The following is a 144179-nucleotide window of genomic DNA, read 5'->3' on the forward strand; positions in this document are numbered from 1 at the left end:
CATTTCACACTGCAGCAGCATGACAAGCAGTACAAGCTTATGCTCCATTGGTGAAATCCTCAAGCAACATGTGTCACCTGTTGCTTCGGTGTGAATTCTCCCTAACAGTTTGAGCTTACATTTGATCGTTTCCATGGAAAAAAAGATCCTCTACTATAAGTGATGCATTTACTGCATAAAACATTGAAATGAAGTTGTTAGATATTTAGGGCAAAATGAAGCCATATCAGAATTCATCTGTGCCAGTAGTACAGCACTTTTCTTAGAATTGAGCAGTAGTTGTCACTGATTGAAAGATTGACACTTGAGGGAAAAGAAGTATCATCAATAAGTTTAGAAATGAAAAACCATTTTCTTATAAAATTACTCTTGAATGCTCTTAAATCATTCTCAAAATATTTTCATCTTTGCACTTAATTGACTTGCACTTGTTCCAAATTTCATGCACAATATATTGTTTAACTGAATGCATTTGGCAAGATGCTTCATGACTTATAGGAGGTGCATTTCAAAAGAAAGGTCAGATTATTTATAAAAAGTGACCAGCAACAGTGATCGGATCGTGCCTCAGCAGTAACATCAACTGGTCCATTGGCCACCCAGCAATCATATTTTCGTTATTCAGCTGTTGGTTATCGTGCAAGTTAGAGATGTTAAAATCGCTCTGCGAATACACTATCCCACCAGTTCAGACGTACGGCCTGTGATTGGATTGCTTAATGCCAAAGGTTAAAATGCTGCCGAAATTCACCGAAAATTGTTTGAAGTATATGGTCCAAGTGTAATTAGTGAAGGAAAAGTATGGCAATGGTGTTGTAATTCACACCCATAAAAGGCGAAAAACTTTAAACAAACCCCATCTGCACGAAAAGTCATGGCAGCTGTGTTTTGGTACCAAAAAGATGTGGTTTTGGTGGATTTCACGGAGCCGGGAAAACAATCACATCATAAATGTACTGTGAAATGATACCAACACTCAGACGTGCCATACAAAACAGACGACTTGGAATGCTGCACTCAGCAACTGTTCTTATCCATAACAAAGCTGAACTTTTTGATCACTCCCCATATAGTCCAGATCTTGCACCTAGTGACTATCACGTCTTTCTGCACCTCTAAAAATGGCTTGCATCTTAACAATTTGAAGAAACTGAGGTGTTGAAAATGGCAGTGTTGTATTGGCTGAACTCCCAGGTTGCGAACTTCTATGCAGAGATTATAAAAAAGCTTGTTCATTGGTACCAAAATTGCTTGGAAAATTATGGTGACTGTGTTGAGAAATGAAGTGGATATGTATGTGTTTCAAACCACAAATACAGTGTTGCTACACTTATTTTCTTCTTTGACATAAATCAGTCAGCCCTTATTTTTAAAATTTGCGTCAAAATTTAAAACTTTACTTGTATAATCTTCTTTCGAAAAATTAACTGCATAGACTTGCGCATTCTTCATAATTTCAATTGCCTCATTTCGGTATCATCCCCCATGTCAGTCTTTTGTCAATCAATTCTGTTTTGCCTGATTTATTTGCAAATTTCATTTTGTTGATTCCATGAAGAGGAAACACATGAATACATTACACATGTTCTGACACAAACGATTTACAGCCAAAAACTGAAGAGTAAATGTTCCTCTTTTGCACATTCCTAATGCTTTGTACGACTTCAACAACACAGTATAGTGTCATACAAGCAGTAGTTCCCAAACATCTCACCAGATCTCAAACATCTCATCAGATAATTTGAATCGCGAATAATCCATACACAAATACTAGATTTCACCCCAATTTTGAAGTATAGAAGAGGTTACTTAGTGCTATCTGCCTCAACAAAATGCAAGATGCACATGCAACAATTCTCATATGCCTACCACCATATTATATTGTATTGACATTTATGTAGCAAAACACAAAAACCAACCAAGTAATTTGTGTATAAGTGTTTACTTTTATTTCATGATTTGCAACCATACACAAAAGGCACTGGTATCATAATATAAATTTACACACACGTGACAATACATACATACGTACATATAAATGTTCCATGGTACACCCAACAGCGAAAGAAACAGTAGGCGAATTGTCCATCACAATTTTAATTCGGCCTGAATTACACAATGTGATGACAATGAATTGAAATAAAGACGTCAATAAGCAGAGAACAATGCCTGCTTTGAACCAACATAGTTTCATTCCTTAAAACAGCACAGGATGTATAAGGTATGCCCAAATGAAAATGAGACCTTTGCTGTAGCGGCGTTGTATCTAATCGAAGAAGGTAAATATGTTTGCCGATAGATGGCGTGGTGTTTGTCCCAGTTTGCAGGTGTAGCGAATGGCTTCGCCTGCTATTTCCTCAGTTGGCGAGAGTTGTTTTGCGTTGATGGGTGCATTATGGATTCCTCCAGATCAGCGCAGAGAGCTGTAATCCAATTTCTTCGCGCAGAAGGCGAGCATGCTTCACAAATTTATCGCAGGATGAAGGACCTCTACTCATCGACTGGCTGGAACGGGGTGAAACAGTGAACTCTGAACGGTACTGCAACACGTTGTTGATGCTTAAACAGCCCACCAAAAACAAGTGCAGAGGTAAGCTCTCGGAGGGGATAGTGCTGCTCCAGGACAACGCTAGGCCACATGTGGCCAAGAAGATCCTCGACCTGCTGAGAACATTTCAATGAGAAGTCTTCACACATCCTCCGTGCAGCCCCGATATTTCCCCATGTGATTCCCTAATCTTCTGCCCCTTAAAACAATTACTGCAAGGTCAACGGTTCACTTGTGACAAGGAAGTGCACAACACTGTGAAAAACTGGATCCGTAAGCAACCCAGGAGTTTCTACACTGAACCATACACTCCCTTCCTATCTGCTGGGATCAGTGCATCAATATCAATGGCAATTATGTGTAGGTATCATGTTACACATTAACTGTAATTCACATATTATGTAATGCAAATTTCTGTAATATAATATTCTTTAGATATAACCATAGTCTCCTTTTCATTTGGGCATACCCTATAGAATAAAAAAGTAATGAAAATAGCAGTGGACAATTTGCCTACCATTATCTTTGCCGTTGATTGTACATATCACAAATTTGTTCGTTGAAATAAGAATAAAATGAGCAATTACTATGCACATGACATGAGATTTGGTTGCATAGGTAGAACTAAAAGTTCAAAACGTCTTATTACCTTTCATATTTCAATTTAAACAGCCAACAGGCTTCTTGCAAATGAATCAATGTCCAATGGGTACTAATTGCAGTTTACAAATTAGATATTATGTGATGCTTATCTGTAGTCATAGACACAGTGTAAAGCTTCCATGTGCAAGATAAAATGTTTCTTACAACACTCACAAATATTAATAATAAGATTTAATGAACACACAACCACCCACCATTTTGCCAAAGTGCAGCAGAATTGTATGAGCTATGCACATGTGACTTTTTACATTAAAATATAGTGTGTTCGTGTTATCAATCAAGAGGTATTTCTGTACTGTAGAACATTGTTTACTTTCACAAAACATAGATTGTTAATAACTATTCAAATTTTCTCTCTATTATTTTGATACTTAAAAACGTAGATATCAAGTGCTTTACTTTCGAATCAAATTTGAAGTAAAATTTGAGCCATCACACACCAGATTCTCATGATAGTATATAACTAATAAATTGCACTTAATATTTTTTTAATCAGAGACTAGAAATCACAATATATGCATGTTTTTTTTATAATGATATCAAAATTATAATAATTTGCCACATACTACAAACACATATTTCTTGCTATTGTAATTATTACGCTACTTTTTCCTCCTAATCACAATTTTCTACCCCTCCTTTCTGAACATCAACATTGAAAATCATAATGCCCACATATGCTTTAACCTATTGATGATATTTACAATCGCTAACTGTTCAAACACAGATGTGCGCTTTATCTAACAGATGGTGCAAGATTTTTATATCTTGTAGCACATAGATATGCACACGTGCCCAAATATGTAACATTCAAATTCAAGTTTTGGTCATAATAGAAAAATGATACTTATATATTTAGGTCTAGTAAACATGATATTTCTTACAGGCAAATTGGGGTTGTGAAGTTGTATTGTCCCCACAATGTCTGGAATAGCTACATTTATCATGTTTCTAACCAGTTCAGAACCAACTAAAATTCAATGCTGTCGATTTTGTATATTTAACATTGCATTTCTGCCATTTTAGGCTAAACACAACAAATGGCCACATGCAGAAAGCAGGAACTATTGGACAACTTCTGAACACTCCAAAATGAATGACAATCTGAAGTTTAACAAAATTATAATTGCATTCACAGAGTAAATTCTACAAGCTCTCAGTTAAGTGTAGTACTACAGAGGTAATTAAACCCATCGAATAAATGGGTTTTCTCCACACATTAACTTATTGGAAATTATAAACTGTATAAAATAAATAAGTGAATTTAACAAACATGCATAAAATGAAGAATGGTAAGAGGTATGATTAATACTGTTATTGAATTCTTGAATAGAATGTGAGGAAGTTGCCATAAAATATTAAATTATCTACTGTCATATTCCTTTATTTTGTTTTGGGTAATGTGGGTTTCAGTCAAGCACCCCCAGGATATAAAAGGGAAGCGAAGAAAACTAGTGATGCTAATCTGTGTTGTACGTTGGAGTACTGCATGGAACCACTTTCGCTTGCTCGTATTTGTTTGAGACTCCCACGCTCAAGCGTTTACAATGGAATATCATTTTAATGTGGCAATATATGGCTGTTTCAGCTCACAATCATCTGTTTCATTTTCACATATCACTGCATTGGTAAGAGACTAAACTACATTTTAACATGGAGATAATGGCTGTTTATTAAAGTTTCGGTAATTATGCGATATCGCCCGAACACCTCTCACTAGTTTATTTCGTTAATTTTAGCATTGATACTTACCTATTCTGCATTGCGGAAGATTCTTTACCATGAAGTTATGCCTTTTTCCACAAAATAATGTCAACTTTTCATATTAAGAAGTCATTATTTGTCTTCCTTGTTCCGCTTGGGTAACAGACAATATGGCATGCACTCCTCATGGATCATCATGTGTCGTGCTTGTGTTTTGTCGATTTGGAGTGGGTATGCAGGGTTTCAACCTTCTTAACCGAAAAATACCTACTTTCGTGTTCATTATGTCATCACAAACCATTGACGGATAGCCCCCAAAAAACATTCACGATAGCCCCACAAACCATTGATGGATAGCCCCAAAAATTATTCACGATAGCCCCACGAACCATTGACGGATAGCCCCAAAAACCATTGACAGATATCCCCAAAAACCATTCACGATAGCCCAAAAAACCATTCACGATAGCCCCACGGACCATTTACGACAAGGTTAGGTAAGCATAGTTAAAAGAAAAAAAAATTCATAGAAAAAAGGCATGTTTGGAAACACTGGCGAGAGCGCGTGACTTTCGATGCTCTCGCCATCTGCAGGTACATAATGGAAACAACGGCATAATGTTGTAGCTTTACAGAAAATGCAAGTTCCTTACATAAAAAGCGATTATTTCTTGATCTGCAGCATTCTATGGTGAAGTTTTCAGTTTCCGTGAAAGAAAATACCTTGAAGAACTTCGACAGAAACTGATTTCAGTAAGTAGTCTCTCCTGTAAATTTGAAGAAATCCATTCAGGCGATATCGCATATTTACCAAAGTTTCAATTCACGATCCATATATGAGGGCCCACTACCACAGACAAATTACAGTTATGCATGTACTCGTTGCTCGTTTTGCCTGTTCGACCATTATCTGCTTGAGCAAAGAAGCTGCCAATTCCATATGCTATCTAGTGTTGTCCGTACGAACTATTTGGTGCTCGAGTGAAATGCACTCCTTGCAGCACTCTACTGTACAGAAATGTGGACTGTATCTTTGTTTTATGAATAATCTTTAATGGTCCAGATTACTGTTTGGAAATAAGTTACTCTGCGAAATCTTTAATACAAAATTAGAATCTTTGGTCCCTCAGAGATCACACTGACCAACTACTGACTCAAACTAACATTTACTAACAGGTTCAGGTATAAAGATGATGCCTTCATCTCTGCTTAGGACCTTCTGTCTTCCACGATTCTGTTGTATCCCATTCAATTCCATCATGAGGTAAAGGAGATTTAATAAAAGGGCACAACCATGTCAGGTACCACCTATCACCAAATACTTCCTTAATATTTTGAGTTACACCTAAATCATAGTCCCTAATGCGGTGATTTCTCTCATATGTGACATAACCGTACTTTAATAAATAGGCATGGTACTGTAGCAAAGTCCCTGTAAAAAATACTCCTGCAAAATTTATCACAGTCATTAAAGTATGAAATTGGCATGCTGACACATCAAATCCAAAAACAAACATCGCCATAGGAAAGAGAATCTTCACCAAAGAGTAAATACTATGGTATTTAAATGTATGCCACAGAAAAAACACATTGAAATATGTTGCATATACAGTTGCAACGAACATATACAGAAGGAATACATAAAAGTATCTGTAATTGTAATGTCCAACGCAACATCCTGCAAATATGCAATGGTGTTCCCTCTTCAGTATACAGGTATCGCACACATTACAATGCCATGTTCTTGGAGGGACAACACTTTCACATACAGCACAAAAGTGCCATTTCGGTTTTAATGTTGATGGCAACATTCGACCGCATATGCTTGTATCAACAACCATCAGAGCAACAAAATTGCTCGTGATATTCACCATCAAAAACGTTCCACATATGAAATGCACTGCATACCAAACAGACCACACAGAGTACATGGATGGAATTACAACGAACAATTCGAACCAGTAAGTCAATGGGATCATGGCACAGATAAATGCACAAGCTCCTTTATCGCCTGTAGTTTTTGGTATAATTCCCCTCCTCAGATTCATTGTGGGTAATAGTTTCCTGCAACATTTGAAACAGCTCTTACACAAATTGCATTTACATACATTTCTTAATAATACTAAGCATTAAAAAATATATAAATGAGCACGCACACACAGAGGAAGACCACCACATAAAATTACTGTTATGTCGAGGCTTCTCTTGAAAGCCCAATAACACATCTGATGTGCTGATCAAATACCATCTATATCAACAGGCTTTGCCCTTCAGAGGGATCTGAAGTCGCCACCCCCCCTCCCCCCAAACTTTCACCCTGCTCTTTGCAAAGGATTTTCTGTCAGGGGTTAAAATAGAATAAAACCAGTTCAAATTGTTCAAAAGTGATTTTTTTATTGTAAAGGACATGGACAGATTACGGCTGTACTTTGTAAGCATTACTTTTGGACAAATCAACCAGGTTTAAATTTCATTAATCTTCACAAAACCTATATGAAGGGCAGGAAACTTCTAAATTAAATGCTTTTCAACTGTGTTACCACAGCAATAATATTGTGAATTGAAATTTACAACTCAAATAATGATTCTTTCCTAGGACATATTTTCTTATGTATTGCATGTTAAAAATAGCTTTGATTTGTTTTTATTTTACTTCTCTATTCTGCTACTTTTTGCTACAACGCAAGCCTCACAGAGGATTATACTGGCTTTGAGTCGATACCAGAGCCTCGTTAGTATGCAAAATGCTGTCCAGTTTGTAGTACATGTTAAAAATAGCAAATAGCAAAAGGATTAATTAACACAGAGGAAATAAAATGAAACAATGAACTGTTATTTTACAATAAGTTACATTATCTCCAAGATAATTGTCAATTAAGCTTTTAAAAAGAGCCTTATCATGGAGGAAGCATTTTTTTATATGTTTAATTATTATTCACAACATCTAAGGTATTCTTGAGCCCTCCCCCCCTAAAAAAGAACAATGGCAAGTTCATTTTCCTTGGTGATATCTGGAATTGTGCAAACATAAAATAAATCAACAATAAATACCGCATTTACTCATGTATAATGCGTATATTTTTTTTCAAAATTCTTGCGCCCAAAAAACTGTAGTGCTTATTATGCACGGAAAAATTTGGACAGCCAACATGACACCTCACATGTTTTCACTGTGTATAACACGTGTAAAAAACATATAAAAGTTTAAAAGCAGTTTCCCACGATTTTTCACTTTGTAACGGAAAATTCTGTGACACGGAATTCAAGCATGCACCTCCCATCACATGGGATGTGTATCAATGGTATTTGTTGGGCAAGAAATAATAGAAAAGAACTTCCAGAGTGCTGCAAATCCAGAAGGTAATTCTGATCTAATTTTCTTCTACTACAGGATAAACAAGGTAGTTACAGAAGTGAAAGCTTTGGGATGCAAAGTGAAAAGGGGGGTACTCTTTGTATACACAAGACTATATTCTATTCTTGGTCCACATAGGAACAGGTGACTCATTAAATAAGTATGATGTCATTTGCTCTTGATCGGCATAGCAGCAGCTTTACAATCTACAACTAAGAAATGGCTTTCTTGAACATGAATTGCACTGCACATTATATAGGCTACAATATATATTTTTTTGTTGCTATTCCACATCAAAAACAGGGTGCGCATTATACACACATTATACATGCGTAAATACAGTATTATATTTGGATATTTGGCACATATTTGTTTTTGAAATAGAATATTGCCACTGTTTCAAACCTTTTTCCTCAAGGGAGATAGATAATAAGGGTCATCATGTATCTGATGTTAGGATGATAACAGGTTGGTTTTGATTATTTTCATTTTTATGGCAATCATAACCATCCTAACACCAGATTCATCATCCTCGTTATTTCATCTGATTAGTTTATTATTCTTAGTAATGTTGCACAAGGCATAAGCTATGCTTTAATATATACATTTTTGTGGAGTGAAAATTTCGTTTTTTGAAACTGATTGTTGGGCACCCCCTTATTAATATTTTTCTCTTAATAGGCTAGTGCATGAATATTATATGACTTTGCAGCACAGTTAAAGATAATGTGACATCTACGTAACTAAAGAATACAACCTGCAATGGTCTACCGCTGGTGACCCTGGATGGGTAAATGCAGTTTGGGCAAATGGCACATTAGTACCATTATGGAAGAGATCAAGAATGGGTGAAGCAGTATGTGCCTTTATGGTATGATGCAATATACAGGGGACAATTCACATCAACTCATATTTATGATTTGTTTCAATGGTAGAGGCTGTTCTTAACACATTGTAACAACTTTCCATGGTGAACATATTTTCAATATATTGATTTGTTTGAGTGCTTTTAAATCCACTTTATGTACAGAAAGGCTAATCGGGACTGGATCTATCTGCCTCCATTCGGTATCGAACCTGAGACTTATTGAGTTGCTTTATTTTACTTCGCTTTTGTGCCAATTTTGACTAATTTACGAAGATCAGGATGAGTGATGATATGAAGAAATTGATGAATGGACACTCACTAACATCCATGCTCAGGCTGGGATTCGAACCTGGGACCCACCACTCCACCATTGGGGGGTCGGCAAAACAACCTGGAGCTCTTTGATTACAAAGTGACAACATTCCCACAATGCATCAGGGAGGCACTCAATATAGAAGCAATGTGAACCTCTCACGTGCATAATATTGCAAGTTTGTCCAAGGCCTACATGCAACATTACCTGTTCTTTATTTAGTAACGAAGTCCACAAAAAAAGGACCATTACATTATATATATTTTTCAACACACAATATATCAGTCAACTTTAAGAAAGCTTTCAGACAGGAGTGACATGTGACATAAACCAGTCCAAGTGACATGGAAGATACAAGTGACCTGTGCAGCTAGCTTGTCATGTCCCTCTAGTATGAAAGGTTGTGTCAGTGCCATGTGTCACTTGTTGCTGGTCATGTGTCCCCTGTCACATCAGTCTGAAAGCTTCCTAATGAGTTATTTAACTACTAAATTAATTTTGCATGTTAAGCAAAGCATTTTTAATATAAGAACTTCCATTGCAGATCACGTGGCTACATGAATACATATGTAAAACATGGAAGATATTGAGAAAGACTTCAATCATGCGAAAAGATAAAAGAAAACACAATATGGTTACCACATGTAAAAGTGAATAATATTTTATTTCTTGCTGTTGAATCTTACATGATTAATTAACATTATTAGATAGTTCTAGGAAAATTTGATTTGGTTCTCTGAAAAACAGAGTATAGAATGAAGCAAAGAATCACGTTATTTGTCTTACAAAATACTTTCTGATTTAAATATTTATAGCAGTAAAAACATTACACAAGAATAAATTTGGAACTAAATTCTTCCTTTTGCATGTTCATAAATACACATATCAGTGACATTCTTGCTTAATCAAATGAACATTTTACTCCAAATATGCATTTTCCTCTGATATACATGGATAAAACAAATGTGGCTGTCCCACCATTTTAGTTTTTACTGGGAAAATTATTGATATATTTAGTGTACGTTGTAATTAACCAAAATATTTCACACATTTTAGGGTGAATGTATAAAAATTACTATCCTAAGGTTCACATTCTTACTACTTTTTGTATTCCCACTACAAATACTGACATGAATTGCATTTTAGCAATTTAAAATTAAATCAACATCTACAGAAACAAAATACTTCTGATATGTTTTAAAAATTTGTGTCGATACAGTATATATATTATACAAAAATATACTAGTGCTCTAATTACCACATACGATTAATTTGCTCCAAATCTACTATGCAAATTTTATCATACCTCATTAGTTCACAACCATAAGTTTTCTTACATTTTAAATACTTTACAATCTATTCATTAGTCTAACTAGAAGGGGCCCTGAAACTAGTGAATGAAAACAATTACACAAATGCACACAAAAAGCCATACCATTTATTTTATGTATGACACATATTATTGATAGGACTGATAAAGAATTTGTATAGAATTAAGCACCACACCTTGAAAAATTTCTGTCAAGGCGTAATATGTGCAACATATTGTTGATATACCGGCCCTTTGAATAAGGTATGTTTTCAGCATTTTAGGTGCATGAACACTAGCAGTGTGAGATATCTTATTCCTCAGTATAGAACATTTGCTTCAAATTGTTTTGTTGGTTTATCAGGGGCCATCGCTTAAAAAAAACCAAGCATGGGAAATTCTCCGGGTTTCTGCTGCAACCTTGTTTCTGCAAAAATCCTTCATGTGAACACTAAATTGTCCACTCTGTCTTCAGCTCTGTCCAAATCTTACTTGTAATGTCATTTAAGGTAATTTCCATGAAGTACATGTACTTACTCAATTGCAATGCTGGAGGTCAAGTAATATTTAGTTTTCGTGAGATGTTTCAATGGTATGACATTTTGTGCATCACCCTGTACTTAATACATAAAAAGGTGAACCAAATGAAACATGCATCAATGTGTTCCCAAAACATGAATAGCTCGATCCTTAAAACATGAGGACAATAAAATTACACAATTCATGCATGCACGCACAGAAACATTATAAAATGAAAATTTGAGTCAAAATTCTTCACTACCTAGAACCTAGCTAGCTAGCATCCCTCCTAGTACAATTACCCAGAATACATGCATGTAATACAAAGACACCCCACATAAAAAAAATATGTTAAAAGTATCAAAATGCAACGCAAAATGTAAAGATATTCAAAACTCTATTGAGTAATACTATTTTTACACAAACCGAATTTGACATTATATGTAAAGAAAGTGACTTAGCTGCAACTGAAATTTTGATTGTTATATAGACTAATTATATGAAGTATGCATTATTTGGAGGTATGTCTATAACATTAGCCACAATACTCTTTTGGTTTGATCAACCTCTTCTAATCACAGCTTTTTTTTCAGTTCTTTACATAAAAGCACAAAAACTAAAATATTAAATATCTGCAGCAAAGCTTTCTTTTATTGCAAAACAAAAATTAATCATCAAAGGTACACCCAGCATCATTCACTCACTCAAACATAATAAAACAAAGATGACACAAATAACAGCAATGATGATTCATTATCTTGGCTTAAGAGAGATCATGTTCGATATCATGAGTTGTAAAATGCAACTCTAATTGTTTACTAAATTACTTTTGGCCAGGTTATCTTCATACTCAGGGTGATATTTGCCAGGGCGATTGGGGAATTCCTTCCCTCTCCTGGTAATTTGTGACACCTTGGCGTGATGTTATACATGTGAAATATCTAACTTACTGGAGCTTTCTCCAACTAGAAAATTTCTAATATCATATTGCTTATACATAGAGTTGGAAGTGGTCGAAAAAAACTGGCTTTTTTTTTGGAAAACAGGAGAATTTTTTCCACAGCTTTTTTGGTTGGGCTTTTTTCGGCTCACTTCACAAAAGTGCCTCAAATCAATGAAAATACAGGAGTTGGTAGTATTTTTCCTCTTCTATGGTTTTCGTTTATCCCCCTACTGTAAAAGACACTCATTTCTAAATATAAACTACAATTTACAATATGAAATTCGTAGCTAGACATAAACAGTGTTTTCAAGAAAACTGGCTATTATGAATGGGGAGTTCTTTCCAAGTGTTATCTTCATATTTCGGTAGGCTTATTAAATATATCTATATAGTACGAACATATTCACATAACTAGAGTAGTTTTGTATGTGTTTTTAATAGAACCTAATAGTATGATATGATTTGCAATGTTTGATTTGTTATACGAACATGTACATGAAGCAAAAAAGAAAATACTGATTACCTTTTGATAATCTAGTATCAGATCTCTTTACATTAAATTTTATGTTCAGTAAAATATATATTTGTATTCTGGCTTTGCAGTACATCATGTATAATCTGATTAAATGGCCACTAAACCTGGTCATGGAGCAACTAGTGATATATTTTGGCTTCTTGGTGCAGTGGTTCTCAACCTTTGTGAGACCACAGCCCAGTAATTTACTTCTTACAAGTCAATGCCCTGATCCCAACTATTCACTCATAAATACATTTCTGATCTTTAAACTTTATATGGAAATTAATATTAATATATCAAGTATAGCATAATCATAGTTCAATTATGTATAGACTTGCTGTCAAATATAAAATTACATTTAGAAAATTAGTTGTCAACCCCTGGGTGCAACAGACTTTTTGCACCCTGGCAGTTGAAAAACACTGGCACTAAAACTGAAGTATAGAAACAAATAAGACTGGACCTACAGTTCGAAATGAGATCCGAAGCACTTTGCCTCCTCTAAGCATTGGACCTCTCCTTATTAAAAGGCAACACTCCAGAGGGGCATTCATGATTATAAAAGGAACCTTCTATCAAAAAGCCGGCCTTTTTACAACAACAGTACTTGCAATTTATCTCTGTGATTTACAGGCTAAATGAAATCTTTAATCTCTGATGAAGTAGCTAACAAGCTTGTCAAGTATAGAGAACATTGAGACTGAAGAAACACATGACAGGAGGGGGGGGGGGGGTCACATTGAAGTGGCAAGTGACATGGACCCCTTCAGTCTGTAAGCAAGCATCCACCAAGCATGCACAAACAAGACCGAGGCTACACGATCCGTGCCAATGAGGAGCTCTCAGACTGAAGTCACAGATGGCAAGCGACGCAGTCTCCTCAGTATAAAGCAAAACGTTCACCATGCATGCAAGAACAACAGACCAAAGCGGCACGATGCACACTATTGAGAAAACAGTGTGACATGTTTAGCTTGTTGTCGCATTTCGGTTCAAAAGGTTGAATGAATTATTGAGGGTCTGCTTCCAAGTGACACATGTCACTTGTTGCTTCAGTCTGAAAGTTCCCTGAGAAAATGGTAGAGGCCAAGTGACAAGCGACACTTGCAGCTTATGTTGCTTCAGTTTCAAAGGTTGCATTTACTTAGGTTCCAAGAGGCACATGTCGCTTCCATCTCAAAGCTCTGTTAAACAGGATATATACACAAATTCACAAAATTCCTATACTTCTGCATATGTGTTACAAACAGTAAAGAATTTTAATTGTCCCGAAGCATCGAATATTTTGATATTAACACTTGTTTCATATTTTATGACATCAACATTTAAATTGAGACACAAACATGTAAAAGCTTGTTTTAAGTCCATTTGATGGTCAGATGTGCTCATCAGGACTACATGTTTAGTTTTAACCCTAGTTTACCCATGCCATACTAGAAACTTACATACCAGAAGGCAGCTCACAAGCCCACACTTTTCTTTGTGACTAAAATTCAGGAAAACATTTTATTATTGAATCACTGCTTCATTTGCTGATTATACAGGGTATACACAAATGAATGGTGCGGTTTAAAATGTCAATAACAAAAATATATTTTTAAACTTACATGGTTGCAGCAAACACTGTTACAGGCAGAAACTGCCCCAGTTTTTGATATGTGAGTTAAAAATTATACAATCCTTCAATGTGGGCTCCCCTGGTCGCATGACAGACATCAACGCAGTAATCAAACTCGTTCCAGACATGGTGTAACATGTCCACTGTAATGTCCTGCCCTGCATGCATTATCCGATCGCAAAGTTGCTGGATGGAAGTTGGCATTGGTTGTGCAATAAACCCTGTCTTTAATAAATCTCCATAGAAAGAAATTGCACAGCGTAAGATCTGGGGAACGAGGGGAGAATGTGATTTTTTTGTGGAAAATCCTTACGTGATGAGGCCATATTTGGAATCAGTGTATCAAAAAGATTGTAATTTTAACTCTCATATCAAAAACTGGACACTTTCCACCTCTAACAGTGTTTGCTGCAACCACATAAGTTGAAAAAAAAAAAAAATTATTGACATTTATAACCGCACCATTCATATGTTCAGTTATAAATGTCAATAAAAATTTTTATCATTAATAAAATATAATAACCATTTTATTGCATGAGTGTCTCTCATATAGTTTATCATTTACTAAAACTCACAAAATTCATATATTTTTATTAATGCTTTATAATTTGTAGAAGTGCGGTTCTTTTCTAAATATAATAATTACAATCATTACCAACCAATTGTACACTGTCAATGGCAAGAGTGTCTCGAACGAGACACATTCAAACATGGCACCTGATATGACCACCAATTGCATTTTGCCTCCTAATTACATTAAATTTGTTTTTATGAACAAAAGTAACAAAAATAATAATTAAATATTGGGAGCATCCTAGGAAACAATGTAATTTATTTCCAAGCAGTTGAAAAATCTATAAAATTGAGGTGGTGGGCCTGCAAGCCCCCCCCCCTTCCCCTATAGGTAAGCTAGGGTTAAAATTGTATCTGAATGGTTATGCAATATGTGTCCACTGGGATTGGCCAATATCTGTCTCTTAGCTGCTACATCATGTAAATTTCTATTACCTAGTTGTAAAATATGTCACTACAAACGTGTAAACTCATAACAGTAAGTTCAAGTGAAATAGGTTAGCTGTAATTGGTAAAAAGCCAAAATTTCCTGTTTTTTCCAAAAAAGCCAGCTTTTTTGTAACTCTACTTATACATATGATGGATATTTTAAAACTACGGAAATTATTTGTTATCCTATAATTACTGAATGGGCAGATTAGTTTGTGATTCACAAGTCAAAGAATTTGTCTTTGTATACATATATGAGTGTTAACAAAAAAGTTTCACCTTCCATACTAATTTTAATTGTTTTTGTTGTATTTTATGCTCAGAGAGGCTATTAAGAACTGGGTCTACAGTTAAGTTGGGATCTGAACCACTATGCAATGTGCCTCCAGAGATCAAACCTGAGTCCCTTTGATTACAAGGCAACAGTATTAGAGTGCAATTATTTTCATAATATCTCTTGCTGTTCTGTATTTGTGGGCTGTGAGCAAGTTGCAACTCCCCGAGCCTCCAATTAACTAGCACTGATCCTAGTGCATCAATGAAGATATTTTCCCAGCAGTTATCGCTATCCCTCCTCTATCACTCACACTTTGCTAGCTTGATTCACACAGTCAGCTGGAGACATTACGAAAATAATCTTAGGCCCACTTTAGATGGAAGCATTTCCTTTAACATTTATGCTAGAATAAATACTACGTGAATGCTTATAAAAAACTTATATAGCATTCTTCACAGCAGACAATAATTTACACAGAAAACCTTAGATAATATTGTAGATGGCTAGGGATGGGTGAATACAGCATGAAAGGAATACAGAGTTGGTTGGTTTTTATTCAATAACTAAAAAAATTAAGGACAAAGAGATGTAATTTAAAGAAGTAAATGGGCATTTTAATTAATAAAATATTGTGTGAACAAACAAACTCCACACATTTTTTTGTAACATTAAGTAACCATCAAGCTCACCTATATAATGAGCCAGTGCCCGGTGTTTATAATTGACACATCATGTGTGTACTATGTATGCTATAAAGTATGTATTGAAGCAGCATCATTGATTTGTACCTAAAACTGTTTCATAGGAAATGTATTTCCTCTACTTTAATAGTTATTGACTTTTAAAATGTGATGTGATACATTGTTTACATTGCAATCAGCTATACTGCATTTGTGGCATAGAGCTCCCTTCTGATTGGATGGTATGCGAGATGCTAAGAAAATGAGGACAAATTCTATCTGTGAAATATGCGATGAAATATTGTATGGCATCAAAATGCTACATAACTTCTTCACTTTACATGTTAGAATTCGATCATAGTAGAAGAAATGTTAAGAAAAATACCAAGGAAAATGCTTTTGTCTAAAAAGGGCCATTCTATACCCCTATGTCATTCTTCTAAAATACGTGCAATTGTATAATTTTATTACTTTTTGTGTGACATTGACTGATATGAAGTTTGTACCAATACAGCTAAAATACGGACATAAAATTTATCAATACCCATAATCAATATTCTACTGATCCAATATAAAATTCTATATAAAGAACCTCACATCCTTAATTAATGTATGTAACCAGATGACTGCAATGGGTTTTGATTTACAAAAAGAAACTGCATGTTTAGATATTTATTTTACGAGACAAAGGCATATAAATTATACATTTATATTAATAACAAAAGAGTGGAGTTTTGCGTTAAGCTACAGACTATTTACAGGAATATCAGATTTGTAAAATTATCAGCAATTTTACTATAATTTGAAATACTGTTAGTGTTGATTATTCTGGCACATCTTTACTTTTTTATTTGCCTGGATTTAGCACTCAAAGCAGAGTTTCAAACCCTGATGATTAGCAGTGAGGTGATTTTCCATTACTGGCATTTATGTATGCTTCTCAAATCAATAAATCTAGATTTATCACCTGCCCAAGTGAATTGAGTGCTTGACTAGCAAGCCTAGTCAGTACCAGCCAGAGCATAGGCATTTCAATGTGTTTGTTTGGTTTCATCACCATTCATGCTCATCATAATTGACTTAAGGATATAGAAAAGTGACATTAAATGAAATCTGACAAGTGAGTTTGAATTGTCTTCAAAGCTATCTGTACTTAGGTTCCTCTTCATTAAAACTACCTGTTTTATGCCAATAAATTCCATCATGGGGTAAAGTGGATTTAATAAATGGAAATACCAAAGTAAAATACCATTTCTCACCAAATACCTCCTTCACATTTTGCTTTACACCCTGATCATAATCTTTAATATGGTGCCTTTGTTCATATGTGACAGCACCAGATTTTATCAAACCTGTGTGATAGAAAAGCAGTACAGCAGTGAGACCTGCTGCTGCAAAAATTACTAAGCTAGCCACAAGGTAACAGGGAACAGCGTCAAAACCTAAGAATAACATGGACAGTGGCAATACAAACTTCCACAAAGAGACAGAACCATAATTTTCAAAAATGTATTGCAGAAAAAATATATTGAAATATGTAGCATAAGTGGTTGCGATGCAACAATGCAAAACAAAAAGGTAGAAATATCTGTGATTATGTTGACCTATGCAGCATCCTGTAAAAATACAGTGATGTTCTCTTTTTAAAATGCATACATTGCACTTATTACAGTGCCATGATCTTGGAGGACACATTGTTACACATGTATGGCAATGGGACCAATTTGATTTTGAGGATGAGACTGAAAACCTGCCACGTATGCTCGTATCAATAAGCATTATAGCAAAGTAATTGTATGTAATATTTATTACAAGAAACGTTCCACAGGTAAAATGCACACTATACCAAAATGACCACATGGGATACATTGATGGCACTACAATACCCAATTCGAACCAGTATATTAGTTGAATCATTGCAATAACAAGCAACAATGCTCCCTTTTCTGCCGAAGTTTTTTCTAAAATTACCTTGCTAATAGCCATTATAGATATTTTGCTACCTCCCAACACAACAAACTATGCTACGTCTACACATATCTCATGCAATGAAAAAATAACATTTTCCCATGGTTAAAAAGAAGTACCTGTTTCTCAATCAGATGATGGTGCCTTTATATGGTGATACTTCAGCATTCAGTATTTCCTTTATGTGAAACAGCTTTTACCAGCGTCATTTTTTTGCCAGATGCATTGCAAAGCTTCCAAATTAGTTATCATGGTGAAACTGCTGAACTCACTTTAATCAATCAGCCTCGATAACCTCTCTGATGTAACAATCAATGCCAAAGTTTCTGCTTTTCCTGCAAAAATACATTGTTTCAGATTAATTTCCTTGTGATTTTATACAGAAATATAATCAGAGGCTAACCAATTCAACTAATTGTTACAACAACATTCATTTAATTGCAGACTATCTAAGGATAATTACAGGAAATCTTTTTTTGGTGAGGCTGTGGATCTTTTGAGATTACCAGATGCAGGTATTTATACTCCTTGTGATGATTTTTGGAAATTGCTAAAAATATAATTCTCTTACAATTTGTTTACTGTTATGAATGTTACAATACACTAATACAATAATTACAAAGGTCATTCAAGATTGACTGACAAGAATAGGGCATGGCTTGGGAAATATAGTTTGGGACAAGATTTTGTGTAGTGGTTGGGTACCCTGTAGGTGTTTATATGCCAAGGTACTACTAGCCAGCCATTTCCAAGAAAAAGTGCTTCAAAGTTTCCCATGTGCACTTCAGTAGGTAAAGATATTGTCAGACTACCACGTGGTTGCATATCAGTTTGACATGCTGAAGGTTCCGAGTTTGATTCTTGTTGATTGCACCTACTCTCTTTTTTTATTTCTTGTGAAGGTGAACCTTTAACCTTTTGGAGCCCAAGGCCATTTTCACATGTAACCCCCTTGAGCCCCGAGCCGATTTTGAGTAAAATGCAGTTTCAATTAAATGAGCGTAGATCGGAGGCTAATTGCCCTAGAGAGATGAGTGATATACCGTTGTACATGGAATGAACCAGAGATTCAGACTATATAAAATTTATGCAAATTCGGCATATATGTAGTGGGGGGAGGGAGAGAACACTCAAAATTACAAAATTTCGGAAAAAGTCGAGATTTCCCCCCTCTCCCCCCAATAAAAAGTACATGACAGTGTTGACATGTACATGATTGCCCTAGAGAGATGAATGATATACCGTTGTACGCGGAATGAATCACAGATTCAGACGATATAAAATGTATGCACATTCAGCATATATATGGAGGGGGAAGGGGAAATCCCCAAAATATTTTCTTTTTTTAAAAAATAGGGTTTCTCCCTGTCACCCACCCCTGAAAAAAAAGGACATGAAAAGGTCAACATGCACATATAAATTATCGCTGGAATGTAAGAAACAGAAAAATATTTCCATCATTATCATATGACCAATGTAACGCGAGTTGTACCCCTGAAACGAAAGGCCTGGGTGCCACTGTCTCAAGTTTTGGTTTTCAGCATTAATGCTTTTACAATATCTACATCCATTTTAGAGTTCATTTTTCATATCTATGAATGTTACATAGCAATATTGTCACAATTATTATTATTAAATAAGGAATCATTGACCACAGTTTCCACCGCAGATGGGCCCTTGTGAATTTTTTGGAATCCTAGTGGATATGGCAAGTCCAGTTGAACTTCAGAGTCGCATAGAAGCCAAGTGAAAAATTAAACTTTCAGCATACAAAATTCACAGTAAAATTAGAATGCGAAATTGGCAAGTTGGTTATGCCTTGATGCTTCAGTTACATTTTTTCCCTCCATTCACCGGACAATTAAGAAATTGTGTCATCATGTGTCGCTTCACAAAAACAGGGAAGATGCTTTGCGAAAATTTTGCTGGGAGAGATAACATCTCCCGGCACCCCTTCTTAAGTTCGAGCTCTGTGTACATTACTTAAGAGTTGAAGTACCAGAAATCTATACACACCAGAGGCTCCAAGGAATCAAATTAGCTCTCTTTTTCAGATTTCTTCCGGTTGAAAAAAAAATCTCTGATATAATGCAATTAACAATATATATCCTAAACACACAAATGCACATACCCCTCCCCCTCACACCAGTTATGAGAGGTGTTCCATATTGATTTATACTTTATTTTCTTGCACTCACACAGATTAGTTAAACCTCAGTAGATATGTTCACCTTCTCAATGTGGTCTCCCTTCAGCTCTATACACTTGCTCCAGCAGTGAGGCAACTTCCCCAAGCCCTCATGGAACCACTTCGTTGGAGTGTGTAGCACCCACATCCGGACAGCTGTTTGCAGGTCCTCGATGTCTGTGAAATGATGTCCATGCAGAAGTTTCTTGGGTTTTTGGTCTCCAGTTCAAGGTAATGGAGCCAAGTCTCGTCGCAGGTCACAAGTTTAGACACGAAGCCTTCTGGATCCTGGTTGTGGTGTTGGAGGAGATCATGACTCATGTCTTTACGCTGCTGTGTCTATGCTGCATTCAGAGCGTTGGGAACCCAGACACCTTCCACAGTTTAAGGTGTTTGTGCACGATGCAATACAGGGTGACTCTGGCATGTCCCGTGCCTGCCTGCGCTTCCGAGAATGTTATACACCTGTTCTCCTGAACAAGCCGCTCTACTCGTGAGATTGTGACTAGCCTAGTCACTGTCCTTCCGGAACTGGTTCCCTTCTCCGTTGTTGTGTGTCCCTCCAGCCATCCACCTAGTTGTATATGGTGTTTTCTGATGGTGCATGCTCTCCACACACTGCTACCAATCGCCTGTGAATCTCTGCTGTTCTTTCACTCTCCTTCCTGACACAAAAAAATAAAGTTGGTAAGGACATGTCGTGTTGACGATGATGATGGGAAAAACTGAGGAGGATATGAGAAGAGTGAAAGAAGGGGTGGATTCCAATTGACCAACAGCTCAGGCCCAACTTCATCCTGAGGCTAATCGAGTCCCGCAGAGTGATCACGTTTGTCATCAAATAATAAAAGACACAATAAAGTTAAAAAAAAGAAAACAAATCCTAAATATCAGATACACTGTTCACCCACGACAACATTGATGAACAACAGCTTGGGATCAACTCATCCTGAGGCTAATTGAGACCCACAGAGTGATCACATTGCGGGGAACGATATGAACTCGACTAGATATGACAAGCAACTGATAAGATTGCAATGCACGCACCATATTTATAGAAAATGTTTGCTACCTGACCTACGTTATCCGAACAGTTCCCAATACACAAAAAGCTAAAACAAATATGAGCACAATTAAAATAATTCAAAATACACCAGAGGCGGAACAAGCTGAATGAGACGTCTTATTCCACAAAAACCACGTCGTCCAGCACTGTCCTTGCTGATTACTCTTCAACAAGTTGTCTGCAGACATACTGGCAGCAGTTGGGAAAATGCACTGTGGTTTACATGTATTACACCTCTCTGTTCTGTGCTGACACATGTGGCGGCAGACATATGTACTACCTATTAGCAACCGTTATGACAAGCCAAATGGTGGACTGTGGATAGTGGGAATTTCGAAAATGTAAATCAATATGGAATGCCCCTTGTACATTGGGTTGACAAGATTGATGATATCATGTCTCAGACTTTAGTTTGGAGGATATTAAAATGAAAAATAACTGATGTATAAAACTAAGTACATGAACATTTATCTTGCATTTCCACAAAGTTAGTGCATTCCTACATTGATTTAGTGTAAATATCTTTTCAAAATAGCTAGTTCTAATTTTCTGATTGAAGAATCTTTAGGGTTATTTCTCAACATAAACACTGAAGGCTGCATAGTAGGATCTTTGACCAACTGTAATCCCTTGAGAATTATGTTGAATTTTCCTGACAGATTTAATTGTTTTATACAACACAAAATTTTGTTTTATTATGCAGGAACCACAAATAACAAAGCTATTTGATCCAATGCACAGCCCATGTAAGAGAAATAATTCATATCTTGGACTACTTTCCTCGTTTTGCAATTAGCAATCAAGCCTGTGCTTTGGAGAGACATAAGTGCTGCCCAATTCGTGGAGGAGCTCTGTGCTATTTATAAAGTTAAAAAAAAACACCTTCCTTACTACGCGAGTACTGATTATTATGGTAAACAATATCACATTGGGTAACGGTTCTGATTGTATTATGATTTTTTCAAATTCTCCTAGCGGGAAAACTAATTATCGTTGAATTTTGGCAATCATTGTCACAAGAAATTTGAACCTTGCTTAAAGTAATGAGCACTGTTTGGATTTTCGAACAAGTCATTTATGTTATATATATATAATGGATAAAAGCAAGGAGGGCCAAAAGGGCTAAGTAAAAATAAAAAAAGGTAAAAGGAAACACTCAACGGACAGTAGAAAAATTCAAAATTTTCCCTAACTTCGTAGCATCATTGGTGTGAGGAGAAAGGTCCGTCAAATACCTTACGCAAGCATGTGTGCTTCCCATGGAAAATGTATTTTCAGTTGACAAGCGACTGTAAGTATCGTAGACTAGTGGGAATTAATGTAGAAGTAAGTCGGAATCTTAGTAGAATGCATTTAGTGACATTACTTTAATGCTAAGAGAACCAAACCTGGCCTGCCTAACCTAACTACGAAATCATACATTTAACAAAATGTTAGGTAATCGCTGAAACTCTGCAGTATGTGTTAACAGAAGTAAATCGAAATCGAACCATGATAAAATTGCATTCGTAGCATGATGAAATCGCAATAAAACCAAAGGAACTTGGACCCAATATTTTAATGGTAGTTCCTACATTAAAAATATATATATATTGAGGGCCCAATTTGGGAGGAGGGTGCTTGCCCTTGCACACATTTATGGCTGCTATATTCACTTGTGTAAAGCTTTTGGTCTAAGGCAGTGGTCAGTGGTTCTCAAACTGTTGTATGCGTACCCCCAGGGGTACATGAACGACTTGAAAGGGGTATGTGATCAGCTCAAAAAAAAAAGAAATATAGAGAATACCCAGACAACAACGTTTTTGCTGCAGGTGTGTAGAGCAGACTTCATAGATTTAACACTCAGCAGGAAAATAAGGCTGATTTTGTCACCGACACTTATCTTTGCTTCATGTTACTCTGAAACAAAATACTCGTTCGAAATCTATACTAGACTAAATTTGGAGCCAAATCTCCACTTCAAAACTTCAAGTGCACAACCAGATATCAAGAAACTGTGTCAGGCTATCCAGGCACATCCTTCCCCACTAGAAACTCTGAGAATTTACAATAAAAACTCCAAAATCGTGTTTGACAGTTTGTTTACAAACTTATTTTTGTTCTTTAACGCTGGAAAAAATATATGGAAATTAAAGTTTGTTATATACTTCTTACCATACACGTGTTTCACAGTTTTATTTTTGGGTAACAGTTCGGTATATCGGAGACACATTTCTTCATTTTTACAGAAGAAACTACTTATGGAAATGAGTTTCTCTAAGGTATCCAACGTTCGTCGAGGTATTTTCTTTCATCGTGGAATCTATTTGACTGGGAAATCATGTATTTTTCAAGAGAAATATCTCACTAACGCACAAGTGCCATTGCTTTCGCTACTTGAACTGGATGCTGCATACGTTTGATGACGTAACCCCCTCTTAGTGTTTCCAACCCCTATTTTTAGTAAAACTTTAACACGGTCACAACGGATTTCTTCATTTTTACACAAGAAACTACTTACGGAAATGAGATTCTGTAGCATTTAGAAGTTCGTGGAGGTATTTTCATTCATCGTGGAATGTATTTCACTGGGAAATCGTATTTTTGAACAGAAATATCTCTCCGACGCACAATTTTCGTTCCATTCATTTCCTTGCACTATGTGAACCAAATGTTGCGAATGTTTGATGACGTAACTCCCTGTGAGTGTTTCCAACCATGCTGTTTTTTTTTGTTTTGCAATATGACAATTTTAACTATGTTTGCCTAACGTAACTGAACCTAACCTAACCTTGCTGTGCATGGTTTGTGGGGCTATTCATGAATTGGGGCTAACTGTGAATGGTTTGTGGGGCTAAGCGTGCATGGTTCGTGGGGATTTTTTGGTTTCTGGGGCTATTCATGAATCAGGGCTATCCGTGAATGGTTCGTGGGGATTTTTCGGTTCATAAAGGTTGGAAACACTGCATACCCAATGATGATGTACCACGCTAGTCAAGCTGTCTCGCCATATTGTGTCTTATGGAAGCGAAATAAGGCACAACAATAATTACTCTTCATGTCAGAAATTGAAATTATTTTTGTGAAAAAAGCAAAATACCACCTTAAAGAATCTTTCGTAATGCAGAATAGGTAAGAACGAATGTTAAAAATGACGAAAGAAACGAGTGAGAGGTGTTGGGACCATACCGAATTTTACCCCTTTTTTAACTCTTGCTTGCCTAACCTAACCTAATTGGAAATGGTTTGTGGGGCTATCCCTCAGCTACCCATGCATAATGTACAATTTGCACACCACGTGACGAACACAATAGTAGGTATTTTTAGGTGAAGAAGGTTGGAAACACTGCATACCTACAGCGGTAGTTAACCTGTGCCCGCCATATTGTGTGTTATGGAAGCGAAAAAAGGAATAACAAAAACTACTCTCTATTGAAGAATTATGTTTGTTTTTGTGTAAAAAGCATAATGGCACCTTGAACTATGTGTTATGTGAACTATGTATTAAGTACGAGCCATGCGAAACACAAAATATCCGATTTTAATGTATCTCCGATATAACGAACTGTTACCTAAGATTGTAAACGTAGGAACACCAATAAAATAAGAAACGTAGGATTCTAACGTTTGTTTACCATCTTTCCACATACACCACAAATACCCTTTTTGCTCTATTACAGAAAAGATGCCTCCAACATATCAAAAACGCCCCACCAATTCCTCAAAAGCCACTATTCGGAGAAAACCTATGGTGGGGGTACATTAGACGTTTAGTTACTACTAGAGGATACAATGAGGAAAAAGTTTGAGAACGACTGGTCCTAGGATATTACTTCACCACAAAACACGTCTCCGCGAGTTAACAGAAAACGTTCATAAATAACAATCCTCGTAACTCATGCAAAATTTCTGGTAACACTTTACTATAGGGGTGACGGATTTCTTACTTTTTACAGGAGAAAGTATATACGCAAATCATTTTCTGTAACGTTGTTGAAGTTCGTGAATGTAGTTTTGATCCATTTTAATGCAAATGAATGTTTTTTCTGCAAAAATATCTGTCCAACACGCTGTTTCTGTGGTAAGACTGCAAAATATGGGCTGCTTAGGAGGAACGCGGTTCATAATTTTTTGGTAACGTTTTGTAGTTAGTAATCGGGAAAAGTAAGTTTTAAGGTGCGGAAATTTTTTTTTCTTTAAAAAAAACAGAAAAACGTGTCCAGGTTGGGCGGTATTGAAATTGTAGCAACGAAGGAAAAGGCATATTCCTGCACAAATCTAGTGAAAGCCAAAAAATGCCTACGTTGTTAGGTAGCTAGGTTTAGTTCACTTAGTCTAAATAATAGTCATTGTATTTATGCTAATGAAACCTAACCTAACAGGCCTAACCTAACCTTGTAGGCATTCCTCGAAGAAATAATGAAAGAAACTGTGCATAAACAATATGGACATGAACGAATGGAGAAATGCATTGCTTTTAGTAGCAGGAAAAACATTTTCATTGTATTTATGCTATTGGAACCCAACCTAACAAGCCTAACCTAACCTTGTAAGCATTCCTCGTCTGAAATAATGAAAGAAACTGTGCGTCTGTGGGTGGAATCCGGAGCGACAAATCAACTCGAATGCCGCGAAACGAAGGGTCTCACTAATCGCACAACACTTGAGCGCGTAAAAAATATGAACACGAACAAAGGAGAAATGCATTGCTTTTAGCAGCAGGAAAAACATTTTTTACGTGCAATAATATAATAGTAATCGTAAAAGGAACACCGGAAAATGGAAGTAGAAGGTATGTACTTTCAGGGGATATAAATTTTGTTAGTCTATTTAGAGGAAAAAAGCAGCCCATGTTCTGCAGTGAGACCCCTGATACTACAACAACACCAAATTTTAACTATGTTTGCAAAAACCTAACCACGCGCCAATGGTTCAGTAAGTATTAGCAGTACTATAAAAATCGGAGAGCAGTCCGGTCGCGAAAATTGATTAGCTTATTTTGCAAATTCTAGACGTTTCCGACAAATTTTAACTTCAGATTCGTGATTAGAAGGCCTCAATTAGTGAGTATGTAAAATATGAAGAAAATCGGAGAGGGGTCCGGTCATCTCAAGTCATACCGCAGAATAGTACGTTAGCAATGTAAAAAAGTGCGAAATAAATGATTTATAGGTGTCACCCCTATAGTAAAGTAGTACCAAATTTCTCTCTCCAGTGAGGGTAAAAGGTACCACAATTGTTGGATCATGCAGAAAACTACAACACACATACCAAATTCCTTATCTCAAAGAATATACACTAGTAATTCCCTACTGTTTACGAACTCATGTTTGATGTAGGTACGGCATTTCGACAGAACATTAGGTAACCATATTACCAAACATATTACCTTTCCTTATAGTGAGGTGTATGAAAAACAACAATATCAATTAACATTCTTTTGTTGCATCGCTGTAGAAATTACAATTTGCAAACACTGTTTTGCTCAAAAAAATTAAATACTTCAGTTTGTTGAATGGATACACATACTATCAGCTGTGGACATAATACACAGAGTACTCACTTCCATCGCCCACTCCACTTCATCTGTAATCTTCATCATTTGGATTTTGGAATACCTTCCGAACAGAGAGATTTAAATTTCCACTGTAGTTCCCTGTCTTGAACTAACCTGTGTCGCCATCTGGAGTTCGAGAAAATTGTGATCCCTACATTTTGGTGAACGTAACGTAGTGGTAAGTTTGGGTTTGTAGGTAAGAGAATTTTTATGTAGAACAGATATAATTTGAAGAAACTATTTCTGAGTATTCGTGACATCTGAACAGTGCTTATTTTCTTACTTTTATTAACCGTGTTGGGCATGTTAAGAATGACAATATGAGTGAATCGCATGGAAAACCGCCAAGAACATGTGCTTCGTAGGCATGTTCACGGTTGGTTCGAGTTAAATGATCCACAAATAAACAATTGATAATATTGAATTTTGCAAACCTTACGTGCAGATAAAGAAGCGGTACGGAATTATCATAGTAACATTTGGTACGAAATGAAATAAATTAGGAAATATTTCTTTTACTTCCAGTTCGTATGTTATACAGTCTATTGCACAATATTTGGAAAGATATTTATCCAGCCTTTAAAGAGAAACAATATACGAACCCATGGACGTAACTTGGAACCTAAATTTGTAGGGTAGGAAGGGCAGAATCAAAATGTTTTATATCCCATAGAAATAGCGTCCAGGACTATTTTGCTAAACGCTCTTACATTTGCAAAATCGTAAAAATGACTCCATTACTTAGATCCTGAAGTTTCAGGAGGATAACAAAAATGCTATTAAGGGGAAAATTGTAAGGAACGAGTTTGCAGTACCGGACCACGCTACCATACGAACAGCAGCTCCACAGAACATGCCATTTGTATTTATGCTAATGGAACCTAACAGGCCTAACCTAAGCTCGTAGGCATTCCTCGTCTGACGTCAATATTCAAGTTAGCCAGATTGTTGTGCGTAAAGGAAGAACATTAATGAATTGAGAAAGAAAGATGGTTCTGAATTGCTGTGTATGGACAATCACCGTGGTAAATCGCAAGGTAATTTACATGTTCTTCACATAAATGTACAATTTTAACAAGTGACCGCCAAATATGAACTACAGATCAGTACACAGTACACATCAGTACACAAAAATGGGGCTAGAATGTACAATATAGAGAAAGTCTCCAATTTCGTTAATTTTCGGTATACTAACTAATTTTGGCCTCCTAATCACTAATCTGTTGTAAAAAACCGGGGGTCACGTCTGGAAATTGTACATTTCTCTATATTGTAAATTCGCTCCAAAAATGGTACTACTTTACTATACCGGAGACACCTATCAATGATTTATTTCGCAATTTTTTACATTTCTAACGTACTATTCTGCATTGCGGAACATTTCTTTAGGTGAAATAATGAATTTCTAACGAAAATAATGTGTATTTCTTACATTAACGAGTACTTACTGTTGTTCCTTATTTCCCACAAACCACCCACGGGTAGCCCAAAAATTCACGATAGCCCCACGAACCATCACGGGGACGAGGTATGCCTACTAGGTTAGGTTAGGCTAGGCCTGTTAGGTTAGGTTCCATTAGCACTCCTTTCGTTCAATTTAGCATATACGGACAATACAAGAGTGTATTGTGCGCTCGTGCAGAAAGCAAATAGCGGCAGCAGCAATAGCGCGTTGGAAAGAGATTTTCGTAGGAAACCACATGCATTCGCATTAAAATGGATCAAAACTACATTCCCGAACATCAACAACGCTACAGAAAATGATTTGCGTAAGTACTTTCTCCTGTAAATTTGAAGAAATCAGTCTCTGGTATAGTAAAGTGTTACCCACAAAAATTAGTAAGTAGGCGAAATTTTATAGAAATTTGAGAGTGATCCGGTATTGTAAACTCATGCCAAATTGTAACAAACCTAAAACTTTTGGAGGGGCAAGTTCCACCCCCTTACCCTATGTGGGGTTACACCTGTGTGCAGGTTTGTCAAAATTTTGTTTTTTATAAAAGAAACATTAAATGTTATCTATCGGCTGAACACCTCTCACTCGTTTATTTCATCACTTTTTTACATTCGTACTTGCCTATTGTGCATTGCAAAACATTCTTTAAGGTGAAATATTGCTTTTGTGACGAAAATAATGTCATTGATAGCCTCATGAACCATACACGGATTGCCCCACAAACCATTCACGGCAAGGTTAGGTTAGGCAAACATGCTGGTGGTAGTAATATCGTGAAAAACACATGATTTACCGCTCCAGCAGATTCTACGATGGCAGAAAATATCTCGGTACTAGTTTACTATCCTTCGGACACATTTATTTATTTTTACAGAAGAAACTACTTACCGCAATAAGTTCCTGTAGCATTGTCGAACATCGGGAAAGTGTTTTGTATGATGTGGGAATGTTTCATAGCTGAAATTTATGTTGTTCGTTGAAAATTAATTCTCCGACGGAGAATAGCTAGCGCCACGAACCATTGGCACGTGGATAGGTTAGTTCTGTTAGGTTAGGAGACTTAGTTAAAATTTGGTGTCGTGTTAGTATCAGGATCTAGAAATTGGAAATAATTGCGAACCATTGGCGCTAGCACCACGAACCATTGGTGCGTGGTTAGGTTAGTTCTGTTAGGTTAGGAAACATAGTTCAAATTTCATCAAAACAACGTTGATACACCTTCAGAAATGTTCCGCGAAGCAGATACATAAGTACGAATGCCAAAAATTGACAAAACGAAAAAATTAGAGGTGTCCGAAGGATAGTAAATTTTTACCGTGACATTAACAACTATGTGCAGTATGTCAAGTGAGGAACAAAACTGTTTCATCCACGTAGTGTTCAATTTTGAAAATGTTCTAAGCACTTGCAAAAAAAAAACAAAAACAAAAAAACCAACCGGTTGTTTCAAACGTGGCCCACGGGTATTCATCACAATATGTTTCTTTGTTAATTGAAATACATTTTCAGTCACTAACAAAATGACACTATTGAATGAAAAGAAAAGTTACGAAACATGCAAATAACCACTGAAAAAACAGTTTTAAAACACTTCTGTTTGAAGCATTCCAACCCGTCCTGTGTGGTACCTCTACCCTCCCCCCCTTCTCTCTCTAAAGTTTGTAAGTGATTGAACCCGTAAGAAAATTAAGTTGTTGGATCATTTGATTTTGAGGTTCTAGGTAATGAAATGTATTTCAGGATGCAGAAACCACAAACAACCAAGATATTTGGTTTCTGGCCTGCTGATTGCACACATACAATGGAGAGAAATGCAAACAGCATTCAACATGACACACACAACTTAACAAGAACTGGAAGGGGGGGGGAGGTAAAGTTCTCCCCTGTGCTTAGCACCATGCCATGGGGGGAATGGGGGTAACGCTCCACACTTTCTTGATCCGGTCGTGAGTGGGGGTGATGTGATCAGCATCACGCCCCTGACCGCCTTTACCCTCAAGGTACAGATGTTATTCGACGCTGGGTGGGTGCCGAGAGAGGGTTCTCATATAATATTAAGGTTGAATGAATGAAAGAAACCATGATAGATTGGCACTTATTCGTCAGGGTGAGGAGGATACTCTTGAAAATGTTACTGCTTGACGTTTTTAGCATTAGAGTGATCGTAACACTTACTGGTGTGTAATGATTTTGTTAGGTTTATAGCAAAATTGGGAAGAATTGAAAAATACTGAACATAATTGTGAAAGTAAATTGTAACCTTCGGGAAAGAAATTAGAGTAGTTTAGAGTTTAGAAAAGTACTAATTAGTCAGTAAAAATATGTAAGAAAATACCATGTGATCACCTGACCCACCTAAAGCCGACTGCATAAGTCTGCATTTTTAAGTGACATGCAACACATGTTGCATCAGTGTAAAAATGAACCTCATGTCCATACCCAATGAGACTGTTATTTGTGTGGAATCACTTCTGCATAATTATTTAACAAGTTTCAGATTGGGTTGTAAACACACTTGATATGCATGCATTACATACACCTCACTTGATATGCATTACATACTCCTCAAGGCTTTGTGGCTGTGATTGAAGGTCAATTCCATGATTAAAATAGTTATTTTGTATTCTTCCCTAATAATGACGAGAATGTAAGGAAGTGTAGAGGTTTGGCATAGAATTGTCCCTGAAAATAATTGTCAAAAAAAATATAAAATGAACATTATGGGATGAGAACTGGCTTCTTTTTAGTGTAACGGTACATTTCAGGATTGTATTAACTTAGGGGTAGTTGATTATATCAACAACTTATTTTATTCAAGTTATTTAGTTTTATAAAACTATAAATTATGGTTAAGAGAAATTTTGAGTCATGGTGTTTATATATTTTTATTTTTACCTGTACATAGGTTGAAGATGTCGTCTGAGCTTTTGTGGATGATTGTTCGCAACAACCATTCTTATATGGTAAAGAGTCGAACTGTAAAGAAACCCTTCAGTAAGGTGAGTAATTTGTTTCTATCTTCATTAGAAGTATTATTGCTCCTTACTCTTCCTATGCTGATATGTACACTTTTCAACTCCTTATTTGTGTGCCCTGAAAACTTTCGAAGTCCTGAATTTGTATATTTGATAATATTGCCCTTCAACTTTGAGAAGTCCTCTTAGGGAGAATGGTAAAAATTTACTACCCTTCGGACACCCCTATTTTTTCAGTTTCGTCAATTTTTTACATTCTTACTTACGTATGTGCTTCGCGGAACATTCCTGAAGGTGTATTAACGTTGTTTTCATGAAATTAATTCCAATTTTTCACATTACCACTACTTCTTGCCTCAGACACAATATGCCGAGTGCACCTTCCTACATAATCACGCGTCGTGCTTGTCTTTTGTCAAATTTTTGACATTCGTACTTACGTATCTGTCTCGCGGAACATTCCTGAAGGTTTATTGACGTTGCTTTGATCAAACTAATAGCAATTTTTCACACTACGAGTACTTTTTTCTCCTACCTTTCCGCTTGCCTCACACACAATATGGCGCGGATACCGTCGTAAATAATGACGCGTCGGGATGACGCATCGGCCTTCTCTCTTCTCGATTTTCAATTGTTATGCAGTGTTTCAACCTTCGGAACCCAAGAAATGCCCGACAACAAATTTTAAGGAGCGATTTTACAATACCGGGAATTTCTTCATTTTGTTTGAAATTCGGTATACTCACCAATTTTGGCCCCGTAATCACGTATCTGCAGTTAAAATTTGGCGCTCACACGTGGAAATAGCAAAATAATCTCAATTAAGTTCTTATTTCCACACCCTCGATTTCTGAATTTCCCGCTGGTTCCGGGCTCCGCCCCTGGGGTAATCGACTTACCGCTATCGTGGCCCCGCCTGTTTCTATAGACTCCCTGTTAAGGGCATGTTAGAAATTGGCCGGATTCACCTGCCCCCAAATAAACGCCACATTTAAGTTCTTATTTCCACACCCTCGATTTTCGAATTTCCCGCCGGTTCCGGGCTCCGCCCCTGGGGTGATTGACCTACCGCCCCCAACCGCTATCGTGGCCCCGCCTGTTTCTATAGACTCCCTGTTAAGGGCATGTTAGAAATTGGCTGGATTCACCTGCCCCCAAATAAATGCCAAATTTATACGTGAGCGCCAAATTTTAAGTGCAGATTCGTGATTACGAGGCCCAAAATCAGAAACTTCACGGAATCCTCCACACCCGGTACAAACTTAATCACACATCCAGCAAATGTCATTCTTCTACCTCCCGTTTCACGTTCTAACGCTAGTCGCAAACGCAGACAGTTCGAAACACTGCATACCAACAAAACACAATCACGACCCGTCATGATAGTCACGACGGTGTACGAAGGTGATGGTGTACAAACGTGATGGTGTCTGAAGATGTACGCGCCAAACGCTATCTCCGTTGGAGAATTAATTTTCAACGAACAACATAAATTTCAGCTCTGAAACATTCCCAAATCACACAAAACACCTTCCCGATGTTCGACAATGCTACAGGAACTTATTACGGTAAGTAGTTTCTTCTGTCAAAATAAATAAATGTGTCCGAAGGATAGTAAACTAGTACCGGGAGAATTCATACTGAAGTGATTAACACTATGGTTCTTCATGTCAGATTGTCTCATGTGGCTTATTCTCTGTACCCAATATTGTGTAGATCATAAATTATATTTATAATTACTGAAATAAATGTACATTAAATTATTTCAGGTCAGATATTTTAAATGTATTGTTTTGTCTATGACTGGAGTGCTAAGTGCATTCATGAAGATTATAAAGATCTGAACCTCACTACATGTGTACCAAGCATAGTCAAATTCTCTGTTCTTTGTCCACTAGTGACATCCAACTTTTGCAACAAGGGTTACTTGTATACCACTGTTTCTCTTTTTCAGTGCTAGATGGCTGTCTGTTAAAAAACAAGAAACGGGATTTGTTTAGGGAGTCTGAATAATTTATACATATATATGGATCTGTTGCAAATCGAAATAATTTTTGCTGCTTAGTCTGTTTACAATCTTTCACATGGCAACGAGTTATTTTTATTTCCACAAATCGTTCAGTTGACAAACATGAAACAAATAATTAGGACACGGACAAAGACAAGCGAATACAATCATGTTAGACCAAAGACTACAACAAATAGGCTGCAATATGAAAATATTTTCAGCACATGAATCTGGATTTGCATTTCGCTCCAAGCATGATGTTCGAGTGTCACCAGCCACACTGCAAAAGACTGCAGCTTTAACAAAGGGTCTCTCTTATCACACAACGTGCTGCCTATCTTTCGTTCTGACGACCCCACAGAAAGCTTTCATTGTTACGCTAAATGATTAATTTGTTAGGTTTAGTTCTCTTAGTATAAATAATACATTTACAGAGTATTTATGCTTAGAGCAGTGTTCCGCAACCTTTTTTTACTCACGGCACACCCCAGATGGGCCTAGACTCAACACGGCACCCCAAAATGTCTGTCCCCTCAAAATCATATGAATCTTAATATAATTACGAAATATTACGTCCTTATGTAATCAATTATTATTATTATCATTGTTGTTATTATTATTATTATTATTATTATTATAAAACATGAATCGACTTATGCATTTATTAAAAATTTATCAACTTTAATTCACTGTATAAAATACACATTTCTAATACGAATTTTAAAGTAAATAACTCTACTCATACTTTCAATGTGATACTTGAGCCTGCTTAGCTGCACACAGACGGCTGATTCGTGGCGGAATCGTTGACGAAGCAAGCCTCATTTTTCATCGTCCATCAACACCTTGTTATCGTCAGCAAGGTGCCATACAGTTTGGAACATCTCACACGATCCATTTTCAATTGTCAATATAAATCCTTGAATCTTATCCATACTAGTCAGAATATTTTCGTTTCTACCTTGCATTTTTCTGTTTAGTTCATTCAAGTGTACGAAAATATCGGAAAGATATGCCAACTTAGATACCCATTCATCATCTGCAAATAAATCTGCATACTCATGCCCCTCAATAGCCAAAAATGAAAGTACCTCCTCTTTAAGTTCAAAGATTCTCGTTAACACTTTACTTCGAGATAACCATCGTACTTCTTTATGTAGCAGAAGGGTAGTGTGCTCTGATCCCATTTCTTGACACAAAACGTTAAACGATTTGATGAAGTTCACGACTTTTACTACTTTGTCCATCACAATTTTCAGAGGAGATGGCAAAGACTTAGCTTCGCGGTGAATGAGACAATGGTCGGTTCGTAAGTTAGGATTTACTTCGTGTACTTTACCCACGAATCCTTTCACTCGGCCTGTCATAGAAGCGGCTCCGTCTGTACAAACACTAACGCAGTCCTCCCATGTTAATTCATTACAGACCACATAGTCATTAGTCGTACGAAATATTTCTTCACCGGTTGCTCGCTCGGGTAGTTCTTTGCAAAAAAATAAATTATTTGCAATTCCATCCCCATCAACATACCTTATGTAGGAAAGAAGTTGTGCGAGACCGCCAATATCGGTGGACTCGTCGATCTGAAGTGAGAACTTTCGACTGCTCTTTATTTTCTCCTTCATAATGTCTTCGATGTCACTGGACGTGTCACTAACTCGGCGGCTGATTGTGTCAGCAGAGAGAGGAATTTTTGAAATTTCAGGTGCAGCTTCTGAACCCAGGACTATTTTTACCATTTCTTTACACGCGGGCTTTAACAACGTTTCTGCTATTGTGTGTGGTTTTTTGGCTTTTACGATAACGATAAGTTTGGCTACCTTATAGCTAGCTTCCTGTACTTTTTGCAAAACACGTACCGACGTAGTCATGAGTGTCACTTGTTTTTTATTTTGTTCCAACAACCGACGAAAATAATTCAGATATTTACTTAACAGAGAGGAATGTTTTGTTGACAAATGTCGTTTTAATTTACTGGGAACCATAGCAGCATTACTGAGTTTTTCACCACACACAACACACTCAGGGATTGGGCATGTTTTGTCACCACACCAAAAAACCCGTAAGATAAATAGTTATCACTATATTGCCGGTGAACTACTTTCTGTTTCTTTTTTTCTGGCTCGATGGTTTCACTACTTGCACTCGAGGACGGACCACTCCGTACAAGCAACTTATCCATATCGAAAAAAGAAAATAGTAAGACTGATGTAGCAATCCAATATTCGCACTACTGCAGAGCACAGCTGTGATAGAACTGAACTGAAATACTGTAATTGTTGTCTGACAATGTGTGGGTCCTTCGGCGAAGGAAAAGAGCAATAAAGTTTAAGAAACGCCGACAAACAGGCACAAAACAGCCAGCCGTACACAAAAGATGCAGTGTTACAAACAAAGAACTCGCTTGAATATCTCTATTGTATGATTGGTGCGGGTGCTAAAAGTCTTACGTGGCTTTCTTTGCGGTGAACACATAGCTTTCCGCCTGTAACCCATCAAACCGGCCCAATATTACAGGCGAGAATACATATAAGATGAGCAAACTATAACAATATTGAGTAAATAAATTACATTTAATTTCTATGAAAATATAACAGTATCAGCAAGAATAAACAAGCACCTTCTTACTTAAAATCGACAATTGATTTCTTACCATATTACAATAGTACCTAATAGGTAAAAGTTCGCGTCACACTAGTGTGCCGCGGCACACCGGTTGCGGAACACTGGCTTAGAGAACCAAACCTTAAAGACCTCACCTAACAACGTAGTCATGCTGCCTCTGACATCAGAACACGAAGTTGGTAGTGCATTATACGATAAAAGAGGCCCTAGAACTAAAGGCAAACAGGCCTCCATTGCTTTCTAGCATGCCAGTAGAGAAGCATCCTGAGCAAATGACACTTGTGCAAACGGTTAATGTCCCTAAGGTCGCAAAGCCACAAATAACAGCATATGAGTTTCACCCCTTTAGTACCAAGTCAGCAGAATATATGTAATAGTAGTTGACACTGAATAATACAAACTTTTTGTCGTTACTAGACCTCAGATTTTAGGTTTTTACCTTATTTCTTCCTTTGCAGGTAAATAAGAAATAAGTTACATCAGAGTTTCATTAAAAAACTCAACAACTGATGAAGTTTTATAGTGCCTAAAATGACCTATTTTGTTTGTTAGAACATATTTTAGCTTTGTGCCTAAGTCAAGCCATTTTTTTTGGTCTTTATATATATTTTTCAGGATTTTTATTTCACACAGATGTGTTTGCTCTGTTTGGTACCAAAAAATTCAATGACTAATGTGTTTGAAACATACTTTCTGTCGATTTGCCTCCCTCCAAGTCCATGATGTTTTTTCAAAGCTCCAAACAAAGCAAAATTTCTAGCGCCACTGTTACCTGCACAGTCCAAAGTACAGGTCCGTGTGGTCTTGCTCACTTTCACATCATTTCATTGCTCACTTTCACATCATTTCATTGCTTTGTGGCATTAACGCCTTGTAAAGTAACGTTTGAACATTCAAATTTACACCACTGACAAAGTTTTTATTGAAAGTACATTTCGGCATATAAGATGTTCTTCACAGACCAAAAAAGAGGAGTTTGACTGGATAACATGAAAATATTGTTGTGTATTCAGGTTGGCCACTCTAGGGCTGTGGTAAAATTCTACTATAATTACTGGTTTTCAAGGCAAACTTTATTAAGGATTAGTAAAAGTTGCAATTTTTCACGATTACGGAGATAAATTCATGCAGAATTCCCAGTGATTAGCCACCCTGGTATTGTGCAGCAAATTATACATACGTAATTCATTCTTCATATCAACAAGTACTTTTGCTAACCGCACAAGTATATTATTACAATAATTTTTGGACAATTTTGAAAATGATGTGTACAAATGAAAATTTTGTTAAAAAAATAATTTTTGGTTGTTATATATACCTGTTAAATTTTCTCTCGTACCTAATGGGTATTTTTCGATGCTAATTTAAGATTTTTGGAACCTATTTTATGATTTTTAGAGCTTATTTTAGGAACCTAAAGTGTAAATCACCAACCCTGAGACCTTCTGTAAACAAACCGTCTCACCGATTCGATGTATCATTGAACACGGAAACCTTCCCGCACGCATAGAACTCGCCATGTTGAAAGTGGCATTACTTCCTTGCTGTTCACATGAGTATTCTTAGAAAATAACCAATGTTATACAATATCATTATGTACACAAATCTCTAAGCTCATTGACAGTTACAATGCATAATCCTACAAAATGTTCACACTTATCTTGCCTTGCCATGTCACCAAGTTATTTTACGAAGTGCACTATATTTGGCGGAACAAAAATTGTTATTAGGATGCTTGTCAAAGTTTCCAACCCCAATAAATTTACGAACTTTCTTTGTCTTGTTTTGATCATCATCATCAATATATTTATTGGACTTACAGCATTGCATATGGCTGTTTATGCTCATTATATATTTTATTTACATAAGATACAATTTACAAAAAGTCTACAAACAAATTTCCAATACACTCCTATCTATATCAAACCTTAGAAATATACATTACCATGTTATATCATTTTGTCTAAAAAATGCAAGTAAAATATATTCAATTCACATGCAAGGAAGAGGCGAAATTTATGGGAAATGATTACTGGTGGAGAGAGTTAACCATAAAGGTGAAGCAATAAGTACAAAAGAAAGAGCATTGGGTTTAAAGTGAGACATCATTTCCGGCAGCGTATCCCATTCTACAAATTGGCCGTTGTTTTACCTTACGTAATGAATCCTGTAACAACGCTGGATTTTCGTGTGGATTATTTTACTTCTATGAGTTTGCAATGCTTTCTGCATGCACGTGGTTTTGTTTACAGAAGGTCTCAGGGTTGGAGATTTGAACTTTAAAAGCACACTTTTTGGAACCTAAAAATCTGAGGTCGAATCATTACTCATTGTAATATTAAAAATGTTGATATTCCAGGAACCAAATAACCTGACAAATCTCCACTCCCCCCGTTTCAATGGATTCATCCACAAGAAGCTTATTGGCATTGAAGCACCACCTGATAAGAAGGGATTTGTTGTGGTACACAAAGTGGCCAAGAATCAGGTGAGTACTTATCTGGTTGTTTTAATGCTTTATATATATATATATATATATATATATATATATATATATATATACACACACACATATTCTTTATGCTTCATTTGCATGTTCAGCCTTCAAGTCAAGATTCTTCCACTGAAGTAAGAGATAAATATAAATCAATACTTTGAAACCCATATGTACCATGTTTGATGGTTTGGATCCCACTGTAGAACCAGTTCCAATTAGGCTGACTTAAAACAAACATCGGCCATTACGGATGGGCAGCACTTTTGTAGACTGGATATTATGTGTGTAATAACTTTTTTTAAATGGAGTGTGTTTACAAGAATGATATTGATTTGCTTTAACATTTATTTGTTTGTGTATATTTGATGTTTAATTAGACGTAACTTTAAAAACTGGCTTGATAATTTTTGTTTCATAATTGTCTTTTGACACAGTTTATGTAGTATTTATTATATAAAATTGTAAAATTTTGTTTCCATAAGGAGTAGGTGGAAAGAGTTACATTCATCGAATAAACATTTCAGATTGTTGGTAGAAATTCTTCTTAAATTGAAAATAATTCTATCGTAAGCAAATTTGCAGTAATTTGGTGGTCTCGGCTACTTCTAGTGCTTGAACTTTGAGAGCCATCTTTTGAGTGAAGTTAGAGCTAGGCTTATGGGAATTGAATTGTACATGTCCATAATTGCCAGCGCTCCCTGCTTGAAGTGTGGATGCTACCAGGTTTGTGTCATTGGCACTGTTGGGGAAAACACACATTAGTTTGTGGCTGAATTGAGATATTTTGTTTTTGAGTCTGTTAGTAAGGTGTACAGGTTGAAGCCAGATGCTATGAGTTGCATGGCAATGTGTGGTTTGTGTGTTTGGGGGATGCAATCAGCAATGGCAGCTAAGGGATGGGAATTCAGAAGGAATTTGTAGTGATTCATTAAGATTTAATATAGCAGCCTATCGAGCCCAAAGCTACCTACACAAGGATTTTGTAGATATCAGAATGACTTTTGGTGAATGTACATTAATCTTGTAATCATTTAATGGTGTTTATTAGGCTCTAAGAAAGGAAACAAAATATATGTACTGATGAGGTGAAGCTGATGCGAAAGGAAATGTAATGTGTAAACTGTAAACATATTTAAATTTATGTTGATTTAAGATATAATAATTTTAATAAGCAAAAATAGCAAACATTTTGTGTAGAAAAATATACAAAATAATAATCATTTTAAACTATAGGCAGTTTCATCATTAAACTGTAAATAAACATGGTAGCTGATATTTTGCAAACTATCATTTAAAAAATTACCAAAAATCAGCAACAAAAACTATAAAAAAAATTTAAGTTACAATTATAGAGTACATACAGAATGTTTTTTTCAGTGGAAGAAGGAAAAGTTATTGAAATTATTATAGTTTCATAAATATATATTTGCATGTTGTTTTTTTTATTTGCTTTAATCAAACTGTTCAAGTATTTTACAGCCGGCCCCTGTGGCGGAGTGGGTAGCACATTGCGCTGCGGCTCTAGGGTTCCCGGGTTCGAATCTTAGCCTGGGCATGGATATTTCTGAGTGTCCATTCATCATGTCATCACTCATTCCCATCTTCGCAAATTAGCCAAAAGTGGCACAAAAAGCGAAGTAAAATAAAACAAATCAAATCAAGTATTTTACAGGGCTAAGAAGACTTTCTATAAAATATCTATATGTATGGTGCCAAAAATATAACAAGCAATTTGAAGCATGTTTTTTTTTTAAAAAAAAGAAATCAGATTTATTTAAGAGAAATCCGGGAACTTTTCTAACGTTCGAAGCGGCACCGGCAGCATCGAATGACATGGGTACCTGGGGGGTAAAAGCAGTCAGGGGTGTGATGCTGATCACATCACCCCCACTCATGACCGGATCAAGAAAGTGTGGGGCGTTCCCCCACACCCCCTATATGCCTTCATGGCATGGTGCTAAGCACAGGGGAACATTTTATTTTTTTCTTTATAAAAGAAATCATTTTCGATGATTTTTTTAAATAAAAATCATGATTTTTATCCACCCTGTTTGTTTTGGTTTACCTCGTGTGAAAGACCTTTCCAACAGCATCTCAAATCACTTCTGTAGGTGCCCTGGTTGCCAAAATATTGCAAATCAAAATTAAAGTTATGGAAAAAAAATCACAATTGCACATTTTGCACCCCAGTAATTTCGGAGATACAAAAGATCTAGGTTGTATATGTGACACTTTCAGTGCAAACTTTCAAATGAATCAAAATATGTGTGGTATGAAGGTACCTCTTCATTGGTTGATTTTACATGAAATGGCCTACATGTATGAATGTTTATCACTATTTTTTTCCCCTTTGTAGCACAAGCCAAGTAAAGCTTTTGTCCGCGTAACCATGAAGGCTGGTCCGCGACGATCCCTGTACAAGCTGAAGAAGTACATGAAGGGCAACAAATACAGGAGGGATCTGAAGATGGTAAGAACTCAAGATTTCAGATATCGCAATCTGTTTTTCATTCATTTTTCTCCCTACCTCTATTTTTATATCATCACTGATCTTTGGAGATTTGTGCACTTTTTCTTTTTTATAGCAGATTGTCATTCATAATGTGTAATTGAGCAAAGAGTTCTGTTCAGTTGAACGTTTTGAGTTCATTTTCATTATTTCAAAATATTAGTGTTTTGTATGTTTAAATGACCTTACCTTGTGCAGTTTGCGTAACAAGGAGTTGTAATTAAGCAACAAAACTAATTGAACAATTTGAAAACCAACAATTGCCCGACACCTGTGACAAATTTTCCCAAGATGAGAAGTTAATTTTTACTGCAACTAGTTGTAGGAATTAACATTTGAAACAAATCATTAAAGATTAAAGAACATTTTATTTAGGGGACCACTATGTTGCAATATGTATCTGGTGGTTTTAAAAACAGGATGGGTAGGTGACGCAGTCAGGTGGCAAACTGATGAAGAAACAGGAGCCATTGCAGTTGTGTACCAAGTGTGAAGTCATACTGGAGAAGTTTGTTGGCAGACTAATTGCAGCTTCATTGAGTTTGGATATATAAATTTTTGACCAACCCTGACATAGTCTTGAACCATTTCTTGTTACAGTTAACACTACCTTCCCCTCTCCTTACTGATTTTAACCTGAATTTTATCATGTTTTAACTTGTTCTGCACAAGCAAGACCCATGGTGTGTAGGTTTGAAATGTTTGTTTTGAGTTGTTTAACTACTGCAGATACATTTTTTTTCTTAACATGAAGGTAGTGTTTGCATAGACAATTGCAAAGATCTTTAGAGTCCACTATAATCTTGAATTATCATGCAATCAATCATGTTGTTGAACATAAACCAGAAGGTTCTCGTACTGATAGATCTAAGAATTGAACTTACAATTGAGAGTTTATCTTAACCACTGAAATACATCCTTACTCGGATCCCATTTGCCAATCATCAAAATTAATTGCAGATGTTCTCTAAAATTGGCTAACCTGCTAATTAGAACTGTGAAATGAAACTAGTTTCAGCTCTGTTTTCTCTCTTATCTTCTTGATTTACATTCCCAAAATTATAGTGGTTGATTAGGTAGGGCAGGCATGTCCAATGCGTCGATCGTGATATGTTTTTTGGTCGATCGCAGTTATCTATTGTAATTATACAAATATACGTTATTTGAATTCAACTTCTATAATGTATAAAAGCTGAGTAGGTACAAATTTTTGCAAAGATTAACGATTAATAGTAGTTCACTGTCTGTTGTGACAACAAAAAGTAGATCGCTACTTGATTGAAGTTGGACATGCGTGGTGTAGGGAATGATTGTGTCTTTCCAACCTTTGCCTCAAGAGGTCCTACTTTCCAGTATCTGAAGTCTTACTTTAAGCTGTAGGTTCAGCCCTGATTAGCCTATCTTTGCAAAAGTAGAAAGGGATTCCCACAATCAATTTCGGACTTCATTTTTAAAACTTGCAAACATAATCAGGGTGTCTACCAGTCCAGAAAGTCATGAAAGTCAATAAAAAGTGAAGGAATTTAATAAGTAGGTGAAGGAAAGGTACAGAAATTATACTTGTTGTCAAGAATTTTTGCTATCACAATGATTAATTTTGTTTATCTTAATTTTGCTGCCACATTTGGGTAATTGTAAAGGTTAGCAAGTCTAATTCTCTTGTCAAAGTACAGCTTCAGTTTTCATCTTAACTGGACTTTTGATAGATTTTTCATTAAATAAAAAAATATTGTATTTTCTTAATTGCTTAATTCAAACTTTACCAAAATGGGGGTTGATTAAATAAAGGTTAAGGAAAATGGAAAAAGATAAAAAAAAAGTCAAGAGTTTTGAATTTGTTATTTAGGTAGACACCCTGATAATTTTATGGGGAAAATATGTCGCACAAAATTTGTGATATTTTAAATTCAACAAAGAAAGAAACCCTTTAAATTCTTAAGTGTAATATGAAGGGCTCTGGTGTAAAACATGGTAAGTGACAGTTTGGTCATTTCCGAGTTCATAAAGAAAAAAAGGTTATTAGAAGCTCTACTGTAGATAGAAAAAAAGGTTATTAGAAGCTCTACTGTAGATAGAAAAAAAAGTGTGCCTGCGGTGGCTCAGTCGGTAACGTGTCTGACTACCATGCTAAAGGTCCCGGGTTCGATCCCCGGCCGGTTCAAATCCGGGAACTTTTCTAACGTTGGAAGCGGCCCCGGCGCCCAGTGTCGAATAACATGGCTACCTGGGGGAAACCCTGGGGGGTAAAGGCGGTTAGGGGCGTGATGCTGATCACATCACCCCCATTCACGACCGGATCAAGAAAGTGTGGGGCATTACCCCCACACCCCCCTATATGCCTTCATTGCGTGGTGCTATGCCCAGGGGAGCACTTTACCTTTACTGTAGATAAATTGTTTTCATGTCGTCTTTACCAATTTCAGAATTCACAATGGCGTCCCCGATGACATAGTGGTAACGTAGTCACCTTGTGGTTCTGGGTTTGATACCTGGTGGAGGCACATGGCACAGTGGTTCGGATCCCACTTTAAACTGTAGGTCCAGTCCCGATTAGCCTTCCTGTGCATAAAGTGGACTTAAAACAACAAATCAATCAATCAAACAAATTTCAGAATGCTTCACCGAGTCCAATGCAAATTGTATGACATGGCAATTTCACTTGAAAATTTTACTTTGTAACTAAAAAATGACCAAAATGTCACTTATTCTGTTTTACACCCGAGCCCTTCATATCATTAACATGATTCTAAGTTTCTGGTTATGTTGCCATCAGATAGTGAGCAGGGATCAAGAGAGAGTTGATTTGACCCTTTGCATATGAACATGGAACTGATCGAAATACTGAAGGTAGAGTTGTTTGACATGGTTTAATGAAAATATTTTATTTTTATGTATTCTTCAGCCTGCTCTGAGGCGTGCCAGTGCTGTGTTGAGGTCTCAAAGGCGCACGCAGGCGAAGAAAGGACAAGGACGTTCCAAGAAAGCTGATTAGATGTGGGGGAAAATGATGTAAACTAAGAAAGAAATAAATCAAAGTGGACTTTCTCTGAGAGTTTAATTTAGTGCCATGGTATTCAATCGAAGTAAAAGTAACTGCATGCAACTACATAGATTAATTAGTTGAAAACCTGAAATTCGTGACCAGATTGAAGAAAAACACATGCACTCCCATATATACATGCATTGTGTATTTTGAAAACAAAATGAGAATTTATAATGTATAAGACATGCATCGAAGCCAAAAATCCCATTGATTTTACTTCATATGAATTATGACCAGGTCTTGTGTGGAAGATCATTTCTGGAGATTTTTTCCCCCTTTCCATTTGCCTATTTTCCTGAGTAAAATGTTTTTGCAATTAAGGTTGCAAAGTAGGAAAGTGCAATATTTACTCTACTGACCTACATTAGCATCATCTGATTATAATTTTTATAATAAATGTTGTATTATAATTTTCATAATAAATATTGTTGTAACCCTCTTACCTACTGTGCGTTGCATATAGATTTGTCATTGTTCCAGCTGTCTCTCGTCTGTCCTTACCCCTAAGGTTGCACACTGAACACAAGTTCTACTGCTTGAAGGTAAGAGCTACACAAATTTGCAATACAGCTGAGTAGGATAATCTGTCAGGGTTGTAGGTATGATTTGAAAAAAACCTGGCTGAGTGAGTTGAATGTTGAAGTTCTTACCACTGAAGCTTTCAGATTTACGATATGACTAACAATACCAAGTCATCACAGTGATAAAACTATTCTGTTACTAAGATGTGAACTTAACTTGGCTTACTATGTTCTTAATTTCAATGTGTGTTTTATAAGTTATATGAGGGGTTCAGAGAAGTAGTGTAACTTCACTTTTCGTGAACATTAAGTTACACATGTAACTTAAAACTATGAATTATCAACATTTCAGTGCTAGAAGTAAGTATCTCCTATCCGGAACCTCTATAAGAAGGAAACCTGTAAATACGGAAAAAAAGTTCCCAGAACGGACAGATTTTATACCTGAAAATGACCTCCTTAACGCAGAAACGGAACACCATTTAAAGACCAACGGAATGTTTTTATTCTCAGTAAGACTGAAATTTCTTTCTTTATTTTTTTGGTCACAAGAAAACAATGCAATAGTGTAAGTGGAATATGCCTCTGTTGCCACTCGCTTATCGGCACGGTTTGTTGTTTCGGTATTGTTGCACGAACTTGAACGCCTGATTCTTGTACGTATTTTTTTTATCTCACGTCAGTTGTGCTTGAACTGTGATAGTGTTTGGTTTTGTTTGAATCTGATTCTTCGCAGACATGTCGTCAAAACGTACATGCAGTACTCTGACGATGAAGGTGATGTAACACATAATCTCTCACATGCTATGCTTATTGCGACTGTGTCACATTTTTGTTTGTATACATACATGCATTAGTACTCTACATTATAAGTAAGGCGAAATCTGTTTTTACTTACTACTTCAGATAAGAAAGGTGCTCCCTTTCTTTTTTGCTAGAGTTAAAAAACAGATATAGAAAACTCTTTTCTTTAGTCTTTGGTTGAAAAAGAAATATGGACTTATAAAAGGTATTGAAGTTTAGCCATGAATTTACAATACCGGAAGTATCTCCAATTGCTTTCAAATTCAGCATTACTTGCTAATTTTGGCCTCATAATCATGAATCTGCAGTTAAAATTTGGCGGTCACATCTAGAAATTGCAAAATAACCTTGTCAATTACCGGTATGATTCTCCATACACTAACATGGAAACCATGTTTTCTGATATGAAGATGTCTTCCTTTCTGCACAACGGTCTTGCTATCTTGTGTTGTCATAACACAACATTGCTCAAAGTGTTGTGCAATAAGTGAGACCCATTGCATGGAGCGTTGATTTGCATGTGAGAAAATTGCATCTTGCGTAAAGGCGGAAAACATGTTTGCCCCACGAACCATTCACGTAAGATTAGGTTAGGCAAGCATAGTTAAAATTAAGGGTCATCATAAACATAGTTTTGAAATGCTAATCATTGCAAAAAATAATTTTCTTCATTACTCAAGGGTGTTTACTCCGTTCACAGATCCACTTTTTTTAGACTTGTTTTGCAATTTCTAGACGTGTTTCAAAAATTGTTTTTCACTTTTCAGTTTACATTAAAATTGATGATTTTTCATGCACAGATGGTGTGTAGTAAATGTTCACAGTATTCACTCACCACATTTCCTATAAGAAAATCACTTTTAAATAGAAAGGTAGCATTTTTTTCCATTTACTCCAATCGAATGATTGTTTAACAAAAGCTTCCACAGTTCGAAGTGTGGTGTACACCTTGTCGTCTTTCTTTCTTTTAAGCTTCTTGGAGCCTTTGATGACAAAGTTGCCGGTTTGTTTCATTCACTTTACTTTTCTTCCTACCTGAGAGCATAGTGGTAACGTGGCCACCTTGTAATAACCACAAACTGTAGGTCCAATCCCAGTTAGCCTTTATGTGCATAAAGTGGACATAAAACAACAATTCAAACAAACTTTTATTCTCCATGTGGCTCTCACTTCCATTGCACTTAATCAAGAAATCCTTCTCCTGTGTTGCATGTAATTTTGTAATTGAATGATTATAAAATAATGTAGTTCTATCTGAAGCAGGTCTTTCAGAAGCAAACTAATGTATTTACTGCTGACTTTGTCATACTGCGAAGTACCTCACAAGAGGAAAAGGAAGTGCAAGATGATGCACAAACCAAGCAGCTTCAGGGATTCTGACTGACTGAAATTTCCCTAACATTGCAAAAAAATCCCTCTTACACTTCAAAATACCCTATATACACCTACACCCCTAACCACCCACCTCCCTGAAAATGTTCGCGTTCCTACGAAACTTCCCTTCTGAGAATATCCCCGTGGCGAATTCTGTTTCAGGACAAGGTCAAAGCATTGTCAGTCATTTCTGCAATAAATGAAGCATGACAATATCTCGAATCGAACATTCACCAGCCAGACTACAAATGACAGATCTCATACAGCTTCAGGGAGTTCTTTTTGAACAAAGTAAGTGTTATTCGCAGTTTATATTGCATATTTTGTGGTGTTTTTGACGTTAAAGTGCAAATTCGGTGTTATTCTGGAAAATGCATAATTCGCGTTATTTCACTATTCTGAAACCCCAAAAACTTGCCGCCTCAACCTACCCAAATACATTTTGATCACTTTATTTTGTTTTCCTCAACTATTCGGTGTTATTCAACTCTGTTGAATAAAAATCTGTATAAAATCTGTTTTGCAATGTGAATTGACTATACAATAGGTTTTAGAAACAGCTGCAAAGAGCTTCAAAACAAGATCAAGATAATTTTTGTAGGACTATCCAATAGGCTACTAAGATAAAGTTGTTTCACAAAATTCACAAGAACGTTTTTTTTCGCAGATTTAAAAAAACTGAAAATTATGGATTGTATTTCAAACGATTGGACCTCAAGTTTTTATTTATAGAATTTCGTTTTATAATTAAATAAAAAACTGCACTTTTTGTTGTTCTCATGACGATAAAAAAAATCGAAGGCATACTAGAAACAAATTGGTGACCATAGCTTAAAGCAGAATTCAATAAGTTGTTTTAATGTAGATCTAATGGTTTATTTTTAATTGAAGTCCGAACTCTAGTATCTATACCTGCAAACTCATAGAAGGCGAATATTATTTCCTTTTATAGTTACGAAAGAAAATTGAGATAAATGTAATGGCATAAATATTCAAATTATTGTACAATGTAAAAACAAATGAAACTTTATTATATATACACATGAGAATGGCATCTGCCTTCATGGGGACAAGTTATGTTTAGTGATTGATATGTGATCTTGTTTCTCTAGGTTCGGGTTTTGTCCTGAGCATAAGTGTTCCTTTCTCAATGTCCCTTAATCAGTTTTAATCAATCATTCAGGTTGTCTCGATGTACCGAACATGGTGGAAAAGATATATAAATTAAGCAGAAACACATATTCAAGAATGACATTGATCTTTCTACAACCTCTGACAATAAAGTTCGGTGAATGATCCTGAATATCGAAAGTAGACGAATTCTTAATGAAACCTACCTTACTGTCCTTCGAAGTAGTCCCCTCCCATGGCTATGCACCGTTGAGAACGGCTGTACATGTCCTGGAAACTTTTAGAGATGGTGTTGAAGACCCTCGTCACGTTCCGTTGGATGTCCGGAATATCCTCAAATCTCTGACCTTTCAAAGCGATTTTGAGGCGTGGAAAGAGAGAAATCTGGAGGATTCAGATCCAAATTTCTTGCAATGCATTGCTACAGAGGATGAGAGCTGGTGTGTGAGGTACAACCCTGAAATGAAATGCCAAAGCATGGAATGGCGTTCTCCTGCATCATCCCATCGGAAGGAGGTCAAGGTGGAAAAATCACGCATCAAGACGATGCTTTTCACTTTCTTTGACAGTGATCGCATGATCCACAAGGACTTCCTGCCGGAGGGAACAACAATTTTTCCGCCTTGACCTTCTTCTTCTTGCTTTACTCACCAATAGAAATTTTATGTGCCACAAAGATAATGGTTAGTATATTGCCTGTTCTACACTTTGATCTACATATACATTAGAGCTGAGCAGACACCACTTTGAACCGATACCAATACTTGTAAAGTTCAATTTTAAAATAATAAAGGCTAGTTACCAAATCATACTAACTCATCACATCACATTCCTTCAGTGACATTAAATACGTAAATTATTCATATGTGGCATGATGATGATAATTTAAAATGTAGTGACATTTGGTATTTTTTTTATTCAAAGAGAAGTTTCTGAAATGTTGCACGACTGCTTAACGTGTTGCAATTACAACAAAAAAAATCTGTGGATTGTGTGTGTGTCTTCAGTTTCATATGAACATTGTGTGACTGACCCAAGATTTACATTTATTTCATTTATTATGTTTTGTTTAATTTTGTGCTTAATACGCACTATGATATATCTATGTTATCAATTCCTGTTTTGTTATATTTTGGAAAACGTTGTTGCATTAATATGATGTATAATTAATTATTATCACATTATTGATAATGTAAAATTACGATGTATACATTTCTATATACATTTTTGACCATAGCAACGATAGAGAAACAAAACACAGTAGATCAATAAGTGATAAAATATATATAGAAATGTTAAATAATGACGTCCGAGTTTCATTGAAGTTATCAAAATCCTAATTGCAATTTCGAAAAGTGAATACTAGGATGCTTCGTTGAAGTTCAAGTAATAGTCTTGCTTCAATAATTTGGCGCCTACAGCCAGGATTCAAGAAGAAAAGGACAATCTTCTGAAGCATGGTTTGAGGTTTGCGCAATGGTTGTTACAGACTTTTAAAATTTTATTTTGTCTTCGAGTTGCAATTTGTTGAACATGTTGCGAAGGCAAAATTGGCGACCCTAAATATTTTATTTATGTTTATTATTCTGTGCAGTCATGGCAAATAAAACTAAAGGAACTAAGTCTAGACATTCACGTAGGCTAAAGTCTAATGTTGCATATAAAGGAACCTACTTAAATAGTAGTAATTCTCACGATGGTGACATTTGTGATGTACAGTCAGGTAAGATTGAAGGAGTGGCATGTTGTGATAAACTTGATAATGACCTGAGGTATGTGCAATGTTTTGATTGTCATTCGTGGTATCATGTTTGAAGCTTTCCGTCACACATTGGACAATTTATTCTACCACTAAGGAAAAATATTGTTGTAACAAATGTGATTCCAGTTACGATCCTTACCAATTGCCAGTGTATTTGGAAAGTATAAATCCTAATTTAAATGACATACTAAACAGCATTAGAAGCATACAATTAGCTGTTGTAAGTTCTCATCAGGAACTTAAGACTCAGTTTGAACAGTCTAATCAGGAACTTAAGACTCAGTTTGAACAGTCTAACCAAGAACTTAAGCAGTCTAATCAAGAACTTAGGACTCAGTTTGAGCAGTCTAATCAAGAACTTAGGACTCAGTTTGAACAGTCTAACCAAGAACTTAGATCAGAATTAAATCTGTCTAATGAAAATATTCAGGTTAAACTCGACGTTATATCTTTAAAACAAGCTGAATTATCTAGTGCACATACACAGTTATCTTCACAGCTTGATGTTAAATTTGAAGCTGTTAATCATGATATTAGTCATGTTAACAATCGGCTCAATATTTTAATGTCTGAATTTAAGGACAAAATAGATGCGGTTAGTATGGTGTGTTTACAATCAACTACACGTCTTGAATCTGTATTAGATAATAAATGTAGTAATGTTGATGTCAAACTATCTGAATTTGAAAATGTGCAATTATCATTGAAAGAACACGTTCTTGATTATGATCAACGTTTAGATAATCTCAATTCAAATTGTAATGACTGCTCTGCTAATATAGTTGATCTTATATCTAGTCACTATTTTAGAAAGTAAAAGCAATGTTAATGCTGATGTACATAAGCATATTTCTGATTGTACAGAAAAGTTCCACCAGTTTAATTCTCGAATTGAAGGTATGGAACAAGGTAACAAAAACCTTCAATCTGATGGCAAATAATTAACAGCCGAAGTTAATTCTAATGCTCATAATTCTGTTGTTACAAATAGTAAAAGTAGAACAAAATCAATTGTTCTGGATAATACAGAATCTAATACATGTCACAATGGAAGATCCAAGCGTGATGTTGGACTCAGTACTTCGTCTAGTGACACATCAGATGATTCTTCTAGGACAATTTCTGGTAAGAAGAATATTATAAACACTAGTGCACGTAAACATGTCCATTGCAAGCACAAGTACAATAAATCTGTAAGATCTAGCTCTGAAGAAACTTTCGTAAAGAAATTTAGATGTGATGACACTGAAGGTTCATTCCAAAAACAAGAGTTAGATGCTGAGAAATATAACTACACTGATGCTTGCTATCAACTGTTTGGTACAAATGCACATCCTACTTCTAGTTCTGTGTTTACATCTAATAATGACAATGTTAGTAATGTACATAATAATCCAAATTGTCATCTGGATCAAAGTGTTAATTCTCCTTGTATGTGGTGTGATTTTAACCCACAAAATGGTTGTTAGTAATATCTATTGTGATGCAAGTGTGCCATGTTCAGTTTCGAACAATCACGATGATCCTCATTCTTCTGTAAATGGTTCGAGATTGCATAACTGTAGTAACACAGGGTTAAACGGAGCAACTCATATTTGCTATAATCGACCATATAGTTCAAGAGGAAGAAGTGATCATCCTATAACTAGAAATACATGCAATGGAGAAGGAAATGCAAGAAGTGGACGTTTAAAATTAAGTGAATTATCTCAATTGCCTAAATTCTCGGGAAAGATAGAGCAACAATCAGCGAGAGAATATATTGAACAGCTGGATAACATTAAATGTTCTAGGAGTGCCAACAGAAATGAAACTGCAAAGTATTCAACAATGCTTCATTGGAAGAGCTGGTTATTGGTTTCAGACTCTCAAATATTATTTTAATTCTTATGATCTGTTTGTACAAGAATTCATTAATCAGTTTGCTTCTTCGGAAGTTATCCAATCACAACTCTCCGTATTGAGGAATCGCAAATACGATCCCAGTGTACATGGCAATTTAGAGACTTTTGCTTTAAAAACTCACTCCAGTTATTGTAATTTGGTTGAAAATCCTCAAGATATACAGGGTGATTCTAAAGGTATAGTACAAACGAAAACCACAGATACCTCCCATGAAATAGAGACGAAAGTTCCCCTTCCACTTTGCCGAGAGATGCCTCCGTGAGGAGCTAGACAACGCCGAAAACGTGTGAAAATGAACTTCACACCTCTGTACAGCCAGTACCAGTGAAGATAGAAAGGCGGAACAAACGAAGTCAAAAGTAACACCAAAGTCGCCCATCTGAAAAACACTAGGCAGCAGCTGCGCAACGCATGCGCATGGGGTTCCACAAAGGAAATAGGAGTGTCCCGCAAGACAAGTGAAGGGAAAGGGTAGCGATCGACAACGGTAGGGACAAAAGAAGCAATGAAGCATGAAGTAACAATTGCACAGCGGGAAACAAACACATGCAGCACGTGGGGAGTCCCCAAACACAGTGGGGAGACACCGCAGCAAGAACAAAGCATGGTTCAACAAAAGAGAAAGAGGACCGGACGGGGAATGGTACCTGTCAAGGAGACAACAAATGCGGGACGAGGGATTCCCCGTAGCAGCACCGAGGGGATGTCACACAGAGGTCGTGCGCCAGCAGGACAAACACAGCAACTACGGGCACAGGAAATTTATTGCCACGCAAAGGTGCACTTACAGATAGGAATAGTACGTAGTCGTACCCCGGACTGACGTTACAAAAGTTGCTCAAATTGACGACCACCACATTCAATGCAAGCATTGCAGGGTCGCAGGAAATTCTGGCGAACCCTATCAAAAATCCCTGGCATGGTACACACCTCGGCCGATGCTGCAAGTATCCGCGCTACCAATGGTTCCTTGTCAGGCACCGGGGTCTCGTAGACGAGTGTTTTCACATGGCCCCACAAGAAGAAATCCATTGGTGTGAGGTCAGGCGAACGGGCGGGCCAGGGGACGGGGCCCTCTCTGCCGATCCAGCGCTGTGGGTAAGTATGGTGCAAAAGGGTTCGCACTGTGCCATCAAAATGTTCAGGCGCTCCATCCAATTGAAACCACATACGATGTCTCACGTTGAGGGGTACATCTTCTAGCAGCTCTGGAAGGACTGATGCAAGAAAGGTGCGATAGAGGCGGCCATTTAAACGTGGTGGCAGCAGGTATGGACTGATAATCTGTTCATCGATGATACCTGCCCAGATATTCACTGCAAACTGGGTCTGATGGTACACCTCGACTCCTGCATGTCGATTTTCATAATCCCACACATGGCTGTTTCGGCAATTGAAGATGCCCTCACGGGTGAATGTTGCCTCGTCCGTGAAAAGCACATGGCGCAAAAAACGGGGATCGTCGGTACAAAACTGCAACAGTCGTTGACAGAATTCCACACGTCGTGGGTAATCCCCAGCCTGCAACGCGTGGACTCGCTGTGGATGATAGGGATACAGCAGATCATCATGATGAACACGCCACACTGTCGACTGTGATACTCCCACTGCACGTGCAATGCTACGGGTGCTAGTGGACGGTGTGTCGTCCACGCGAGCAAGTACGTCCTCCTCGACCGCCACGGTGCGCACATGTCTTGGGTGATCGACATGATGGCCTGCACGTAACACACCAGATTCACCAAGGGTACGGTGCATGTTCGAAAACAACCTGCTGTCGGGTTGTCGCCTCTCCGGATACCGTCCGCGATAAAGGCATGCAGCTGCTCGGCCATTGCCATCTGCAAGGCCGTAGACAAAATACATGTCCCTCAGTTCTACAAATGTGTAGCGTTCCATGGTACGGTGAGGATAGTGCCAATTATGGAATACTGTACTGCAGTGCACAGGTGGCACACACACATACACTGGTCACAACGGCTTCGAAACAACGTACTCAATTGTCGTACGTCAAGCACACCACCACCGAACCGGCTCTTTCACTGACACGCTCCCTGACGCTGCACTTCCAATCAGCCCACACGTCCGCACGGCGCTGTAGTACAATCGGCTGATGTTCCTGAGCCACCCGTGCCTGTGCTCTTCACTACCTGACCACTGCCGTCAGGTGGGGCCTTGTCATCGTGGAACACATGTAGCGTCCTTCATTCTTGCCCCATTCACCCACAACACATACTTCGTCCATCTTGCTCGAGCCGACGGGGAGCACTACGTACGATCGTGTGGTGTTTGTGTACACCAATGTGGGGTAACCCAGCAGTTGAACAGACGTGCATACCCCCATGTAGCTTCATTACACGATTGTCCCACGCAGTTTATCTGTCCAGCCTTGCTCGGCCCGGTCTCACACCCACGCGGCAGTGTGCGGCTGCGGTGGTGTGAGGCCACGCTTGGTTTCGGAGCGGAAGGCTGCGGCCGAGGAGGGACTCGAGTTGTTTGGCTGGGGTTGCGCTCGGAAGCAAGCAGCTGCGTCAGGTCTGGGAATGGTGGACCTGGTGATCGGGATGGAAACATTCCGACCTCGTCCATTAGTGTCGTCCACCGTACGGAGTGGTGGGGTCCGTACGACACTCCAGCAGCCTTTCGCCCGCTCCCACCCAGCGATGTGCCTCCGGCTTCATTTCTAAGAGGCTGATTGGTCTCCATCACGACGTTTGTTACAACGTCAGTACGGGGTACGTGGTCCTATCTGTACGTGCACCTTTCATTAGCAATAACCTCCTGTGCCCGTAGTTGCTGTGTTTGTCCTGCTGGCGCACGACCTCTGTGTGACATCCCCTCGGTGCTGCTACGGGGAATCCCTCGTCCCGCATTTGTTGTCTCCCCGTCCGGTCCTCTTTCTCTTTTGTTGAACCGTGCTTTGTTCATGCTGCGGTGTCTCCCCACTGTGTTTTGGGGACTCCCCTTGCGCTGCACCGCCAGCGCCGCCATTTCTGCCCCGAACCATGTGCGCGTCTGTTGCCTGTCGAGTGTCACGGACCACTTTGCTTGCATTCTCGGTGTGTTTTTACATCCTACATCGTCCTCCCATGATTCTGCAACCCTGCACTACTTTTCTCGACTGCACTGCTTCAGTCATGGTGTTTGTTTCCCGCTGTGCAATTGTTACTTCATGCTTCATAGCTTCTTTTCTCCCTACCGTTGTCGATCGCTACCCTTTCCCTTCACTTGTCTTGCAGGACACTCCTATTTCCTTTGTGGAACCCCATGCGCATGCGTTGCGCAGCTGCCGCCTAGTGTTTTTCGGATGGGCGACTTTGGTGTTCCTTTTGACTTCGTTTGTTCCGCCTTTCTATCTTCACTGGTACTGGCTGTACAGAGGTGTGAAGTTCATTTTCACACGTTTTCGGCGTTGTCTAGCTCCTCACGGAGGCATCTCTCGGCAAAGTGGAAGGGGAACTTTCGTCTCTATTTCATGGGAGGTATCTGTGGTTTTTGTTTGTACTATACCTTTAGAATCACCCTGTAGATGTTGTGGAGTTAATACTTAGCCAATTACCTGATAATATTGCCAATTACATTACTTGTCACGAAATTCGTTCAGTAGATCAACTAACTAGCATGTTAAGAAGAATAGATGTAATAAAATTTAGAAGAAAGGGGCTTGTTGTTCTTCCTAATGAAGACAACGAACGTGAAAATATTCCAAAGGTTTTTAAGAACTCTGAACAAAATAGGGGCAAGTTAAATGTGCGGCAAGTTAATGTTCGACGTTCGAAGACCACTAGTGTTTGTACTCAGACTCCAACTAGTAGTGAGTTAGAAGCCAATGCTGTTATCAATCAAGGTTACGAAAATCGGCAGGGAAACAATCTTCGAGGTCGATATTTCAACAATTTTAGGCGAACCTCTAATAATTATGGACATCATGGAAATTTTACTGCACGAAACAATTATAATGGCTTGAGATCTAGAAACGGAGGTCAATTCCGAAATAATTATCGTTCACCTACAGGACAATTTAATGATGAAAATTTGCTCAATCAATCGCGATTCTATTACAGGAATGAAAATCGCAGTGTTAATAATAATACAGTGCCATATCAGTGTTTTCCTGCAAATTCAAATTCATTAAATTCTCAACCTGAAGGAGCAGGTTTGGTATCACAAATTAATTCTGATTCTACAAGAATTGCACGTGAACAAAATACTTCGCACATAAATCAAGTACAAGGTTCTTTACCTTTAACACAAGTTCCCGTGAGATGTTAAATTAAAAGGTTGAGATGATTTACTTCAAGCAAATTTTTTTTGTACAAAGTCAAAGGTTTGCTTAAAACGACATCAAGAAATGTATTTATTAATTATTTGCACTTTAATTCAAAGAAAGGTGGAATATTTTAATCTATGCATATTCAATGTACCTGATGAAGGAACTTATTCCTATTGCTACTGATGTGCTATAAAATGCGAGAATTGTTGCTGTATGCAAGTAAGAATGTGAATGTACATTCTGTTTCTGCGCGATATTGTTTAAGAATTTGTTCAGAGAATAATATACTCTGCATAATTGATTTATGCCAATGTATTGTATCTAGTAGGAATGAGAAATGTAATTATCCACTAGATTACATATGGTTATTATTTTATTTGAGAATTCATGTGTCTACAAAGTACATTAATAAATGTGGACAATACTTTTATGAAAGGTCATGGATGCCCTGACGATGTGATGATTATCTTCGTCAAACAAGTTTATGTCTGTGCAAATAAGTATGATATTTGAAGAAACAGTCGCAGCATTATATTATTACTTGCTACTCAATTGACAACTTGATGTATTCGTTCAAGGAAATAAGTAATCATGTATGAATAATTACGGAGTTTCCAACTATAATAGTGAATTGGAAGATTTGAAGAACACAAGATCTAAGTGCATATGTAGTATTTCTTGACTGTCGTGTATTAGCTACATCTATAAATTACTATTGCTGAAGAAATTATCCAAGATTTAGTGAAGAAGTGAAATAAGAAGGTTTGAAGATTTTGAGAGTTACATCGGACAATGAGAAGCTATAAATACAATTTCAGATGTAATAATTTATGTTAATGATTGTTCCCATCAAGAATATTGTCTTTAGTTTAATGTACTGAATGCATGCAACTAAAACAAAATGAAGAATATGTCAATCAAGTTTGATTCATGGAATTCATAATGAACTGAAATAATATTGTTTAATAAAATGAAGAGTTGATTACAAGTTGTAACTTAAAAATGCAATGTTCATAAGTTTGTAATTAAATCTGGTAAAATTTTCGATATTTGCATATTTGAAATAAGTCGAAAATTTTCACCCGGAAGGGGTGCGTATTGTGACTGACCCAAGATTTACATTTATTTCATTTATTTTGTTTTGTTTAATTTTGTGCTTAATACGCACTATGATATATCTATGTTATCAATTCCTGTTTTGTTATATTTTGGAAAACGTTGTTGCATTAATATGATGTATAATTAATTATTATCACATTATTGATAATGTAAAATTACGATGTATACATTTCTATATACATTTTTGACCATAGCAACGATAGAGAAACAAAACACAGTAGATCAATAAGTGATAAAATATATAGAAATGTTAAATAATGACGTCCGAGTTTCATTGAAGTTATCAAAATCCTAATTGCAATTTCGAAAAGTGAATACTAGGATGCTTCGTTGAAGTTCAAGTAAAAGGCTTGCTTCAACTGTTCATTTTTGTCATTTTGGTTTGCCTGGAAAAAGAGAGAAGTGACTTGAAAATACATATCAATACAGTTATTAAAATAATGCTTATTTATTCTATGCTGTCCATCATTCTGTCATTTGCAATAAAAACAAGTGGCTGTGGTATTGGTAGATACCAACAGTCTCATAAAAGACTTGCACAGAAGGGAAGCATATAAGAAGAAATTGTTGAATCCACAATCCTCCGTCCCCGCTTGAGTATAGATAAAACAAAACCAATTCCACACCTTCACCCATCTCTCCCAAGAACTCCGCAATCATCTGACCCAGAAAAAGCCCTGCATGGTAGTAATGCTGATTTTAAAAACATCCATCTTTCTTACCCTATGAGTGTGGGAGCAGGAATTGGAAATGAATTATTTATTTCCACGCACTGTTGACCAGGTATTTACATGCAGTGACAGTTCCAGCCTAAAATAAGAGGGGGGGGGGTCAAATTCTCGCGGGGGCTAACTAATATCGGCTAATAGGTAGTTAAGTAAAACTTAACTACGGTATAATTTTACCAGTGACATACTTCACAGTCAGATCCAAAGATAAATCACTAAGATGGTATGTTGCATTTTGTTCCAGGCACGAATCTTTTATGTCAAATAAAATGGAATAATTGTATTGTTTTATTTTTCTAATCCATTATCGAGAGGAATAGTATCATACTTACTATTCATATGAACAGTAAACAAAATACACTCATTATCAACTCTCTGGATATATGTATAACTACTACATGTAACCCTCTTTATAAGTAAAGAATATGAGCACTTTTTGTTTCAAATTAGAAAATAACTACAAGAAACTATGATAAGGTACATCTGTTTTTATGAGCAGCTACAACCTTGTATAAATCCAAAGATTTTGCAACTTCTTTCTCAAAGGACAGAATAGATATAGCAATCAACCTCTCATTACCATTTCGATTAAAAAGGCAAAACCTGATTTACCATAAGCTAAGCAGCCGTTGATGGGTGTGTGCACATTTCAATAACACAAGGCTTATAAAGTTCGTAAAAGGCAATTTTAAATATTTCAACCATTGCAAGCAGCTGCTGAAGGGTCTTTATTTTGAGTTCCTTTCTGCCTCAGTGTGACATAACTGTAAACTGTTCAAATTACAACAGTAGGGAGCGGCGAAGGATTGTAGCTTTTCTTGCATCAGAAAAGCGGCACTAACTTAATAAAGTAGGCATCAAATAAGCAAACCACCCTTGAACAGAAAGTATGTTAATGATGCCATTTTTTTTGCCATGATGAAATATCTTACTTTTCTTGTTCAACAACTGAAATTCAGAACTTAGGGCTAAAAATGGGGAGGATGCTGAAATGCCATCCACTTGTGCCACTTGCAAGGAACAAGAATATTTTTACAACAAATCCACTTCCACTAGGAGACAAATACATTGACATAAAATCAATGAATAGAGTTGCAACTCTTGCACTGGGCATTTTTATTATTGAAAATAACTGCTGAAGATTTTAATTTTATTTCAGAATATATTGTGCATAAATACTGCACAGAATTGGATCAATAGTTTTAGATGCGCTTCAAAGATTGATTCTTCTGCACAGAATCAAGTTTATCCATTAGTGTTATGGCAGAAATTATTTCCTTACCTCAAATTATAATTAACATGTAGGACTAGGACTGCGAGCAACAGTAGCGAAGCGTAGTCCTACGAAGGAGGCAAGCAATGTTTCAGTACAACAAAACATGTAGTGCAATGGCACGCCAAGAGGGGGATTAAAGGTTTATAGCCTCATTGGCCCGGTCGCTGGATTAGTCAAAATATCATAATAAAGTGACGGTTCTAAAAATAAACCATATGATCCTCAAACGTCACATTTACTTTCGAAATTCCAGGTAGTAAACGTCTTGCATATGCGAACTTTCCACATACGACTAAAGGGGTACGTAATTTCTTATTTATTTATTAGTACTTTTATTTGTTCATTATTTTTTAATGTGGGCAAACGGTGACCAAACGGATTTAGGTAAAATAACTCATTTATTTAATTTACACTGCGTGATTGTAATTTAGGATTTGTGGGCACCCTAAAAATCGCATTCGGAGTCAAACATTAAAATAAAAAGTTAAACACAAACTTTAAAAATTGCATTTCAAACCAAAGAAACACATGCATAGACGATGTACTCACCACAATAAATTCCAAACTCCTTTGCATATATAGGAAATTTCCCGCTATCGAACAATTCAACAAATCTTAGGGCCTCAAGGTTCTCAAAATGTGAAGACACTCCCATGCTCTTTCCACAACTGGATAGCATCCACGCAAGATCACTTTGGAAATCTCTGAAACGACCGAAAGTGATACCTCCCATTTCCTTAATTTTATCCCTCATGGGAAGGAAAGATATATCAGTATGGAGATAGAAATTAAGCGGTGGAATCAGAATCATTACAGCAGAAAGAGTATATACATAATATTTAAGTAATAAAGTGTCACACAGAGGCGGGGCCGGGGCCGGGGGAGGGTTGGCCCCCCTTTGGCCCAGTATTCCTAAGAAAAGGAAAGTCAAAGGCAGGAAAAGATGACAAAATGAGGAGACTACTACAAAAAATCCTGGGAGCACCACTTGTGTCATAATAATAAAACTTAAAACATGTTCCTGTGTTCATAATGTGTACAATGTATACGATTTAATTGTGCTGTGTAAATATCAGTAGAGAGTTCTTTTTAGATAGCTTTATTTTCACCCCAAGTTTTATTCAAAAGCAGTCAATTTATTGAATGTGGTTGTAAAATTTGTGAAACAGCTCACTTGAATTAGGTGTAAATAACTTGGCAGATGCAAACACTGGTGCGGTCAACACTTTTGATGTAATTTGAGCTGGACCGAGCTGGACACAGGGTGCAGACCAAGCTCCGTCGAATCTTCCCTCCCTCCCTGGGGAAACTCTTCACGGGGGTGCAGACGTTTCACTTCCTGAAACACAAACCCCCGCCCTTTACCATCTCGCCCGAACTCCCAATATCCATTTTTTTACGCGTTTTACAATTCGCGAAATCTAAAATAAATTGTAATATAAAATTATATATATATATATATATATATATATATATATATATATATATATATATATATATATATATATATATATATATATATGGAATTTAGAACAATGATAATAACTTATTTTAGTTATTTTATGACTAAGAATTATTTTTATATTCGCGATCTTATTTACGTGTTCATGAAGACACAAATTCTTTACTCGTAGTTTTTGGTGGTAATATATCCTTCTGCTTTCGGTTGAGCTCGGCTATTTTCGGGAATCACGCAAGCTCAGCAAGCAGAGCTTTTGGTAAGCGTTGTGGACGGGTTCCACTCGAATTTCACGCTTCGCCATGTGACTCCTTCGGGTGCGTTATTTTCCCGCAGGGCAGCCGCAAGCATTGAGGCTGGTGCTTGCTACAGAGCTGCTGAGGGAGTTTGCGGCCGTAATTTTTCGCGAAATCGAGTGCGATGGAAACGAAATAAGGCTAAAATATTAAGTACATTAAATGATATTCGAATAATGCAAGCAGTGCTTGCATTGCTTGTACTATATCTTCGCCTCTGGCGAGCAAGAAGATTGCCCATTTCAATGATTACTTAATTGAATTTGTATTAAGGTCTGTTATATGCACAGAGGCTAATCAGGACGAGAACTACAGCTTCTAGTTGAATTGAATTGTTTTTTGAACTTTATGACTTAATCGGGACTGGATCTCCAGTTTAAAGTGGGATCCGAACCACCGGGTATCGAATGTGCCTCGACCGGGTATCGAACTCTGGACCCCTTGATTACAAGTCGACGACGTTACCATTACGCCATAGGGGAAGCCCTTCTAGTGGAATCTGAATGACTTAATGAAATGTTACCTCCACTGGGATTGAACGTGGGACCCCTTGATATCAAGGCAGCAATTGTATCGCTAGACTGTGGGGGCTGGGAAGCCAATTTTAATATTTCCAATGTTTTAACATTTAGAAATTAGGTAGTTTTGTGTACTCTTTCATTCTTAACTTCGTATTTCTTCCTCTCGAATATTTGCAGTGATACGGATAGGAAGGCTTGTGTTGCTGCAGCCATAAACCTTCGGGTTTCCTAACAAACAGAAAGGAAACATACTGCTTCTTTAGATTTTGAACGTCGTCCTACTTATAAAAATTCATTTGTCACACCTGTTAGACCTATTCCGAAATATAGTGATACGATTTACAGAGGCTCCCAACAATCACAAAACAATCTCTCAGCCACTGAAAACATCCAATTTCCAGGCAGGCAGATGATTTCGTAGCAAGTTTGGCAAATTACTTAGTACCGAATGACCCGTGAGTGGCCCACTGATTTTAAAACACATCGTAATAAAGAAATTGCAATTTAACCGATCTAGAAAATGTACTTCAACATTGTACTTGCCCAGTGGCATCGCGTGCGGTTCACAATAATGTTCTTGTACTGAATGCAGATTTACTCCTCTTCCTTGTAACTTCATCTTCAATTGAAAAAGTGAGAATAACAGTTCAATTTATTTTCAACAATTCCCCCCCCCCAAATCACGCTATATTTGAAGTAATGCAAGAAGGACCTAGGGGAAATTGTCCCTCTCCCCCTTAAAATCTGGCAGGTTTAGCGAATTCTCGCTAAAGTTTGCAACTATGTAGCACAGACATTTTTGAATCCCCCTAGACATGCCTTGTATGTGCTGCACTCTGGTGCCGAATGTAAGAAGTATTTCGGCTTGCATCAGTGTTCGCACAGCGAAGTGAACATCTTCGAGGTACAGTGGCCAATAGCCCCTTAGCTGTTAGCTCTATGCAACACGAACAGCAATTGTGTTCAACGCCCTCCGTGGAACACCGTTGGAGTCAGGGTTACCAACTATCTAGAGAAGTTATCAGACGTGAAAGAAGTCGTGTCAGAGTAAATTGTGTGTATATACTCGTACATCAAACATAGTATTCTTTCGAATAAATATACGTATGTGTGTGTATGCATTTAATATGTACGTAATTTAAGACATATACACGAGTGTTCATGTGCTCATGCGAACATTATCATGCGACGTGCCTGTACTTGCCCCAATGGAAGTTTCATAATGGAAAATTTAAATTTAATTTTACTTTTTAAGTTTTCGGACTAAATGTGTCTACCATACTTCAAAAATCTAGGGGGGGGCTGATGCCTTGATTTGGGGGGCAAAGCCCCCCTGGTTACATGCCTTTAAGACATTTTGTGCAGCTTTCCCTTTATCCATGTCGATCATCTGCTTTTCAGGAGGGTGGGGGTTTGTTCAGTAATTTTTCGAAAAACTAACCAATCTGCAACAAGGAAGGGTGAACGAACTTTTGAAAAGAACAAATGTTGCTCTTAGCCTTGATTCTAGACACTAAAAAACAATTGTATCAGAAGGTATCAGTGGGAAAAATTCAACCAATACATATACAAAGAGCAACTTTCCATAGTAATAACTTTTTCCTAGTTGAGACCTTGTTTTGGCACTACAAGCACTCTAAAGATATATTTAGATTCAAGAACTTAAAATTTTCCTTACAACATGAAAGCCCTCTTCAAGACGATACACACTGTTACCATTGAATTATTGGAGGATATCGAAGGAATGACAAATGGGGTTAGCAGTGTACCCTTTGAAATAGCTTCAAGAAGTTATTCATTCAGGCACAAATGAAGGGGAAGCAAAAGGAAAAAAAAATGATTCGCAAGTTTGCGAGGGTTCTTCTCACCTTGGTTGAGCTGTACTCTGGTCAACTAGCATAATCTGAAAATTTAACCTGGTTAAAAGATGCAATAGAAATAAAACACCAATGCAAACATGTAAGTAAAGCAAAAAGATAAGTCCGTCAATTTCTGTATATTTGAGAGAAGTTTGTTTACCAGGTAGCATGAGAGAATACACCACTGATCTTTGCCTTTTTGTTACAATTTATTATCATTATTTTATGTATAACCAACAATACATACTACATACAAGCTTTTACTGTGCTAATTTTCGAGGAATAAAAGTAGTGTTCAAAGAAAAGACAACACGCTAACATTTACAAATAACAAAATGCAACGAGTTTTTGGCATGAGGTTCGTGTGTAAAGTGAATTTTTTTCACCATTGACTTAAACACTTTATAGACAGTTCATTTTTGTGTGTTTTTATATTTGACATCCATGCACATAGCCAATGTTCCTAAATAACCCTGCAGCTGTGAAGAAACATTGGCCAGTTCTTGTTACATCATTGCTAGGAATCATGTAGGAAGTGCAACAGGAGGTGCTGGTTGCAGAATCTGAGCCATTGGTCACATGAGACAACAATTCCTTGTCCAGTGATGTTTGTTGCCTTAATTGCTCAAGCCTTAGTTGATTTTGTCGCTTCCACTTTGTTCTGAAATTAAACAGACATTAAATTTGAGGATTCTGATGCTGGGATACATCGTGTTATGTGCAGACAATAATGTTATGCTTGCTTTCTTTTTCAAATATGGAATATATAATGATTAAATTACAAATATGTGCCCAGGCTCTCTCTCACTCTCGTTTTAGTAGTTTTATTTAAATATACTACTCTTGGCCTCTAACAGTCATAAACACGGATGTATTTATTTGGGCAAGATTGACTTGGTGTTTTAAGTCCATTTTATGCACAGTAAGGCTAATCGGGACTGGACCTACAGTTTAAAGTGTGCCTCCACCGGGTATCGAACTCGGGACCCCTTGATTACAAGGCAACGACGCTACCAATGTGCCATCGGGGAGGCTCTATATTTGGGCAAGAGAACGCGCGTTCATATTGTTGTTGGTTTGGTTTATTTTACTTCGCTTTTCTGCCACATTTGGTTATCGCGAAAATGAGGATGTGTGGAATGAAATGTATCTCAGAACTCAAAGAGTTAAATGAATATCATTGAAGAAACTACAAAAAAGTGTGTTGTGTTTTGTTACCTGTTTTGTTTCTGTTCACAAAGTGTACTTAAAACACCAAATCAACCAACCGTGGGGGAGTATTTATCACAGCGCGCTACGACACCAGGAGTTCCGGGTTCGAACCCTGACCTGGGCATGGGTGTTCTTTGTGTTTGTCCCTGCATTAATTTTATCGCATCATCTTCGCAATTAACCAAATGTGACAAAAAGCGACGCCAAGTAACAAAAATGAAATCAAATCATTAATTGATTGCTCGATTTGGTTTATTTTACTTCGCTTTTCCGCCACTTTTGGTACTATAAAATTGATGAAGGGACACACACAAAGAATACCCATCGCCAAGCCGAGATTCGAACCCAGGATCTCTGACTTAGAGTCAAATCAAATCGTTTTTATTTTCGAATGTGGGTGGGGGTTACATGTACTGTTTTTAGTACTCATTCATAATTTAGCAATCTTTTCCTGTTATTGACATTCTTCTTTTTTAGGAATACTGGGCCCTAAAGGGGGGAGGGGTGTGACCCACACCAACCCTCCCCCCTTGAGCACGCCACTGACTGCTACCCCAAGTGTCGACGTCACCGCACGTCACTGCTGTGTTCACAAGTGAGGATAAGTTCGTATTGACATTTTTATTATCCAGCACGCCCCACTGTTTTAGTTCACGCCACGTTTCCTTCTTTTTTAATTGAATAGCGCCAATTTTAAAATAAAGATGACTTCTTTTCTTGTCGGATAACGGTAGTCGTAAAATTTCGGAGTTCTTTGTAGTGGGTCCAATCGGCAACGTTGTTCGTGCGTTTAAATTTCCTCAGAGTGTTGTCCCGGATGCGCATTAATAACTTGACATTAGGAGTTATCCACGGAACGCGCTTCCTTTTAACTCGGGCGGTTTTCAATGGTGCATGGCAATGAAATGAACGTACGATATTGGAGCTAAAAAAGTCTACTTTTTCATCAACGGTATCGAGTGATTGCAGTGTTTCCCACTGAACGTTTGTTATGTCTTCGGCAAAGTTGTCTATATCGAAGGAGGAGAAGCTTCTGTAATTCAAATATTTTCTCTCATTAGCGGGTTTCTCATAAACTAAGTCGACGTACGTGACACAATGATCCGATTTACCGATAGGCACTGTGCGTCGGTTGCATGCATTCTGGTAACGTCATGTTTTACTATAATATCTAACAGCGTTTCGCTAGTTTCAGTTATGCTTCTTGGTTTTGTTACAACTTGTGTTAGCCCGAAGGAAGATAGTATCGATTTTAGAAACCGCGTTTCTGGTTTATTTGGTTGTAAAACATCGCAATATAAATCACCGAGCAACAAGAATCTATCGACGGTTGGGTATATTTCAGGTATCACCTCCTCGAGTACCGACAGTTTAGAGCAGGGGTTTCCAACTGGTGGCCCGCGTGCCGCATGCGGCCCGCGATGTCTTTTTTCTTGCTGCTCGCGAAGCCAATTTGCAAAATACATTAATTTCATGTATTTTAATTAAAATACGTTCTATTTTTACTGAAGGAACGGAAGCTCTGTGAAGAAAGACAATATAACAGGTAGAATTGATTTTGCAGTCAATAATGATCATCAGAAGAATCTAAATTGACGTAACGTTCTCTTCACACCATGCATTCCAGATTCCACCCCTTCGCTATGCGGAATGATTTCGCCCGTCAGATTTAATGGAAAACATAAATGGGTTTCGTAATAAACAGAAATAATAATTATTTTGCGACTCCTGATTTTAATTTTTAATCCGAAAAAGTGAACGGGGAAGAGCCCCCCTCCCCTTTTCAGCACATCTTTTTCCCCAATACGAACACTACAGGATAGTGAGATGGCCCATTTTCAAGCTGTCGGCGCCTAGCAGAAGATGAAGAAACACGACTTTTCTGAATTCAGTGCAAATATTAAGGATATAATGGATGTGTTTGACTCCAGATTTAAAGATTTTGAAGAACTTAAAAGCAGCATACAGCTATTTAGCAATCCTCTTGGTGTTAACATCGAAGAACAAGAAGCTTCTCTCCAATTTGAATTGTGTGATTTGCAAGGCGATGTGTTCCTTCGAACTAGCCAAGAAAAGGGGCCAGAGTTTTTCAAATATCTTTTCAAACCTTCGTAGTTTCGGGCAAAGAATGAGATTGATGTTCGGCAGTACATACACGTGTGAAAGTGTTTCTTCTTCAATGAAGTTCATCAAGAACCGCAACAGAAGCCGACTGCTTTACCTTCTGAGACTTTCAAATACAGAAATTGAAGTGGACATTCCAATTTTAATAAAAGAAGCAGATCGGCCTCAATTTTCACATTGAACACTTAGTATGAAGGATTCTTATTTGTATGGTGTGTTTTTCATTTCTTTCATTTCATCCATAAGTATTGGGTTTTGGTGAAATAAATTGTAATTATACAATTTTGATTTGTGATTCCATTGTTTTTATTGCCTCATTTTAGAAATTTAGGTCATGCGAAAGTACTACATTTTCAGTTCAGTACTTACAATTTTTGTAATTTTTAATCCCCCCCAAAAGAAAAAATGCGGCCCGCCAATCAACTGCTGGATATAATTTTGGCTCTCGGACCTTTTGAAGTTGGAAACCACTGGTTTAGGGTACGCTACATTGGGTGGCCGATAAACAGCGCACATGCCAAGTCGTACATTTTTGTAATATAATATGAAACTTAACGTTTCGACATCATCGGTGTTCGCTCCAGTCTCCATTTTCTGTAGCTTTAACCCATATTTGTAATACACAAGAATTCCACCTCCTCTCTTGTTACTTCTGCTTTGTGTGATTACTTCGTAGCCCGGCAAGCTAAATGCAGACTGTGGTGTGGAATCACTTATCTAACTTTCCGCGATTACACATACATCTAAATCCAACTTACGCATTACATAATTTAATTCGTCTAATTTCGGAAGCAATGACTCCCGCGCGGAAGAAGGAGACATTTGGCAACGTCTGCGATGGCGATGGGAATTGCAAGGAATGCAGGTTGTCACATTCAGTAGTAGTACGTAATAGCAGCGTGTTGTCATTGCTGGTATGGAAGAGACGTTTAAAGTAGGCGATATTTTCAAATATTGCGAATGCGATGTGAATTCCAGGAACTATAACGAAGGTGAAGTGCTGAGAGCGAAGCATTTAATTATGATAGGCAAAAATAACACGGAAAACGCAGACGAAACTAATGTATACGCACTGGTTCTTCAAAGCAATGCTGTTTCATCTGCACCTCGGTTGTAACTGTGGCTCTCAGAAATGGTTTGAAAATAAAGCAATTCACCTGTATTACATAGTTTGGGCAGGAGAAAAATGTAAACATGCCGTTGCAGTTCTTTCCCCAAAGAGGCAGGCTGGTTTAATAACAACTCTGGACAATAATAATAACAACAGTTTCATTGAGGCTATCTTCAGTCTTCACTGAAAATTGACTTACTGAATGAAACGGCAACATTAGCATAATTTCCATTTTCTGACTTACCATTATGACTACAGACATTAATTAATTCTCAAACTATTTTCATCTTCGCACTTTATCGACTTGCACCTGTTCCAAATTGCATACATAAGTACTACATTGTTTTCGAAGAAAAAATGTTATAAACATAAAGAACAATTACTTACTTTCATGGTAATAAAATCATCTTTCGGAAAATAAAGTGAACAGACTCGTGCGTTCTTCGTAATTTCCTTGCCGCATTTCAGTTATGCCAATCTTGTCAATCAGTTCTGTTTTCCCCGATTTATTTTCAAATTTCATTTTGTTGATTCCACGGTGGAAGACACATGTAAGCTTTTCACTTGTCCTGACCCACAAAATGATTTAGAGGGGAAAACTGAACAGTAGACGTTACTTTTTCGCATGTTCCCCATGCTTTGAATTTACATGCTTGAAAGTGATGGAAGTAAACATTTTAAGGATGTTTCCAGTAAGGTTCAAGTACCCCCCCCCCCCTTTCTTGCAGGAGTCCATGGACTTCTAATTTAGTAGTCTGTGATATATTTTATTTTACTTTTTTATGTATCTAACATCTCTTCTAGAAGTGAAGAAACAAAGGATAATTATAACATGGACCACCCACCTCCCCCATTGCGAATAATCCATATCAAACTATATAGGAATTTTATGCCATATCGGTAAGTGTAGTCCTCCAAAACTTGATGTTAGAACAACCCCTCCCCTTTCCACTACAGAAATCCCTTGGCACTACAAGATTTAACACTAATAATCAAGAGCTGCACATGCACTCAAATTTAAGACTCAACCAACATTTCTATTCCAATTTTAGACCTACTGTTAATATTGTAGAACAGACATTCACCTCCGCCAAAATTAAATTTAAATCCCCACACCACAATTCCCATAAAAATCTAAGACGTAATACTGATATTCAACATTCAAAATAAAAAAGGTAAAGTGCTTTCCTGTGCTTAGCACCACGCCATGAAGGCGTATAGGGGGTGCGGGGGTAACGCCCCACACTTTCTTGATCCGGTCTTGAGTGGGGGATATGTGATCAGCATCACGCCCCTGACCGTCTTTACCCCCCTGGGTTTCCCCCAGGTACCCATGTCATTAGACGTTGGGTGGGCGCCGGAGCCGCTTCAAAATAATACTAATAATAATACTTATAAAATCTCTGGAAATCTCGAATTCTACACGCCATTTTCATCTTAAGTGATTGTTTTTGCGTTTCTGGTACAAAAACTAACACTTTCCGATAAGCTCCAGACATTTACAATGCAGAGAACGTCGAGAATTAACGACTTTTTAAAATGACCATTCGGTATTTTCCGACTGTTCGGCATTTTCCGAAGTCGGGATCGGGGCGGGAAATTATTTCTTCGATCCCGGTCCCGACATTTCGGGATCCCGCACACCCCTAGACTAGACACAAGTATCTGCTCAGTTTCTGGGAACTTGGGGAATAATTCCGTAAAAGCTGAATTTTGGTCAGTTGTTAGAACACTATTAGTAGTGCAAAATCCCAAAAGTCCCCCCCCCCCCCATCAAACATTAATTTCGCAGACTCTCAGTTATGGACCTATATCTCCGTAACGACGTCGTAGGCTGTTCATCTTTTTTTAGTCTTAATCCTTATTAGATGGGCTACAAAAAAGATTCTGTTTAACTTTTCGATAATGTCGGTTGTTTTGCCGTAATTAAAAAAATAATCTACAAAAAGTTAATGTTTTCTAGTTTCCAAACACTGACATTAGATGGAGCCAGTGTTTAATACAGTGACTTTTTAGACCACTGCTGCGATTTAGGCAGCTTTTTCTCATATTCTGCAAAATAAAGTTTTACGGTTGACGATTTGATAACAATCAAGATGGTGGCATTTTTTAAAAATATACATCAATCCGGATGTGACAATTTTCAAAGTTTCCAACAGACGTGGAAAACCATGGAGGTAAGAAGGGAGAGGAACAAGCCCTGCGCGCTTTTTCTGAAGCCAGTTAACGTGACAGGACGAAGCGAAGTCAGACAAAAACATTCGTGGTCGCCATAAGAAAGTATGTAACTTTGTATACTTTTTAATGCGAATTACGGAGCAATGGTGGCTGTACCAACAGAACCAACAGGAAAACTGAAGGAATAACATTTCACAAGTAAGTAAAGCTAGCTATAGTTTATCTTCGTAGTATTTCGAATTCCTTACATAGTTACACGCGCACGAACGTTTGCAGTTGCAGCCCACCTCCACTCTCGCTTGGTAGAAGGAGAGCCTATGTAGATTTGCAGTACGCGATGCGATGTTCTTCTGTCAGATGAAGTAGATGCGGCCATCTTGGGCAGTCAATAAGCTCCGCCCACTGGCTTCAAAGCGAAAGCAAGGAGTGATACAGGACTGCAGGCACCTGTGGAAGACGACTAGATATAGAAATTCTCGGACTTAAAACTCCTTCGAATCCTTTCTAGCAGACTATGTGGTTTTTATGACGTAACTTATGTGAGGCAAAGTTACGTGAACTGTAGTGTGCCCTGAAATAACCATCTTTCTAGAAGTTACGAGGGAACAAATGGTTGTTGAGTGTGCATGCAAGGCAAGATTCTTCTCTGTAGGAGCTTCATAATCGAATAATGAAACATGCAAAACGTGGTAAGAACAGCACATTCAGGCCAGGGCAACAATGCCCCAGTTTCATTATGTTGATTTGATATTAATTGTTGAGGCGTAACGCCGAAGAACTGATATCGGGTCAAGACCCAATTTAAAGATTTTGTCCCTGTTTTGTGATATATACAGAGCATTCTCTGACATTCGCTACGAGACTCGGCGGCAAGCCGCCCGGCATCAGCGCTTGTCTTTCCCGGTGAACGGGTCCGCGACAGTCGCACGCTACAGTCTGTTTTTTTTTTTTCGCTCTCCCTGCCTTCGCTCTCTTTTCCTTTCTGTTGACGTTGCAGACTGACGCCAGTATAATCTTCCCTCGGAAGTTGTGTTGCGTTGTGTCGTGTCCGTGTGTTGAAGATTGTGGCTTAATATGGCAGCACAAAAGTTTACATTGCAACAAAGGATTTATCTTGCCGAGTATTACTTCGGAAAGAGGAATTGTGGAGAAGTGTGACGACGTTTTGCAACGAAATTTCCTGGTGTTCCCGTTCCACAGGACCACTATATTAAACCTCGTAAAAAAGTTTAGAGTAACAGGGTCAGTTCTGAATAAAAGTGGAAAGAAAAATGGGGAAATCTAAAAAATAAAGTATACAAAGACAATCCGCACACCATCCGTGAGTTAAAAGAGAGTATTGAAATCGGGAGAATTACAATAGACGAACTTGCACGTGTAAATGCCAATTTCCTTGGGAGAATCCAGGAATGTGTTGCAGCAGAGGGACATCATTTTCAACACCTTCTGTAGTCAAGGTTAGTACACAATATGAAAACTGTAATTTGGTAGCCGACTCTACCGACTGTCGCGGACCCGTTCACCGGGAAAGACAAGCGCTGATGCCGGGCCGCTTGCCGCCGAGTTTCGTAGCGAATGTCAGGGAATGCTCTGTGTGTGTGTGTGTCTATATATATATATATATATATATATATATATATATATATATATATATATATATATATAAACACATCAGTGTTTCCCAACCGCCAGGGTTCCTTTCCTTCCTCCATGACAGGGGCGAGGAGGTGTGTCGCCCCAGTCGAATCTGGTCGTGCTCACATTGTAAAACAGCACTGCAGCATCTGCGCATGCTTTAATCTGTGAAATTTCGAACATTCTTTAATAAATCTGCAATCGTTTTCGTTTCGATATCAATATAAATTATTTTGTAACCTCTTGGCATTTGAAAAATATTTTAAAAAGGTATGTAATGTTCAACTTCAGTTATTTTATGTAGATATTGTAAAAGCCTAAATTACATGATGTAATTATGCAAAACCATAGAAACATGTAAATATGAGACAAATTACCTTGGTATTACGGTTAACCCTTTATGGAGGATTACCCTTACCATCGGGCGGATTTTACATTACCATCTGTGCTAGTTCTTCACAAACACTTTCGGGCTACGGTTCTTGTGATACTAATAAACCGTTGATTAATCTTGGAAGGGTTGCCCGTTCCAGATTTGCAAAGAGGTCTGCAGCAGTAAACTCGATTCAGGATTGCTAGAGATTAAAGTTTTAATGCAATTGTGCAAAAGGACAATAAATACGACTTTATTGGAAGAAATTTCCATAACATTTCATTTCAAACTTAAGAAAGGTATAAATCCGACATCAGTGACCAGTCAGGGCAGTGGCGGCGCCAGGATTAATCATCTGGGGGTGCTGAGGGGGTACGATGTTGAAAATAAAGAAAGCATGAAATATTCATGCATGTTTTAGAAGAGACGCAACCACGAATTACCAGAATATTCGTGCCAATAATAATAATATGATATGATATATGATTTGGTGTTTTAAGTCCACTTTATGCACAGTAAGGCTAATCGGGACTGGACCTACAGTTTAAAGTGGGATCCGAACCACTATGTTACTCCACAGGGAATCGAACAATAATAATAATAATAATAATAATAGATAATAGTAATAATAATGACATTATTATTAGTAAAAGTAGTATAGAAGTAGTAGCAGCAGCAGTAGTAGAATAGTAGCATTAGTATTAAAGACGTTATTATCATCGTAAATCACGCAAGAAGGGGACAATAACTATAGCATTTGTGTTGGACAAACGAATTGAAATATTTTTTCAACATGTTCAATTTCACATTAGCTAATAATTGAAAACAAGCACACAAATTGCATCTTTGAAAGGCAGAAAATGCATGACGAATATTATTGTACGTATAACTTTCATGTACAACGTATGTTTTACACATACGCAACATGGAACGACGTAAAAATAAGAAAATACATATGGAACATGTTAGCACTAAATTGTGTACGTTTTCAAAGTTTATTTATTACATATAGGATATGACATATTATTAAATGCCTTACATGATCACTTCATCCGCCTCATAACAAACCAACGGCAAAAATGATATAAATCTCTCAAATGCACACTTATCTTCATCCAAACAATTGTTCATGCATTTAAGACCAAACTGCTTAGCAGTAACAGTCTGAAGTACATAGTTGATCTTACAGAAGAGAATGATATTGCTCGCTTCGCTCGCAAGAAAATTTTTAGATCCAAATTATTGCAAACTGAAAACAATATTAATTTAATAGGGTGCCGCATTCTATCTTTTACAACGTTTTTATTTAGATTGTTCGCCGCCCCCAAGCTACGGCTCTAAACTTTTACGAATTTACAAAATAAATTATACGAAATGTATTTTTATTTGCATAAAATTTTAAATCGAGGATGGCAATTGCCTCTCTGTGCCCCCTCCTCCCCTGCAGGTTATAGTTTCGATTTACATCATATTCCATCATCCAGTAATGTAATCTCAGATTTTCTTTCAAGAATGTATGATCATTCTCAGTACGATACCGATGATTTAGATAAATCTGAAATTGATTCTGTTTGTTTAAATTTATGGGGTTTTCCTACATTGTTAAATTCCATTTTGTCTGAGCAAGATAAAGATGATGAGATAAATGCCATAAAGAACAAAATCAAGGCCAATGAACAAGTTCCTAATTATTGTGTGCGTAATGGAATTGTATATAAGAAAACTTAAACTAACATTAGAAAAGATGCAATGGCATCAGTATGTGAAACGTGAAAGAAATTACAAGTAGGAAAAGGGGGAAATTTAACAAAGAAATATTATCTTAGGTAATTAGGTGAACATGGATGAATATTAATCCCAATTAAAACAAATAATCTTAAATCCGAACCAGAGCAAGAAAGAAAGGGCTAAAAAATCGTAATCTGTGATCAGTGCCATCTATTGGCTTTTACCTTAACCATACCTTTTTTCATTCAGAGAGAGAGAGAAACCAAAATCTTACACAGGCTATAAGGTGCCCTTGGCCGTCTGGAAGAAAAAAAGAAATACATGAACACTAAAATTCCATCTTAAGTATCATTTTATCCTGCTACTCTTAGATTCTCCTAGCCTTGCTTTTTATTCCACTTCAATGTTTGCCCCCTCGCCCCCCCCCCACAGAATTGATTTCCGACCAAGTTTGGGGGGGTAATGCACCCCTGTGGTTGCACCACTGGCTATCTTCCGTCTGCTCCAAATGCTGCGGTGTCAGGACAAACGCGAAGTGCACGTCAACTTCATCTTTATTGAAATCCCCATAAACGAACTGTAACATTTCTTCGCGAACTTTGGGCTCCTCGACAAAGTCTGAAATGGTATATTTACTAAAAATATTACGTGGAACATCTAGAACGTACTAACAGGTAAACTAACCGTCACGATACAACTCCGGTTAAATAATTTCCCGACCACGACCTGATGATATCTTGAAAGCACTTGAATTTTTTGTTCCAGTGCGATTTGGAGAAAAGAGGAACAAGTAGGCGGACAATAAAACCGTTTGAAAAAAACAAAAACAAAAAACACTGAGCTGTAGGCAAATATCGAAAAACACAAACAAGCCATTAAAAACAAAAGAAGTAACAATTATTAACAACAATACTGCCTCTGATTTTTATAGATACTACCGACAGAACAGAAAAATATATGCGGCTTCTTTATCAATGCTTGGCTGTTGTATACAATAACAGCGGTCTCACTACAATACCTAACATTCGGGCGCTCGATGTGACTACGACATATTATGACATTGCAAGGTAAAGTCAGATTATTTTCATAACAACTCCAGCTGACCGTGCGAGTTCACTTAGTGAGCCTACCAATAGTCCAGAGCGCAAGCAACAGGGATAGCGATAGGTGCTGGGTAGAGTTGACGCCAGCGGCTCGTTTGTTGGTTGGCTGCTCCAAGACTTATGACTCGCTCCAAAGCTGCCAATGCAAAACAGCCAGAGATGTTACGAAAGTAATCTCACTCTAAGAGTTAATGTTTTCAACATAGGTTTTGAATAGGGGGGTGCGCAAGCAACCCTTCGCTCCCCCTTGGCGCCTCCCCTGAGTCAGGGCCTGGTCATGTGACTGTTAGCCAAACTGAGAAGTCCGATTTGGGGTAACCCAGCTGTGACCAGTCACACTCACGGGCCCTAGAGGACCAGTGAAGGTGCGTGTCAGAGATTGTTCTGAAAATTTTCATTTTAGTTTCCGCAGCAATTATCATTAATAAACAATTATTTTGTGGTGGAAATCTTCTGATTAATTGAAATTTCTCGGTGTTCAAATTGCAACATGGACAATGATAATTAATCAGTACAGTATTTACCAAATTAATTTAATGATGTTGGTCTGAGGAAAGTACAAGGTTTTACTACATCCAGTGTTAACTAATTTAAACCTACTTGTATATTTGTCGACAATCCTAGACATAATCGAAATATTACTCTCTGCGATTACGCCATAATTTTTTCATTTATTAATATTTAATTTCAAGGATATATACCAATTAATGTATAAAGTTTTGGAGTGATTGATTTATTTTATTTTACTTTCCTTTTATACCACTTTTGGCTAATCGCGGAGATGAGGATGAAAGGACAATCATAAATGCACATGGACCGGACACAACACAGGCCCCACCGAAGATTATACTGGCTGTGAGTCAGGCCCATACACAATGAAGGGGGCAAGGGCGCCATGCCTCCCCCTTCGGACTCTGAAATATTTTAATGCGAACGTATAAAACCCTACGAAAATAGCATTGACATTTTTTTCAGATTTTGCAAGAATTTCGATTTTGTTCTTGCATAAATAAATGGCCCCACCTAGTGGTTGCATGACCTTGTCGCTGGTGGTGGGGCTTGCGTGCTCTAAAGATCCTCTAGGCTATGCTGGCGGTAGCACAGCTACCGGTAGGGCCACCCATGCCAGACAGATTAGAGGGGAGGAGCCAGACAAAGAAGCAACCAATTGGTCAACGGCTCTGACGACGGATGAAGATACATAAACATCCCAACGGCGAAGGAGGCGGAAGAACCAAAAATCTCTGCCTTGAGGAAAGGGTGTTGACCCAAAGGCTAAGGGAGTAAACCCTGAAAGAAAATCCTGGTCCTCCAGGTTGGGGGTTGGGCGTGGGGCCAACACCCCCACCCTGGAAAAATTTATCTCGTTAAAAGTAATTAAAGAGCTATCCCCGGACGGAAACATCTGACGACGAACTGGCGAAAGAAAAGGACAATGATATATGGAACTTGGAATGTAAGGAGTTTAAATGGAAAAGAGGTAGAAATTGTCTCTGAAATGAAAAAGACAGGAGTGAAATACTTGGCAGTAACAGAAACTAAGAAGAAAGGACAGGAATGTATAACATTAGAGGATGGATATATGCTAATATATAGTGGAGTACCAAGATCTGAGAGGGCAAGAGCAGGAGTAGGTTGTATCATTCACAAGGACAATATTAAAAACATAACCAACTGGACAGCTATTAACGAAAGAATTATGATAGTATCCATCAACGACGATAACCATGAAATGAATTTAATAATAGTGTATGGACCTAACGAAGACGAAACAGTTGAGAAAAGAGAGACTTTTTATGAAGAACTCCAGAGTACCATAGATGATATCACAATAGGAAATATCATCATTCTTGGAGATCTTAATGCAAGAGTAGGCAACAATCCAGAAGAGGCTGAGATGGTTATTGGCAAATACGGTGAACACTGTTCAAACAATGGACAAAGACTGATAAATCTTTGTATTGCAAATGACCTTATAATTACAAATACAAAATTCGACCATAAAAAGATACACCTATATACAAGAGCTGAACCCTCTAAGAACGAAAAATCAATAATCGACTACATAATCATAAACAGAGACCAAATGAAATATGTAAGAGATGCAAGAGTTTGGAGAGGCCCGGAAATTGGCAGTGACCACTATCTTCTTACAATGAAATTAGTAACACAAGTTAAAGAAAAGAATCTTAAGACAAAGAAAAAGCATGTGTCAGAATCCCTCAAAAGTTATAAGTTGAAGGAGAAGAAATATCAGGATATCTATAAAGAGAAAGTCAAGGATAAAATAGAAAAGATAGGGACAGGAAGGGATACAATAGATTTGTAAGAAAGTTGGATGAATTTCAAGAAAATAGTGCTAGATGCAACAAAGGAAGTATGTGGCACATACAGAATAGGAATAAAGAAGAAGAGGACCCCATGGTGGACAGAGGAAGTAAGAGAACAAGTGAAACTAAAGAAACAAGCATGGCATAAATATTTAACAACAAAAGACAAAGAAGACTATCAAAAATACATATTGGAAAGACAACGTACTAAAGAAATTGTCATTCTTGCAAAGAAAGAAGCATGGGAAGAATTTGGTAAATGTATGGAAAATAATTATAAAGAAAACAAGAAACTGTTTTATAAAGTGTTTAAAAATATGAGGAAAGATAAAGAATGTCCACTGAAATTCATCAAAGATAAAAATGGGAAAATGTTAACAGAAGAAACAGAAGTTATGAATAGGTGGAAGGAATATTTTATGGAATTGTTAGAAGGTACAAATATGGAGGAACAAGCTGATGAAACAACTCTAGAAGTTATATTGGAAGATGATGACATAATTAAGGAAGAAGAACTTAATAATGCCATAAAAAAGGTAAAAATCGGTAAAGCTGCAGGTCATGACAGGATTACACCAGAAATGGTTAAATATATGGGAAGTACAGGAAAGAAATTATTACTCCATACTATTAACCTTGCTTGGAAATACAAAAAGACATCAAAAGACTGGAGAATTGCAGTGATCACACCAATATTCAAAAAAGGAGACAACCGATTATGTTCAAATCACAGAGGAATTTCATTGTTGAGTGTCCCAGGTAAAATCTATGCAAGAATATTGGAATACCGGCTCAGGCAAGAAATTGAACACCAACTAGAAGAAAGCCGAAGTGGATTTAGACCAAATCGAAGCTGCCAGGACTTAATTTTTACACTAAGACAAATATCAGGAAAAGTGATAGAATATAATAAAGAAATTCATATGTGTTTCATAGATTTGGAAAAGGCATTTGACAGGGTACCTTGGATTAAATTATGGGAAGTGCTGCAAAGAAGAAAAGTGAATAATAACCTGATTGCTAGCATACGGAGCTTTTACAATAACTGTTGTAACTACATCCGTACAAGTAACATAAAATCTGATGAATTTTATACATCAACTGGAGTAAGACAAGGCTGCATTTTAAGTCCACTTCTGTTCATAATTTTAATTGATGAAATTACAAAAATTTGCAAAAGAAAGATTAAACCCTTTACTGTTGGGAATTGGCTCATGAGACCTGTACAAATATCAGAACTAGCTTTTGCAGACGATCTCGTTTTATTTGCTAAAACTGAAAAGGACTTACAATATAATTTAGATGTATGGAACAGAGAACTGCAAAAGGTAAATATGAGAATTAACACCAGTAAAACAAAAACAATGATAATAAGTAGAGAACATAGAACTCATACCATTAAGATAGAAGGCGAGAACTCGGAACAAGTAACAAAGTTCAAGTATTTAGGGTCTATAATAAGCAGCAGTGGGAAAATAGATGAAGAAGTAAATAATAGAATTGCTGCAGCAGGAAGATTATATCATGCTCTAAATAGAAACTTCATAAATAAAAAGGAAATTACGAAGAAAACAAAGTTGACAGTTTACAAAACAACGTATGCACCTACACTAATTTACGGGTGTGAATCATGGCCACTAACAACTAATTATTCTAGCAAACTTCAAGCAACTGAAATGAGATACCTAAGAAGAATAGAAGGAAAAACAAAACGAGATAGAGTAAGGAATCAGGCAATTCGAATGAGCCTTAAGACCCAACCTTTACAACAACAAATAGAAGCGTCCTAGTTGAGGTGGTTTGGTCATGTTCACAGAATGAGTGAAGAAAGGATACCTAAAAAGATATGGCAAGCTAAAGTAGATGGAAAGAGACCAAAGGGAAGACCAAGGCAGACCTGGGACGGTTGGATGGAAGAAGTTTTGAGGAGAAGAGGATTGGATATCAACAGGGCAAAAATGTTAGCCAGAGACCGAGAAGGATGGAGAGCTCTTTGCAAAACCTCTACACCTGACGGTAGAAGAGGATCGACTAAGTAAGTAAGTATAAATAAATGGATCCGTTGTGGAGAGAGGCTCCTGATGTCTAGAATAATTGTTAATTCTAGTTTTATAACCATTGATGATAGGCTACAAGACGTCCTGATTTAATTGGGGCCGTCCATTCTTTTTAATCCCTGCAGTTCTGAACTACAATTGTGATGCAATTTTTTTGTTATCTCGGACATATTCTTCATTATAAGAATCGTTGCTAATACGCATCACACATTATTTTATGAACATAATATTTCTAAACGAAGTATTTTCTAAACTTTGTCATTACTGTTGAATGGTACTGGTATAATAAAATTAAAGGAAATTTGAAAACATCGTTAATTTGCGGAATACAGTACTATTTAAAACCTTATGAGAATTAAATGTAAACAATAAGCACCAAGCTCTACGCCGTGTGACAACCTTTGCATTTAAGCGACTGTGTTCCTGATTGTTTGTCGGGTTATAGGCTTGATTCACATCTACGCTCAAGCAAAACTCAGGAACGCTCCGCTCACGGTCAAGGGCTATCCACACTAGCGGTCAAGCTTCGCTCCGGTCAAGGTACGATCAACGTGAGTCTGGTGTTGGTTTCTTCACAGAGTACACAGACTTTTCTGTATAAAAAGCCTGCCGATTGTGCTAACTACAATGTTTAAGAGATTTTCAACGACGGACTTGGTTGTCGCAGCACTGGCGTTAATTAGAAGAAAATGGCGAAGAAGAAAAAAAGAATTGCGAAAGCGAGGATTCATTGACTTGGTTGATTTACTTCGCTTTTATGCCAGTTTTGACTAATCTTGAGGATGGGTGGTAATATGATTAAATTGATGAAGGAACATCACAATGAACATCCATGCCCAGGCCGGTATTCGAACCTGGTGTCGTAGCACGCTGTGCTAACCACTCGGACAGGAGGTCGGCTATTATAAATATAATGTTGTTTATTGATGTTATACTTTTGGTTTGAAATCGGCAAACGTTTATTTGCAACTACAATGTACAAAACTGTAAATGTCAACAATGGTAACATTACTTTGTCGGTCTAGGTGTGACATGAAAAATTTCGGGCTCATTGTTTCATATCGACATTGTTGACCATTTATTTTATTAGAAAGTTTCCGATACAACACGTTACAAATATACAGCAGGTGTAATGTAAGCCTATTTTCAAGGACCCGACTGTTACGCACATCGTGTGAAACGTCTCCCTCGACTTCAAAAAAGGAGAAAAAAATATAGGTGAAGGGAGTAATTTTGTATCGTTTTTTTCTTAAACGAAGAACAAATTCGTTGTTAATCTTGATTCGGAGCTAGATATCGAGAATGATTTTTCCCTTGGCAGATGGTCGACCACCACCCCCTTTCCCTTTGGACACAAAAATGACAATTTGGTTGTCCGGGAAAATGTGACCGTCGATTGGTTAGCTTTTTGATTTAAGGATTTTAATTGATGAAACGGGTTGGAAAATGGTGTTTATGGATCAAATTTGTGGTTAGTCCCCTATTCTTTTCATTTGCTAATTGTAATTTGGTTGTTTCTGTAGTTTATTTTCTTAAATTTCTTTCACTCGGGTTCATGAAATAGCATATTTTGACCGATGTTTTACAAATTGGGAAGAAAACATTGTGGATTTTTTTTGCTCATCAATCAATTTTATCATTACTCGCCTTTTTCTGTTTCAATAGGTCTTTGCCTTCTGACTTCTCATCTTCTACACACAAAACTGGGTTACGTATCCTCTGCAACGGGGCTGAAGACTGCTACTGAACCCAAGGTACATAGAGATTAGGTAAAGCCATCCGAAGATTGCCGATCTTGCACGAACGCGTGACGTCACCGGAGAAGCAGTGAGCTCGGCTGAAGCAGACGGCCCCTAGCATTTATATGGGAGATTCAGAAAGCGAAAGTATATTATTACTTTTAGGAGGGGGGAAATATTGTCATCCTCCAAGATGGTATTGAGGCATCCTTTTGATGATTAGTAACATAATTGAAAACGCGTTACTTTTAAAAGGGGGTAAAGTACATGTGAAAAAATGTATTTTGAAAATACATATTCCTGAAACTTTCTGACCGATGCGCTACAAAGAAAGTTGCGTGTTCTCCTTTAGAATTTCGTCATTTTACAAATTGTAATATAATTTTAACAAAAACGTTGCATCCTAAAGAAGAATTAAAGAGTTTAAAAAAATAATTGATTAATAGACTTAGTTTATTTTACTTCGCTTATCTGTCACATATGGCTAATCGCAAAGATGAGGATGCGTGATGATATGATGAAATTGAAGAAAGGAAAGTAGACCCATGCCCGGGCGGGGATTCGAACCTGGGGGCCATTGGCATCGTAAAGCGTTGTGCTAACCACTTCGCCACGGAGGTCAGCATTACAAGGAAATAAACAGAAAATGGCATATATGTTTTAATATGCGAGAAACATTTGCGAGGAGGTTATTGAAGTAACAAATAATTATACAAGACGTTGTGATGAAAATTATTAATATATCTGAAATGTCGAGAGTTGACCTTGCAGTCTCTAAATTTTGAGTAAAGGTTTTGCGTAACCCTGACTGAACCCAGGGGGGTGATCGTATGCAGATCGTATGCGCAGTTGTCCGTGGATGCATTACGTCATCGTCGAAACGCTCGGCACGGAAAAGGCTGGTTCCTTATGTAAATATTGAGATATTTGACAACGAATATCTATTAAAATATAGTAGCAGGGGAAAAGTTACAACTTTTACTGTTAAGATTCATCCTTTGTAATCAATTTATCACGAAGTTGATTCAAATGTGTAAAATGGTTTTCAAGAAATCGTGTTACGAAGGAACCCCTGTTTTGTTCTCTCCAGGCTTCCAATGTAAGGAAGTTTTAACTTAAGCGCGTTGGATTTCTTTTTGCTCTATGTTTTGAAATAAGATTATTTTGTTCTTGTCAACTGAAATCATGCCTAAATGCTATGGAAAGTTGTGGAAACTATTATCAGAAAACTAACGGAAGAAATCTAAAATATCACAGCTTGATTGATATAATAATTGCGGGATTGCCCATTTTTGTGACTTGTTAGAGACTTGTCAGCATTTGGAAGCTTCACAACAAAGGTAGCGCCACAGTGGATCTGATTCATTGTAATTTTTTAATCTCTGGAAAGCGCGAGAGGGTCTTGAAAAAGAGAAGGAGTCGAACTACTGGCAAAATTTACGAATCGTTTTATCTGCGGAACGTTCTAGAATATAATAAGGATATTAATACGCGGCTTCAATTTCCCGGTTGATCTGTACAGCAGAATAGGTGGAGACTTCAGAGGTAAGTATGACAATTTATACAGTCGATTAGTGATCAGTCAGTGTCCATTGGTAGCTTTATAAGATCTAGTGATTCGAAAATGAAATGGACTAAATACCGTAAAGTAACGAAGTCTACCACTAGTTCCAGTTCGGTCCCACAGCTAAAGACATTGACGACAGCGGAACTTCGAGTAGTGCTACGAGTAGTTCGGGTCAAAAGACGAAGAGATCGAAGGTCTCTCTCTCTAAAGTGAATATTTCGGCAGTATCGGGCTGGGCATTGGAGCGATTTATTAAAAAAGAAATAAACTGCACAGATCAACTGAAATCAAAGTTTTGAGTGATGATTTGGTTGTGCCAGGACCAAATTTTGTGTATGCAGTCCGAGAATTTCATGGCATAAAAAATACTTTTGTTTAAGGCTACTGGGTTCGACACACACTCAACAGACACTTTTGAACACTTGCGAGTGCTTATGCCTGAATATGAACAATTTGGTGGGTTTCGGCTTTTATAAGAGCTGCAAACATGGGAGGACAAAACACATTAGTGGTGTTCAAGCTCGAATGAGAGAGAAATATTCGTGAACTGTCTGCGTCCAGTTCCCAGCACACGGTTTGAATCTCGCGTTGTCGAGTGGATTGTGCATTACGTGCATGTGTAACACCTTCGTAAAAACACTTCTGGTATATAGATGTTTTGATGCCTGATGAGAAGAAATGGACAAACACACATACTGAGATGGTTCCGGCACACAATATTAAAAAGAAATAAGCTGCACAGATCAACTGAAATCAAAGTTTTGAGTGATGATTTGGTTGTGCCAGGACCAAAATTTTGTGTATGCAGTCCGAGAATTTCATGGCATAAAAAATACTTTTGTTTAAGGCTACTGGGTTCGACACACACTCAACAGACACTTTTGAACACTTGCGAGTGCTTATGCCTGAATATGAACAATTTGGTGGGTTTCGGCTTTTATAAGAGCTGCAAACATGGGAGGACAAAACACATTAGTGGTGTTCAAGCTCGAATGAGAGAGAAATATTCGTGAACTGTCTGCGTCCAGTTCCCAGCACACGGTTTGAATCTCGCTTTGTCGAGTGGACTGTGCATTACGTGCATGTGTAACACCTTCGTAAAAACACTTCTGGTACATAGATGTTTTGATGCCTGATGAGATGAAATGGACAAACACACATACTGAGATGGTTCCGGCACACAATATTAATGCATGGAAACAGAGGAGTTGAGTGGTAGAAAATGTCCCGATTTCACGTTCTGATTAAAATGACAGCCTTAAACAGTGGCGACGATTTAGGAGATAGTTGCTCCCCATTCTTTTGCCTCCACACTATCACACTATGGCCTCTTAATGCTTGTCCCCTTGCCCCCCCCCCCCCCACATTTTGGAACCCAATTGCCACCACTGGTCTTAAACATACAATTGTCATACCCCTTTAAAAATGGTGTTCAGCCCCCCCTGAAAGGAATTCCTGGATACGTGCCTGCTGCTTCCCGTAAAATATCACTGCACTCTCCACGTTTCTCTTCTGTCTTTTCTTTGACGCCGTCAATAGCTTCAACACGTTTTATATATATATATATATATATATATATATATATATATATATATATATATATATATATATATATACACAGGGTGATTGGTAATTCGACCTATTCCTGGAAAGGGGCAATACTAGAGCAAATTTGCAATAAATTTGGCCCTATGCATTGGGGGTCGGAAATCAATGGGTATCGAGTTATTGCAGTTTGTAGATTTTCGTGAAATATTCCGACTTGCGACCAACAAACTAATAATTGTGATAAAACTACTACACCCTGGACACTTAATCGACATGTTGCTAACAGCTGACGAATGAGTGACTACTGGGGAAAAATTCATGCAATTCCCATTCCCACAAAAAGAAACAGTCATTGGTACACACGTCATGAAGAAATTTGGAAATTATCGTTTAAATCGAAGAGGATTACTCAAAAAATTGGTAACACACTTAGCGTAAAAATTACGGACAAAACTTCCTCGTTTCATAAGCTCTCCAAAAATATACAACTGTTGTCAACTGGCACACGGGTTGGGGGAAAAATCTGAATAAAAAGCGGAGAAGGCGCGTTGTAGACCTCTTTGTAAAGTGAAAAGAAGTTGTCGGTTGTGAGAAATAAAGGGATGAAAATGAGTGAAATAATAATTTTATTTTCCATTCTTATGATTCCAGGTTGTCAGAATTAACTGTTACAAAAACTGCAAATCCTGTTAAAATTGCCTCCCCCGGTTACGTATGCAAGCACGCAGCCTGCGGCCTACTTCAGACACAATCACTCGCGTTGACACTCTGTCTCTTATGTCTCAATTTTCTCTCCCAATTCTTCTTGGGAATCCACTGGTGTACTGTAGACTAACTCTTACATGTTTTTTCCGTAATTTTTACGCTAAGTGTGTTACCAATTTTTTGAGTAATCCTCTTCGATTTAAACGATAATTTCCAAATTTCTTCAAGACGTGTGCACCAATGACTGTTTCTTTCTGTGGGTATGGGAATTTTGGGCATGATTTTTTTCCCCAGTAGTCACTCATTCGTCAGCTGTTAGCAACATGTCGATTAAGTGTCCAGGGTGTAGTAGTTTTATCACAATTAGTAGTTTTTTGGTCGCAAGTCGGAATATTTCACGAAAATCTACAAACTGCAATAACTCGATACCCATTGATTTCCGACCCCCAATGCATAGGGCCAAATTTATTGCAAATTTGCTCTAGTATTGCCCCTTTCCAGGAATAGGTCGAATTACCAATCACCCTGTGTATATATATATATATATATATATATATATATATATATATATATATATATATATATATATATATATATATTTGTCACATATTTGCTTTAATTAGTATTCTGCTCGTTCCGCCACCTGAACGCAGCAGCTAGGGCTCAAAGGGCAGTGCAGTTACACCGGAAGAAGGCTCGGAAATGGCAGGCTTCAGAAGTTAACTCATCCAAATTAAATTAAACAGGTATGTGCTCTCTCTAAATTTAAATCATAGTTCACAAATAATTTGATTAAAAGTTTTAAAAGTATCTGTTTTATTTAATAGTGTATTAATTGGTGCATTCTTCTCCAGCATAGCTATAGGCAGTGACCACACTACAGGAGGGGCCAGGAACGCCCCTCCTATTCTCATTCGACAATTTATCTCTCTCTCTTATCTGCCCCCAGTAAAACGACAAAAATAAATAAGTGAATGAATGCTCTTTTAGTCAAAATATGCATTTTTGTGTCGTATGTAAAGGATTAATAAACATGATTGCCCCGGGAAAATATGATTTACCCCTCCATCTTTACTATTGCGCCGTCACTAGCTACATATTTTGATTTCTATTGTTCCCACATATTTATTTTAATTTTAATATTGTGAATCATATTCCACTGTGTTACCTCACCACGTAGCCACCTCCCCCCCCACACGTACGATTTCAGTTGTAAGTTTTAGACTAAGCTTGTCAAATGTTCACTTATATCTTTGTATTCTTGAGCTATTTAAAAAAAATCATTTCGCCCCTTCTTCTGGACTATTTCATAGCAATGTTTTCCCACTGGAAGCCCCTTGCAGATCGAGATCCGGGGCTATAGCCTTCCCAAGCCAGCGTCCCCTCCAAATACTCTCTTGGCCTTATGAAAGAAAAATATATGTATTTCTACGAAATATTAATTTGACTTGGCAGTTTCTTTTTTCGAACAGGAATAAGTTTTAAATTTTAATAGCTTATAAATTTACACTAGCAATTATGAGTAAAGGTTTTGCGTAACCCTAAACGTACATTTAGAGACTGCAAGGTCAACTCTCGATATTTCAGATATATTAATAATTTTCATCACAACGTCTTGTAATAATTATTTGTTACTTCAATAACCTCCTCGCAAATGTTTCTCGTATATTAAAACATAGATGCCATTTTCTGTTTATTTCCTTGTAATGCTGACCTCCGTGGCGAAGTGGTTAGCACAACGCTTTACGATGCCAATGGCCCCTGGTTCGAATCCCCGCCCGGGCATGGGTCTACTTTCCTTTCTTCAATTTCATCATATCATCACGCATCCTCATCTTTGCGATTAGGTGACAGATAAGCGAAGTAAAATAAACTAAGTCTATTAATCAATTATTTTTTTTAAACTCTTTAATTCTTCTTTAGCATGCCACGTTTTTTGTTAATATTATATAACGATTTGTAAAATGATGAAATCCTAAAGGAGAACACGCAACTTTCTTTGTAGCCCATCGGTCAGAAAGTTTCAGGAATATCAATTTTCAAAATACATTTTTTCACATGTACTTTACCCCCTTTTAAAAGTAGTGCGTTTTCAATTATGTTACTAATCATTAAAAGGATGCCTCAATACCATCTTGGAGGATAACAATTATTATTTTCCCCCTCCTAAAAGAAATAATATACTTTCGCTCTCTGAATCTCCCATATAAATGCTAGGGGCCGTCTGCTTCAGCAGAGCTCACTGCTTCTCCGGTGACGTCACGCGTTCGTGCAAGATCGGCAATCTTCGGATGGGTTTACCTAATCTCTATGTACCTATGTACCTTGCACTGAACCGTATCAGACGTTCACATCAACGATCGAGCTTCGCAAAGTCAAGCTCCGCCCCCTCACGCTCCGCTCAAATATTCGTTTCGTCCGATCGTGCCGGACCCCAAGCTGAGCGCGATCGAACGAACCTTGACCGGAGCGCCAGGTGTGAATGCTTCTCTTTAAAAAAACATTGAACCATATTTGACCGGACCATGGTGGGTGGGTGATCGAGCGTTACTGGCGTGTAGATGTGAATCAACCTTTAGGAGTCTCTCGGTGAGTTGAATTTTTCCGTTACTTCGGACTGCAATATTGCGACTCTATAATTATACGTCTAGCTGCAATACTACCACAGCATTTTAGGTCGCATCTAATACTCCAGCAGCCTTTCGGATCTTACCTTTGTTCCACCATCTTCGGACCTCCTCCTTCCTCAAATAAATCCTGGGTACGGGCCTGGTGTGAGTCCAGTCGCCAGAGCCTCGTTAGTTTATAAAATGCAGTTCAGGGTGGGAGTGCACTACGTGGAAGATAGAGCGAAACCGTTTGTTGACACTAACTTTATCGTATAATATTAACTATTTAATTACAAAACCTACCAGAATAACATCTAATTCCGAAACTGCAATTGACAATGTTCTTACAAATCTCGATCACGGTGACATCTCATATGACATTAAGAACGGTCTCTCTGATCACACATGCCAAATCATGCACGTAACAAACAACCTATTATGCATGAAAATAGAATATATAGTCAAAGAAATATGTACAAATTTAAATCTTTGATAGAAATAGAATCTTGGAGCCAAATATATGTAAGTCAAATAGACAGTGATGAATAGTTCACAATTTTTACAAATACACTCTACAATATTTTTGACAAAGCTTTCCCTAAAAGAAATATACAAGCCAAAACTGGAAGGAGAAAACAATGGATAACACGAGAGATAAAACAATATAGCAAAATAGAAAGATGCCTAATAAGTCAAAGTCAACTCACTCCCATAAATAAATCAGTAAATAAATTTTACATAAATTACTATAAAAAACAAATAAGAGATGCCAAACAAAAATATTATGCGAACAAAATTGTGTCTTCAAACAACAAAAGCAAAGCAATGTGGGACGTTGTAAATGAAAATACTGTAATTAAAGAAAGAAAAACAAATAACAATATAAAATTATACACAAATGATATTGAAATAGACGATCCATTTGTAGTGTGTGAAACATTTAACAAATACTTCACCGAATTAGGAGATAACTTAGTAACAAATATAAATAATGCAAAAAACCCATTGCAACTTTTGTGTAACTCTAAACCGCGCACTCTAGAAAGCATGTTTTTAACACCAACCACAACAAATGAAATATCGAAGGAGATATGTAATTTAAAAGACTCAAAGGCTGTAGGAGACGAATTTCCAATCAGAGTAATAAAAGAAATCAAGGAGTTGTTAGCACCCATTTTAGAATATCTCTTTAATGAATGTATCGCGAATGGTATCTTTCCCACTAAGCTAAAAATAGCAAAAGTCAACCCAGTATTTAAAAATGGAAGTAAAAACCTGGTTCAAAATTACAGACCAATTTCATTACTACCTGTGTTAAGCAAAATTCTAGAAAAGTTACTAAAACAGCGCCTTCTACAGTTCCTTAATAAACACAACATACTATCAAAAGAACAACATGAATTTATTGACAATAAAAGCACAGCAATTGCAACACATACATTAATTTAAAACATCTTGCAAGGTATAAACGATAAAAAATTAGTTCTCGGAATATTTTACGACTTGACAAAAGCCTTTGATTTAGTAAACCACAAAATATTAATTTCTAAAATGGAACACTATGGGATAAGGGGTAACGCGCTTGAAATTATGAAATCATACTTATCAAACAGAATGCAATGTGTTGAAATTAGCCACGAAAGAGAAGGAAACGTAAGAAAATACAAATCCACTTTAAAGACATTAAAATATGGAGTTCCCCAAGGATCAATATTAGGCCCACTACTTTTTCTTTTGTACATAAATGATTTACCATTTAATATACAGAATACAAAGATTTTGTTGTACGCAGACGATACTAGCGCAATAATAAAGGGAAATGATGTGAATGAGTTAGAAGTCAACATTGAAAAAACAATGGAAGAAATGAAATCTTGGTTTGACAGTAATAAATTACTATTGAATGAACAGAAAACAAATTACGTGCTATTTCACACTAAACAAAACAATAAAATTAAAGATGTAGTAAAGAATAGCCATCTTCCAGTAATATTAGTTAGAGAAACAACATTTTTAGGAGTTACTATAAATGAAAATCTATATTGGTCAAACCACGTAAAAATACTTGTTAAAAAACTAAATTCCAAAATAGTTTCACTGAGATTATTAAAACAAACACTTCAAACAAATTCACTAATTCAGGTATATTATGCAATGTTTCATTCAGTAATAAATTATGCAATAGAATTTTGGGGGAACTCACCGGCAAGTTTAGAAGCATTTAGAAAACAAAAGCAAGCCATTAGGATTATAGCAGGTATAAAGCCTAGGGAATCGTGCAAAACGTTGTTTAAGAAATTTAAAATATTAACCCTCCCTTCTCTGTACATATATGAAATGTCATTACATGCGAGAAAAAGTATTGCGCTGCGAAGTTCAATAGAACACACATATAACACCCGAAATAAACAGCTCTTAAAGCCTTACTTCACCAGGCTAACATTAGTTCAAGAAGGACCCCAACAGATGGCAATTAAAATATTCAACCATTTACCAAATGATATGAAAACAGAAAGTATGACAAGTTTCAAAAATAAATTAAAGAAACTATTAGTTAATAAGGAATATTATAGCGTTAGTGAATATCTAGATTGTAAATTATAGAAATTTTGTAATTATATATATATTTTTTATATGAACTGTACTGAACCCTCCAAATACCAATGTATATGGTTTACATGGAGTAATAAAATTGAAATTGAAAATTGAAATTGATATTTTGTTGTTTTCAGAAAAGGTCTCCGCTTAAACTCCTAACGCATAAAGTTTTAAAAAAAGCAGGAAGATATTTACGAATAAAATTGTCGGAATCGGGATATTGACTTTTGATGAAGGTTGAGAGCTAGTATCGTAGATGCCAAATCAAATAATAATAAAAAAAACTAAAAGAAGCGCTATCATTGTAATCAGCAAATCAGGGGGGAGGGGGCAAAAACAGTTTGCATTTTCTTAGTAGGTAAGATTAAGCATCCAGAGGCTATAGTACGGGTCCAAAAAGAAGCAAAAAGTCTATGTGTGTGTGGGAGAGGGGCAACTGCCTTTCTTGGCGGATTTAGCGGGGGCCACGTGGGCACATGCTCCCTAAAAGAGGCGATTAAGTATTATGAAAAGTGACGACATAGTTATATCCCAAGGAACAAAACAGTTCTACATAAAATGCACTCCTCACAAAAAGTCTGGAATATTGTTATATTAGGCACAGTGGCGTAGCGCAGTTCTCTGGGTCCGCCTGCAAGTAAAATATTGCCCCCCCCCCCCCACCCTCAGTGGAAAGAAGAAACATCGAGATGATGCCAGAGTGGAACGGACAGACAATAGTTAGCACACTCCTCCCCCAAGTTGTAAAATGAATTAACTTTAACCCTTAGTTTTTGTCGAAACCTAAGTTTTGTCGACTTATATGAGTTTAGTAGTTTGTCGAAACTAAATCAGGGTTGTCTGAATCTCTGATAAATAACTGGATGAAGAAATGAGAAATGTTTTCTCTTACTTCAACGCGGTGGCACAGCCAGGATTCTTTTTTTTAAGGAGGGTGGAGGCTCACATAGCCAACTATTTTGTTCGTGATCCTTTGTATTTTTGTTCGAAACGTTTTTCTTATGTAGGTTACATATAATACACATATATTTAAAAAATACTGTTTGGACAAATTGCTTAAAGGAAAGTAAACACTACTTTTTTGGACTTATAGGTGGATGCACCTTCAGCCCACAAAGCCATCCTCTGGCTATGTCAGGCCAAGATTCAACGTACGAGCCGCTCACATTACGCTTCTAATACTAATAGTGAGTTATATACTCAAGCAAACTTATCATTTCAGTTACGGGGGTTGAACTGGACCTCTACATTGCCAATGGTGACCTAATATCAAAGGGTCAATTGCAATCTGTTGCTAAGAAATAGAGGCGGACTCAAGTCTTGAGAGATAGAAAATTAAGCAGCGACTGGACTTTATTCACTGAAAATTTGTCACTCAATGAAAGGGATTGGAGCACTTTGACCACTGCATACGTTGTATACACGGCGTAGCGAAATTGGGGCTACTGAACCTAAGCGCAAAAGTAAAATTGCCCCTGGGCTCAACATCCTGAGTTTTTGGGCCCCTTTCAAGTAAATTGTAATAGGTGTGGACAATGTGGGAAATTTATCTCAGGTCTAATTTCAATCTCATACTGATGCTGGGGGCCCCCCCATGAACATATTTGGTGGGAAGTTACATTTTAAATATCACGTAATATTAATGGTAATAAAAAAGGTAATAAATTATGAAGTTTGTTTGTTTAGGTATTGTATAACAATAAGGCATCGACCTGTTGAACAACTGAATCTTTCTACTCGATTCACAACTTACGTTTACGAAAGCTATGTAGCTATAAAGGTATGAGATGAGAGAAGCTTCCTATCGATTGCCATCTATGAGCAAGTAACTTAATTCTGAATTTCGGAGGAGACCCATAATGTCAAGTTGCCCGGGCCCCTCTGGCTGAGACAACACACCACTGCTTATTATCGCAGACGTCGTCATATGATATGTTACTGGGAACCAAATTTCTGTTTCGTAAGTTCATGTTTTAAATAAGCGACAGTAACTACTGAATTTCTGGGATTATATGAAATTTCGGGATCACAGAGAGAGAACATAGCGGGGCCCCTGCAGCTCGGGCATTGCGGGGGCGGCTGCTACGCCACTGATTAGGCACAACAAGTTTGGAATATTATTATATCAGGCTATTGGTGATATGCACGGTGGAATATGTCGGCGAGAAGAACGTCCAGCATACAGATACCATGCGTTGTTGCATTCCAAGACCGTGTCTATCACCTATTGTCTGATATAACAGATATTGTCTGAATATCTATTTTGTTTGTGAGGAATGTATAATCGTACAAATATCATTTTAGAGGTTGTCAAAGAATTAAAATTAAAATTTAACACAAATACGCTAATCGGTATTGGATCTACTTGGCATTGAAATGTGGCCCACTGAAAATTAAATTTTGGGACATCTTGACTGCAGATCAGTATAGTTAACGCTAGGATAATAACTTTATGCTTCCAAAATATTTATAAATACTTTATTCACATTCATAATTTCTTGTTAACGCAATCAAATTAGAAAAAAAGGGAGAAAATAAACCAACATTTATTCAGCTTACACTACAGTAAAAGGAAATCGAAGTTTCAAACGAGAATTGCAAGCTTGTAATGATGCGATCATTACTTGATCCTTTTTTTTATTTTTATATGTTTATTAATTAATTTAATCGGGTCGGTCTGTTTTTAGTTACATGTGTTTTGGTAGAGTAAGGTGGGGTAAGTCTGCGTGGCGGGTAAGACTGCGCACCGGTTTTTCGAGGTGAAAATCACACACAGTTGGCACCACTGCGCCACCGTTAATTCGTCCAAGATGGTAGCTAGCTGTGGACTGTGGCGAAGATACATTTGAAATTCGTTGTGCTGAGAGAAGTAAGTGAAACGATTTTGAGTGTGTTTGCTATTTATTTTGGTACTACGTGTTTTGAGTACTACGTCACTGTGAATGTACACAATATTACGATGTTGATGGATAGAGGAAGCTGTGTTAATGCCGAGTCCACCTGTGTATTAGTTCCCATTGTTTTGTGCAATCACTGGGCATCATCACGTGATTTGTTCAGGAATGCAGCACGGGGCACGACTGCGCACGTGCGCAGTTTTACCCCACAAGTGTGTGGCTTGCAGGTGCAAGTGTGTGGCTTGCAAGGCCCAACCATTAGATAGATCATTTTTTCGTCCACTGAAGTCGTTTTATTCATCTGAGTGTGATAAGTGGATGAGTAACCATCTGGGTCGCCCAATCACAGTTTTCCAAGTGGCATCCATTTTTACAAAGGCATGTGGGAAGGCAGCTACAGTTGGGAATGCCATGAAGGGCTTTGAAGTGACTGGATTATGCCCTTTCAATCAAGACATCTTCACTGAGGACGAGTTTCTTCCCTCTACTGTGACAAATGTATCAGCTCCAACTCCAGGTGAGCAGTCTTCAACAAGTGGGGTTAACAATACTGGATCATACGGGCACATTTCCGTTAACCAGATTCAACACTTCCACGTGCAGAGCATATTCAGCACCGCCGACGAAAGGGAAGGCAGTCTCAGGTGTTAACTGGATCTCTATTCAAAGTCAACTTGGAAGCCTCGTTGGCTGAGAATAGTAAGAAGAAAGTTCAGGGGAAACAGAAACGGAACATGGTTGTTGAAGAAGATGTAGCAAGCACAAAACGCCAGAAGAAAGAGTACAATTGCCCAGGTTGTAATGAGAAGTGCAGCGATCCTCCAGTAGAGGATTGGATCCAGTGTTCCACATGTGACGAGTGGTGGCATGAAAATTGCACCTCGTATGAAAGAGGAACCTTTATTTGTGATTTGTGTTAGCGATTCCAAACCCAAGTGCAGGACGGCATTCCCTATGCCTACTGTGAGAATGCCACGAGAAATGTATCCCATATGATAGAGAACTTGGTTTGATTTGGTGTTTTAAGTCCACTTTATGCACAGTAAGGCTAATCGGGACTGGACCTTCAGTTTAAAGTGGGATCCGAACCACTATGTGCCTCCACCGGGTATCGAACCCGGGACCCCTTGATTACAAGGCAACGACGCTACCACTGCTCCATCGGGGAGGCCCGATAGAAGAACTTTTTAAGGTGATTTGTGTTTCTTTTTATACAAATGTGACTGTGTAGACAGTGCGCATTCTTACCCGAACTTGATCGCAGTCTTACCCCGCGGTGCGGGTAAGACTACGCATTTGCATGGTCACGGTTTTGTAATTGTTTCATGCAGAAATATTGTTCATTTAGCTTTCGGAAATTTACTGTGAGTTAGCAAGGGATAGTGCAATGTGTATTGCTTTTTTCATGTGTGTCTGTAGTTTCATAGCTTGAATATAAAATTATGAACTCAAACTGCGCAGTCTTGCCCCACCTTACTCTAATGCTAGCGTGCAACTCTTGTGTATGTCTATGTATTCCTGTACGTTTGAATACTTGGCCGTTGGGGTAGGTAGGTGTGTCGCTGGACAGCCGACAAGCGGAAAGTTTCCAGTAATGGGTTAGGTAATTAGCGGGGCCTATAAATAGGAAGGGAAGGGAACAGTGAATCTGTGGAACAGTGGGTCTGAGATGTTTGGCGGAGTACAGCGATGTAAGAGGTATCTTCTTCTCTAAGGAGAGCGAATGGGCGAGCTATTTTCCCTACTATGTGAACCGACGGGGATGTTAACTTTCTTTCTTGTAATACACACACTTGCTCTTTTCACATTATTTCAATAGTACATTTCATGTGGGAAACCGGGTACACACGTACACTTACCTTCAGCCACCTTTTTTGCTACTGAAGGTTTTTTTTTTTTTACTCGTGAAGCCATACACGAGTCTACACACTCTCTTCGGGAAGGGGGGACAGGGCACACTGAAATATGGATTTTGCGAATAACGGCCAAGTCTGAACTTCTTCTGTAAATAAGATATGAAGAAACCTGCATATATAAAAGGGGAAATGGGCGTTATGTAATGATTAGAAGAAATACCTGTCTGTTGCCAATAGTTATATCCACAGAACTTCAGCTACTGTATGTTTTGAACCTAGGGACAAGGTTTTAAAATGTATGGGTGGGTATGTTGAAGGTGCGAGTTGTAAACCGCCTAAAAAACCCAAACTATACCTTTACAAGCTTAATGAGAAAATATGTTTTGAAGAGGAAATTTCCACCGGAATACAGTTGAACTTCTTCTTCGTAACTCGAACCTTATGCCGATTTGCTGCCATAAACTATTGTTGGAGACAGTATAGGCACCGTAACGTGATTATTTGTGATGAAGCCAAAAGATACTAAGGTTGAGAATGTTCCCCTTCCCGAGCCCTTGTATTTTAAGATGTACATTGAGAAAACGTGAAAAGAAGAACCGTGGCAGGGAAAATTGTCTTGGTCGACATATTACCTTTTGTGTGAATCAAATCCGCTGCTGAAATATAAAGATCTGGAGATTATGTTTACTTCCTCGAAACCATTCTGAAAGAAGGGATTGCCAGATTTTACTATCATGCCGATTTGCCCACAGGTTTGAAATCAAGTTATTATCGTCTGAAACAGTAGTGCATGAGGCTTTATTTAAGTATTATATTTGCAGCTTACGTAAAGAAAGAAAAAGGGTTAACAGCGCCGATAACAGTCGCGAGTGCCAAAAGGAACTCCAATCACATATTTGAGAACAAGCTTTATTTTTTTAAGGAAAAGAGAGACTCACCTCACTCGCCACATTATTGATAAAATTGATGCAGCAAAATTCGACTCCGATGACTTGATTGAATACTTTGCTACATAAAAGACGAGATTCAAACTAAACTCCTTGGCGCATCAGCCCTTGAGGCCTGCCAGGCGGTTTTTTATTGGTCGACGCGTGGTCAGGGTATCGATTTCCATCGTCGCTGTTTTCTGGCTTGCGAGACCGGAGTCAACTACTATTACTGCTAAGTAGTTCCTCAATTGCCCCCACGATGCCGGGTCAACATCGAAATTTGGGGACTCGCATCGGGAATCGAATCCGGGACCATTCGCATCGAAGTCTAGAACGCTAATTATTTGTCTACGCGGGAGCCAAAATTTTATGTAGGACTTGTAAACTAGATGGTTTTCAGTATTGCATTTAGTGTTCCCCAAAGTGATTTCCGTGCTCGTACTTACATAATACGAAAGTTAATTTAAGGAATGTACATTTAATATAGGTGTATGGATATACGCATACGTAAGATGTCACTGTGAACCACCGACCAACTTTTCTTGAAACGTTTTGTTCGTTGAGGTCTCACTTCGACGCTATGAACCCTGAAAAAAAGCATTTTTATCCTGTATGGTTGCAGCCGTGCATCACATTCATGGTTGTATCTTATTCTGCGGAAACGACACAATATTTAGTACGCTACGGACAGGCAGGAAAGAATCTCCCTCACGATATGAATATCTCTGAATAAAACTTAACGAATCTTTAATGGTTTTATTTTTGGCTAATCGCAACAGTGAGAATGAAAAATGATGAAATTGATGAAGGAACACTCACGAAGAATACTAATGGCCAGGCCACGATTCGAGCGTGGAACCCCTGGCGCATATAATTCTTCAATATAATTCTTTGTTTAAGTTTTAACGCAAATTTTCCTTGGTAGACTCTTTTATTTCATCGTCATCATCCTTAATTACTCAATTAGTTTTGACAGGAAAGAACTCAGCTTCAAGAATATATCTTCTCGTATCAAAATCATATAACTTTTTATATGCCAATTTTTCTGTTTCACTTCATTCATCAATATTTTAGGTATATCTGGCTTGAAGCCGGTACAGACAAGGTAGCAAGATTTATGAGAACATGCTTCTGCAGCGATGGTTTTATTTTTAATGATCGTCCCAATTGCAATCTCATGTAATTTGTTATCAATTCTAAGCTCAGCAACTTTAGTAAGTGTTTCCATTGTTCTTCTCCCTTTCTTGTATTTGTTTTATTCGTCACATCAAAAACATTTTTTTAATGTTTACTGCTTGTTCGCATATATTTGTTCGTTTCAAGCGTTTCTCAGCATGACTTGTTGAGCAAGGACTTGAAATATAGCCTATGGGAGGCAAGGCCTTGAAATTCGTAAAATTGGCTCGACATATGCGATGAAATTTTACAGTTGCTAAAAATCGTCCGATATATCTCAGTTTTTTTTTATCGATTGAAAATTTCTACTCACGGCAGCGTTGTACAAAACTGTCCAAGAGTGTACCTCTTTTGATAGATGCACTTCATTCGGTGATGCGAACTCCTCACATGTAACATACTTCTCTATATTTTTTGAAAGTTTTTACTTTCCTCAAAGCACATGCTTTGACTGTTATAACTAATCAACAGTACAAGTATGTTCCAATAATCTTCCATGGACACTGGTAACAAATAAACAAAAAATAATTGTTAGTTACTAGTACTACTACTACCACCACCACCAGCACCATTACTACTACTGCTACAACTTAATAATAATGATACTTATTATTATTATCATTATTATTATTAATGGTAATTACATGCACCTAGCAATGTTTGTTATTATATATGACTAAAGGACATATCAGACTACTAAGAGGCAAATTTATTAGTTATATGGATTTTAAGGTCAAAACCAACAAGCGTAATACGTCAAATAAAAAAAAAAACAGTGTGTGCTACAATATTAGTTCGAGGAGGTGTAAGGAGTGTCACGGCGGAAATTAACCGATAAGACGCCTCCGTGGGAATGCGAATGACACAACACCCAGTAGTTGCATTCACATGCCTGATGCCCTATACTTTAAATCCGAAGGCTTATTGGCGATCAGTCAAAAGTAGCAGAAGAGCGAAGTAATATAAACCAAATCAATAAATCAAACAAATTAAAACGAAGGCTTATATCACTAAAACAGTGAGTAATGGAGCGATTTGGTTGCTATTTTCGGATCCAGTAACACAAAATCTATAGAGATTGCCAAAAATGTTTCAAGGGAAAATTTTGGTAAAAAAAACCTTGTTACTGATATCTTCTGATATTCTGTGAGATCTCCACCCTTTATCAATTATATGCAAGGTTAGAAGGTTAGGATGATAAATTCCTCCCTTCTAGTTTCTACATCAGGTTGCTAATCGTTTACCCATCGGAGGAAGCTATTTACAAGGAAGTTAGCGATAATATTCACACCAATAAAGATAGCTGAGAAATTATTTATTTCTCGGAAAAAATAACTTTCATTTGCCACTCCCACAATATTCAAATTTAGCACCATCATGTCGGAGGTAAAATGGAACTATCCTAAACTTTTAACTTTTCTGGCTGAGTTAAAATCGAGATGTTCCAAATTTATAACTTTCCTGGCTGAGATAAAACAGGGTGGCTATTCTAGGACCATGATAAAATTCAAGTATAATTCCCGGTTTTCAAGGCGAACTTTCCAAAAATTCAAGCAGATGTTTTCTCTATTTCAACCTTACGTAATACCGCCTCTCAACATCCACACACAAGTATCTTAATAATATAAAGGATCTATGCGATTCCAACATCCAAAAATTATAATTCAATTAAAATATTTAATTTAAGGTGTTGAGTTTCTATTTACAATCAGAGGCGCAACCACGAATTTTTGTCTGAGCGGGCGGGGAGAAAGTGCCAGGATAAACTTACTAATATTAATAATAATAGTGTTAATATTCACTTCTTGTGCCACGTTTGGCTAATTTGCGAAGATGGGGATGAGTGATATGATGAAATTGATTAATGGACAGTCACAAACATCCATGCCCAAGCCAGGATTCGAACCCGCCGGGACCAACATTGTTGTTATTGTTATTATTATTATTATTAGTAGTAGTAGTAGTAGTAGTATCAAAGACGTTATTACCCTCGTAAATTATGCAAAAAGGGGGTAGAAGATGGTGCTAAAGCATTTGTGTTCGAACAAACGATTTCAATTATTTTTTCTCCACACGGCACAGTAGTTCGGATCCCACTTCAAACTGTAGGCCAGTCCCGATTAGCCTTTCTGTGCGTAAAGTGGACTTAAAACCACAAATCAATCAATCAATTTTACAACATTTTTCATTTAGATAGTTCGGCCCCCAGGGCCGACTCCCGCCGCCTCCTAGCTATGGTTATAAAGTTGATAAGAGTAAGAAAAGCCGGAACTGCAAGCGAAGCGAGCAAGAAAATTTTACGAAAATATATATATTTTTTTTTGCATAAAATGTGAATAAGATTTGGATTCGAGAAAGTTGTAATTTTTAACGTCTACGGAGAAAAATTCAAGTAGAATTTACGCATAATTCCCGGTGAGTAACCACCCTCTTAAATCAAAGTTGTAATTTGTGGGAAGTAAAATCTAACTGTCTCAAAATTATAACCTTCTTGGGGAGAGGTAAAACCGAGTTCTTCCCAAAATTTTACTTTTTGTGGCGCGGCTAAATCGAAGTGTTCCAAAATTATATCTTCCTATCGGAGGTAAAATAGAACTGTTCGAAAGTTTTAACTTCCTTGGTGGATATAAAATCGAACACAGGTACTGAAATTACAAGCGGGCAAGTCATTGTTTTCACGTTTATTTTAATCATTCATGTTCTTGCATATGTAACATGTATATTGAAAGATGCTAGTTATCTATGTATTCACGGCGTAATTTGTGCTTTTAGCTGGATACAAAGACGGTGGTAAGCGCGACAAACATAAAATAATTTGAAATTAACTCCAATGCATCTATCTTCAAGTTGGTTAAATTTTTCAAATGTAAGCATTGCATCGTTGTCTCTAATCTTTCATTTGAATCCAAAAATACACAATTATAGCTTTTACGAGATCAATGTAAGTCACTTAATACTTTACAGTGATGTATATTACGTGGCCACATAATATAAACAAAAGATTCGCTGTTCCTTACGCCCTCCACTATAAATAAAATGTTTTGAAATACCAATTTAATGCGTTGCGCTCGGACGAACGAGAAAACTTTAAAATTACCAGCGTACATGTATGTTACTGTCGTAAAGTATACTCTGTCCCAGGAGTCTGTGGAACAAGCGAACGATAACAAGTCTGCTGCTTCGCTCCACCCACTCGTTTTCTCCCCTTCACTGCCGTTGTGTGCGGCCTTGCTCCACAGTTTCCCGGGACAGAGTATAAACCATTTTTTCTTACAAATTGAGTACAATGACTCCGAAGAAAGTAAATAGTTTTGGTGTTAGGAGCGTTATCAGCGCTACAGACAAACATTTTTCAAACAGTCAGTCAACGTATCATTAATACGTGATTATCATCGACTTCCAATGCCCTGCAAAGAAAGGTTAGCAGCAGTGATGTACCGTAGACAATAAACATACGGCTGCATGCGTTACTTACGCGTAGATTACATTGCCTTATAGTTTATATAGTCTACGTAGACAATGCAAACTACCCTAAAAAATAATCGGAATCGTGCTGGTTCATATGATCATATCTAAATAAAAACAATCCTATTTACAACGAAAGCTTCTAGCATTCTCTTCTAGGCATCGGCTGTTGGGATAAAATAAAATGCAGACATTAAACACGTGACTAGTAATGAATAGAGACAGAAGTAGTGCATTTTTAAATTAATTACGACAATACTTCATACATTCTGTTTGACACTTAGTAGAAAATTGTTTGTAACTGTAAAGAAGAGTTCACGTTACTGTTCACACTTCTTCAACAATTGAAGAAGAAGAATATTTAATTTCTCCGTTTGTTTTTAAGCTCATGCTCGTCGCCATCTTGACACGTAGAATTTTGAGAGTCATTCTTTACAAAGCAGGAAAATAGTAAGTAGGACATTTTTAAGTTTATGATATTCTAATAGAAACTATGCACAATGTATCACATCGCTATGATTTAATATGATCAATAACACTGCTTTCATAGTTATTTACCGTTAATGGCGACAGCAAAAAATTCATTGCGTTAATTACAACTCTATTACTATTTATTTTTTGAGGGTTTAAACACTATAAATTATGAAATCAATTAACTAATTCATTAATGGAATTGAATCGTACATACGCCGATCTCCTTGGCGGAGTGGTTATCACACCGCGCTACGACGACAGGGGTCCCGGGTTCGAATCCCGGCCTTGGCATGGGTGTTCGTTGTGAGTGTCCCTTGTCCATTACATCATATCACTCCTCATCTTCGCTATTAGCCAAAAGTGACAATAAAGCAAAGTGAATTAAATCACATTAGTCAATTTAATCATTCAAATTGTTATTGAAGAGGGGAAATATTAAGTGCAAAAAAGGAATTGTACGTTGAATTCATTTTATAGCTGAAAAGAGTTGAAACAGCGCAACGACTAACATGGTTTTTTCAGTTCACGCCATTCCATCGTCAATACAATAACACGATGCTAATTTAGTTGACGGAAGTGTATCTAATCCTAGAAACATTGAGAATATTTGAGTTGGTGAGCTGTTCACCAAGTGTTATCTCTTCTCAGAACTCAAGAACAGAAACTTGTGGATATCTAAGATTGAACATTAATGCACAATGTCATTAGTAGGCGTAGGAAGGCTGCGACCTTGCAATCGAGTCTCGGTGGAGGCTCATTGCACAGTGGTTCGGATCTCGCTTTACAGGTCTATCGATTACTCTGTCTGAGAATAAAGTGGATTTAAAACAAATTTTGACAATGTCATTAGCCTCCGATTTTTATTCTTCAATAATGTTACTGCAATATACCTATAGTAATGTAGCTGCAGGTGATTTAGGAAACTAACACCAGGCTCAACAAAGGTATTTTCTTTGGAAGAGTGACAGGCAATCAGAAATGTCATAGTTAAGTCTCTCAAGGTGATTGTCGTATCGCTTGGCTATTTAGAGTTTGCTTCCATCTACCGATATTTGACCACAGGTAAAGGTAGGGTCTGTACCAAACAGGAAAAGCAGACCCATTGATTCGTAGTTGTTCCTAGCTGACTAAAGTTCATGATAATTGTCTACTTTTTCAACATACAATAACTCTAACAAACGAATCGTATCAGATACACCCAATCGTATTGTTGGAGGTAAAACCAAAATGTACGGAAGTTTACTCCTTCTGTTTGTGGATAAAGTAAGGTATATCAAAATAATAACCTTTCTGCCAGAGGCAGCGGTGGCACCAGGATTAATCTTCTAGGGGTGCTGAGGGGAGTGCGGGAAGAAATTTACGGGGGGCGATATTGAAAATAAAGAAAATTTGAAACGCGCATGCAACCTTTACCCACTACATCAAATACTAATAAGGTCTTAGTAAGCATATATGATAATGTGCCAATGAACCAATGAACTGAAAAACACTAGCACTTTCTTCATTCTTGCTTGAATTTAAAACCGTTTATCAAAAATGCAAGTTATATATATATATATATATATATATATAAAACTCACATTGAAAACTAAAGACAATTATCTAAAAACCACAAACAGATCACGTGATGAAACAATTCTTAAGAGCAATGCTGAAGAAAGAAAGACAACGGCCGCTGATCTATATGCAAACTGCCGCCACTTCAGGAAAGTAAATGCGGCTTATCTTTCAGAGTTGGATCAATGCTTGTCTGTTGTATACAATAACAGCGGTCTTACTTCAGTATCTAATATTCGGCGCTCAACATGACATGACATGACATGATGTGACTACAAGAGTTAGTGTTTTCAGTTGAACATACGTAAGTTTTGAAAGGGAGTGCTGAAGAGGATGCGGAGGAATAATAAGGGGTGCGCAAGCACGCCTTCGCACCCCCCCCCCCTGGCGCCGTCCCTGGGCAGAGGTAGAATCGAACTATCCTAAAATTATATCTTTCCTGGCGGAGGTAAGATGGAACTGTCACACAAATAATAAAATTGAATCAAAATTATAGAGTTCCAGCTGTAAGAACTGTCCCGAAGTTATCACTTTTCCAGCAGAGATAAAACCGAATTGTCCCAGAATTATAATTTTCCAGCCGGAGGTAAAATCAAACCGAACCAAAGTATACGTTACCTGGCGGACATAAGATCACACTTATCCAAAATTATGATCTTCCCTGCTGAGGTAGAATCAAACTAAACCAAAATTAGGCTATAATATTTGTGAAGGAGGTAAAAGGAAACTGAACCCTAATCGTAATCGGTGGTGGTTAGCAATACAAGAAAAGAAAATTTGTTTTTAAGTCCACTTTATACTCAGATAGGCTAACCGATAGACTTGTATCGGTACCGTGTGATGGAATCTTCCAGCCACTTCTTCCAAGATATACTCTCCTGCTTCACTCCATGACAATGGAATAGTCGTCTTCGGTTTCGACTTATATTAGTCTAAAAAGTAGTAAACGGATGGTCCGACTGATTTTATTTGTGCGACTACTTCGAGTAATATTAGTTGAACGATCACTTTGACTATACTTCAGGAGGCCTTAGAAGGAGCGCTTCGCGGGCTAACAGCAGACGTCGCTCGCGCACTGTTACCGATACTCTCGTGACGTCTGCTCCTCAGCCGAACATACAGGCCGAGGTAGCAAGAGGTGCAGCGAGCTAGCTACGGCAACCGGGCTCGCTCATTCGCGGGTCTGATTGGTTCTCACAGACACACCCCCATATTGTCGTCTGCTGCAAGCCCGCGAAGCGATTTTTTTAAGCCCTCATGGAGTATAATATTAGTCGAACGACTAATTCTACTAATATCAGTCGACTAATTTTTTCAGTCGATGTTTTTTTTCTATGGTTTTAATAATCGACTAATATTAGTCGACTAATGCCCATCACTAATCCTAACCATCGGATATCGAATTCGTGACCCCTCGATTTCAAGCGACAGTGTCAGCCACTGTACACTATCGGGGAGACCCTTACTAACAAGAAAATTACAGCAAGGTCTGCAAAGTATCACATAGCATACAAGTTTAAGAACTTACCTTCTGTTTTGGTACCACGTTTTGACTTGCGTTTCCGTGAGATTCAGCGTGTCCGCGACGTCGCTCCTGTCGGCCACCGAGAGGTACTTCTGGCAGCGGAACTTCCTCTCCAGATACGCCAGCTGGGAGTGGGTGAACGCTGTCCTGCGGCGCCTGGGTTTCCGAGGCTTATCCTCACCGTCCTGCTTTTTCCGATTGTCCTTCTGGAAACCTTCTTCCAAGTTGCTGTCCGCTTGGAACAAGGTGCAGCTCCTCACCTTGCTGCTTCCGAACTTTCTTCTCTCCCTCGTCAGATCCTCCGAATCAGCTGCATTTGTGTTATCATCAGTGGAACCTGGAATTATTCAGAAGAAAAGGAGGACATTTATTGATGGAAAAGAAGAAATTTCCTTCATATCCTTGCAAAATGTAGATAGAAAGGTGAAACTCTTGGTAGAGCCGGATTAGTTTCGGAACATCTCCAGCAGACTACACGAGTTTAGCCTACCAGGCGGTATGACTTATCGCACATAAGTCAAACACCTTAACGGTCAAGCACCTTAATTCATCTTCTGACGCAAGCGCGGAATGTTTTCGTGGTTAGGTTAGGCTTGTTAGGTTTAAATCTCTTAGCATAAATTAACATACATTTAGCCTAAAAACGAAAGCATTTAACCTGACGTCAGAAGACGAAATACAGCGCTTGACCGATAAGCTGTTTGACTTACGTGCGATAAGTGAGTCCCAGCCTATAAGCAGTGTAGAACGGGAGTAATTTGCGAACCAAGCTATTTGTTATGACATCTGTCGGGAGATTTTGGAACTACTCTTTCCGGGGATGGTTGTTTCGCCATGTGGATGCAAGCACAGGAAAAGTACAGTCACCGGCAATAAAAATGGAACACCTAGATCCTGAAATACTCATTTCCCTGCAAGGCGCTATGTGTACTGCCTACACATAGGTAGGTAATTGGAAGTATTGGAAGCTACCATTGAAAATTTGCTATTAAAATTCACTCACCGCCTTAGAGTTAGGCAACGCACATAACGACTTGCAGGGAAGCGAGTATTTCAGGATTTAGGTAACCAATTTTTATTGCCGGTGACTGTACATTGATTTATTGACCGAGTATTTTTCTCTAGAGAGGCTTGAAACCAAAGACTACTACCAAAAGCCTCCTCCGTCACATTTTGATATCATGTTGTCCTCGTAGGATGTTTGAAAAAAAAAGGCAAGATAAGAATTCATCTGAAGATATGACATTCAACGTTACACTTCGCAATAAACGTTTCCCTTCTTCAATCTACTGAGATGGTCCGTTTCGATTGCAATATTTGAAGCACTAAAATACATAAAACTCCACAGAATGCACCCTTGTAAAGCCGAATATTAGTATTTCTAAAGCAGTTTCACACAATATAGTTTACAGACTTATAATACCGCATCCGTCACCAGTAAGAGCAAACTTTTCTCACCCATTACCTGCCTCATAAATAAGATCAGCGACAATATGTTTCATGTTTCACCTGCCGGAACTTTCTATGTTCACGTAAATTTGTTTAATGTGTATGCCATATCGAATATTTGCAGTTATAACTCGAGGCATTAACAACAACACTATCTTACAATGCAATTGCGTATGCATTTCTTATCACTGCTCACAGTGATAAGTTAAAAGTGCACGAATTATGCTCCCAATGTCTTTACAGCTCCCTGAGTTCACATCGGATTCGCAACACACCAATTATCCCGAAAATTCAGTTTCCTCCGTTCGGAACAAAGCCCTTTGTCGCGGATAACATTGTACAGACGAATGTGTAAACAGACGCTCTACCCCAGATCCACCGTCACTAGCGCCACGTTGGTAATTTTAATCCCGAATAGGGTTAACGATAGGTGCTGGGTTGAATTGACGTCACAGGCTACCTTGCTGATTGGTGGTTTCGGAAGTTGTGACTCGCTCCCAAGCTACCAATGCAAAACAGCCAGATATGTTACGGAGATAATATCACTCTACGTTTATACATTTCCATCGCTGCTCACTTCTTGCTCTCCCTAAAGATAAGAGAGCTCAGAACAAACATTCATCGTGATATTTATTTCTTCCTTAAATGAAAAACACTTTTCTTTCTTTATATCACGACGATAAGGATTGATAATGATCTGATGAAATGAATGACAGGACAAACGCAACGATACATCTATGACTTAATCATTGTTCGATCCTGCAACCTCCAGCTTCGTTCTCACCACTCTGCCACGAAGGCCGGCGAAACATTTTTTTTAGTTAATTTATTTGTATTGTTTAGCGCCATTTCTTGGCGGAACACGACGATTAAGATGAATGATGATTAAATGAAATTGGTGAAGGGGCACTCATAAGGATATAGCAATTTTCTTTTCTTATTTTCAAAGTTCTAAGCACAGTGCAAACCTAATACAGCATTAAGTCAAATAAAACAGTACAAAGTTGCACAGATAGAGTAGTATATTAGAGCCGAATATTTATGAATATAAATATTTCATTACATTTCAAATTGCACTATTCACGAAGATCTCTTACAACTACACTACGGAAAAAAGAAAACTCTCAGGCGCATTTTCAATAAAAAGCGAGAGAATGAAGTATGGATGATGCAATTAGCTGCTGCCATGTAATTCTGCTTCTGCGTTGCTAAAATGTCCCGCGTCTTTCAACACATCGTCGCAACATTTATTCATTGCAAATAATTTTATCGTCATGGAGAAGAAAACCTTACACAGCGAAAGCAGAGATGTAATATTTAACGCTGTTGATTTTTTGGAAAACGAAGCGAGGGAGGGAGGTTATACATGTCGCAACCCGGAGGAGCTCGAGCACAAGCGAAAGGGAACGTTTTCGTCTACAGTGATTGGAGTTAACAAAAGACTCCTACTTTAGTTCGCGAGTTGGCCGTGGTCTGTCTCTTCTTGGTACGACTGTAGACGTCTAATTTTCTACAAAGACATTAGAACGGATTTATTTCTCATGTTTTATTTGATAATTTATAAGCTTTATTACTTAAGAAATGTTCATCTATTCGCCAAGACAATACCTATGTTAATAATAATAATAGTAATAATAATATTGGTGATGATGATATTAAACGCTATTTCACCATATAATACCCGAAAAGCTGTTCTCGGTCATCGAGCGCGTTGAGTGTACGACTGCCGCTTATCAGCGTAGGTTCCGGGTTCGGGCCCGGCATGGGTGTACCTTATCAATTTCTAATCATCATTAATTATCATCATCATCACTATCACCATTACCATTCTCACCTTCATGATTGACCATAAGTACGAGAAAAAGCAAGGCAAAATAAACAGAATACAAATACCAAGGTCCAATGATGTCTAGAATAATTTCTTCTGTCTTCCTAAGTGTTATGCAACCTGCTTTACTTTGATGTCGAGCTGGTTGACTAACCGTAAGTGACATTTTTTAAATCAGGCTCTTCAAGGTCAAACATCGTTTATATGTCGCTAAATGCATAGGACTGCTGCGTTAACCTTTAGTGGTCCAATGGTCCACTATAGTGGAACCACGAGCAAAACAACCTGCGCAGACCCGCGACCTCTGTTCACCGTACTCCCGCGAGTAGGGGAGGGGGAGAGTGGACCATGCTTCCTTATGGCCCGAGGTGGAGGGAAGAAGGGAAAGCTGCGCGGGGACTTTTCGTCCCAAGGTTTTTTTCCTTGTGGTCGATCTATAGTGGACCATCGAAAATATAGGCGTAGTCCGTCGAGGGTCCACTAGTGGACCGTCGTGCTGATTAAAATGTTCATGTGCTTTTAGCACCTTCATACTTGTATGTGAGGTTGTAAACGCTGACAGATGTTGAGATAAAACTTTGAAATGTCATGTGGATGAAAACCCACCCACCCAGGAACCCCCTCCCCCGACTCCAAAGTTACGTATGGAAGCTGGCGCGAATTTTAAATTTGTACACTTATTTGACAAAAAATGTTATAACTCCTAGACTATTTGACCAATCTACTTCGGGTAACTTTTGTTTTGCCGCTGAAACATCAAGGCATGGAACCGTGCAGGAATCAAAACGCCAAAGCCAATAACAGGGGTTGGGTGGGCCGCGGCCCCCAACTTTCAATGAAAAATCATAAAAATGGGGAGTTTGCCCCCTCTTCCCCCGCTATTTTTGAAAGCGGATGCAAACTTTAGCCTTATTTTCAAAGAATGGTCCTTTCGAAACCGAATGAAATTCATTGCATGTTCCTGGGTGCATTACATTATCGAACATGTGAAAAACTCCCCACTTTTATGATTTTTTTCCTTGAAAATTGGGGGCCGCGGCCCACCAAACCCCTCTTATTAACTTTGGCGTTTTGATTCCTGCACAGTTGCATGATCTGATGTTCTAGCTGAAAAACAAAAGTTACCCGAAGTAGATTAGTCAAATAGTCTACGAGTTATAACACTTTTTGTCAAATAAGTGTATGAATTTAAAATTCGCGCCAAAAGGCCTCGGCGAAACCGAAAAAATGTTATAACTCGTAGACTACTTGACCAATCTACTTCGGGTAACTTTTGTTTTGCAGCTAAAACATAAGGGCATGCAACCGTACAGGAATCAAAACGCCAAAGCCAATAAGAGGGGTTGGGTGGGCCGCGGCCCCCAACTTTCAATGAAAAAATCATAAAAATGGAGACTTTGCCCCTCTTTCCCCGCTATTTTGGGAAGGAGAGGAAAACTTTAGCCTTGTTTTCAAAGAATGGTCCTTCTCAACCGAATGAAAGTCATTGCATGTTCCTGGGTGCATTACATATTCGAATATGTGAAAAAAACTCCTCATTTTTATGATTTTTTTCATTGAAAGTTGGAGGCCGCGGCCCACCCAACCCCTCTTATTGGCTTTGGCGTTTTGATTCCTGCACGGTTCCATGCCCCGATGTTCTAACTGAAAAACAAAAGTTACCCGAAGTAGATTGCTCAAATAGTATCCGAAATATAACGTTTTTTTGTATTAAGTAAAAATTTTAAAATCGCGCGCAAAGGCGGCGGCCAGTGAGGGGTTACTTTCGAAAACCCGCTCGGACTTCTAAAGGTTAAGGCATAGTACGGAGAGAGAATATCCTCAGATATTAACAGAATAATTAGATAAAAGCAAAGGCTATAGTTCCTTCATCAAGAATTGCAAAAGAATTGAACGCGTTGGAGCTGCGTTTACGGTGCAAAAAATACTCCGTGACCGCTAATCAATAATTTTTGTGACTGAACATGACGATAGACAAGGACGTTGCCTTTCACCCTAGAATAGTGACAGAGTTAAGGAGAAAGAAAAAGAAAAGGGGTACTAAATGAGTTTAATTTTTTTAGGTTGATTAAATTAAGTGTTCCAAGTGAATGGGGGAGAAAAGCGACCCCCCCCCCTCGAATCACTGTGCAATGTACCTCCACCAGGAAATGAACCCAGAGTTCTTTGATTATAAAGATGATAACATTAGTTGTTGTTTCTTCTAAAGTAGAAGTGGTTCTACGTTTATTTGTAGTAACGATGATCAGAGTAAGAAAGAGATATGCTCGAGAATTAATTTTCTCAGGAGAATCCGTCACAAGCGTCGGAAATATTTCACCTAAAATGCTCTCGCTTTACGTCACCAGTTAGCCAGTTAACGTCCGTTACTCTCTCGCGGTGTGGACTTATTTAAGTATCTGGCAAATCTAGTTTTATGTATTTGTGCTACACTTCGTTTTGTTCATTTACTATCTGGAAAAGTCTTGCTCGAACACTTTTGTTCACTGTAATGTAATGATATCTATACCTAGCCATCAATCTTGCTAAATCCGTCGATCATGAGTTATAAGATATGAAATTATGAGGAGGCTGAACAGGGTCGCCGACTTGTCAAAATTATTGGGTGGGCTCTGATCACTTAAATAAATTGATGAATGACTCACTGTATCCCTTTTTTAAGTTTTGGCCACAGTGTTCGGAATCTCATAAAAGCCCATGAATTCCTCAAAAATATCAACATTTTTATTCACAGTTCTAATGCAGAATATTAATTGTCCACGGATAGATATGTCACAAGTTTCGTCAACCATAATAGCAAAATATTCCCGACTTTTAATATCTGCTACCACGGAGCGCAAAACAGATCTCCCTAACATATCAATGATCTCGTTCTGAATGTTATGTTCGAACCATTTGTAGCCCAAACGTCCCATCCACTACCCTAGTCCATGCACATCGTCTTTTGAAACTCTTTTTAGTAAAAATTTTAACAATACTCATAATTATATACTTAGTATATAGTAATAAGTCATGTGTTTTGCTGTCTCTGGTCATAGCCCCCCAAAGTTGATGGTTTAACGGTCTCAGCCCCCCAAATTGATGGTCTAGAACATTTCAAATGTGTATTTAAAGTTTAGTTCATGAGGCACAATTCAGACTAAACTTTACAAGAGAAGCAAAATAATACATTAAATCCTCTTAAGCAAAATTATTTGGGGGCTCTGCCCGCACATCGTTAACATTGGGGGGGGGGGGATCTCGAGCCCCCACAAGCCCCATGGAGTCGGCGCCTATGAGGCTGAAGTATGAAGGAGGAAGTTCACAGTTGTTTTTGTTTGGATGAGAATTTCATCTCAGGTCCAGTCATTGGATGACAGAGATTATTTAGTCGTGAACGACGATTAAGTGTAAATTTTCGTACGATCACTGATGTTATCTAGTGTAGTCTAAGGGACACAGACGATTTCTAGACAGTGCATTAAGGTTTTTACATTTTGAAGGAAAACATTATTTAGAGAGATATTTTACCCACAAAAGATGGTAAAATGTCATAACTGCGCACGCGTATAGTCAGATTTCAACCAGTAATCCTGTAAGAGTATTGGATTCATTTCAGATTTTGAAGATATTTTCAACTAATGTGCCCCGTGGTTTAGCGAAAGTCGAAATATTTTATCCTTACTTGTCTGAAAATTCATTAATATTTTTGTATAATTTTAATGAATACAATAATATGTTTACTAAAAGTAATGGTCAACATTGTTTTGTAAATTAACACAGTGGTTATAATCTATAGAATTAAGTTCCCTACTTGTCTAAAAATTCATTTTTTTAAATATAATTTTAATTAATGTAATAATATGTGTACTTAAAATAATGATCAATGTTGTTTTATAAATTAACACAGTGATTAGAATTAAGTTATGACAACTTTAATGTGCCTTCTGAAAAATGGCGTGCCATGATAAATTAAGTGATTCAAAATATTCGACAAATTTCATTTTTGCATGGGCACCTTCTTGGCTGCGATCGGTTTGTGAACAGCGGAAATTGTACAAAGTGTCTTGTGAACAGTTTTGATGCTTCTTCCACGCACATAATTCTTTAGAAATGAAATACGTCATCCTTTGTATCCTCAATATGTTATTTTAAGCTTACAATTTACGAGTTCCGTAATAAGAAAAATAATTTGCGAAAAATCAGCAATAGAGATTTCAGAGTAATGGATAATCTGAATATTCAGAAAATCCAATATCTGGATTTGGTCACCTGTCTACAACATAACTCTGACGATGCAGAAGTATCGATAGATATTCAAAGGTAATGGGATCGAGGATAATAGAGTAACGTATCCTCTCAATACTCTAGAAGCATATGTTATATAAACGCGTTTGTATGGGGCAACTACCATCCATAGCGACAAGTAAAATAACATTGGCTCATGTTATGTAATAGACTCCAAAACTATGACTCTGCTTCGAACAGCGGGGAATCAAACTTGCCTTCGAAAGTTGGTGTGCAACGTACGCATTTGCTTCATCATGATGAGCGGTAATAGTATGTAAATCTGTGAAAAATGTGAAGTTCACACAAAATAATCAATTATAATTGAAACCATGTATTAGTATTGTAGAGTGTTCCTGGGAACTTTCCTGGTTTATATTCCCTCGGGAATAAGTGTACTTACAATAGTTTGCTGTTGCTATGAGACTCCTTAGCCTGTCACTGATACATTCCAAGTATATTTACGAGCAGGAAATCAGGAGATAACAAATTATCAGTTTCGCCAGTATGAAGATATATAAGCAAATATAATGAGTGGACATTGAGGAACGAATTTCATAAGAAGTAAACGAATCGAGGAAAACATGACGATGACAGAGGCGGTGGCAGTGGGGGAGGTGCGAAGGGGTGCTTGCGCAACCTTTTATTTTCTCCCGTGTCCTTTTCTGCATTCCTTTTTCAAAAACCTATTTTCATCCGAAAACACTATGAACTTTTGCGGGATAATCTTATGTTACGACTTATTAAAACCAGGCCGTCATATTGAGCGTAGAATCTTAGGTATTGAAGTGAGACAACAGGCAAGCCATTGTTTCTCATCTGAAAGAGAAGCTACATATGCTTTCCTGTCCATATGGTTGTTACGGTCAAAGCGAGCAAAAATTAAGCAGGTCACGATTAGTTTTCAATTCCCTTGGCCTAAGTATTTTGAAAGAAGCCTCTAGAAGTTTATTGATATTTGATATAGTTAGTAAAGAATGTTTCATGTTTTCTTTATTTTCAACACGGCAACTCCTAAATTTCATTTCGCATCCTCTCATCACCCCTAAACGATCAATCCTCGCGCTGTCGATGCGCTCACTACGCTTCACCAAATGGAACCCGCTTAGCAGCCCCTCAGTAAGTTCCTGCGTCATTGAGTTTCTTATTATCATAAAGAAAATGCATCTGTTTGTAGATGGAAAACAGATAAATAGATAACGAACAGTTTAAGGTGAACGAAACTCATTCGTAATATTGTGCAGCAATTGTAATACAACTTTAAAGTGGCCAAACACTGTGCTACAGTTTTCTTGAATCCAAATTTTGACGTTATTTAAAGTAGAGAGTAAATTTGTTAACAGTGGTATACCAAGGAAGGTTTGTTGGGGTTGTATCAGAAATTGTCTAATCAAGATATCAATAACTTTGTGCAGAAAATTTCATCTCCTCCAACTTTCAGTAAATTTCTTGGCATTATACTGCCTTCTAATTCTATTAAAAATCTCTCAGACTTAAAAAATAGTTAATACGTTATGCAATAATGTAATCAGGCACAATGAGATGATAGCACTTAAGTTGGCGTTTAAATTTGAATTTCTTTACACAGCAATCACCATGTTTCTGTACTTAATTGAATTCATACTTTTGCAACTAATTTAATTATAACGGCGAGAATTGTGTAGAAAATAGAATACAATGACGCTAAAGTAGATGAAAGAATAATAATATTTTTTTCAGTTAAGATCTGTTTAGGTGTCGCTCAAATTGGACATGAAACAAACTTTGCGAACTTTTTGTTTGATCTACAAGTACCTAGTAAACTTGCCCGATTAAATCAAAGGGTAAAAATAGACATCAGAAGATAAGCATTACAAGTTAAACATGTATATTAAAAGATCTTACCTGGTTCGCAATCATTTTGGTTCTCCAGTACGTCACCGAGGAGATCTTTGATTAGGAACGACTTGCAAGTTTGCGTCGAGGACATAATCTCCAGTCGAAAGCTCCAGACTGCTAAATGCTCCAAATTGTTGTGGCGAGGCGACGACAACCCGATTCCCTTCTTGGTGGCATCTCGTTATTCTAAACGTTTATACCGTTGTTGATAATAAGTGTCTGGGTTGATCCACAGACCAAAGGTTGGCCGGAGAAGTTCCAGCGAGAGCCGGAGGAAGGGGAGGGGGCAGCGACATTACTCCAGCAGGAGAAGAAAGCCGTTGATTGGCCGGCTCTGGAAGGCAGGGAGATTTTCCCATTGGTTACGGAAAACTACGCGCAATTATGTCATCGCAATCGATAGCGGCGTGCGTTGGGATGTTCCGCGGGGGGAGGTGAGATGATGTATCCTGATTGGCTGCAACACGCCGGAGAGAGGCGGGTCTAGTTAATAAGTCTTGAATGCAGTCGTCGTGAGTGAAAGATATTTTAATGAATTGGAGGTCCTGCTCAAGCATCTCGTGCACAAAAAAGGAGAGAACTCGTCTAATTATTAGGCACGGTTGAATTGGGATTATAAAAGTCCTCCCTCACGTACCCTGAAAAAAAAATGGAAAAGTGGAAATGGGCAAGCGACTGTTTCATTACGATAGCTTGTATTCAAGGGATAATGAATAGAAAACACATAAGCCACAAGCGAGATTTCCTTTCACGGTATACAAGAGGCGACCCCCCCCCCCCACCTTTCCTCTTGTGATTTCGTATTAAAAGGGAACCGTGGCCCTGCTTTGTGTACCGGAAGTGATGCGTTCCGAGGGAGTCAAAACCTTAATTGTCTATCCGTGGAAACACTTGTATTTTGTTGAAATACCTACCCCGCTGCCTGAATACATTCCGTGCAAACACCAACTCAGTCATTTTCCCGTCTTTTACAGGCAAATGGCTCCCGACTAACGAGAAACGAAAGAAATCGCTTCTCTTCACGCGATGCGACGCGATTTAAAGTGACCATGCTCCGCTTGCTGAAACTAACTAAACCAATTTCAGGGTTTTCTGCTCAGGAATCCAGGGTTTTTACGTAACACAAAGACACGGCAGATGTAGAAACCTCATTCATTGAAGATTCTCTTCCACATGGCTTTGTGCTAGGTAACGACAAGCTTCTACCGAAAGCACCTGAAGCTGTCTTTAGGTACCATATCTATAATTATGAAGTCAGTAAGTATACACATCAAGTAAGTTAAATAACATGGGTAGAATAAGGGCGAGGGTGTAGAGAGCACGATATTCCCCGTAGAAGTCAAAAACTAACAATAAATCGTCAATTAACAAGTTACCATCTAAGTTATAACTCATCAAAATTGATTCAATGGTGTTCCCAATTTTGATATCCAAAATGAAGCGATTACTATCCCCGGAGAAGACGTTTAAAACACCGACCAACGAGCTACACCTACAAAAACATGCCATCCGCCCCCCGCCAAGGGTCATAGGTTTCTCAATGTAAGGAACGTAGGCCGTTATTATTCTGTTGTAGGCGTTTGATCAAAGTTGTCCTTTGTTGGTGCCTCTGGAGTTCAAAGATGTTGGTGTCAACATTCAAATAAAGTCAGGAATAAAGACAGCAATCATCTGGAAAATTTTACGAACTATATTAATAATATATATTGGACAATACTGAAAGAACAAATGCTTTAGCTTTGTCATATTTTGAGATGCTATGACAGCCCCGTAGCTAGATATTTTGACGCCCTATAGGTAGGATTGTGGTTTCCCCCCTCCCCACCCACACAACTAAGCACACACATTTTTATGTGTATTTCTATATTTTCTTTTTATACCATGGTTTGTAATATTTACATCCTATAAATTTTGAAATTAGGAACCAAAGAAAAACTCATTAAAAATAATATAGGCTATATTTAGAGATTCGTAGTTTGCATTTCTGATTTTTAAAAAGTTTAGCTTATTCAAGAATATTTCAGTGATGTCTTAGTGTCTGAAGAACATCTTTAAAAAAGTGTCTGAAGAACATCTTTAAAAACGTGCTGTTACTACTACTGTGGGAAACAAAAAATCCCAGCGGTACGTTACCAGAATATAAGCCTACAAGGAAAAGAAGAAAAATGCTATGAAAATAAACAATAAAGTGTGCAGTATGTTCTCAGTAAAAAAATATATTAAATTCTGCTTAAAAAAACATCGATATAAACTACGTATGTATTAAATATTATTTTAAATAAAGTTTACAAAATATTTATAAAACCAGACTGATATCTCAGAGAGAAAATCATTTGATTTTTTTGCTTTTCTTGCTTTCTGAAGCAAAATCGTCAATTATCCTATCAAATCGACAATTTTTGCAAATTATTTCTCAATTGACAGTATTGAGAGATTATTTAACCTCTCCTGACCCATTCACGAACTCAGGTAGTTTTTTATTACTTTTAGCTTGAACAGGGAACGTCACGTACCGAGTTGAATGGTGACATCTAATTTTACGTGGTGACCGTCAAATCTAGGGTCACTTCATCACCACTTGAATATCTTCAATGAGAACAAGGGTCGAATTATACCTTGTATGTTTTCTTTCTCTCCTTATCTCTTCCAAGTGTAAATATTGTGACTTTGTTGTCGTTTCTTACTTTTTTTAAGGAAAAGAAAGCTTTGAATGAATGGCGCTCTCTGTACATGGCGCCCTACACTTCAGCCCCCTAGCCTACTCCTCGCTACAGACCTGGCTATGAGTCTATTAATAAAGAAAAATTGTGACTTTTTAATACAATCCGAAGCAATCTGAAGAGACATTTACTCCCCACTAATTCCCCCTCTGTATACAATGTGCAATACAGAGAAAAGAACTTGTACATACATTGTTCAGAATAAGATAACTTTGGTTTTATCTCATTCTGACATGTATTCTGCAACGTAGAGTCCTAAGCAAGCACAGATAGTTGCAAACCCTATGTAGATATCTATAAGAAAAAGTATTTTAAAAATTACTTTTGCAAGTACAATTATAGCTATAAATTGAAGCCTTTAAATGTTCACTCAAAATTTTATTTTTCCACTCTCCCATTCGAAATGTCTACCAGCCATCAGAATATTCCCTTAGGGCTCAACTATTCAATGTCATCAGTGGGTTACGGCCGTTCTTCGCCTGTAACAAAAGTGCTTATGGCGCAGTGATAATAATATTGTTGACTTGTAAGTAAAAATTAGAAGGTTTACATAAAAAATTCATATTACAAAGACGGGATGTTCTCGTCGGTATTGAATGCAGACCTTACAAATTTCATGACTTGCCTCATCCGGTGGAAAGGTACCAACCTGACAGGTATTGGAATTTGTATATCTAAGCAACCAAACCGATCTGAGAAGATCGAAAGGAAAATTCGAGACCGGTTTTGGATTTGATTTGAGTGAGTCGACATCGTAGGAAAACTCAGGTATGTACCTAGAGGACGGAGGCGTCACTCCGACCTAAACATGGCCTATTTACATAAGCTCTCGCTAGCCTCTTTTCTTTACCCTGTACGTAGATCGCGATAAGGAATACAATAACCACAGTGGTTCTACATCACCAAGGGTAACGCCGATACACCCAGCCCTGTCCCCAAATATTCAACTTAACTCCATTAGTTTACACATTATGAAGTTTTCTTTATTTATCTCAGCTTTGCTGATTTCCCTCAATTCTTCATTTTCTTATCTATCTCTATTCTCTACCTCCGTTGTTGTTGGTTCTTCCTTTCCTCACACACTTCCCTTCACTTTTCTATCTTTTCATGTTTCTCTTCCTTCTGCTTGTTTACTTTTGTAATTTTTTCAGTGCTTCTTGCTTTCTATTCTTCCCCTTCCTTTCTCAACAACATATTCCTTTTTACCTACTCCCTATTTATTTATGGAGCCTAACGTCGCCGCCTTGTAATCAAGGAATCCCGAGTTCGATACCCGGTGGAGGCACATAGTGTTTCGAATTCCATTTTAAATTGTAAGTCCAGTCCCGATCAGCCTATATATGCATAAAGTGGACTTAGAAACAACTTAACCATATTTATTTAATTTTCAGGCCTCCCCGATGGCGTAGTTGTAACGTCGTCGCCTTGTAATCGAGGGGCCCGTATTCGATACCCGGTGGAGACACATTGCACAGAGATTTGGAGCCCACTTTAAACTCTAGGTCCACTCCCGATTAGCCTATCTGTGCATAAAGTGGACTTAAGACAACAATAAGAAAATACTTAATACTCTCTCTCATTATTTATTTCTTTCTCAGCAGTGAAGCCAGAAAAATTAGAAGGGGCCGGGAGCAAGGGCGGGCAGAGCCATATCTGGGGTCACATAAAATTCTCTGAAGTTCAAATATTAATACTGAATATTGCATATGGGTCTAATATATATGAATCTAATAATGTGGTATATGACCCATCGCATCCAACTCAAAATCCTTCTTGGTCAAGCACTGTATTTTGTCTTCTGACACAAACGCGGAGTGCTTTCGTGGTTAGCTAGGTTTGTTAGGTTTAAATTTCTTAGTATAAATACACTACATTAAGCCTAATTACGATAGTATTTAGCCTGACGTCACAAGACGAAATAAAGCTTTTGAGTTGTGTGCGATAAGTGATAATAATGTCAAAATATATTTTTTTAATAACAGAAGCTCTTCTGAAAGGGCGTGGCCAGGGGTGCCCACAGGGGGGATTATGGCGCAGGTTGCGCCATCGAGATATTTTGGGGGGAATTTTTCCATTCAAATAATATAAAATTCAACATTTATACCAGTATATTTTTCCAAAATATATGTGAAAATTTAAAACTTTAAGTGCACCATATGTAATCCATTAGATGAAGAAAAGAAAGTGTTGAAGGGTATTATCGAAGGTGAGGAGGGGGGGAGAATATTCAACTTTTACATATTAGGCCTTAATGGACATGTGGGTTCTGGGGAGGGGGATTCTGAATTAAATTTTGGGGGGACAGTATCCAACTCTAGGTCGTAGATTATGGGAAGGATTTAGGGGGATTGAGCATTAATTTGAGGGGGGTATCCAATTCTTGTGTATTACTATTGTCTTAGACTGTTGCGGAAATTCTGGTGTGGAGACAGAATTAATTTTTTGGAGGAGGCAATATCAACAGTAAGTCTAAAATTAATTGAATATTAAATTTAAAGGGGGAAATAGGGAGCTCTTGGTAAAGTGTTAAATCTTAGATTGTTCAAGGGATTTCTGTAGTTGAGAGAGAATTCGAACATTAAATTTTGTAGACTGTATTTAGCGATATGGTATCCACACGTTTTCGACCCCGAACGTGCCAAAAGAGAAGCTGGATAAGACTAATAAAGTAACATCCTATTAAATTAATATTCTTGAAAGCCCGCAAAGAAATGGATGTAAAAATTTTCTTGCACGCTTCGCTCGCATGCTAGGATGCGTGTTTGGCGCTTTAATGAGGTGAATGTGAAGCTTTTATACTATAGCTGCATTACAAGACAAGCGATATACTCGATTATGATGAACGAGTTTAGGGGTAGTCTTGAGTGATGGGCCCCCTGTTTAGGGAGGAGGGGCAGATCAAGTATAGTGTTCAGTAAAGCTAAGAAAGAGTTACTTTCTGTAGACACGCTGTCGTAATTAAATACTTTGTGCGGATTACGATATGGTTTGAGGGCGCGAATGATATGATTTGGGGGATATATGAATTTTGGGGGGGACGCATGACATGATTTGGGGGGGGGGTGCGCCATTGGCCTTGGGGGAGATGGGCAATCCTGGGCGTGGCGACCGTATCTCCCCATTGGTATGGCCACAAATCTTTCTTACTGCCTAGTTTCGTCTTTAATTTCATATTCCCCCCGACCTTGCTGTCTTCCTTTTAAGCCATTAATTTGTTCGGCATTTCTAGACTTCGTGGTCGGCCTCCTGGACTCAGTATTCGAGGGAATTCAGTGAGTTTGACACTTGTTGAGTAGTTTTATTTTTGTAATAAGTATTTAAATTTTTTGCTTTCTTTGCTGACTAATGCATATCATTTACGATCTTTACTTACTCCCTGGCTTCTACAGTCTTTGAAGGGCCTTTGTCTCTTTCACAATGTCAGCCTACTCTCTTCTATCTTCAGAGCCACCCTGATCTATGGACAGTGTTGCAAGTTGGTCACACACTGATTACCTGCGCAACAAGGGATCTAACCTTGACCCGGGAGAAGCGAAAGAGTCAAGCCCTTGTTCACAACGCCATAGCGACCTTAGTGAATCATGGTAATAATTTAATCGCTATCATTCTTAAGGAACTTTTAATATTGAATTAATATCGCCAATCTGCATTACAAATATATCTCAACAATATGAACACTTGAGGAATTTGCTTGTAAAAATCTCCTGCTTCACTTATTTGAATTTGAGATTCCAACAGTGACAGGAATCTATAAATAACTTTAAGTTTACATGTAAGATCATTCTGCTCAGGGGTGCCCATCTCCGCGCCCCAGGCCAATGAATGGCGCATCATATCATACTTCCCCCTCAAATCATATCACTCGCACCCTCAAACCGTATCGTAATCGGCACAAAGTATTTAATTACGACAGCACAATTACTGAACACAATACTTGATCTGCCCCTCCTCCCTAAACAGCGTTGCCCATCACTCAAGACCGCCCCTAAAATCCGCGGCTCTACGGTTCGCCCAGCATCTAATAAATGGGTACCTTGGCGTAAAGGCGATCGGAGCTTGGTGATGATTACATAACCTTCACAAATTGCCGAGATTGTAAAAGTGTGGGGGTCCTATCTCCAGATATCCCCATGCAGTTTCTTTACGGAGTTGCAACAAGAATTTAAATTTCCTGCTTCTTGACACAATCTCAAAAGATAATCTAGAGTTGTGTGTCTGATATGTGGGTAAGATTTTCGGTGAGATTTATAAGCGATTGATGAATAATAAAGCTACTCTCAAGATGATTAGTTCTTCTGCTACATACTTCTGGCATTACTCAACTTCAGCATAAAGGTTGATCACAACAGACGAGAAACGCTATGTAAGTCATACTGCGATTATAATAATTAATATCTTTTGACAATGGGAGATCATATTTCATTTATTGTTTATGATGTATCACTTACGTGATCCATACTTTAATAAATAATAACAATATGTTATTAATGACAATACTTTTAGGATTAGACCTAACCGATTTTTCAGGATAAAGGGGGGGGGGGGTAAACTGATCTTCTTGAGATGTCCCGGTTTTTGAGTCAAAATATTATGGTCACCCTATCTTTTAACCTTCCCAACTGGTTATCTTCCATGCTGGGAGATGATATGTTATAGCCAATGTTTTTAGCTTTTTGAGAAGTACAGGCCTCTTACAATATCTGAGGAAGTTTTTAGTACCTTACCTTTTTAATGTGTCGCGTGCATGTCGCTTTACCCTGCACTTTTAACCTTTCTAAAGGGACTCTTCATACACCTTTTTTAACTAAGGTAAGGATTTTATATAAGGGAATTTTTCCCCATATAAAATGGACAAGTGTACCAAATCACCCAAACATTTTAATTCACTCACTCATTCACTGCACCGTATATTTTCCTTAGTTTACTACATCCCCATCTCCGAGGAAGAGTCAATGTCTCAACTGACTTCACCACTTCTGCAAGATATATTTGATCTTTAAGAATTACGGTATTGCAAATGTGAAAATGAATATTAAACTAGAGAGAAAATGCATTAAAATATGGCATGGTTGAGCATTCCATGGTGGATTAAAATTGGAGCAGAAGGCGACCGACCCCCAAAAAACTTACAATCAATCTTCGATCAGCGTAAGGGTCAGGTTCTATCCCTACCAACATCCAAAATCAATCACTCCTCCGTCGGTGCGCCGAACGGTAACAAAATAAGTTTCTTCAAATAAACATAATGAGAGATGGCATTCTGAAAATGTCAGAAGTCTTAAAGAGAAAAAGTCGTTAATCTGACACCCATTTTATTTGTAATCGAGTAAGGTCAAGAGAAACATCGACATTTTTAAACCACATCTTCATTAATAGGCTTGTTTAGTAAAACACTTACATAAACGCTTCGATTCTACTATACTTTGCATTTGCATTTTGGAGCCCCCGCGATAGAGTACTTGCTAAAGTTGTCGCATTGTATTCAAGAAGTCCCTGTTTTGATTTCCGATAGGGGTACATACTGGTTAAGAACCAACTTAAAACTGAAGTCCGATCTTGATTAACCTATCTGAGATTAAGTGGGCTTGAAACAAGATTAGTGAAACCTCTACTTCGTATTATTTGTCCAACGCCGCTATCTTACGGTTTCATGTTAATCCCGACGGTGAAGATAATGGGATTCGAATCTACAATCTTCGGTGGCGAGATCGTGAGTAAATCACTCATCTCGATTATGTATAAAGGTTGTTACCATGACTACTAAAATAAAATTAAAAATTAAAAACTAGATAATTCTACACAAACATTAAACCTCAATCGACAAAACCTATACAATTTAGTCTCGTTTTACCTTTGGATTAATAATTGTTAGATATATAATTTGGAGTTTTTAAAATTGATTTTGTTTGGGTATGAAGTTCGAGAGGGAGAAAAGGGGTTGATTGTAATCCCTGCTATTCCTTTATGTCCACCAAGGCTTATGCTCGGAGCAAAAGCGACATCAACCGCAGTGAACAGATTTCGAAACTGAGACTGTGATTTGAATTACAAGGTGGGGGCGCCGCAAATACAATTAATTATCCCTAATTGCAGGAGAATAAGAGCACCGACGCCAGGCGCCTCCGTTCCATCGGGATCTCTCCAGGAGGGACGCGGCTTCATCCCGAAGGAAGAACGGGGGACCCCTTGCAGCATCTGCTATCACCCCGTATCCATTGCACGCCTCTAATTTCATTCGAAGGCAATTTTCTGTGAATTACGAAAGTGGGTGGGGAATCGGCATTTCAAAATAGACGCTTTTGCATGTCAACCCCGAAGGCACCGGTTTGCACAGTCGCGATTGATGGAAAACTTCTCTCTCTCTCTCCCTCCCTCTCTCGGTCCACGAAAGTTGTATACGCGTGTCTCTTTCTCGATTTCTCTTCCCATCCCCCTTCCTCCCTCTCCGAGCTTCCTACCGTCCTCTTTTCTCCCCTTTTTTTCCTGTTCCTTCTGCCCTGCTGCAAATGTATGCCTGAGCGCAGTGTTGCAAACATTCTTGCATAAGAAAGGGCTAAACCACACTTTCCTCAAGGAAGGACTGCACGAAATAGTGAAAAACACACACACACAAACAATCGTATTTTGATACTTTTAATAATTATCCATTTTTCATATTTCAATATGTGTTCTCTTTCTTTTGGAACTGCACTATTTCTAAGTTTTAGTAATACAGTGTTTCTCATTTTGTCATTTCAATTTCAAGTATATTTCGTTGATTTTATATTTAGTATTACTAATTTCTGTACTTTGGTATATTTATATTTTGTCATTTCTTTATTATATTACGACATTTTGTATTTTTATATGCCTGGTTAGCACGTCGCGCTACGACGACAGGGATCCTGGGTTCGATTCCCGGCTGGGCATGGGTGTTTGTGAGTGCCCATTCATTAATTTCATCATATCACGACTCATCCCCATCTTCGCAATTAGCCAAATGCGGGATTGTGCGGGATTGTGAAACAATATTGTATTTTAAAATTTCAACAAAATTTGTCATACCTGACATTCAATTAGAATATTTCGACAGTAATTATTGCTTAATTTTTTCATAGTACTATTTCAAGCACTAGCACTTCAATGAACTGTTGTGTTATATTCAATGGATATATTTATAGAAAAAATTATAATGATCCCAGATTTCTATCCGTGTGATATGCATGAAAGTTGGCTGTTCAATTCTGGGCATTAATACGTATTAGGTCTCTGATATTCTCTTGGGCCTTCCCGATGGCATAGTGGTATCTTCGTCGCCTTGTAATCAAGGGATACGGATTCGATACCCGGTGGAGTCACATAGTGGTTCGGATCCCACTTTAAACTGTAGTTCTAGTCCCGATTAGTCTATCTGTGCATTAAGTGGACTTAAAACAAGAATCAATAACTCTGACATTCTCTTCTTTGGCCACCTCGTGAGTTAAATATTTTTTTTTTAAAGCGACAAGAGTAAACAAAATGAAACTCTATGGGAAACAGTGGCATTGTCGGCAAACATTTTTCTTCTTTGTGGTTTTTCTGTCCTAAGTTGCATGCGAGTGTTTACTGTATTTTCACAATCAACAGGGACAGTCAAATCTTCGTGAAAAATTATGAAAATCCTTAAACTGTAGAGCGATTACAATATAATTGTATGTTTTTGTTTTTTTTTAAATAATACACTTCGTTGTAATTATTTCAAAACTGATGTTTAAGTTTACTTCTATTAGGTAGGTTATAACACTATAAATGTATTAAAATATGGTGAAATAAATTTCTGAAGTCCCTCTCCCCACGTCTACATGTTGTTCAAAATGTTAGGAACAAAATAAAAAGCCGACCTCCCCGATGGCACAGTTACAGCGCCTAGAATAACGTAGTGTGGAAAACGGCATGCTTCTGCGCTCTCAGGCTGGTTCCACTCGAAAATGATCCGCTAGAGGCGCTGGTGTTGAACCCGGTGCTTGGTGTTCTACTGCTTATAATGGAAGTAAATGGAGTTTTCGCTGCAACGTCTGATTCTTTTACATGAAGCATTTCTATGAATGTGATAATTGCTATGATATTTGGTACAGTGGTCGCGAAGATATTAACGAACATTCTAGACAGTCGACCCCGTCCTGTTATCGTCATACTTTCGTTAATAATACGGGAGAAAAAATACGCGTGGAATGTTCTTGGCAACTAAATTTTTGTGTATGAATTAGGTTCATTATTATTATTATCATCATCATTTCTTTTAAAGATATACACACTGAAGCATTTGTATTTTTGATATTTACTGTCACTTTTCTTCCGCTTTAAACTAATCGCGGCGATGATGATAATGATGATTGCATGATACGACAAGGGGAACCCCACAAAACTTTCTTAGTGCCATCGACATGAGTGTAAGGTAACTTTCAAACCAATGGGACAAGCGACACGGGATGTTCACACTGTCACACTAGTGACACACACTTCCAGACTGTAAAATAGCATTCATTGCACATGAGGGTCCAAACAGCAAACGACACGTTCATATGGCGTATTCGCGTGCTACTTGTTACTTCGGTCGGAAAGCTCCTTAAAGGAAGGGTGCTGAGACCGAAGCGACGCGCTACAGGGGGAGTTCCCAACTAAGTGACAAGCGTTGCTTGCGAACAACAGATCTAGGCGACACGATAAGCCACACGTGTCGCTTTGTCGCTTCTGCGTCGCTCAAACTGGGCCATCTCCTCAATAGCTTGCAACATGTTGCCGTGGTTTGTTGTTCGCGCATACGCGATGCAATGAGTGTCTTGCTTTAGTGAGATTGCGCACCAAAGCGACAAGCGGCACGCGACACTTATCGCTTGAGGATTTCACCAACCGAACGCTGGCCTGTGCTTCCCGTCATGCCGCTACGATGTGAAATGTTGCTCTTGATTGGCTCCTTTCCAAGCAACATGTGTCACTTCGGTATGAAAGTTGCCTTGGACCGAATGACCCGTGTCGCTTTGGTGTGAAATCCTCGTATCGTTTGTCGCGTGTCGCTTTGGTGTAAAATCTCGAGGAAACGGTGCAGTCAGAGCTTTTGTCCCTACAGTTCGAAAGGCTGCATTGATTTCCGACTGCTCGCTTTCAAGCGACATTTGTGGTTTGTCGCCTCGGTAATGAAATATCTCTCAGGATACTATTTATATTCTAATAAAAATATAAACTCTAATACACAGTCCAAGACCTGACGTCCGGAATCACATTACGATGTTTCTTCTTGTGTATTACGCATGCTATTTATTTATTAATTTTATTTTACTTTTCTTTCCAAATTAATGCCATTTCGTGACTGCAAATCACTCCACAAATATAACTGTTTCCATCAATTCACTTACCGCCTTTCTAGAGAAACAAATCTACACAATATATTCCAAAAACTAACTAAGCCGCATTACTTTCATAACAAAATTAGCACCTGGGTCGATCGCACTGCCATCTACTTGTCATCGTCTCGGGGAACCAGTTTCTTGTGTCGTTTTCCACACTACGTTATTCAAGGTGCTGTAGCACAGTGGTAGCGTTCTCGGCTTGTAATCAAGGGGTTCCGGACTGAATACCCTGTGGAGGCACATAGTGGTTCGGATCCCACTTTAAACTGTAGGTCCAGTACCGATTAGCCTTACTGTGCATAAAGTGGATTTAAAACACCAAATCAAACAAACAAGATAGAAAGCGAAATCTGGCTTGAAAAGTGCGGAGTTGGCAACAGTGTGCCCGTGGTTGTTACATCGGCGCTTGGCGAGGCGATGCGGAATGGATGCAGAATAGCGGAATTAGCCGGGAGGCCTGCGGCGTTTATCCACGCTTTAAATTGGAAGCCGAGTCCGGAAGTCATCGGGCTCCGCTTGAAATGGAGATGGAAGTCAATTGGGGAGGGAGCGATGCCGCAAAATCAGCCGCTAATTCAATCCCGACCGGAGACTGTTGTTATTCTGCGGCTGAGGCAAGAGAGAGAGAGAGAGAGAGAGAGAGGAGAGAGTTTGCGGAAGGCTATTCATTCCCTTCTCTAAGTGGGTATAGAAAAACTGGTTATTACGCTCGTTCAGATATAATGCCTTGCGTGGAAGCCAAACGAGCTTCTGAATATTGCCGTGCGGCGAAGCAGAAGTGAGTCAGAATGGGAGAGAGACGAATTGAAGACGTTTGTTTACTTTTCGAGAGCGAGTCTCTAATTGGCAGATACATACAGGGCGAGTGTCTGCTAATTACACAGTGCGGAGAGCACCCGACACTTTACATTGTGCAAGAAAACAGTTCAAACCACTCACTTTATGTATTGGGAAGTGTGCCCTCAAGCTTCGAGGACGATGGTAGAATGAAATCATGCGTCGGGCATGTTCTTCACTTCAACTCTACTCCAATACACTTCCATACTTGTAGGAATCTCCTGAAATTTATTGTTATTTATTGTGTATTTGGCCATTAAAAATGTAAAAGTGTTGAAATTTTGGGGGTGCAGCAAAATTCGCTCGTATACGTAAGTAACGCGCACGTACAGTAAGCAAGTCAGCTGCATATACAGGGTGTCTACAAAAGGTCCGACACATTAATATCTCTTCGATTTGTCGGAATACAAAAGATTCAAACATCCAACATGTAAGTGACTGATGTGACTGTATTAGAGTACTGCATAGAACCACTTTTGCTCGCTCATACTCGTTCGAGCGTGATACGTTCGAGTGCATAGAATCAAAAATGATTTTAATGTGACAACAATCGTAGCCTGTATGTAAAAATTAGCCTGGTAGTTTCAACCCATAATCATCAATTTCATTTTCATATATCGCTATGTATTGGTACATTTTAACATGGTGATGATGACTATGTTCATTTAAGTTTCAATTTCACTGCGTCTTTCACTAAAAGATGCATATTTGAGGGCCACTACAACAGACAAATTACGGTTATATGTGAATTACTGGACTTCGAGCGTATACCGATCGTCTTGTCTGTTCGAGCGTTATTCACATAAGTAGTTGGCATTTACACTTTGCTTAGCTTTGAGCCCCCCAAAATATCGGAAGAAATCGGCGCCTATGCTTCTGTTGAGCATCATCATTGCTTGTGTTGGGACGTTCGAGTCTCTTTCTAAGGATATTTCTAGTAATGTGTTGTGAAATTTCTTCTAGTTTTCTTCACCAGCACACAGTTTGAGCTTTCTCCTACGAAGACGACATTTTCTTCAGGTACAAAACTGCATGCTATCCATGAACACGTTGGTGACTTAGAAATAAAGAAAGAAACTTTCTGAGTTTATCTATCCATCCATGCTATTGTTACTTTCATAACTGCTTTATTCACGACTAAAATATGTCAGATTTTTTGTAGATATTCTGCATGTCTTCCTAGGTATAAAATTAAGTGCAAGGAGAGCACTTCATGCCAGTTGACTCGTACCCAAATGCTAAATCTAAACGAATCAGGGAAAAATGCGCTCTCGCAATAAAAGTGGGGAAAATGCGCCCTCCCAATAGTAACCACATTAGAAAGTGGGAAAAATGCGCCCAGCACACATGACCTTCACCAACTAATCCATTGAAGGGTTGGAATTCCCGGTTATCTAACTCTGTTCATTTGTTTGCTTCTATCGCACACCTGGTAAGCTTTCCAATGACTCAGTAGTCATTACCAACCCATCTCTGGCACAGGGCAGGTGTGTGTGTTTGTGTTTCTATTTGTGATGGCTGGTTTGACAATCACCGAGACGAACAGAGGCAAGCCGTGTGCTCTGTTCAATGGATTTCAATATCGAGTTAAGAAGAAGACGGATGAGAAAACTACTTGGCTTTGTGTTAAAGAGAAGAAAGAGAAATGTAGAGGACAGATAGTTACGAGAGGAAAAGAAATCATCAGCTCAACAGATCACAAGTGCAAACCGGACGTCGGCAAAACAGAAGTCCGAATTAAGCGAGTGGCAGCTAAGAAGCGAGCAAGAAAAGGTGACGAATCTATGTCTAAGCTCTACCAGGAAGAAATGGGTCCCTTGTTTAATCAAGGATTCGACCCCGTGGCGGAAGTTCCTGTGTACTCCAGCTTCAAACGCAGCATGAACTATGTGAGGAGGCAGGCACAAAATCGTGTAGCAAGCAGTTCACCCAGCTCTACACAATCCACGCAGACCTTGGCAGTACAGATAACGAGACGAACATCGCTCCAGTAATATTCGCCTTCCTGCCCAACAAAAAAGAGAAACTTACGACCTACTTTTTGGGAAAATGAAGGAATGTTGACCGGGTTGGAATCCAGAAAGAATCATGGTTGACTTCGAAGATGCGTGCATTTCTTCCCTCATTTCAAACTTCCCGACTTGTACCATCACGGGATGCTACTTCCACTTTGACCAGTGTCTGTGGTGCAAAGTTCAAGACGTTGGATTGGTACCGGACTACAAGAATGACGAAGAAGTAAGGCTTCATGTCCGGCAGCGCTCTGGCAATGATCCCCCGCGAGGACGTTGAAGATGGGTGGCTCCAAATCCATAGTACGGCGCCAGCAGGAGAGAAACTGACAGCGTTTCTTGACTACTTTGTACAACAATGGCTGCAAAATCCAAATTTACCAGTTGATGTGTGGCACTGTGGAGATGCAAAGCACCGCACGAACAATGCTGTCGAAGTGTGGAACAATAAGCTGCAGGAGAAAGTTCGACATCATCCCAACTTCTACACCCCTCTGAAGACTCTGAAGCAGGAAGCGAGCGGATACAAATATAACATAGCTAGCATCGGTTTGGAAGGAACGAAGAGGAAACGAACGTACATAAAACTGGATGAACAGATTAGCAAAATTGTACATACTTACAAAACAAGCACACCCAAGGACTTTACCAAGTGCCTGAGAAGTCTGGCGTACACAAAAAATGGAGTTAAAGATCGTCAACGGAGGTCACAAGAAATGGAAATATAGTAAAGAAAAATTACAAAAGTAAAATAAAAAAAATATATGACAATGGACATCATCTCCAGCTTCTAAACACGCCAGAAGAGAGAATATTTTTACTGTACTTTTTTTTAAAAAAATTATCTTTCCTGACAATCCCAAGCCTGTGTTAAGCGTGAGGGGAAGCTGCGTAAAGGTTGTTTTAATCAACATATTATCATATTGGTGAAGGTCGTGTGTGCTGGGCGCATTTTTCCCAATTTTCATTATAGTTACTCTTGGGAGGGCGCATTTTTCCCACTTTTATTGCGAGAGCGCACTTTTCCCAGGCGCATTTTTCCCGACACCATCTAAACATCTTTGACTCATCAATTTTGGACTATTGTTCGAAATTAGCAGTAGCAAGTTAGCAAAATGCGCCCAGAAATTCTTTCTTGCGCCTATGCAAAGTTTTCAGTCACCACTTTTGGCAAGTAAACTCAGAATCTTTGGCGACTAGACAGCGGATGCGTTATTTCTTTCTCGACACGTGCGTTGTTTTGCTAAATAGAACCTGAATAATTTTGGAGCTTTTTATTTTTAAAATATGTAAATAAATATTTATCTAAGTATGTAATGAACATGTAAGTGGTTCAAATATTAACTACCAAAGAGTTGTAAAAATCCCACTCATGTTCTCTCCACTTTAAATAAAAAATTGCACTTGTCAAACATTGAATGAATACGATTAAGTAGTCCTTAAAATAGTTTACATTTAATCTACAAGCTTTTGACAACGAAATTACATTGTATTGTATATTTTTATGAACCTCAAAAGATGGGATTTTGAGACAGCTTGTGGTACAAAGTGGTTCACTAAGTGCTAGGGGTTTGTAATTATCTGCAAATACTCTTAATTTATATTTTATTCTTTCTAAATCGCTACGAGCTTAAAAAATTATGTTTACATCTTTCGGACAGTGGTATTTTTGCTTTTGTAATTCAGGTATAATGCAGTGACTAAGATTTTAACTTTGGCGGCTAGGTTTAATGCATAAGGATTAATGCATGAGGAGCCAAATGGCGTCTAAGAATGAAAGTCCAGTTTCTAACGCTGTGGGAGGAACGACCTATTTTTTTGATAACGCTCAAATGTCAACCTCTCTTCCACGTAGTACCAGTGAGGTCCATAAGTATTCCAAAGCAAATCGTCCATCACCACGTTTACTCCCTTTGTTTTATGCAATGAGAGCTTCAAGAACTGACACAAAACACCAAACAATCTGCTTACAAGCTCTCAACTAGTACACGAAAAAAATGCAGTCCTTAAAATACGTAGGATGTAGATGAAAACCAACGAAAATAGTCAATTTGCTGAGCAATAATTATGGATTCCACTGTACATACTGGAAACTGCTTTCATGTAGGCTAGCGAGGAACTGGCTCTGCCCACAGAGAGTATTGCTTCATGCGGAAGTTTTGGTTGTTCTGTCTTTTCATGTGCATGCCTTCACACAACCTCAGCTTCTATCAAAAATGTGTAGTACAGTGCGATCCATGAGTATTACCTTGCAAATTGTCCATCACCATGTTCGTGCACTTTATTTGACCCAATAACAGCTTCAAGAATTAAAAGAAAACTCAAAACAAGCTGTTGACAACTACTGCATCAGCATACATAAAAGTCCATCACTTAAAAACGCATAGGATGTAAGAGAAAAATTAATGAAAATAGTCATGAACAATTTGCACGGTAATACTCATGGATCCCACTGTACATACATGTTTAAAGTATCCTGAATCGCACCGCTCTTACGTAATTTGTGAGCATAACTCGTAATTCTATGACTTACGACCAAATAAATAGTGATGATTATGATTCACAGACACTTAAACGAACAGGCAAGGCATTTTGTTCGTTTCTAGGACAGATGCAATGGATAACTCATTTTGTTGATATTGATGTTATTTCAGGTATGTTTCTTTGCACCGGTGGTATATTCTGAAAATGTCCCCTGGTATAGCGCAACGATTCTTATTTGTTACATATATTTATTATACGCCCCATTTAGATTCATTATATGCAATAGAAATAAAACACCAGTGAAGGCATACAAGTAAAACAGAAACAGAAGTCCGACAACTTTAAATTATAAGACAATTTCTATATTTTTCATAAAATTCCCCTTTTTACCTAAAATTGGACCTGGATTCCCCTTCACCAAGAGAATTTCTCTTCATGTAGCAACACTGTGTTTGCCAAGCACAGCACAGAAAGAAGGAAGGAACAAGCCGTTTTCTTCTGCCAAAGCTGTTTTCAGCGGTGGAACTAACGCTTCGGCTCCCACTCACTTCCGGTCGTCAGAAAGGTGCGATGCAGAACGATCAGTGGCGTACACAAACCAATCTTTAAGTTCTTTAAACAATTAGTTAAATTAGGGTTTATAAGCTTGTTTTAATAGTTTGCATAATATATAATGAATAATTACATTACAGCTAAATGTATGAAAATGAAAAAAGAAAAATGCCGGAGTAGGTAGCACATCACGCTACGACTACTTCTGTTCTCCATAATTTGAATCACTGTTGATAATATAACAGTAATTCTCCAGGAGTCTTCCCCGTGGCATGACAAGATGTAAACGTGTCTACTCTTTACTTCTTCCTGACCCTTTCAATCTCCTTCATTCCCTGTTTCCTTGACTTTCTTTCTCTCCTTCCTCTGTTTCTCTTTATCCTCTCTCTTTTATTGTCTTTTTCTTTCTTTTCCATTTCCTGTCTTTCTCTCCCTCCCATTTGTCTTTCTCTATTTCTCTTCTCATCACACTCTTTATCTCCTTCCTTCTTACTCGAATCTTGGTATAAGTTTAGGTCTGTATTGCTGCTACAACCATTTTTTGTCGTCTTCTTCTTCTAAGAGAACCAAACCCAACAAGCCTAACCTAACCACCACAGATTATTTACCACCCCAAAAAGCTACCAGTCAATGGTAATGTTTGAAACAGTTCTACCCAAGGGCGCCCGCAGGTTTTTTCTCAGGGGGGACAGTCATAGAATCTCCATCTTCGTCTTGGCCTTCCTACAGGTCTCTTACCATCAGGTTTCCCAACAAGAATCCTCTAAACTCCTCTTTCCTCTCCCATTCGTGCCACATGGCCTGCCCACCTAAGTCTTCTTGATTTAATCATTCTAATAATATCTGGACATGAATACAAATTATGTAGTTCTAAATTATGTAACCTTCTCCACTCATCTTTCTTCACATCCAGTAGTAGTAGTTCTATTATTTTTTTTTTATTTTTTATTACTACTACTATTACTTTTTATGTTGTTTTTTTTAAATTACACGCATTTGTAATTTACATATTCTGTAGATATCTATCTATACACAATTTGCATAATTGTATACTTAACATATTATTTCATGTCGGACAAGAAGCAGTTTTTTACAGTTAGATAATCAGTGTAAAATAGACTGTAAGCTTAAATGTAAACCTATTTCAAATAATAACAACAGTGGCGGCAATTGGGTTCCAAAACTGGAGGGGGGCAAGGACAGTTTACTTTCCATTGGTAGATAAGGTTTAGCATAGTGCGGGGGCAAAAGAGGCAAAGAGTAGGAGGGGGGGGTTCAACTGCCCCACCACGTCGCTCCTGATTGCCGCCAATGAATATTAATAATAATAATAATAATTGTTGCAACTTTCAGCCTGTCACAAAAAACAATATTTTTTTGTTATAAAATATCGCTATAATTTCACCACTCGAATTACACTAACTAGTTCCAGAAATCTCAGGAGAACAAATACCCCCTCTACCCTCCCTGTGGGCGCCCTTCGTTCTAGCAGCATTCACTACCATAACTTTATCTTTATTTTTCATTCTTCTATTTCTTTTTCTCTCTTTTCCATCTATCTTTTTTGTTTATCTATCCTCTTCTATCTTTCTCGCAGTTTCTGTTTCTTTCTCTATTAAAGTAAAGTGCTCCCCTGTGCATAGCACCACGCCATGAAGGCGTATAGGGGGTGTGGGGGTAACGCCACACACTTTCTTGATCCGGTCGTGAGTGGTGGTGATGTGATCAGCATCACGCCCCTGACCGCCTTTACCCCCCAGGGTTTCCCCCCGGGTACCCATGTTATTCGACGCTTCCATCGTTAGAAAAGTTCAAGGATTTGAACCGGCCGGGGATCGAACCCGGTAGCATGGTAGTCAGACGCGTTACCGACTGAACCACCGCGGCCACTTCTTTCTCTATTTCTCTTTCCATTTGCTTTTCTCTCTTTCCCTCTTCTCCATTCTTTAACTTTCTCATTCTTCTATTTAGGGCCTCCCCGATGGCGCAGTGGTAGCGTCGTCGCCTTGTCCCGGGTTCGATACCCGGTGGAGGCACAAGTAGTTCGGATCCCACTTTAAACTGTAGGTCCAGTCCCGATTAGCCTTACTGTGCACAAAGTGGACTTAAAACAACAAATCAATCAATTATTCTTCTATTTTTTTCTGAAACTAACGGAGGCAGGTTGCGTCATGGTCGGAGGACGCACCTCCCGCTGAGACAGTCCGCCCTTCATTAGAATAATTGAGTAACACCTTCTGATTTGCGTTTGCGTTATCTCCTTCGTTTTGAAGCATTCTAAGTAAAGAAATGAAGACAAGTAGGGAGTTCAAGTTATTTTAACAAACAACAAATTTAGTTTAACATTTTTCTCCTAATACGATTGAAATAGTTAAAATTAGACTGAATTTAATCATTATTATAAAGTAAAATCTCACCTGAATATTTGTATATCGTAGTAAAATCGGGAAATCTTCACGTCTTGACTGTAGTAAGGGCTTTAGGAGATTTGAACTTGCAATATCTTCTTTTTGACAAACCGTGAATATAATAACGTCTTGCTACTGTTGCATAAAATTACTGATTCGTCTCTCCACACATTAAGTGTATTTCTTTCGGCTTGTCAAGTAAGAAGAAAGATAGTGAATGATATAAGGTATAATGGAAAATTAATCTTCGCAGCTGAGGGGAAAAAACAATTTATTCATCATGGCGCAAGAAAAACAAGAGCAAATATTAGGAGTGGTCCGATAAAGCACCGATAAAAAAAAAAATTTAAAAAAATTGCAGGACTGAGATACACGTATTTGCTTAATTTGTTGCATGCGAAAAAATAAAAATCACGATTGCTTTGTTATTACTTTGGAAATGAGCATGAAAGTTCATTTTTTATTGTTTAATAACTATAATATTAATATTTATCACATTGTAAAAATATAATAAATTACATTATTTGCTGTGAAGTCATATTGACATTGCATGTTAAAATACATTTTGCTTACACGTTCTGAAAGTTGAGTTCAGTTCAGTCCAGTAAGAGTCAAGAATTCTCCTAAATGTGATGGTTTTAATGTTTCGCCACTTGGGTGTCACGCTCGTATTGTGTGTGCTACATGCACGATCTCGGTGCTAAAGGTTTGGATTCGTGCTCCATCCACACTAAAAAGTTGACTGTAGAAATGGTGGTATAACAACGTCAATTTCCGCTGCCATAAAAAAAGGTCGTTTTTAAAGTATTAACGGCCATTACATACGGTGAGTCACATAATTATTCGGACAGATAAGATTTCTGAATATTTACTGACGTAGTCGTGATATAATACGATGATAAATGTTTAATATTTATTTAACAAACAAAACACAATATGAGCACACTGTTAATTATCTTCAATTATGTTTAATATAATATATTAGTAAAATATTTTCATTAAACAAAACAAACATTTTTTGTGGGTTAAACACAATTATTCGGACACATGGAAGGAGAAACAGGAAAACACGCTTGAAAAGCAACGAACAGAAATATCAGTATCTGGTAGGCATCCCTTTCATTTTTAACACCTCGGATAAACAATTTGGCATACTTTCTACCAATTTTCTGGTGTACACTTCCGATATGTTGGCCCATTCATGTTGAAGTCTCTCCTTGAGGTCTGCCTTCGAGGTTATATTTTTTTTCCCCCACTTCTTTTTCCAACTTACACCAGAGGTGCTCAATGACGTTCAAGTCTGGAGACTGCGGTGGAGGATGGAGCACTTTTGGGCAGTTGTACAATAACCATTCTTGTACTATACGGGAAGTGTTCTTCGGGTCATTATCTTGATAAAACATAAAGTTACAGAGAATGCCCATCATTTCAGCACTAGTCTTTAGATTTTACTTCAGAATGTCAAGGTAACGGTACCTGTCCATTGTCTGTTCGATGAAAGCCAATTTACCAGCACCTTGGGCCGACATGCAGCCCCAAACCATTACGTGACCACCTCCGTGCTTCACTGTTGCTTGCAAATTTTTCCCTCGGAGCTCCTCATTTGGTTTACGCCACACTGTTACCCTCCCATCTGACTCACAAATATTGAATTTACTCTTGTCAGTGAAAATTACCCGATTCCACCATGTCTGATCCTTTCCTAAGTGTTCCTTTGCGAACACCAGTCTTTTTGTCCTGTTTGGCTTACTTACAAATGGCTTTCTCCTGGCTACACGGCCATGATAGTTTGCCCTTCTGAGCACTCTTCGTATAGTTTCAGGATGACTATGCTTTCCACACTCCTCAGCTACCTCAGCACACACCATTGGAGCACTCATCTTTGTTTTTTTTTAAAATTTTCCTCACGATTACTGTCCATTCTCCGGGGGAAAAAAATCTTGGTCTCCCTGTATGACCGTGGGACTCGATACTTTTTTTTCAAATTCAACATTGAGGCAATTGCACGGTAAGTTTTACCCTTAACGTGGTGACATATCACTAACTGACTTTGTTCAAATGAACTTTCCTTTCCTCTTCGCCCCATTTCTACATAGAAAATGTTCTTATATCACAACTTTGTTAAACAAAACGCAATCGTAATTGCAATAGAAACCTACAGGAAACCACAGTTAATATATATGAACAGAGTATACATACATCAATCAATCCGTAAATCGAAATTGTCACTGTATCGCAAACTTACGTTAACATTTACTATGTGTCCGAATAATTTTGTGGCACTATTTTTGCAACGGTAGGGATTCATCCTTCGTTATATTGTTGCTGATGTTCGTTTTTTAACTTTTTATCGTCCAATTTTGTGCTAAACATGACATTTTTTAAACGAAAATCAACTTCAACGCTGTACACAGATTTCACTCCCTTCCCGCTCTTAAACGTTAGAAATTTACTGTGTGTCCGAATAATTATGTGACTCACTGTACAAGTAGTTATCCTAATTAATGTAATTTTTATTACTCATTTTTTAAAAATATGTAGGTGTTCGCACCAACTGTAATCTATAATCATGCATGATAGTAAAATATTCAAATTTAAATTTTAAAAAGTCTGTATCTCGTTTTTATAAATTAACAAGCAGACATAAGGTACCTGAACCCAATATGGCCTAGTGCAATATGGCCTATTTGCTATTTCCAAATAGTTACCTGGTTAATTCAGCAGATGACAGTATGTCAATTAGTCTGTCCGATTGACGTGATTGAACATATTGGCTGTACCTATAGTGTAGTAACTTGAGGACAAAGAGGCGAAATAGCTGGACCTCGTGATTGTTTTCTACTTGATCTAATATTGCACAGGTAAGTTTTTACTTACTAAATTTTCCAAGTTAAAGGCATTTATAATATCTAGTTCATATTATGATAGCTCATTATTTGTACTTTACAACAATGTACTTGGTTTAGATTTTAATCTAAAATCCTGTTTATAACATTGAACATATAACATTGAATATAACATTATTTTTTGAGAGATGGCTCCAAGTTTAGATTCCACAATTCGGGACCTAGAATGTATCCTTGCGTTGTTCATTTTGAGGCCGTGAAGTTAGACATTTGATGTGCTTTCCACCTGATATGGTTCGTGGGCAATCTTGTCCCTCAAGGTCCTGAAAAGATGGGGTCAACTAGCGTTGGTACAGGTAGATGTCAGTTCAAAGCCTCACAACTGCGTCAAAGTCTCTACCATCTGTGAGGGCCTCTTTTTTTTCAGTTGGAAGAGGGACGCAAGGCCATTTGTACCTTACAGCCTTGCGTCGGAGAACCAACTGCAATCGACTTGATATATTGATTGCAAATAACACTCGATATAAATGTAGATTGCATCTGTGTATAACAAGATCTGGCTTTCATGTCCACAGCGATCTCTTATAATACACCATCCTTCCTTTTGAAGTTGCAAATACTGACATGTTTAAATCTAAGGTAATATAAATTGCACAAAGCACTTGAAACACCTATCACTCAACCTAACCTACACGCTTAAGGAATTACTTCGCAGACCCAAAAGGAAGAACCGTTAGTGGTCTTACATTATATATCTACTATCTGCATATACCTACATACACACTCGCTATCAAGACTTTACTTCATTACAAACCTACATTTCCTGAAGTGACATGGAAAAATCTCAGGGATTATCGTCATTACTGTAATTGTACTGTGGCAAGCTGGCCAAGTTCACCCCAGTATAAAAACAGTGGATGCTGAGCAAACGTAGGACCTTCCCGAGCCAGCAATATTCCAGAGCTGTCAAACTCGTACAGCTCGGAAAACGTCATGTACTATTACACCTAGTATAGGGCCACCAACGCAGAGGCAGGCCCATTGTCCTAGGTGGAACTTCCACGACGTCTCCTACCAAACGGTAGGGAAAAACCTTATCGGGAGAGGTCCTACAGTTTTTCTTGCCATCCGAATAACAAGAATCCATGAGATACAGGGTAGAAGCGTAACGTGCAAAGTACTTTTAATTATTTTATTTTTTAAAAAAAAAACTGCCTTGGTTAGCAATTATAGCGTGTTTAATATGGAAACAAGGCATAATCGTGTTACAGCAAGAACCCAAGTTACTTCAGGAAAATCCTGTGTGTTATATTTTGTTAACACATAATATAACACACAGGATATAACTAGTATATAAAATAGCAGATAAAGATAATAACTTGCATTCATTCTGCAATCTAATCTATCAAGCTATACAGCAGCGGCGATGGGACTCTATGAGTTCACTAGGCGCCATCTAACTGAAATCTGGTTTGCTGGCTTTGGCACTCTAAGACCTGTTGGCCAAACACGGACAAACACCTTTGAACATATATAGCATTAATAAGGGTCCCTGGTTTGAAGGCCGGCCTGAGAATGGGTGTTCTTTGTGACTGTCCCGTCATCTTCATCTTCGCGAGTAGCCAAAAGTGGCAGAAATGCGAAGTAAAATAAGCCAAATCAATGTAGCATTAATAACATAAACACTTCGATTCGGTGACCGATGTGTTAAGTGTCCGACTTTCGATCTTGCCACAGGAGTTCTCGTGTTCTAATCTCGATCTGGTCATGGATGTCATTGGAAGTGTCACATCATCATTAAATTCGCATCGTAGCTATTAGCCAGAAATTACAGAAAAGCAACTGAAAATAATAAATTAAAAAAAAACAACTTACGTACTGTCCCACAGCTGCCAGCATCTCTCCACTTTTGGAAATCCATTGTTGAAGCTTTGGTAGAATATAATCCTTATGCGTGTCTGGTCGTCAGTTTATGGATGTAGTTTCATAGCTACCGTAACGAGCTTCGACAATGATCAATAACTGTTGCATGTTAAACATTGTTGTGCTGTTTTTTGTTAGTCCACGTTCACTTACAAAATAATCTAGAATATAAAAGAAGTTTCGAACTTTGTTACGTTCCTAGTAACTTTTCTCACCCTTTACTCCATAGCCGGGGCATTGAGGCTCTAAGGGTCTACACTGAAACCTATCTTCAGGGTAGGTGCAGAACAAATCCAACCAACGTCGTGAAGTTTTAAGGAAATGTTTATTTACTGCTTGAGTACTTACAGCCAGTGGTTAGGTAATTCATAACTGGAACTTGGAGATCAATTGTTAATAGATAATTTCAAACTTACTAGAAAGGTCAAACTAGGGTGGCCCAAACCTAGGTTTTACAGAAGAGCGGCATACACCTATTCACTTCTTCCTAGATTAGACCGTTCCTATTTGGCCAGTCTAAGTTTTACAGAAGAGCGACTTGCACCTATTCACTTCTTCCTAGACTGACACCAGAACAGACCTCCTTACGGACCAAACTCCTTCGTATTTATACCCAAAGTTCCAGCCTCGAACACCTGTCTTTAGGTAATTTCTTATTACAATACTCTAAATTACAACAGAAAGATATTTGAAAAATACATAGTTTGGCAATTAATAATTTACAAAGAATTTCAATACTATTCAGCGCAAAAGAATATCTCGCTCGATCACAGTTTTCAATAGGCTTATTTTTTTCTTCTCTTCAAATTTTGCCGCTCTGGGCGATGGGACGGTTCGCCCTCCCCTTCCGCCGGCCCTGCTATGAACTTGGTCACCCATCAAAGCATGGCAATTTTAACACAGAAAACAATATGTATCGCATTAAGCAGCAAAAATGACAGCCTCCTCTATGCAATTTCTACAAGAACACGTGCCGGAGCCAGAGTTGAAATGATGTTGGAGCCACATAATTTATTTATTTTGAATAATTCCAAAATTATGAAATATGAACAATTTGTTGCTGCTGTTCGCTGCTCTCTTGCCAAAATGCTTTATTGGGATGCTAACACCATGACTGGCTTCCTCCTTCATGAACTCGTGCACGTTGCTTAGAATTTCCCGAGCTTGGCTATGCAAGGTTTTTGATTTCAACTTCGACAGAACTGGAGGCATTATGGAATTTAACGTTCATTAGCAAACACACACTTTTACATACACACACGCAATACACGCACACAACGTCAAACCGGTCAAATACTTAGTATAAAATAAAAATATGGTGCTTCCAATCCAACAAAACTCAGCGCCACTTTACCTGCCTTTTCCCCTTCCGTGACAGAAATAGTGCTTCATTATTACAGTTGGCAACACTAGTTACTAGCTAGCCAATGAACATGCACTGCATAAAAGAAGCAAGCACTACGCCGTGCTATATTGCCACATTAACGTCCCTACCGAACAGTGGGAACCGCGGGCTGGAGCGCTATTCAATTGTTTTCAATGATGTTTGCGCGAGTGTGTCCAGGAATGGAATGACAATGTGGCAACAATAGCGAAGGTTTTCGAGCAGGGTAGAACACATGATGCTAAGAGAGAGGGAGACGAAACGAAAATTCGTTTCTACGCAACGGCAAATTTACGTGTGTGGCACTCTACTACTATAGCTCTTTTCAGTTGTTACGGCGTGCGCTCTAGAAGCTGGCAGGGGAAGTGGAGAGCGGGGAAACGACCTATCCAGCGCAACGAGACAGGCCGGTTAGAGAGAGAGACTGCAGCGTTGCCAGAGTAGCGGGAAAGACGAGTTGAAATCGAAAGAACCATGAAATACAGACGTCCCATTGTTCGCGTATGGCCTGAGAATGCATATTATCCCCATCTTGTGGTCAGTAGAATACCGATAAGTGTACGATATCAAGTGTATACGTTGTAGGAATTCTTTCCAACTGTACCGAATGGTATCTATAGCATTGTCCATTACAATCACTGCGTCTTTGATGTTCCTTTCGTCAAGCGGATCTAAAAACTGCAAAAACCACTGAAAACTAATTTACATTACTGTAGAAAACCAGTGTGACTGGAACCTACGTGACAAACAATAATGCGCCCACCTTTACCACGAGCACTTTTAAACCCCATGTACCCTCTTTATTTTGCCAGTTTTTCGTTGGAGCGTAATTCTGATGTATGTACGTTTCATCTAAATGAAATACCTATATAGGGCAAAGGTTCCTTATTTTTTAGAAGATCCATTTTTCGCAAAAAACGTTACTCTGGCTGTAACTATATTGGCTCTCTCCATCAGAAATCGTCTACCGTCATTGCTCTTTTTGTACTTGAACCCCATATACTTCAGTATCCTCCACAACGACGAAACTCCCCACTGAAAGCTTATTTGTGTATGCAAATCAACGAAAACTTGTTGTGTTGGATATTCGCCCTTTACATAATACCCGAGGATAATTATTCTTGTTATATCTTTATCGCAACCGTCGATTGTCTTTGTGATACTGTTCCTTTTGATTCGTTTGCGCGGTGATTCAAATGACGTGGAACCCGACGCCTCAAGACTGTCTTTGCCTTCCCTAACAATACGCTGCACAGTTCGCGTACTCACTCCAAAAGCTTCCAACACACTCTGTTGCACTTTGTGCACACTTACCAAGGTATAAATCTGTTACGTATTTATTCGATTATCTCACATAAAGAGTGTAAAAACTAAAAAAAATGTATATTTTTCTCTTTGTCCGCATTTATTTGCACAGTACTGTAAGTAAGGTCGTAACAGGTTCCCCCCTCTGTAGTTTAAAGGAAAATTTGAGAAACGAAAGTGAAACAAATTTTTCTTTGTCTAAACTCTTTGCCTTTCTTATACATTTTTTTTATTTATATATACCAATTGCGTTTATTATTTCAAATTAAACGATTAGTTCAGTAGAACCAATAATCATATTGTTTCCCACATATTAATGCTTTATCTACGTTTGTAACACAACACTAGAAATTATATGGTTAGATTTCAATTAAGTACATTTCTTAAATACAATTTATATCCAAATTTTAAATAGAACAATTAAATCAACATATCATACAATTCTCAAACGTTATTACATGGAAGAGAAATATTTGATCACAACTTTTTAAACTCCTTTCTTCTTCTATTTTTTTTAATAAACTTTTGTTATTAACCCATATCTGAAATCTTTAACACACTGGGGTTAATTAGAAAATGAGTTTTTAATTCAACACCACAGTTTTAAGGATTTAACAAACAAATCCAACATCACAAACCTTTCAAAACACTGAACATATAACAATTATCTTCATAGAACAATCAAGGTTACACACACATTTAGTTAAACAAGAATCTGTCGCTTGATTAATTTTTTCTTGTTATGGTGATGTTCACTTTTTAATACAAAATTAGGACACATATTTCCTTTGAATATTTAATCTTGTTTATGTAATAAGCCTATTCAAAAACAATTTGGCTTTAAATATCATATTTTTCAGTTTATCCACATAATAGGTAACAAAATTTTTTGATTCGTCATAATTATGACGAATTTAAGCGAAGCTCACAGAAATTTGGGATTTATAATGAGAAAGGGTCATCAATTTAGAAAAAAGGAAACATTTCTCTTGCTATATTATACGCTCGTCAGATCTAAACTCGAATATGCTTCTCTTGTTTGGAACCCGCAATTCAAGAAAGATATCGAAAAATTAGAAAAGCTTCAAAATAAATTTCTCAGATATCTACTATTTAAACTTGATGGTACATATCCAAAACTCACTCCTAGCAACATATTACGCGAAATCTTTAATATTCCGTCACTCGACGAAAGGAGGCAAACAAGTCAAATAACTTTTCTCTCCAAGCTTATCAATGGTAAAATAGATTCTTTTAATCTGTTGTCGAATTTAAATTTTTATGTGCCAAACTGTATGTTAAGGCCCAGAACTGATCTCTTTCAAATCCCCCTTGGAAGAACCAAAATGACCGAAGCTGAACCCATGAGGAGAATGTGCAAGTTATTTAATTCAGTTTCTAAGAATAATCCAAGCGTAGACCTATTTAAATGTAATTGTAACATAAGATCTAATCGCTGAATTTCTGTATGTTTTGTTTTGTTTTGTTCATTGAATTTTGGTTTTCATTCAGCTCGTAAGGTTATATCCAACAGTTTAGCTTCATTTATTATTGTATTGTCTCTGTGTTCCCTTTGCTTCTATAATCTAATAATTAATTTCTTCTCACAATTGTTTTTAAATGTAAAATGTATATTGCGTCATTCATATTTCTTGCTAATTTTCTTAGTTATGTTCTTGTTTATGTAATGGTGTCATCCCATATTGAACACTGTAATTGGGCATGCGCCTGTTGTGTTTCAATTAAATTAAATAAATAAATAAATGAATCATTCTTTTCCAAACCTTTGATCTGGTAATCATCTCAAACTTTATCTTTTACATAATAGGAAATTCTATTTCTCTCATTAGTTCTTATTCCTTCCTCAAGACTTAGCCCTTATAACATTTTTGATCATTTTTTATTTGCGTAGCACAAAAGTAACATCAAATATATACTCATTCTTACAGGCTAGACCATTCAGCATTAGTTAATGACCCTTTAATGTCACTGTACAACAGTAATTTGAGAGATTCTCACATTTCTTGAACATTAAACCATTCTTTATCAAATCTGATCTTTCTTATAAACGTTTACAATTTAAGCCATTTTTGCTAACGCTATGAGGACTCAGCCTATTAAATAACAATTTCTTCCTTTAAATTGTTACAACAATTTCTCTTCTATCCTCGAAGAGTAAGGGAATCAATCTTTCCCCCTGGTAGCCTTTCCTTGGCTTACCAAGCAATAACGCTTACTCGGCTTATGGAAACATCCTCAGTTCCCTGGGATCTGTTTATAAGGTCTTCCTCTTCTCTTAGGTCCTCTTCTACTAACTGTCCATCTTTTATTATGTATAATCTCTGTTTTCCTGCTTCTAAGCTCGCCATGTGCCTTTTCATGAACGGCTTTCCCAATACTAGGTTCTTATCCAAATCTCGGACTATATATACTGAGTCTTCAAATACATATTCTCGTATTTTAAAACGGATCTGCCTATATCCCATTATCCTAGAATTTCCCTTTCTAGTAAAATTCAATAACATTTCTTCAGAACATCTTTTAAGTTTAAGTCCTGGTAATCTGTCTCGCAACTTAAGCCAGACTTTATATTTCATTATAGTGCATTCACTCCCTGTATCTATAGTGCACTTAATTTTTAATCCTAAAATTTGAGCGATAATTTCTGGTTTGCTGGACAACAATATTCCCCTATGTTCAGGTTCTTCTATCTTTTTCCATTCTTCTAACGTTAATCCAAGGGACCTCTGAAATTTCTTATTCCTCAACAACTGCATTTCTCGTTGTTTAGCCTCTAAAGAAGCATACTGCTTTCGAAATGCATAACAGAACTGATCAAAACTCTTCTACTTCCTTTCATTTGCTATAAACCAGGATTTGGCCTTTCCTGTCATTAAGGAAGGTAAAATTTTCAACCTGTAAAATTCTGAAACTTCCATTATATCTAGATAGGTCTTTAAATTTTCGATGTATCGTTCGGCCGAGACTGAATTTATTTCTCCAGAAAACTTCTCTAATGCTTTTATATCTGCCAGTCTAAAATTCTGACACTTGGATTTCCTAACTCTGTTGTTAGTCTCTTCTTCCGAAAGGTGATTGAAGAATTCTTGTGACTTCTTCACTTTCTTCGAGCGTCGGCTTCTATTCAACTCCGAACCTTCGTCGGACGTAGCACTAGAGGATGAGAGGTTACTTCTTTCAGTATACCTCC

At 37.8% G+C, this 144179-nt stretch overlaps 4 protein-coding genes across 6 annotated transcripts; 1 reads left to right on the forward strand and 3 right to left on the reverse strand.

Moving 5' to 3' along the window:
* Window positions 1-5658: 5658 nt before the first annotated feature.
* On the reverse strand, window positions 5659-27054 carry LOC145998582 (putative palmitoyltransferase ZDHHC24). 2 transcript variants are annotated; one of them, XM_083135020.1, is made up of 3 exons: window positions 26907-27054; window positions 18404-18619; window positions 5659-6979 (listed from the first exon to the last, which is right to left on the reverse strand). In XM_083135020.1, exon 3 carries the CDS (start codon window positions 6961-6963, stop codon window positions 6115-6117), a length of 849 nt encoding a protein of 282 aa, XP_082991146.1. In that variant the 5' UTR covers window positions 6964-6979; window positions 18404-18619; window positions 26907-27054; the 3' UTR covers window positions 5659-6114. The 2 variants fall into 2 exon arrangements, with proteins under 2 accessions (XP_082991146.1, XP_082991147.1); XM_083135021.1 differs by lacking the exon at window positions 26907-27054 and adding an exon at window positions 20516-20536.
* Window positions 16939-18359, reverse strand: LOC145998581 (putative palmitoyltransferase ZDHHC24). The gene has a single exon (XM_083135019.1). The coding sequence runs from the start codon at window positions 18300-18302 to the stop codon at window positions 17460-17462; it is 843 nt and encodes a 280-aa protein (XP_082991145.1). The 5' UTR covers window positions 18303-18359; the 3' UTR covers window positions 16939-17459.
* Window positions 27055-27203: 149 nt separating the features above from the next.
* Window positions 27204-44189, forward strand: RpL28 (ribosomal protein L28). 2 transcript variants are annotated; one of them, XM_083135022.1, is made up of 5 exons: window positions 27204-27270; window positions 31436-31529; window positions 38498-38626; window positions 40992-41105; window positions 44047-44189. In XM_083135022.1, exons 2-5 carry the CDS (start codon window positions 31443-31445, stop codon window positions 44134-44136), a joined length of 420 nt encoding a protein of 139 aa, XP_082991148.1. In that variant the 5' UTR covers window positions 27204-27270; window positions 31436-31442; the 3' UTR covers window positions 44137-44189. The 2 variants fall into 2 exon arrangements, with proteins under 2 accessions (XP_082991148.1, XP_082991149.1); XM_083135023.1 differs by having other exon boundaries at window positions 27212-27252.
* An 18104-nt stretch (window positions 44190-62293) lies between these two features.
* Window positions 62294-113223, reverse strand: LOC145998389 (barH-like 2 homeobox protein). Its single transcript, XM_083134794.1, has 4 exons — window positions 113139-113223; window positions 103715-104048; window positions 63726-63876; window positions 62294-62365 (listed from the first exon to the last, which is right to left on the reverse strand). The coding sequence occupies exons 1-4, from the start codon at window positions 113221-113223 to the stop codon at window positions 62294-62296; spliced, it is 642 nt and encodes a 213-aa protein (XP_082990920.1).
* Window positions 113224-144179: the final 30956 nt, after the last annotated feature.

Source organism: Lepisma saccharinum, chromosome 14, assembly GCF_977018435.1.
Source record: "Lepisma saccharinum chromosome 14, izLepSacc3.1, whole genome shotgun sequence".
NCBI lineage: Eukaryota > Metazoa > Arthropoda > Insecta > Zygentoma > Lepismatidae > Lepisma > Lepisma saccharinum.

What these genes read in the sequence shown, in the direction of transcription:
- LOC145998582 (XM_083135020.1), bottom strand. Translation starts at nt 6,963, where the DNA reads ATGAATCTGAGGAGGGGAATTATACCAAAAACTACAGGCGATAAAGGA.
- LOC145998389 (XM_083134794.1), bottom strand. Translation starts at nt 113,223, where the DNA reads ATGTCCTCGACGCAAACTTGCAAGTCGTTCCTAATCAAAGATCTCCTC. An exon ending in CCAAAATGATTGCGAACCAG is followed by an intron (nt 104,049 to 113,138) that starts GTAAGATCTTTT and finishes GAATAATTCCAG; the next exon opens with GTTCCACTGATGATAACACA. An exon ending in ACATGATTCCTAGCAATGAT is followed by an intron (nt 62,366 to 63,725) that starts GTAACAAGAACT and finishes TAACTTCTCTAG; the next exon opens with ATAGTTGGTAACCCTGACTC.
- RpL28 (XM_083135022.1), top strand. Translation starts at nt 31,443, where the DNA reads ATGTCGTCTGAGCTTTTGTGGATGATTGTTCGCAACAACCATTCTTAT. An exon ending in TAAAGAAACCCTTCAGTAAG is followed by an intron (nt 31,530 to 38,497) that starts GTGAGTAATTTG and finishes TTGATATTCCAG; the next exon opens with GAACCAAATAACCTGACAAA. An exon ending in ACAGGAGGGATCTGAAGATG is followed by an intron (nt 41,106 to 44,046) that starts GTAAGAACTCAA and finishes TGTATTCTTCAG; the next exon opens with CCTGCTCTGAGGCGTGCCAG.
- LOC145998581 (XM_083135019.1), bottom strand. Translation starts at nt 18,302, where the DNA reads ATGGCTATTAGCAAGGTAATTTTAGAAAAAACTTCGGCAGAAAAGGGA.